Here is a 114,123-nt window from a genome sequence, read left to right as displayed (position 1 = left end):
CTTCCAGTGCCAAGCAGTGCAACTACAATGGGGGGCAAGTGGGAAGCCAGTCATCATGGTAACACTGGAGCACTTCTGACATCCTCCTCTCCAGATCCTCCTCTCAGGCATGTTAAACTTGACTCTGTGCTTATCTCAGGTCACTGTGCTTAGCGAAGGCCTTTACCAAAACAGTGTTGGAAATGTCAGTGAAGCAGCTCCTCAAACTGTTTGTATCCTGTTCCCCTTCTGCAATCTGGTCAGCCTCCACATGTGAGGCTTTGCTGCTGCTGCTCAGAGAATCACCAATGTGGGTTCCTCTGTGGGCAAACCAGTCAAAGCCCCTTGCATTATGCATCTATCCAGTGCACCCTCAATAATTTTGCACATGACAGCAAGTTGTTAGGAAGTGCTGATCTGCCTTAGGGTAAACAGGCCCCACAGAGAGACCAGGACAGGCTGATCAATAGGCTGGGGCCAATGGGATGAGGTTCAACAAGAGCAAGTGCTGGGGTCACCACCCCTGAGTGAAAAATCTTACATGCTTGGAAGAGGCAGAACACAGCAAAGACCCATTCCATCTTTATTCTTGCAATCTGAGCTGTATTTTTCCTTATTGAAGAATCCACCTTTGCTGGATTAGGACTTTTCCTGAAGTCATTCTCTGAACTGCATAAAGGATGAGCCAATGTCTAAATCCATACTGCTAGCGCAGGAAAAGCAGCAGTGCTAAATAAACACGGGAATATATTTCCACAGGTTGGAAATTCTGGGCAAAATCAGTGGATAGAAAACTAAAAAAGGTGAGACTAAAAAGGAAGGGAAATAAAAACATTCCATCCAAAAATGACATTTCACTGTCACCATTACTAGAGATATATTCTTGGGTGCTCTGCTTTATATATGAATCTTACTTTGATGTTAAAAGAATATCATAAAGGCAAGTATGAGACTCGGCTACCAACTAAGAGATTTCTTTGGCATTCGCCCACCAGGATCCGGCTCTGTCTGCATTCAGAGGCTGCAAGGCAGAGAACATGCAATGGTCCAGGCAGGGAAATCCCCCCGAGCACAGTGCCTCATGGACAGCCTCCCGTTCCACTCCTGCACGCTCCAGGCCCTGCAGGCACCCCCCAGAGTAAATGAATGAGCTCAGGAAGCCAGTGTGATGGTGGCAAGGCTGGGTGGTTGGTTACAAGTGCAGGCAGAAACTGGCAGCACTGCCCACTGACTCTGTCAGTGTCTCTTTGCTAAGTCCTTTGTTGTCAGTTTCTCTCATCCGCTTGTGGATGGACTCCTGTTCTGGGATTAAGAGGTATGAAGCCAAGCGGCATGTTGCATTTCATTCTTAAGGAGCATTTGTTGGGGTGAAAGCAGCAGAAGCAGAGATCCAGGCACCCTCTGTGCAGCCAGAACTGAGCTCCAAACCTGTAGGGCCATCCCCAACCTTGGGACTCTGGAAGCACTCAGCTGGCCACTGTCTTCTCCCCTCCCCATCCACATTAATGACTCCAGCAAGAAGCTGCTCCTCCCTGATCTCGCTAAACATCAAGTCATGACTCGGGGAACAAAAGAACCACAAGGAACACTTCAAAACTTCGAACAAAAGATGAAAGCTCCAACAATGTCAACCCAACCAGGTGTTGCTGTTTACCATGATGGCCTCATAATCCTCCAGATGAAAGGGGCCCTTTGCCACCCTTCAGGCAGTGAGACAGGGAGAGCAGCCGACATGATAAAAATGCTGTGATACATCCCTTTCATCAGCACTCCAAACAGTAAGTACGCAAAAATTATGGTTTGCATACAGCAATTTCTCTTTGCTTACACCATGCATTTCACTTAACTACAACCTATCCCACCGGGCAAACACATACAGAAATCCAGGAGCGCATTCACTGACTCCCATTTAAAGCTTGATTCAAACCAAAGAATGATCATTTAAAAGAGAGATGAAGGTTTCCAGCAAATGAAACTCACCATAGCAAATAAGGGGCCAAATACTGTCGTGAACACAACACAAAATCATGGGTGCTCTGATCTATTATTTTGGTGTTTCCTTGCTTGAAACCCTATAGGCAATCAGCACTGCATGGCAATGCTCCTATAACACAAAGCCTCTTCCTTTCATCTTTGCGGTGCCACCAGCGATGGAATTAGATGATCATTGTGGTACTGTTCAGCCCCAGCCATCCTATGAGTCTATGATGATGATTCTGTGATTCTCTAACTGCTCCTCAGTGATGCTACAGCAATGCAGCATCCCAAAGATCAGCATGGAAAGGAGCAGTGAGAGCACAGCAAAAAGCCTCCAGGTAACAGCAGGGACAGGAAATGCTGAATGGGACTCTCTCTTCTAAATGGTCCGAGACAATAGCTGTTAGAAGGCTTAGCACCAGGTCAGGTTTGATAGGAGGAACTGCAGCTCACTATCATATGAAATTTCTCCTCGTTCTGGTTGCAAATTGCTGGAAGGCAATTCATCTTATCTACCACCTGCTTTCAGCTATACCTTGGCAAGTCCCTGTCCATGTGGGATTGCTCTGTCCTTGCTACCTGCAGGCAGAACCCAGAGATATGTTCCATCTGCACAGGTAATAATCAGGTGGCAGGAGATGTGCAAGCCTCATCCACCTTTAGCACAAGGATTTACAAATCCTTCAGGAGCCCATGGACACAGAAGGGCAGAAAGTGCCATTTTTAACAGCAAACCTGTGCCAACCTCCCACTGATCACAGAGTTCTGTAGTACGTTGGGGTGCTAAGTTGTCTTTGCGAGGATTTATGAGTGCATACAGTAGTTCTGAGTAGATGGAGTGTTCTAGAATAGCTGAGTTAGGCCTGTAGGTTAAGAGTTAGTGGGCTGCGGGTTTAGGTAGGTGTGTGTATAGGTTCTCTCGCATGCATCGGGTTTTGCGTAGCGGGTGTACGTGTCTGCGCGGGATTTAGGATGGCATATAAGGTGTGTGACAGAGCAATATATTGAGAGAAGACATGATGGCATCCATGTTTGTGTCTCTCTCCCCGGGACAGTTGAAGTCCTGGGATAAGTCAGGTTAATTGGCGAATACGTCAGTAGTACCTCTCAGATTACTTTCAAGAAGCTGAATTTTTTACCTAATCCTCTCTCTAAAGTGGATTTTTCATCTCTCTTATTTACTGATAAACTTCCAGGGCTAAGCATCTACAGCACAAAACAGACCTGTGTAGTTCATCACCACGCTATATTTTTGGTCCAACATGATGAAAAAATGGAGCAGACATTTAGAAAGATGACAAGAAGATCCAGAGCAGAGCAGTTATAGTCATTGATGATTATATCAAAATATTGTTGAAGGAATATTAAAACCCCTGCTTCAGGGTATAAAATAATATATACATTTTTGTCAAACAGGTGGACAGAGTAATATATGTTTGTCCACTGTGCTGCATTTATATACCCTTCTGAAAGGTCTATCATTTTTATATATGTAAAGGTATATTATTTCTATATAATACTGCTATCGATGGACATGAGATCTGGTCCTAATGAACTATACAGGCCTTTATGCACCATTTGTATTCGTAAAGCATCTACCAGGATACGACCCCAAACAGGACACCCAGGGCAACACCAGCAGTATTTGGTTAAGAGCACATGAAAAGAAGCATATTGCAACAATAATCAGACAGCGATTTATGTCACCCATCATACAATCATGAAATGGCCGGGGTTGCAAAGGTCCACAGTGCTCATCCAGTCCCAACCCCCTGCTGTGTGCAGGGTCACCAACCAGCAGCCCAGGCTGCCCAGAGCCACATCCAGCCTGGCCTTGAATGCCTGCAGGGATGGGGCATCCACAGCCTCCTTGGGCAACCCGTTCCAGTGCGTCACCAGCCTCTGAGTGAAAAACTTCCTCCTAAGATCCAACCTAAACTTTCCCTGTCTGAATTTAAAGCCATTCCCCCTTGTCCTATCACTGCCCACCCTCACAATGTCATGGTTTTGTACATTTTTCTATTGGTATTCCACATCATAACATCATATAGAGCACAGAGAACAAGTACATGTCCCAGAGGGTCTCACAGTCAGAGAGGGAAACACATCACGGAAGTGATGCTGTCTCTCTCTCAAACTGCCTGGTAGCGAGTCTGGGTGTGCTTCCAAGCCGTGGCACCTTCAGTTTCAAAGTAGGCTTCTCGGTCTTCGGAAAACCTCTCTCTCTCTTTCCCTTTTATTTTACTTGGCTTATTAGCCTCAATTTCCATTAGATTGTAATTAGTAAAATAATAAGTTTTCCTCCTTAGATCGTTGCCACTTCTCTGTTTGTTTCCTTGAGTCCAGCTCCCATCTCCCTACCCCTTTCTTATTTTCCCTTCCTATACGCTGGGAGCCAGGGGGAACAGGAGCCTACTGCCCCTCCCCGTCACAGACATAGATTGATCTAGATAACACCGTGACACAGCAATTCCTCCTCTGTATACGCTCCCTTCAAGTACTGCAAGGCCACAACGAGATCTCCCCAGAGCCTTCTCTAAGCTAAACAAGCCCAGTTCCCTCAACCATTTCTCACAGGAGAGCTGCTCCAGCACCCTGACCATCTTAGTGGCCTCTATATTCTTTCAATATACGTACACACGACGGCGAGATTGAGACACAACAGGATATATAGTTTATAAGAGTTTATTAAAAGTTGTTGTTGTTTAGGGAAATGGGGAAGGGAAGTCGGGTGATAGAAAAGAGATAGGAAATAAAAGCAAAGAGTCTTTGTAGAAAGCAAGAGAGAATTAGTCACCACTGGGTTTCCAGCATGACTCGTAGTTCAGATGTTGATCTTCAGTAGAGATGGTCGTCAGAGGGAGCAGGGAAGCATCTGTTTGCATCTTGCCTTCACAAGATACAATGGTTCCATCCCCAGATCTCCCATACCAAGATGGAGTCATTTGGTCACAGGCCGGATCTTCCACTGGTAAGCTCTCTCCAACGTGACACTGACTGCCACAAGGAAACAGCCACCTCTGGCCTCCTAAATAGGTCTCAGAGTCTTATTGCTCACAGGATGTGAGCTTGCAGCCAAAACAAGAGAAGGGTTCGGACAAAGGTCTCTCTCAGCGTCCGAACAGCAGCAGTCTGATGTAGCGATCTCTCAGCTCCCTGAACTCACGCAGCGCTATGGAGTGGGCGTCCGGGTCCTCCTCCAGGTGCTGGAAGAGGTTGAGCGGCTTGGCGGATCGGAAGGACTGCGGCAGGACAATCGTGCTGTGCACCGACTTGCTGCCAAGGAAGAAGTGGTTCAGGCATTTCTCATCCAGGCAGAAGCGCAGGTACCGCAGGAGATTCTCCATCCGATTCAGGAAATACTTCCTGCGCCACTTCTTCAAAGGGATGATGACCAAACTGTGGAGGACAAGAGTCTTGATGACATAGGTGGAAAAGCCCATGCCCACTAAGATGCTGGCAAGCAACGTCAGGCAGTGCAGGTGGGAGCTGTCCTGTCCGGTACTCCTGGCCGTGTGCTGGAAGAACTTCTTTTCTGCCACAGCACAGCTCTGTGGCCATGTTGTGCTGGGCGTAAAGCCGGCGTCTGTGTTCTGGCTGGTCAGGTAGATGTCCGAGTATTCTTGCTGCACCCCGAACAGCAGCTCGACGAGGACTTTTTCCCCGCTGTAGGCTTCTGTCAGCTGGAGCTTGCAGGAGCGTCTGGAAGGCAGCACCTTCAGGCTGTAGGCGTGCGCGTGGTGGGTGGTCTTCCAGATTGCTGCCACCTGTACGGTGAACCAGGTGACAGTTCTCTCCACATCCAGGTAGGAGTCAGTGCAGAGAGTCTGTAGCAGGCTGGGGTCCTGATTTTGGCTCAGCTCTTCCTCATGGTGGTGGAGGAAGCACAGCACATTCCCCAGCTGCTTCTCCCTTTGGCACATGCACTGAAGCTCCACGCGGACGCGGGAGTTCCTTGCCAGCCCGTGCCCTTCATCTCCCAGCTCCAGGAGGAAGGTGTGCCCGGGGGGAGGCTCTATGGGCACGAGCAGGCAGTACACATTGTCCCACTCCTGGGGACTCCAGCCTTCAAAGGCACTGCCCACCCCAATGGCAGGCTGCAGCACCGGGAAGAAGCTGTTGGACCAGATGAATCTGAAGGTCTGCACGAGCTCGTTCATCAGCTCCTCCACTATAGGGCACCTGGTGGCCCTTCCTTCCACCTTTTCCAGGGCACGCCTTGTGAGAAATTTTGTCAGTGCTGAATCTTTGAAGTCTTCTTCCTCGTCATCCTCCTCTTCTTCCTGTTCCTCCTTTTCCACCAATTCCACCTGCTCCTGCTGTTCTACCTGCTCCTGCTGTCCGCCCTGTTCCACCTGCTCCTCCTGCACCTGCTGTTCCTCCTGTTCCACCTGTTCCTCCTGCACCCGTTCCTGTTCCTCCTGCACCTGCTGTTCCTCCTGTTCCACCTGTTCCTCTTCCTCCTGCACCTGCTGTTCCACCTGTTCCTCCTGATGTTCCTCCTGTTCCTCCTTTTCCACCTCTTCCTCTTCCTCTTCCTTCACTCCCGATGCCTCCTCCTTGCCACTGGAGCTGTCATTTTCACTGCTGCTTTCATCACGCTTTTTCATTTTTAGGGACTGCACCATGTTCCAAAAGAGCAACAGAATCAGTCCCATACTGAAACAGATCTTCCAGTGCTGCAGCAGAGCAAAGAGCAGAGATGACATGTCCACCCAGCTCTGCTGCTCATTCCTCTGCTCAATCTCGTGCTGCGGAGGTATCATGTGCTTTTGCAGATCAACCTCGCGCCGCTGCACGTTCTCGAGCATGAGCACATCAGTATTGACACTGACACTTAGCGCCCGCACCAACAATGCGAGAACAAACACCAAAGCCATGATCTGCAAGAGATGGGAGAGAGGGGCTCAGTGGGGCTGGGAGGGAGCGGGGCCAGGAGCCGCATGGCCCTGTGCTCAGGTAGGAGCAGTGGGTACGAGGGAGCTGGGTGGCAGCAGGGACCGAGGCCAGCGCTGGCAGGGACAGTTCCAAGCACTGCCCGTGGTGCTCCCACAGGGGCCGGTGTTTGCACCACATCCCTCGTCCAGCCCGACCTTCCCCTGCTGCTGCACTCACCATTGGCCCAGGTCAAAAATGCAGCAGCGCTGCCTGCCTGTGGCCCTAAACCCATCCCCTGCATTGTCATGCAATGCATTCCTGCTGATGTCACAAATGGGCTGCCCGACTCCACCCTTCTCAGCTGCCCAGGGTGGGCACATGGCCACTGAGCCACGGCACTGCCTCAATTTGGAGGCATATCTCTGGACAGAGCTCCTGGGGACGCTCTTTACTAAGCAGGTGGGAGCTGCCCGGGCCTTTCTTTAAAATAAAATGGGGTGGTATTTCCCATGGATGCTGTGCTCCTCATGTGCCACCCCACAGGTTATGTTCCAAACACACTGTCCCTGGAAAATCATTTGGACAGAAAAGGAAAATCAAAACTACTGCTCCTGAGGAAACATAAGAATTTGCAGCATATGCAGAAACTCATTTTAGTGCTGAAATGCCACAGAGGGAACAAAGCTGAAGATCAGTGCCGGTCATGTCAAAGTCTCAGCACCTGACATCACACAGCCCTTTGCTGATTGCTCCCTCAGCCACCGGTGGTCTGAACGTCCTCTGAGCAAAAGGCCAGATGGCTCGATCCAAGCAGCTCAAAGGGGCTCTAACAATGATGATTAGGATGCCCACATGTGCAGCAGCCTCTTCAGCTGCATGGGCTCTGGCTCCTTTGGGTGAGCTTATGCTGTAGAGAAAACAGCAGGAGCAACTGCTGTCTACCCCATGTTGCAAAATCACATGTGCACGAGGCAGGAATATTTCTCAAAGGCCAACAGAGAAAGGCTTGGCTGGGAGCCTGTGGGTGTTGAACCAAGGCAGCCCTGCAGGCACAGAGTGGTCTGGTAGGTAAGGAGACAGCCCTGTAGGACAGGAGCGTGATGGCAGCTGTCAGACCAGCTGTGCTTCACCTGCATACCTTGCTGCCTGCAGCACAAGGCTCCCAGCCATGGCTGTATTGACTTCTGGGAGGTAAGGCCAGAGTCACCTCCTGAAGCCAGGGGAGATCCCAGATCAACAGGGTTGGAAGTCATTTGAACCTCACGAGATCCCCTAGACCAAATCCCCTGCTACAGCAGGTTCCCTAGTGTAGGTTTCTCCACAGAAGATAATCGCTCTTCTTCTCTGTTTCCGGTAACAAGGATATCAATAAATATTATTAACCAACAGAAGCTGTGTAACCCAGTGAAACAGGACCTATTCTTTCCTGAATCTGAATTCAGCATTCAGATTTCTGTACTTCACCAGTCTCTGGGTGTCTGTTGTTTCCTGCATTTGGCGGAGCCTTGCAGCCGGAGCTCCAGGCTGGTGCCTTCCAGTGCCAAGCAGTGCAACTACAATGGGGGGCAAGTGGGAAGCCAGTCATCATGGTAACACTGGAGCACTTCTGACATCCTCCTCTCCAGATCCTCCTCTCAGGCATGTTAAACTTGACTCTGTGCTTATCTCAGGTCACTGTGCTTAGCGAAGGCCTTTACCAAAACAGTGTTGGAAATGTCAGTGAAGCAGCTCCTCAAACTGTTTGTATCCTGTTCCCCTTCTGCAATCTGGTCAGCCTCCACATGTGAGGCTTTGCTGCTGCTGCTCAGAGAATCACCAATGTGGGTTCCTCTGTAGGCAAACCAGTCAAAGCCCCTTGCATTATGCATCTATCCAGTGCACCCTCAATAATTTTGCACATGACAGCAAGTTGTTAGGAAGTGCTGATCTGCCTTAGGGTAAACAGGCCCCACAGAGAGACCAGGACAGGCTGATCAATAGGCTGGGGCCAATGGGATGAGGTTCAACAAGAGCAAGTGCTGGGGTCACCACCCCTGAGTGAAAAATCTTACATGCTTGGAAGAGGCAGAACACAGCAAAGACCCATTCCATCTTTATTCTTGCAATCTGAGCTGTATTTTTCCTTATTGAAGAATCCACCTTTGCTGGATTAGGACTTTTCCTGAAGTCATTCTCTGAACTGCATAAAGGATGAGCCAATGTCTAAATCCATACTGCTAGCGCAGGAAAAGCAGCAGTGCTAAATAAACACGGGAATATATTTCCACAGGTTGGAAATTCTGGGCAAAATCAGTGGATAGAAAACTAAAAAAGGTGAGACTAAAAAGGAAGGGAAATAAAAACATTCCATCCAAAAATGACATTTCACTGTCACCATTACTAGAGATATATTCTTGGGTGCTCTGCTTTATATATGAATCTTACTTTGATGTTAAAAGAATATCATAAAGGCAAGTATGAGACTCGGCTACCAACTAAGAGATTTCTTTGGCATTCGCCCACCAGGATCCGGCTCTGTCTGCATTCAGAGGCTGCAAGGCAGAGAACATGCAATGGTCCAGGCAGGGAAATCCCCCCGAGCACAGTGCCTCATGGACAGCCTCCCGTTCCACTCCTGCACGCTCCAGGCCCTGCAGGCACCCCCCAGAGTAAATGAATGAGCTCAGGAAGCCAGTGTGATGGTGGCAAGGCTGGGTGGTTGGTTACAAGTGCAGGCAGAAACTGGCAGCACTGCCCACTGACTCTGTCAGTGTCTCTTTGCTAAGTCCTTTGTTGTCAGTTTCTCTCATCCGCTTGTGGATGGACTCCTGTTCTGGGATTAAGAGGTATGAAGCCAAGCGGCATGTTGCATTTCATTCTTAAGGAGCATTTGTTGGGGTGAAAGCAGCAGAAGCAGAGATCCAGGCACCCTCTGTGCAGCCAGAACTGAGCTCCAAACCTGTAGGGCCATCCCCAACCTTGGGACTCTGGAAGCACTCAGCTGGCCACTGTCTTCTCCCCTCCCCATCCACATTAATGACTCCAGCAAGAAGCTGCTCCTCCCTGATCTCGCTAAACATCAAGTCATGACTCGGGGAACAAAAGAACCACAAGGAACACTTCAAAACTTCGAACAAAAGATGAAAGCTCCAACAATGTCAACCCAACCAGGTGTTGCTGTTTACCATGATGGCCTCATAATCCTCCAGATGAAAGGGGCCCTTTGCCACCCTTCAGGCAGTGAGACAGGGAGAGCAGCCGACATGATAAAAATGCTGTGATACATCCCTTTCATCAGCACTCCAAACAGTAAGTACGCAAAAATTATGGTTTGCATACAGCAATTTCTCTTTGCTTACACCATGCATTTCACTTAACTACAACCTATCCCACCGGGCAAACACATACAGAAATCCAGGAGCGCATTCACTGACTCCCATTTAAAGCTTGATTCAAACCAAAGAATGATCATTTAAAAGAGAGATGAAGGTTTCCAGCAAATGAAACTCACCATAGCAAATAAGGGGCCAAATACTGTCGTGAACACAACACAAAATCATGGGTGCTCTGATCTATTATTTTGGTGTTTCCTTGCTTGAAACCCTATAGGCAATCAGCACTGCATGGCAATGCTCCTATAACACAAAGCCTCTTCCTTTCATCTTTGCGGTGCCACCAGCGATGGAATTAGATGATCATTGTGGTACTGTTCAGCCCCAGCCATCCTATGAGTCTATGATGATGATTCTGTGATTCTCTAACTGCTCCTCAGTGATGCTACAGCAATGCAGCATCCCAAAGATCAGCATGGAAAGGAGCAGTGAGAGCACAGCAAAAAGCCTCCAGGTAACAGCAGGGACAGGAAATGCTGAATGGGACTCTCTCTTCTAAATGGTCCGAGACAATAGCTGTTAGAAGGCTTAGCACCAGGTCAGGTTTGATAGGAGGAACTGCAGCTCACTATCATATGAAATTTCTCCTCGTTCTGGTTGCAAATTGCTGGAAGGCAATTCATCTTATCTACCACCTGCTTTCAGCTATACCTTGGCAAGTCCCTGTCCATGTGGGATTGCTCTGTCCTTGCTACCTGCAGGCAGAACCCAGAGATATGTTCCATCTGCACAGGTAATAATCAGGTGGCAGGAGATGTGCAAGCCTCATCCACCTTTAGCACAAGGATTTACAAATCCTTCAGGAGCCCATGGACACAGAAGGGCAGAAAGTGCCATTTTTAACAGCAAACCTGTGCCAACCTCCCACTGATCACAGAGTTCTGTAGTACGTTGGGGTGCTAAGTTGTCTTTGCGAGGATTTATGAGTGCATACAGTAGTTCTGAGTAGATGGAGTGTTCTAGAATAGCTGAGTTAGGCCTGTAGGTTAAGAGTTAGTGGGCTGCGGGTTTAGGTAGGTGTGTGTATAGGTTCTCTCGCATGCATCGGGTTTTGCGTAGCGGGTGTACGTGTCTGCGCGGGATTTAGGATGGCATATAAGGTGTGTGACAGAGCAATATATTGAGAGAAGACATGATGGCATCCATGTTTGTGTCTCTCTCCCCGGGACAGTTGAAGTCCTGGGATAAGTCAGGTTAATTGGCGAATACGTCAGTAGTACCTCTCAGATTACTTTCAAGAAGCTGAATTTTTTACCTAATCCTCTCTCTAAAGTGGATTTTTCATCTCTCTTATTTACTGATAAACTTCCAGGGCTAAGCATCTACAGCACAAAACAGACCTGTGTAGTTCATCACCACGCTATATTTTTGGTCCAACATGATGAAAAAATGGAGCAGACATTTAGAAAGATGACAAGAAGATCCAGAGCAGAGCAGTTATAGTCATTGATGATTATATCAAAATATTGTTGAAGGAATATTAAAACCCCTGCTTCAGGGTATAAAATAATATATACATTTTTGTCAAACAGGTGGACAGAGTAATATATGTTTGTCCACTGTGCTGCATTTATATACCCTTCTGAAAGGTCTATCATTTTTATATATGTAAAGGTATATTATTTCTATATAATACTGCTATCGATGGACATGAGATCTGGTCCTAATGAACTATACAGGCCTTTATGCACCATTTGTATTCGTAAAGCATCTACCAGGATACGACCCCAAACAGGACACCCAGGGCAACACCAGCAGTATTTGGTTAAGAGCACATGAAAAGAAGCATATTGCAACAATAATCAGACAGCGATTTATGTCACCCATCATACAATCATGAAATGGCCGGGGTTGCAAAGGTCCACAGTGCTCATCCAGTCCCAACCCCCTGCTGTGTGCAGGGTCACCAACCAGCAGCCCAGGCTGCCCAGAGCCACATCCAGCCTGGCCTTGAATGCCTGCAGGGATGGGGCATCCACAGCCTCCTTGGGCAACCCGTTCCAGTGCGTCACCAGCCTCTGAGTGAAAAACTTCCTCCTAAGATCCAACCTAAACTTTCCCTGTCTGAATTTAAAGCCATTCCCCCTTGTCCTATCACTGCCCACCCTCACAATGTCATGGTTTTGTACATTTTTCTATTGGTATTCCACATCATAACATCATATAGAGCACAGAGAACAAGTACATGTCCCAGAGGGTCTCACAGTCAGAGAGGGAAACACATCACGGAAGTGATGCTGTCTCTCTCTCAAACTGCCTGGTAGCGAGTCTGGGTGTGCTTCCAAGCCGTGGCACCTTCAGTTTCAAAGTAGGCTTCTCGGTCTTCGGAAAACCTCTCTCTCTCTTTCCCTTTTATTTTACTTGGCTTATTAGCCTCAATTTCCATTAGATTGTAATTAGTAAAATAATAAGTTTTCCTCCTTAGATCGTTGCCACTTCTCTGTTTGTTTCCTTGAGTCCAGCTCCCATCTCCCTACCCCTTTCTTATTTTCCCTTCCTATACGCTGGGAGCCAGGGGGAACAGGAGCCTACTGCCCCTCCCCGTCACAGACATAGATTGATCTAGATAACACCGTGACACAGCAATTCCTCCTCTGTATACGCTCCCTTCAAGTACTGCAAGGCCACAACGAGATCTCCCCAGAGCCTTCTCTAAGCTAAACAAGCCCAGTTCCCTCAACCATTTCTCACAGGAGAGCTGCTCCAGCACCCTGACCATCTTAGTGGCCTCTATATTCTTTCAATATACGTACACACGACGGCGAGATTGAGACACAACAGGATATATAGTTTATAAGAGTTTATTAAAAGTTGTTGTTGTTTAGGGAAATGGGGAAGGGAAGTCGGGTGATAGAAAAGAGATAGGAAATAAAAGCAAAGAGTCTTTGTAGAAAGCAAGAGAGAATTAGTCACCACTGGGTTTCCAGCATGACTCGTAGTTCAGATGTTGATCTTCAGTAGAGATGGTCGTCAGAGGGAGCAGGGAAGCATCTGTTTGCATCTTGCCTTCACAAGATACAATGGTTCCATCCCCAGATCTCCCATACCAAGATGGAGTCATTTGGTCACAGGCCGGATCTTCCACTGGTAAGCTCTCTCCAACGTGACACTGACTGCCACAAGGAAACAGCCACCTCTGGCCTCCTAAATAGGTCTCAGAGTCTTATTGCTCACAGGATGTGAGCTTGCAGCCAAAACAAGAGAAGGGTTCGGACAAAGGTCTCTCTCAGCGTCCGAACAGCAGCAGTCTGATGTAGCGATCTCTCAGCTCCCTGAACTCACGCAGCGCTATGGAGTGGGCGTCCGGGTCCTCCTCCAGGTGCTGGAAGAGGTTGAGCGGCTTGGCGGATCGGAAGGACTGCGGCAGGACAATCGTGCTGTGCACCGACTTGCTGCCAAGGAAGAAGTGGTTCAGGCATTTCTCATCCAGGCAGAAGCGCAGGTACCGCAGGAGATTCTCCATCCGATTCAGGAAATACTTCCTGCGCCACTTCTTCAAAGGGATGATGACCAAACTGTGGAGGACAAGAGTCTTGATGACATAGGTGGAAAAGCCCATGCCCACTAAGATGCTGGCAAGCAACGTCAGGCAGTGCAGGTGGGAGCTGTCCTGTCCGGTACTCCTGGCCGTGTGCTGGAAGAACTTCTTTTCTGCCACAGCACAGCTCTGTGGCCATGTTGTGCTGGGCGTAAAGCCGGCGTCTGTGTTCTGGCTGGTCAGGTAGATGTCCGAGTATTCTTGCTGCACCCCGAACAGCAGCTCGACGAGGACTTTTTCCCCGCTGGAGGCTTCTGTCAGCTGGAGCTTGCAGGAGCGTCTGGAAGGCAGCACCTTCAGGCTGTAGGCGTGCGCGTGGTGGGTGGTCTTCCAGATTGCTGCCACCTGTACGGTGAACCAGGTGACAGTTCTCTCCACATCCAGGTAGGAGTCAGTGCAGAGAGTCTGTAGCAGGCTGGGGTCCTGATTTTGGCTCAGCTCTTCCTCATGGTGGTGGAGGAAGCACAGCACATTCCCCAGCTGCTTCTCCCTTTGGCACATGCACTGAAGCTCCACGCGGACGCGGGAGTTCCTTGCCAGCCCGTGCCCTTCATCTCCCAGCTCCAGGAGGAAGGTGTGCCCGGGGGGAGGCTCTATGGGCACGAGCAGGCAGTACACATTGTCCCACTCCTGGGGACTCCAGCCTTCAAAGGCACTGCCCACCCCAATGGCAGGCTGCAGCACCGGGAAGAAGCTGTTGGACCAGATGAATCTGAAGGTCTGCACGAGCTCGTTCATCAGCTCCTCCACTATAGGGCACCTGGTGGCCCTTCCTTCCACCTTTTCCAGGGCACGCCTTGTGAGAAATTTTGTCAGTGCTGAATCTTTGAAGTCTTCTTCCTCGTCATCCTCCTCTTCTTCCTGTTCCTCCTTTTCCACCAATTCCACCTGCTCCTGCTGTTCTACCTGCTCCTGCTGTCCGCCCTGTTCCACCTGCTCCTCCTGCACCTGCTGTTCCTCCTGTTCCACCTGTTCCTCCTGCACCCGTTCCTGTTCCTCCTGCACCTGCTGTTCCTCCTGTTCCACCTGTTCCTCTTCCTCCTGCACCTGCTGTTCCACCTGTTCCTCCTGATGTTCCTCCTGTTCCTCCTTTTCCACCTCTTCCTCTTCCTCTTCCTTCACTCCCGATGCCTCCTCCTTGCCACTGGAGCTGTCATTTTCACTGCTGCTTTCATCACGCTTTTTCATTTTTAGGGACTGCACCATGTTCCAAAAGAGCAACAGAATCAGTCCCATACTGAAACAGATCTTCCAGTGCTGCAGCAGAGCAAAGAGCAGAGATGACATGTCCACCCAGCTCTGCTGCTCATTCCTCTGCTCAATCTCGTGCTGCGGAGGTATCATGTGCTTTTGCAGATCAACCTCGCGCCGCTGCACGTTCTCGAGCATGAGCACATCAGTATTGACACTGACACTTAGCGCCCGCACCAACAATGCGAGAACAAACACCAAAGCCATGATCTGCAAGAGATGGGAGAGAGGGGCTCAGTGGGGCTGGGAGGGAGCGGGGCCAGGAGCCGCATGGCCCTGTGCTCAGGTAGGAGCAGTGGGTACGAGGGAGCTGGGTGGCAGCAGGGACCGAGGCCAGCGCTGGCAGGGACAGTTCCAAGCACTGCCCGTGGTGCTCCCACAGGGGCCGCTGTTTGCACCACATCCCTCGTCCAGCCCGACCTTCCCCTGCTGCTGCACTCACCATTGGCCCAGGTCAAAAATGCAGCAGCGCTGCCTGCCTGTGGCCCTAAACCCATCCCCTGCATTGTCATGCAATGCATTCCTGCTGATGTCACAAATGGGCTGCCCGACTCCACCCTTCTCAGCTGCCCAGGGTGGGCACATGGCCACTGAGCCACGGCACTGCCTCAATTTGGAGGCATATCTCTGGACAGAGCTCCTGGGGACGCTCTTTACTAAGCAGGTGGGAGCTGCCCGGGCCTTTCTTTAAAATAAAATGGGGTGGTATTTCCCATGGATGCTGTGCTCCTCATGTGCCACCCCACAGGTTATGTTCCAAACACACTGTCCCTGGAAAATCATTTGGACAGAAAAGGAAAATCAAAACTACTGCTCCTGAGGAAACATAAGAATTTGCAGCATATGCAGAAACTCATTTTAGTGCTGAAATGCCACAGAGGGAACAAAGCTGAAGATCAGTGCCGGTCATGTCAAAGTCTCAGCACCTGACATCACACAGCCCTTTGCTGATTGCTCCCTCAGCCACCGGTGGTCTGAACGTCCTCTGAGCAAAAGGCCAGATGGCTCGATCCAAGCAGCTCAAAGGGGCTCTAACAATGATGATTAGGATGCCCACATGTGCAGCAGCCTCTTCAGCTGCATGGGCTCTGGCTCCTTTGGGTGAGCTTATGCTGTAGAGAAAACAGCAGGAGCAACTGCTGTCTACCCCATGTTGCAAAATCACATGTGCACGAGGCAGGAATATTTCTCAAAGGCCAACAGAGAAAGGCTTGGCTGGGAGCCTGTGGGTGTTGAACCAAGGCAGCCCTGCAGGCACAGAGTGGTCTGGTAGGTAAGGAGACAGCCCTGTAGGACAGGAGCGTGATGGCAGCTGTCAGACCAGCTGTGCTTCACCTGCATACCTTGCTGCCTGCAGCACAAGGCTCCCAGCCATGGCTGTATTGACTTCTGGGAGGTAAGGCCAGAGTCACCTCCTGAAGCCAGGGGAGATCCCAGATCAACAGGGTTGGAAGTCATTTGAACCTCACGAGATCCCCTAGACCAAATCCCCTGCTACAGCAGGTTCCCTAGTGTAGGTTTCTCCACAGAAGATAATCGCTCTTCTTCTCTGTTTCCGGTAACAAGGATATCAATAAATATTATTAACCAACAGAAGCTGTGTAACCCAGTGAAACAGGACCTATTCTTTCCTGAATCTGAATTCAGCATTCAGATTTCTGTACTTCACCAGTCTCTGGGTGTCTGTTGTTTCCTGCATTTGGCGGAGCCTTGCAGCCGGAGCTCCAGGCTGGTGCCTTCCAGTGCCAAGCAGTGCAACTACAATGGGGGGCAAGTGGGAAGCCAGTCATCATGGTAACACTGGAGCACTTCTGACATCCTCCTCTCCAGATCCTCCTCTCAGGCATGTTAAACTTGACTCTGTGCTTATCTCAGGTCACTGTGCTTAGCGAAGGCCTTTACCAAAACAGTGTTGGAAATGTCAGTGAAGCAGCTCCTCAAACTGTTTGTATCCTGTTCCCCTTCTGCAATCTGGTCAGCCTCCACATGTGAGGCTTTGCTGCTGCTGCTCAGAGAATCACCAATGTGGGTTCCTCTGTAGGCAAACCAGTCAAAGCCCCTTGCATTATGCATCTATCCAGTGCACCCTCAATAATTTTGCACATGACAGCAAGTTGTTAGGAAGTGCTGATCTGCCTTAGGGTAAACAGGCCCCACAGAGAGACCAGGACAGGCTGATCAATAGGCTGGGGCCAATGGGATGAGGTTCAACAAGAGCAAGTGCTGGGGTCACCACCCCTGAGTGAAAAATCTTACATGCTTGGAAGAGGCAGAACACAGCAAAGACCCATTCCATCTTTATTCTTGCAATCTGAGCTGTATTTTTCCTTATTGAAGAATCCACCTTTGCTGGATTAGGACTTTTCCTGAAGTCATTCTCTGAACTGCATAAAGGATGAGCCAATGTCTAAATCCATACTGCTAGCGCAGGAAAAGCAGCAGTGCTAAATAAACACGGGAATATATTTCCACAGGTTGGAAATTCTGGGCAAAATCAGTGGATAGAAAACTAAAAAAGGTGAGACTAAAAAGGAAGGGAAATAAAAACATTCCATCCAAAAATGACATTTCACTGTCACCATTACTAGAGATATATTCTTGGGTGCTCTGCTTTATATATGAATCTTACTTTGATGTTAAAAGAATATCATAAAGGCAAGTATGAGACTCGGCTACCAACTAAGAGATTTCTTTGGCATTCGCCCACCAGGATCCGGCTCTGTCTGCATTCAGAGGCTGCAAGGCAGAGAACATGCAATGGTCCAGGCAGGGAAATCCCCCCGAGCACAGTGCCTCATGGACAGCCTCCCGTTCCACTCCTGCACGCTCCAGGCCCTGCAGGCACCCCCCAGAGTAAATGAATGAGCTCAGGAAGCCAGTGTGATGGTGGCAAGGCTGGGTGGTTGGTTACAAGTGCAGGCAGAAACTGGCAGCACTGCCCACTGACTCTGTCAGTGTCTCTTTGCTAAGTCCTTTGTTGTCAGTTTCTCTCATCCGCTTGTGGATGGACTCCTGTTCTGGGATTAAGAGGTATGAAGCCAAGCGGCATGTTGCATTTCATTCTTAAGGAGCATTTGTTGGGGTGAAAGCAGCAGAAGCAGAGATCCAGGCACCCTCTGTGCAGCCAGAACTGAGCTCCAAACCTGTAGGGCCATCCCCAACCTTGGGACTCTGGAAGCACTCAGCTGGCCACTGTCTTCTCCCCTCCCCATCCACATTAATGACTCCAGCAAGAAGCTGCTCCTCCCTGATCTCGCTAAACATCAAGTCATGACTCGGGGAACAAAAGAACCACAAGGAACACTTCAAAACTTCGAACAAAAGATGAAAGCTCCAACAATGTCAACCCAACCAGGTGTTGCTGTTTACCATGATGGCCTCATAATCCTCCAGATGAAAGGGGCCCTTTGCCACCCTTCAGGCAGTGAGACAGGGAGAGCAGCCGACATGATAAAAATGCTGTGATACATCCCTTTCATCAGCACTCCAAACAGTAAGTACGCAAAAATTATGGTTTGCATACAGCAATTTCTCTTTGCTTACACCATGCATTTCACTTAACTACAACCTATCCCACCGGGCAAACACATTCAGAAATCCAGGAGCGCATTCACTGACTCCCATTTAAAGCTTGATTCAAACCAAAGAATGATCATTTAAAAGAGAGATGAAGGTTTCCAGCAAATGAAACTCACCATAGCAAATAAGGGGCCAAATACTGTCGTGAACACAACACAAAATCATGGGTGCTCTGATCTATTATTTTGGTGTTTCCTTGCTTGAAACCCTATAGGCAATCAGCACTGCATGGCAATGCTCCTATAACACAAAGCCTCTTCCTTTCATCTTTGCGGTGCCACCAGCGATGGAATTAGATGATCATTGTGGTACTGTTCAGCCCCAGCCATCCTATGAGTCTATGATGATGATTCTGTGATTCTCTAACTGCTCCTCAGTGATGCTACAGCAATGCAGCATCCCAAAGATCAGCATGGAAAGGAGCAGTGAGAGCACAGCAAAAAGCCTCCAGGTAACAGCAGGGACAGGAAATGCTGAATGGGACTCTCTCTTCTAAATGGTCCGAGACAATAGCTGTTAGAAGGCTTAGCACCAGGTCAGGTTTGATAGGAGGAACTGCAGCTCACTATCATATGAAATTTCTCCTCGTTCTGGTTGCAAATTGCTGGAAGGCAATTCATCTTATCTACCACCTGCTTTCAGCTATACCTTGGCAAGTCCCTGTCCATGTGGGATTGCTCTGTCCTTGCTACCTGCAGGCAGAACCCAGAGATATGTTCCATCTGCACAGGTAATAATCAGGTGGCAGGAGATGTGCAAGCCTCATCCACCTTTAGCACAAGGATTTACAAATCCTTCAGGAGCCCATGGACACAGAAGGGCAGAAAGTGCCATTTTTAACAGCAAACCTGTGCCAACCTCCCACTGATCACAGAGTTCTGTAGTACGTTGGGGTGCTAAGTTGTCTTTGCGAGGATTTATGAGTGCATACAGTAGTTCTGAGTAGATGGAGTGTTCTAGAATAGCTGAGTTAGGCCTGTAGGTTAAGAGTTAGTGGGCTGCGGGTTTAGGTAGGTGTGTGTATAGGTTCTCTCGCATGCATCGGGTTTTGCGTAGCGGGTGTACGTGTCTGCGCGGGATTTAGGATGGCATATAAGGTGTGTGACAGAGCAATATATTGAGAGAAGACATGATGGCATCCATGTTTGTGTCTCTCTCCCCGGGACAGTTGAAGTCCTGGGATAAGTCAGGTTAATTGGCGAATACGTCAGTAGTACCTCTCAGATTACTTTCAAGAAGCTGAATTTTTTACCTAATCCTCTCTCTAAAGTGGATTTTTCATCTCTCTTATTTACTGATAAACTTCCAGGGCTAAGCATCTACAGCACAAAACAGACCTGTGTAGTTCATCACCACGCTATATTTTTGGTCCAACATGATGAAAAAATGGAGCAGACATTTAGAAAGATGACAAGAAGATCCAGAGCAGAGCAGTTATAGTCATTGATGATTATATCAAAATATTGTTGAAGGAATATTAAAACCCCTGCTTCAGGGTATAAAATAATATATACATTTTTGTCAAACAGGTGGACAGAGTAATATATGTTTGTCCACTGTGCTGCATTTATATACCCTTCTGAAAGGTCTATCATTTTTATATATGTAAAGGTATATTATTTCTATATAATACTGCTATCGATGGACATGAGATCTGGTCCTAATGAACTATACAGGCCTTTATGCACCATTTGTATTCGTAAAGCATCTACCAGGATACGACCCCAAACAGGACACCCAGGGCAACACCAGCAGTATTTGGTTAAGAGCACATGAAAAGAAGCATATTGCAACAATAATCAGACAGCGATTTATGTCACCCATCATACAATCATGAAATGGCCGGGGTTGCAAAGGTCCACAGTGCTCATCCAGTCCCAACCCCCTGCTGTGTGCAGGGTCACCAACCAGCAGCCCAGGCTGCCCAGAGCCACATCCAGCCTGGCCTTGAATGCCTGCAGGGATGGGGCATCCACAGCCTCCTTGGGCAACCCGTTCCAGTGCGTCACCAGCCTCTGAGTGAAAAACTTCCTCCTAAGATCCAACCTAAACTTTCCCTGTCTGAATTTAAAGCCATTCCCCCTTGTCCTATCACTGCCCACCCTCACAATGTCATGGTTTTGTACATTTTTCTATTGGTATTCCACATCATAACATCATATAGAGCACAGAGAACAAGTACATGTCCCAGAGGGTCTCACAGTCAGAGAGGGAAACACATCACGGAAGTGATGCTGTCTCTCTCTCAAACTGCCTGGTAGCGAGTCTGGGTGTGCTTCCAAGCCGTGGCACCTTCAGTTTCAAAGTAGGCTTCTCGGTCTTCGGAAAACCTCTCTCTCTCTTTCCCTTTTATTTTACTTGGCTTATTAGCCTCAATTTCCATTAGATTGTAATTAGTAAAATAATAAGTTTTCCTCCTTAGATCGTTGCCACTTCTCTGTTTGTTTCCTTGAGTCCAGCTCCCATCTCCCTACCCCTTTCTTATTTTCCCTTCCTATACGCTGGGAGCCAGGGGGAACAGGAGCCTACTGCCCCTCCCCGTCACAGACATAGATTGATCTAGATAACACCGTGACACAGCAATTCCTCCTCTGTATACGCTCCCTTCAAGTACTGCAAGGCCACAACGAGATCTCCCCAGAGCCTTCTCTAAGCTAAACAAGCCCAGTTCCCTCAACCATTTCTCACAGGAGAGCTGCTCCAGCACCCTGACCATCTTAGTGGCCTCTATATTCTTTCAATATACATACACACGACGGCGAGATTGAGACACAACAGGATATATAGTTTATAAGAGTTTATTAAAAGTTGTTGTTGTTTAGGGAAATGGGGAAGGGAAGTCGGGTGATAGAAAAGAGATAGGAAATAAAAGCAAAGAGTCTTTGTAGAAAGCAAGAGAGAATTAGTCACCACTGGGTTTCCAGCATGACTCGTAGTTCAGATGTTGATCTTCAGTAGAGATGGTCGTCAGAGGGAGCAGGGAAGCATCTGTTTGCATCTTGCCTTCACAAGATACAATGGTTCCATCCCCAGATCTCCCATACCAAGATGGAGTCATTTGGTCACAGGCCGGATCTTCCACTGGTAAGCTCTCTCCAACGTGACACTGACTGCCACAAGGAAACAGCCACCTCTGGCCTCCTAAATAGGTCTCAGAGTCTTATTGCTCACAGGATGTGAGCTTGCAGCCAAAACAAGAGAAGGGTTCGGACAAAGGTCTCTCTCAGCGTCCGAACAGCAGCAGTCTGATGTAGCGATCTCTCAGCTCCCTGAACTCACGCAGCGCTATGGAGTGGGCGTCCGGGTCCTCCTCCAGGTGCTGGAAGAGGTTGAGCGGCTTGGCGGATCGGAAGGACTGCGGCAGGACAATCGTGCTGTGCACCGACTTGCTGCCAAGGAAGAAGTGGTTCAGGCATTTCTCATCCAGGCAGAAGCGCAGGTACCGCAGGAGATTCTCCATCCGATTCAGGAAATACTTCCTGCGCCACTTCTTCAAAGGGATGATGACCAAACTGTGGAGGACAAGAGTCTTGATGACATAGGTGGAAAAGCCCATGCCCACTAAGATGCTGGCAAGCAACGTCAGGCAGTGCAGGTGGGAGCTGTCCTGTCCGGTACTCCTGGCCGTGTGCTGGAAGAACTTCTTTTCTGCCACAGCACAGCTCTGTGGCCATGTTGTGCTGGGCGTAAAGCCGGCGTCTGTGTTCTGGCTGGTCAGGTAGATGTCCGAGTATTCTTGCTGCACCCCGAACAGCAGCTCGACGAGGACTTTTTCCCCGCTGTAGGCTTCTGTCAGCTGGAGCTTGCAGGAGCGTCTGGAAGGCAGCACCTTCAGGCTGTAGGCGTGCGCGTGGTGGGTGGTCTTCCAGATTGCTGCCACCTGTACGGTGAACCAGGTGACAGTTCTCTCCACATCCAGGTAGGAGTCAGTGCAGAGAGTCTGTAGCAGGCTGGGGTCCTGATTTTGGCTCAGCTCTTCCTCATGGTGGTGGAGGAAGCACAGCACATTCCCCAGCTGCTTCTCCCTTTGGCACATGCACTGAAGCTCCACGCGGACGCGGGAGTTCCTTGCCAGCCCGTGCCCTTCATCTCCCAGCTCCAGGAGGAAGGTGTGCCCGGGGGGAGGCTCTATGGGCACGAGCAGGCAGTACACATTGTCCCACTCCTGGGGACTCCAGCCTTCAAAGGCACTGCCCACCCCAATGGCAGGCTGCAGCACCGGGAAGAAGCTGTTGGACCAGATGAATCTGAAGGTCTGCACGAGCTCGTTCATCAGCTCCTCCACTATAGGGCACCTGGTGGCCCTTCCTTCCACCTTTTCCAGGGCACGCCTTGTGAGAAATTTTGTCAGTGCTGAATCTTTGAAGTCTTCTTCCTCGTCATCCTCCTCTTCTTCCTGTTCCTCCTTTTCCACCAATTCCACCTGCTCCTGCTGTTCTACCTGCTCCTGCTGTCCGCCCTGTTCCACCTGCTCCTCCTGCACCTGCTGTTCCTCCTGTTCCACCTGTTCCTCCTGCACCCGTTCCTGTTCCTCCTGCACCTGCTGTTCCTCCTGTTCCACCTGTTCCTCTTCCTCCTGCACCTGCTGTTCCACCTGTTCCTCCTGATGTTCCTCCTGTTCCTCCTTTTCCACCTCTTCCTCTTCCTCTTCCTTCACTCCCGATGCCTCCTCCTTGCCACTGGAGCTGTCATTTTCACTGCTGCTTTCATCACGCTTTTTCATTTTTAGGGACTGCACCATGTTCCAAAAGAGCAACAGAATCAGTCCCATACTGAAACAGATCTTCCAGTGCTGCAGCAGAGCAAAGAGCAGAGATGACATGTCCACCCAGCTCTGCTGCTCATTCCTCTGCTCAATCTCGTGCTGCGGAGGTATCATGTGCTTTTGCAGATCAACCTCGCGCCGCTGCACGTTCTCGAGCATGAGCACATCAGTATTGACACTGACACTTAGCGCCCGCACCAACAATGCGAGAACAAACACCAAAGCCATGATCTGCAAGAGATGGGAGAGAGGGGCTCAGTGGGGCTGGGAGGGAGCGGGGCCAGGAGCCGCATGGCCCTGTGCTCAGGTAGGAGCAGTGGGTACGAGGGAGCTGGGTGGCAGCAGGGACCGAGGCCAGCGCTGGCAGGGACAGTTCCAAGCACTGCCCGTGGTGCTCCCACAGGGGCCGCTGTTTGCACCACATCCCTCGTCCAGCCCTACCTTCCCCTGCTGCTGCACTCACCATTGGCCCAGGTCAAAAATGCAGCAGCGCTGCCTGCCTGTGGCCCTAAACCCATCCCCTGCATTGTCATGCAATGCATTCCTGCTGATGTCACAAATGGGCTGCCCGACTCCACCCTTCTCAGCTGCCCAGGGTGGGCACATGGCCACTGAGCCACGGCACTGCCTCAATTTGGAGGCATATCTCTGGACAGAGCTCCTGGGGACGCTCTTTACTAAGCAGGTGGGAGCTGCCCGGGCCTTTCTTTAAAATAAAATGGGGTGGTATTTCCCATGGATGCTGTGCTCCTCATGTGCCACCCCACAGGTTATGTTCCAAACACACTGTCCCTGGAAAATCATTTGGACAGAAAAGGAAAATCAAAACTACTGCTCCTGAGGAAACATAAGAATTTGCAGCATATGCAGAAACTCATTTTAGTGCTGAAATGCCACAGAGGGAACAAAGCTGAAGATCAGTGCCGGTCATGTCAAAGTCTCAGCACCTGACATCACACAGCCCTTTGCTGATTGCTCCCTCAGCCACCGGTGGTCTGAACGTCCTCTGAGCAAAAGGCCAGATGGCTCGATCCAAGCAGCTCAAAGGGGCTCTAACAATGATGATTAGGATGCCCACATGTGCAGCAGCCTCTTCAGCTGCATGGGCTCTGGCTCCTTTGGGTGAGCTTATGCTGTAGAGAAAACAGCAGGAGCAACTGCTGTCTACCCCATGTTGCAAAATCACATGTGCACGAGGCAGGAATATTTCTCAAAGGCCAACAGAGAAAGGCTTGGCTGGGAGCCTGTGGGTGTTGAACCAAGGCAGCCCTGCAGGCACAGAGTGGTCTGGTAGGTAAGGAGACAGCCCTGTAGGACAGGAGCGTGATGGCAGCTGTCAGACCAGCTGTGCTTCACCTGCATACCTTGCTGCCTGCAGCACAAGGCTCCCAGCCATGGCTGTATTGACTTCTGGGAGGTAAGGCCAGAGTCACCTCCTGAAGCCAGGGGAGATCCCAGATCAACAGGGTTGGAAGTCATTTGAACCTCACGAGATCCCCTAGACCAAATCCCCTGCTACAGCAGGTTCCCTAGTGTAGGTTTCTCCACAGAAGATAATCGCTCTTCTTCTCTGTTTCCGGTAACAAGGATATCAATAAATATTATTAACCAACAGAAGCTGTGTAACCCAGTGAAACAGGACCTATTCTTTCCTGAATCTGAATTCAGCATTCAGATTTCTGTACTTCACCAGTCTCTGGGTGTCTGTTGTTTCCTGCATTTGGCGGAGCCTTGCAGCCGGAGCTCCAGGCTGGTGCCTTCCAGTGCCAAGCAGTGCAACTACAATGGGGGGCAAGTGGGAAGCCAGTCATCATGGTAACACTGGAGCACTTCTGACATCCTCCTCTCCAGATCCTCCTCTCAGGCATGTTAAACTTGACTCTGTGCTTATCTCAGGTCACTGTGCTTAGCGAAGGCCTTTACCAAAACAGTGTTGGAAATGTCAGTGAAGCAGCTCCTCAAACTGTTTGTATCCTGTTCCCCTTCTGCAATCTGGTCAGCCTCCACATGTGAGGCTTTGCTGCTGCTGCTCAGAGAATCACCAATGTGGGTTCCTCTGTAGGCAAACCAGTCAAAGCCCCTTGCATTATGCATCTATCCAGTGCACCCTCAATAATTTTGCACATGACAGCAAGTTGTTAGGAAGTGCTGATCTGCCTTAGGGTAAACAGGCCCCACAGAGAGACCAGGACAGGCTGATCAATAGGCTGGGGCCAATGGGATGAGGTTCAACAAGAGCAAGTGCTGGGGTCACCACCCCTGAGTGAAAAATCTTACATGCTTGGAAGAGGCAGAACACAGCAAAGACCCATTCCATCTTTATTCTTGCAATCTGAGCTGTATTTTTCCTTATTGAAGAATCCACCTTTGCTGGATTAGGACTTTTCCTGAAGTCATTCTCTGAACTGCATAAAGGATGAGCCAATGTCTAAATCCATACTGCTAGCGCAGGAAAAGCAGCAGTGCTAAATAAACACGGGAATATATTTCCACAGGTTGGAAATTCTGGGCAAAATCAGTGGATAGAAAACTAAAAAAGGTGAGACTAAAAAGGAAGGGAAATAAAAACATTCCATCCAAAAATGACATTTCACTGTCACCATTACTAGAGATATATTCTTGGGTGCTCTGCTTTATATATGAATCTTACTTTGATGTTAAAAGAATATCATAAAGGCAAGTATGAGACTCGGCTACCAACTAAGAGATTTCTTTGGCATTCGCCCACCAGGATCCGGCTCTGTCTGCATTCAGAGGCTGCAAGGCAGAGAACATGCAATGGTCCAGGCAGGGAAATCCCCCCGAGCACAGTGCCTCATGGACAGCCTCCCGTTCCACTCCTGCACGCTCCAGGCCCTGCAGGCACCCCCCAGAGTAAATGAATGAGCTCAGGAAGCCAGTGTGATGGTGGCAAGGCTGGGTGGTTGGTTACAAGTGCAGGCAGAAACTGGCAGCACTGCCCACTGACTCTGTCAGTGTCTCTTTGCTAAGTCCTTTGTTGTCAGTTTCTCTCATCCGCTTGTGGATGGACTCCTGTTCTGGGATTAAGAGGTATGAAGCCAAGCGGCATGTTGCATTTCATTCTTAAGGAGCATTTGTTGGGGTGAAAGCAGCAGAAGCAGAGATCCAGGCACCCTCTGTGCAGCCAGAACTGAGCTCCAAACCTGTAGGGCCATCCCCAACCTTGGGACTCTGGAAGCACTCAGCTGGCCACTGTCTTCTCCCCTCCCCATCCACATTAATGACTCCAGCAAGAAGCTGCTCCTCCCTGATCTCGCTAAACATCAAGTCATGACTCGGGGAACAAAAGAACCACAAGGAACACTTCAAAACTTCGAACAAAAGATGAAAGCTCCAACAATGTCAACCCAACCAGGTGTTGCTGTTTACCATGATGGCCTCATAATCCTCCAGATGAAAGGGGCCCTTTGCCACCCTTCAGGCAGTGAGACAGGGAGAGCAGCCGACATGATAAAAATGCTGTGATACATCCCTTTCATCAGCACTCCAAACAGTAAGTACGCAAAAATTATGGTTTGCATACAGCAATTTCTCTTTGCTTACACCATGCATTTCACTTAACTACAACCTATCCCACCGGGCAAACACATACAGAAATCCAGGAGCGCATTCACTGACTCCCATTTAAAGCTTGATTCAAACCAAAGAATGATCATTTAAAAGAGAGATGAAGGTTTCCAGCAAATGAAACTCACCATAGCAAATAAGGGGCCAAATACTGTCGTGAACACAACACAAAATCATGGGTGCTCTGATCTATTATTTTGGTGTTTCCTTGCTTGAAACCCTATAGGCAATCAGCACTGCATGGCAATGCTCCTATAACACAAAGCCTCTTCCTTTCATCTTTGCGGTGCCACCAGCGATGGAATTAGATGATCATTGTGGTACTGTTCAGCCCCAGCCATCCTATGAGTCTATGATGATGATTCTGTGATTCTCTAACTGCTCCTCAGTGATGCTACAGCAATGCAGCATCCCAAAGATCAGCATGGAAAGGAGCAGTGAGAGCACAGCAAAAAGCCTCCAGGTAACAGCAGGGACAGGAAATGCTGAATGGGACTCTCTCTTCTAAATGGTCCGAGACAATAGCTGTTAGAAGGCTTAGCACCAGGTCAGGTTTGATAGGAGGAACTGCAGCTCACTATCATATGAAATTTCTCCTCGTTCTGGTTGCAAATTGCTGGAAGGCAATTCATCTTATCTACCACCTGCTTTCAGCTATACCTTGGCAAGTCCCTGTCCATGTGGGATTGCTCTGTCCTTGCTACCTGCAGGCAGAACCCAGAGATATGTTCCATCTGCACAGGTAATAATCAGGTGGCAGGAGATGTGCAAGCCTCATCCACCTTTAGCACAAGGATTTACAAATCCTTCAGGAGCCCATGGACACAGAAGGGCAGAAAGTGCCATTTTTAACAGCAAACCTGTGCCAACCTCCCACTGATCACAGAGTTCTGTAGTACGTTGGGGTGCTAAGTTGTCTTTGCGAGGATTTATGAGTGCATACAGTAGTTCTGAGTAGATGGAGTGTTCTAGAATAGCTGAGTTAGGCCTGTAGGTTAAGAGTTAGTGGGCTGCGGGTTTAGGTAGGTGTGTGTATAGGTTCTCTCGCATGCATCGGGTTTTGCGTAGCGGGTGTACGTGTCTGCGCGGGATTTAGGATGGCATATAAGGTGTGTGACAGAGCAATATATTGAGAGAAGACATGATGGCATCCATGTTTGTGTCTCTCTCCCCGGGACAGTTGAAGTCCTGGGATAAGTCAGGTTAATTGGCGAATACGTCAGTAGTACCTCTCAGATTACTTTCAAGAAGCTGAATTTTTTACCTAATCCTCTCTCTAAAGTGGATTTTTCATCTCTCTTATTTACTGATAAACTTCCAGGGCTAAGCATCTACAGCACAAAACAGACCTGTGTAGTTCATCACCACGCTATATTTTTGGTCCAACATGATGAAAAAATGGAGCAGACATTTAGAAAGATGACAAGAAGATCCAGAGCAGAGCAGTTATAGTCATTGATGATTATATCAAAATATTGTTGAAGGAATATTAAAACCCCTGCTTCAGGGTATAAAATAATATATACATTTTTGTCAAACAGGTGGACAGAGTAATATATGTTTGTCCACTGTGCTGCATTTATATACCCTTCTGAAAGGTCTATCATTTTTATATATGTAAAGGTATATTATTTCTATATAATACTGCTATCGATGGACATGAGATCTGGTCCTAATGAACTATACAGGCCTTTATGCACCATTTGTATTCGTAAAGCATCTACCAGGATACGACCCCAAACAGGACACCCAGGGCAACACCAGCAGTATTTGGTTAAGAGCACATGAAAAGAAGCATATTGCAACAATAATCAGACAGCGATTTATGTCACCCATCATACAATCATGAAATGGCCGGGGTTGCAAAGGTCCACAGTGCTCATCCAGTCCCAACCCCCTGCTGTGTGCAGGGTCACCAACCAGCAGCCCAGGCTGCCCAGAGCCACATCCAGCCTGGCCTTGAATGCCTGCAGGGATGGGGCATCCACAGCCTCCTTGGGCAACCCGTTCCAGTGCGTCACCAGCCTCTGAGTGAAAAACTTCCTCCTAAGATCCAACCTAAACTTTCCCTGTCTGAATTTAAAGCCATTCCCCCTTGTCCTATCACTGCCCACCCTCACAATGTCATGGTTTTGTACATTTTTCTATTGGTATTCCACATCATAACATCATATAGAGCACAGAGAACAAGTACATGTCCCAGAGGGTCTCACAGTCAGAGAGGGAAACACATCACGGAAGTGATGCTGTCTCTCTCTCAAACTGCCTGGTAGCGAGTCTGGGTGTGCTTCCAAGCCGTGGCACCTTCAGTTTCAAAGTAGGCTTCTCGGTCTTCGGAAAACCTCTCTCTCTCTTTCCCTTTTATTTTACTTGGCTTATTAGCCTCAATTTCCATTAGATTGTAATTAGTAAAATAATAAGTTTTCCTCCTTAGATCGTTGCCACTTCTCTGTTTGTTTCCTTGAGTCCAGCTCCCATCTCCCTACCCCTTTCTTATTTTCCCTTCCTATACGCTGGGAGCCAGGGGGAACAGGAGCCTACTGCCCCTCCCCGTCACAGACATAGATTGATCTAGATAACACCGTGACACAGCAATTCCTCCTCTGTATACGCTCCCTTCAAGTACTGCAAGGCCACAACGAGATCTCCCCAGAGCCTTCTCTAAGCTAAACAAGCCCAGTTCCCTCAACCATTTCTCACAGGAGAGCTGCTCCAGCACCCTGACCATCTTAGTGGCCTCTATATTCTTTCAATATACGTACACACGACGGCGAGATTGAGACACAACAGGATATATAGTTTATAAGAGTTTATTAAAAGTTGTTGTTGTTTAGGGAAATGGGGAAGGGAAGTCGGGTGATAGAAAAGAGATAGGAAATAAAAGCAAAGAGTCTTTGTAGAAAGCAAGAGAGAATTAGTCACCACTGGGTTTCCAGCATGACTCGTAGTTCAGATGTTGATCTTCAGTAGAGATGGTCGTCAGAGGGAGCAGGGAAGCATCTGTTTGCATCTTGCCTTCACAAGATACAATGGTTCCATCCCCAGATCTCCCATACCAAGATGGAGTCATTTGGTCACAGGCCGGATCTTCCACTGGTAAGCTCTCTCCAACGTGACACTGACTGCCACAAGGAAACAGCCACCTCTGGCCTCCTAAATAGGTCTCAGAGTCTTATTGCTCACAGGATGTGAGCTTGCAGCCAAAACAAGAGAAGGGTTCGGACAAAGGTCTCTCTCAGCGTCCGAACAGCAGCAGTCTGATGTAGCGATCTCTCAGCTCCCTGAACTCACGCAGCGCTATGGAGTGGGCGTCCGGGTCCTCCTCCAGGTGCTGGAAGAGGTTGAGCGGCTTGGCGGATCGGAAGGACTGCGGCAGGACAATCGTGCTGTGCACCGACTTGCTGCCAAGGAAGAAGTGGTTCAGGCATTTCTCATCCAGGCAGAAGCGCAGGTACCGCAGGAGATTCTCCATCCGATTCAGGAAATACTTCCTGCGCCACTTCTTCAAAGGGATGATGACCAAACTGTGGAGGACAAGAGTCTTGATGACATAGGTGGAAAAGCCCATGCCCACTAAGATGCTGGCAAGCAACGTCAGGCAGTGCAGGTGGGAGCTGTCCTGTCCGGTACTCCTGGCCGTGTGCTGGAAGAACTTCTTTTCTGCCACAGCACAGCTCTGTGGCCATGTTGTGCTGGGCGTAAAGCCGGCGTCTGTGTTCTGGCTGGTCAGGTAGATGTCCGAGTATTCTTGCTGCACCCCGAACAGCAGCTCGACGAGGACTTTTTCCCCGCTGTAGGCTTCTGTCAGCTGGAGCTTGCAGGAGCGTCTGGAAGGCAGCACCTTCAGGCTGTAGGCGTGCGCGTGGTGGGTGGTCTTCCAGATTGCTGCCACCTGTACGGTGAACCAGGTGACAGTTCTCTCCACATCCAGGTAGGAGTCAGTGCAGAGAGTCTGTAGCAGGCTGGGGTCCTGATTTTGGCTCAGCTCTTCCTCATGGTGGTGGAGGAAGCACAGCACATTCCCCAGCTGCTTCTCCCTTTGGCACATGCACTGAAGCTCCACGCGGACGCGGGAGTTCCTTGCCAGCCCGTGCCCTTCATCTCCCAGCTCCAGGAGGAAGGTGTGCCCGGGGGGAGGCTCTATGGGCACGAGCAGGCAGTACACATTGTCCCACTCCTGGGGACTCCAGCCTTCAAAGGCACTGCCCACCCCAATGGCAGGCTGCAGCACCGGGAAGAAGCTGTTGGACCAGATGAATCTGAAGGTCTGCACGAGCTCGTTCATCAGCTCCTCCACTATAGGGCACCTGGTGGCCCTTCCTTCCACCTTTTCCAGGGCACGCCTTGTGAGAAATTTTGTCAGTGCTGAATCTTTGAAGTCTTCTTCCTCGTCATCCTCCTCTTCTTCCTGTTCCTCCTTTTCCACCAATTCCACCTGCTCCTGCTGTTCTACCTGCTCCTGCTGTCCGCCCTGTTCCACCTGCTCCTCCTGCACCTGCTGTTCCTCCTGTTCCACCTGTTCCTCCTGCACCCGTTCCTGTTCCTCCTGCACCTGCTGTTCCTCCTGTTCCACCTGTTCCTCTTCCTCCTGCACCTGCTGTTCCACCTGTTCCTCCTGATGTTCCTCCTGTTCCTCCTTTTCCACCTCTTCCTCTTCCTCTTCCTTCACTCCCGATGCCTCCTCCTTGCCACTGGAGCTGTCATTTTCACTGCTGCTTTCATCACGCTTTTTCATTTTTAGGGACTGCACCATGTTCCAAAAGAGCAACAGAATCAGTCCCATACTGAAACAGATCTTCCAGTGCTGCAGCAGAGCAAAGAGCAGAGATGACATGTCCACCCAGCTCTGCTGCTCATTCCTCTGCTCAATCTCGTGCTGCGGAGGTATCATGTGCTTTTGCAGATCAACCTCGCGCCGCTGCACGTTCTCGAGCATGAGCACATCAGTATTGACACTGACACTTAGCGCCCGCACCAACAATGCGAGAACAAACACCAAAGCCATGATCTGCAAGAGATGGGAGAGAGGGGCTCAGTGGGGCTGGGAGGGAGCGGGGCCAGGAGCCGCATGGCCCTGTGCTCAGGTAGGAGCAGTGGGTACGAGGGAGCTGGGTGGCAGCAGGGACCGAGGCCAGCGCTGGCAGGGACAGTTCCAAGCACTGCCCGTGGTGCTCCCACAGGGGCCGCTGTTTGCACCACATCCCTCGTCCAGCCCGACCTTCCCCTGCTGCTGCACTCACCATTGGCCCAGGTCAAAAATGCAGCAGCGCTGCCTGCCTGTGGCCCTAAACCCATCCCCTGCATTGTCATGCAATGCATTCCTGCTGATGTCACAAATGGGCTGCCCGACTCCACCCTTCTCAGCTGCCCAGGGTGGGCACATGGCCACTGAGCCACGGCACTGCCTCAATTTGGAGGCATATCTCTGGACAGAGCTCCTGGGGACGCTCTTTACTAAGCAGGTGGGAGCTGCCCGGGCCTTTCTTTAAAATAAAATGGGGTGGTATTTCCCATGGATGCTGTGCTCCTCATGTGCCACCCCACAGGTTATGTTCCAAACACACTGTCCCTGGAAAATCATTTGGACAGAAAAGGAAAATCAAAACTACTGCTCCTGAGGAAACATAAGAATTTGCAGCATATGCAGAAACTCATTTTAGTGCTGAAATGCCACAGAGGGAACAAAGCTGAAGATCAGTGCCGGTCATGTCAAAGTCTCAGCACCTGACATCACACAGCCCTTTGCTGATTGCTCCCTCAGCCACCGGTGGTCTGAACGTCCTCTGAGCAAAAGGCCAGATGGCTCGATCCAAGCAGCTCAAAGGGGCTCTAACAATGATGATTAGGATGCCCACATGTGCAGCAGCCTCTTCAGCTGCATGGGCTCTGGCTCCTTTGGGTGAGCTTATGCTGTAGAGAAAACAGCAGGAGCAACTGCTGTCTACCCCATGTTGCAAAATCACATGTGCACGAGGCAGGAATATTTCTCAAAGGCCAACAGAGAAAGGCTTGGCTGGGAGCCTGTGGGTGTTGAACCAAGGCAGCCCTGCAGGCACAGAGTGGTCTGGTAGGTAAGGAGACAGCCCTGTAGGACAGGAGCGTGATGGCAGCTGTCAGACCAGCTGTGCTTCACCTGCATACCTTGCTGCCTGCAGCACAAGGCTCCCAGCCATGGCTGTATTGACTTCTGGGAGGTAAGGCCAGAGTCACCTCCTGAAGCCAGGGGAGATCCCAGATCAACAGGGTTGGAAGTCATTTGAACCTCACGAGATCCCCTAGACCAAATCCCCTGCTACAGCAGGTTCCCTAGTGTAGGTTTCTCCACAGAAGATAATCGCTCTTCTTCTCTGTTTCCGGTAACAAGGATATCAATAAATATTATTAACCAACAGAAGCTGTGTAACCCAGTGAAACAGGACCTATTCTTTCCTGAATCTGAATTCAGCATTCAGATTTCTGTACTTCACCAGTCTCTGGGTGTCTGTTGTTTCCTGCATTTGGCGGAGCCTTGCAGCCGGAGCTCCAGGCTGGTGCCTTCCAGTGCCAAGCAGTGCAACTACAATGGGGGGCAAGTGGGAAGCCAGTCATCATGGTAACACTGGAGCACTTCTGACATCCTCCTCTCCAGATCCTCCTCTCAGGCATGTTAAACTTGACTCTGTGCTTATCTCAGGTCACTGTGCTTAGCGAAGGCCTTTACCAAAACAGTGTTGGAAATGTCAGTGAAGCAGCTCCTCAAACTGTTTGTATCCTGTTCCCCTTCTGCAATCTGGTCAGCCTCCACATGTGAGGCTTTGCTGCTGCTGCTCAGAGAATCACCAATGTGGGTTCCTCTGTAGGCAAACCAGTCAAAGCCCCTTGCATTATGCATCTATCCAGTGCACCCTCAATAATTTTGCACATGACAGCAAGTTGTTAGGAAGTGCTGATCTGCCTTAGGGTAAACAGGCCCCACAGAGAGACCAGGACAGGCTGATCAATAGGCTGGGGCCAATGGGATGAGGTTCAACAAGAGCAAGTGCTGGGGTCACCACCCCTGAGTGAAAAATCTTACATGCTTGGAAGAGGCAGAACACAGCAAAGACCCATTCCATCTTTATTCTTGCAATCTGAGCTGTATTTTTCCTTATTGAAGAATCCACCTTTGCTGGATTAGGACTTTTCCTGAAGTCATTCTCTGAACTGCATAAAGGATGAGCCAATGTCTAAATCCATACTGCTAGCGCAGGAAAAGCAGCAGTGCTAAATAAACACGGGAATATATTTCCACAGGTTGGAAATTCTGGGCAAAATCAGTGGATAGAAAACTAAAAAAGGTGAGACTAAAAAGGAAGGGAAATAAAAACATTCCATCCAAAAATGACATTTCACTGTCACCATTACTAGAGATATATTCTTGGGTGCTCTGCTTTATATATGAATCTTACTTTGATGTTAAAAGAATATCATAAAGGCAAGTATGAGACTCGGCTACCAACTAAGAGATTTCTTTGGCATTCGCCCACCAGGATCCGGCTCTGTCTGCATTCAGAGGCTGCAAGGCAGAGAACATGCAATGGTCCAGCCAGGGAAATCCCCCCGAGCACAGTGCCTCATGGACAGCCTCCCGTTCCACTCCTGCACGCTCCAGGCCCTGCAGGCACCCCCCAGAGTAAATGAATGAGCTCAGGAAGCCAGTGTGATGGTGGCAAGGCTGGGTGGTTGGTTACAAGTGCAGGCAGAAACTGGCAGCACTGCCCACTGACTCTGTCAGTGTCTCTTTGCTAAGTCCTTTGTTGTCAGTTTCTCTCATCCGCTTGTGGATGGACTCCTGTTCTGGGATTAAGAGGTATGAAGCCAAGCGGCATGTTGCATTTCATTCTTAAGGAGCATTTGTTGGGGTGAAAGCAGCAGAAGCAGAGATCCAGGCACCCTCTGTGCAGCCAGAACTGAGCTCCAAACCTGTAGGGCCATCCCCAACCTTGGGACTCTGGAAGCACTCAGCTGGCCACTGTCTTCTCCCCTCCCCATCCACATTAATGACTCCAGCAAGAAGCTGCTCCTCCCTGATCTCGCTAAACATCAAGTCATGACTCGGGGAACAAAAGAACCACAAGGAACACTTCAAAACTTCGAACAAAAGATGAAAGCTCCAACAATGTCAACCCAACCAGGTGTTGCTGTTTACCATGATGGCCTCATAATCCTCCAGATGAAAGGGGCCCTTTGCCACCCTTCAGGCAGTGAGACAGGGAGAGCAGCCGACATGATAAAAATGCTGTGATACATCCCTTTCATCAGCACTCCAAACAGTAAGTACGCAAAAATTATGGTTTGCATACAGCAATTTCTCTTTGCTTACACCATGCATTTCACTTAACTACAACCTATCCCACCGGGCAAACACATTCAGAAATCCAGGAGCGCATTCACTGACTCCCATTTAAAGCTTGATTCAAACCAAAGAATGATCATTTAAAAGAGAGATGAAGGTTTCCAGCAAATGAAACTCACCATAGCAAATAAGGGGCCAAATACTGTCGTGAACACAACACAAAATCATGGGTGCTCTGATCTATTATTTTGGTGTTTCCTTGCTTGAAACCCTATAGGCAATCAGCACTGCATGGCAATGCTCCTATAACACAAAGCCTCTTCCTTTCATCTTTGCGGTGCCACCAGCGATGGAATTAGATGATCATTGTGGTACTGTTCAGCCCCAGCCATCCTATGAGTCTATGATGATGATTCTGTGATTCTCTAACTGCTCCTCAGTGATGCTACAGCAATGCAGCATCCCAAAGATCAGCATGGAAAGGAGCAGTGAGAGCACAGCAAAAAGCCTCCAGGTAACAGCAGGGACAGGAAATGCTGAATGGGACTCTCTCTTCTAAATGGTCCGAGACAATAGCTGTTAGAAGGCTTAGCACCAGGTCAGGTTTGATAGGAGGAACTGCAGCTCACTATCATATGAAATTTCTCCTCGTTCTGGTTGCAAATTGCTGGAAGGCAATTCATCTTATCTACCACCTGCTTTCAGCTATACCTTGGCAAGTCCCTGTCCATGTGGGATTGCTCTGTCCTTGCTACCTGCAGGCAGAACCCAGAGATATGTTCCATCTGCACAGGTAATAATCAGGTGGCAGGAGATGTGCAAGCCTCATCCACCTTTAGCACAAGGATTTACAAATCCTTCAGGAGCCCATGGACACAGAAGGGCAGAAAGTGCCATTTTTAACAGCAAACCTGTGCCAACCTCCCACTGATCACAGAGTTCTGTAGTACGTTGGGGTGCTAAGTTGTCTTTGCGAGGATTTATGAGTGCATACAGTAGTTCTGAGTAGATGGAGTGTTCTAGAATAGCTGAGTTAGGCCTGTAGGTTAAGAGTTAGTGGGCTGCGGGTTTAGGTAGGTGTGTGTATAGGTTCTCTCGCATGCATCGGGTTTTGCGTAGCGGGTGTACGTGTCTGCGCGGGATTTAGGATGGCATATAAGGTGTGTGACAGAGCAATATATTGAGAGAAGACATGATGGCATCCATGTTTGTGTCTCTCTCCCCGGGACAGTTGAAGTCCTGGGATAAGTCAGGTTAATTGGCGAATACGTCAGTAGTACCTCTCAGATTACTTTCAAGAAGCTGAATTTTTTACCTAATCCTCTCTCTAAAGTGGATTTTTCATCTCTCTTATTTACTGATAAACTTCCAGGGCTAAGCATCTACAGCACAAAACAGACCTGTGTAGTTCATCACCACGCTATATTTTTGGTCCAACATGATGAAAAAATGGAGCAGACATTTAGAAAGATGACAAGAAGATCCAGAGCAGAGCAGTTATAGTCATTGATGATTATATCAAAATATTGTTGAAGGAATATTAAAACCCCTGCTTCAGGGTATAAAATAATATATACATTTTTGTCAAACAGGTGGACAGAGTAATATATGTTTGTCCACTGTGCTGCATTTATATACCCTTCTGAAAGGTCTATCATTTTTATATATGTAAAGGTATATTATTTCTATATAATACTGCTATCGATGGACATGAGATCTGGTCCTAATGAACTATACAGGCCTTTATGCACCATTTGTATTCGTAAAGCATCTACCAGGATACGACCCCAAACAGGACACCCAGGGCAACACCAGCAGTATTTGGTTAAGAGCACATGAAAAGAAGCATATTGCAACAATAATCAGACAGCGATTTATGTCACCCATCATACAATCATGAAATGGCCGGGGTTGCAAAGGTCCACAGTGCTCATCCAGTCCCAACCCCCTGCTGTGTGCAGGGTCACCAACCAGCAGCCCAGGCTGCCCAGAGCCACATCCAGCCTGGCCTTGAATGCCTGCAGGGATGGGGCATCCACAGCCTCCTTGGGCAACCCGTTCCAGTGCGTCACCAGCCTCTGAGTGAAAAACTTCCTCCTAAGATCCAACCTAAACTTTCCCTGTCTGAATTTAAAGCCATTCCCCCTTGTCCTATCACTGCCCACCCTCACAATGTCATGGTTTTGTACATTTTTCTATTGGTATTCCACATCATAACATCATATAGAGCACAGAGAACAAGTACATGTCCCAGAGGGTCTCACAGTCAGAGAGGGAAACACATCACGGAAGTGATGCTGTCTCTCTCTCAAACTGCCTGGTAGCGAGTCTGGGTGTGCTTCCAAGCCGTGGCACCTTCAGTTTCAAAGTAGGCTTCTCGGTCTTCGGAAAACCTCTCTCTCTCTTTCCCTTTTATTTTACTTGGCTTATTAGCCTCAATTTCCATTAGATTGTAATTAGTAAAATAATAAGTTTTCCTCCTTAGATCGTTGCCACTTCTCTGTTTGTTTCCTTGAGTCCAGCTCCCATCTCCCTACCCCTTTCTTATTTTCCCTTCCTATACGCTGGGAGCCAGGGGGAACAGGAGCCTACTGCCCCTCCCCGTCACAGACATAGATTGATCTAGATAACACCGTGACACAGCAATTCCTCCTCTGTATACGCTCCCTTCAAGTACTGCAAGGCCACAACGAGATCTCCCCAGAGCCTTCTCTAAGCTAAACAAGCCCAGTTCCCTCAACCATTTCTCACAGGAGAGCTGCTCCAGCACCCTGACCATCTTAGTGGCCTCTATATTCTTTCAATATACGTACACACGACGGCGAGATTGAGACACAACAGGATATATAGTTTATAAGAGTTTATTAAAAGTTGTTGTTGTTTAGGGAAATGGGGAAGGGAAGTCGGGTGATAGAAAAGAGATAGGAAATAAAAGCAAAGAGTCTTTGTAGAAAGCAAGAGAGAATTAGTCACCACTGGGTTTCCAGCATGACTCGTAGTTCAGATGTTGATCTTCAGTAGAGATGGTCGTCAGAGGGAGCAGGGAAGCATCTGTTTGCATCTTGCCTTCACAAGATACAATGGTTCCATCCCCAGATCTCCCATACCAAGATGGAGTCATTTGGTCACAGGCCGGATCTTCCACTGGTAAGCTCTCTCCAACGTGACACTGACTGCCACAAGGAAACAGCCACCTCTGGCCTCCTAAATAGGTCTCAGAGTCTTATTGCTCACAGGATGTGAGCTTGCAGCCAAAACAAGAGAAGGGTTCGGACAAAGGTCTCTCTCAGCGTCCGAACAGCAGCAGTCTGATGTAGCGATCTCTCAGCTCCCTGAACTCACGCAGCGCTATGGAGTGGGCGTCCGGGTCCTCCTCCAGGTGCTGGAAGAGGTTGAGCGGCTTGGCGGATCGGAAGGACTGCGGCAGGACAATCGTGCTGTGCACCGACTTGCTGCCAAGGAAGAAGTGGTTCAGGCATTTCTCATCCAGGCAGAAGCGCAGGTACCGCAGGAGATTCTCCATCCGATTCAGGAAATACTTCCTGCGCCACTTCTTCAAAGGGATGATGACCAAACTGTGGAGGACAAGAGTCTTGATGACATAGGTGGAAAAGCCCATGCCCACTAAGATGCTGGCAAGCAACGTCAGGCAGTGCAGGTGGGAGCTGTCCTGTCCGGTACTCCTGGCCGTGTGCTGGAAGAACTTCTTTTCTGCCACAGCACAGCTCTGTGGCCATGTTGTGCTGGGCGTAAAGCCGGCGTCTGTGTTCTGGCTGGTCAGGTAGATGTCCGAGTATTCTTGCTGCACCCCGAACAGCAGCTCGACGAGGACTTTTTCCCCGCTGGAGGCTTCTGTCAGCTGGAGCTTGCAGGAGCGTCTGGAAGGCAGCACCTTCAGGCTGTAGGCGTGCGCGTGGTGGGTGGTCTTCCAGATTGCTGCCACCTGTACGGTGAACCAGGTGACAGTTCTCTCCACATCCAGGTAGGAGTCAGTGCAGAGAGTCTGTAGCAGGCTGGGGTCCTGATTTTGGCTCAGCTCTTCCTCATGGTGGTGGAGGAAGCACAGCACATTCCCCAGCTGCTTCTCCCTTTGGCACATGCACTGAAGCTCCACGCGGACGCGGGAGTTCCTTGCCAGCCCGTGCCCTTCATCTCCCAGCTCCAGGAGGAAGGTGTGCCCGGGGGGAGGCTCTATGGGCACGAGCAGGCAGTACACATTGTCCCACTCCTGGGGACTCCAGCCTTCAAAGGCACTGCCCACCCCAATGGCGGGCTGCAGCACCGGGAAGAAGCTGTTGGACCAGATGAATCTGAAGGTCTGCACGAGCTCGTTCATCAGCTCCTCCACTATAGGGCACCTGGTGGCCCTTCCTTCCACCTTTTCCAGGGCACGCCTTGTGAGAAATTTTGTCAGTGCTGAATCTTTGAAGTCTTCTTCCTCGTCATCCTCCTCTTCTTCCTGTTCCTCCTTTTCCACCAATTCCACCTGCTCCTGCTGTTCTACCTGCTCCTGCTGTCCGCCCTGTTCCACCTGCTCCTCCTGCACCTGCTGTTCCTCCTGTTCCACCTGTTCCTCCTGCACCCGTTCCTGTTCCTCCTGCACCTGCTGTTCCTCCTGTTCCACCTGTTCCTCTTCCTCCTGCACCTGCTGTTCCACCTGTTCCTCCTGATGTTCCTCCTGTTCCTCCTTTTCCACCTCTTCCTCTTCCTCTTCCTTCACTCCCGATGCCTCCTCCTTGCCACTGGAGCTGTCATTTTCACTGCTGCTTTCATCACGCTTTTTCATTTTTAGGGACTGCACCATGTTCCAAAAGAGCAACAGAATCAGTCCCATACTGAAACAGATCTTCCAGTGCTGCAGCAGAGCAAAGAGCAGAGATGACATGTCCACCCAGCTCTGCTGCTCATTCCTCTGCTCAATCTCGTGCTGCGGAGGTATCATGTGCTTTTGCAGATCAACCTCGCGCCGCTGCACGTTCTCGAGCATGAGCACATCAGTATTGACACTGACACTTAGCGCCCGCACCAACAATGCGAGAACAAACACCAAAGCCATGATCTGCAAGAGATGGGAGAGAGGGGCTCAGTGGGGCTGGGAGGGAGCGGGGCCAGGAGCTGCATGGCCCTGTGCTCAGGTAGGAGCAGTGGGTACGAGGGAGCTGGGTGGCAGCAGGGACCGAGGCCAGCGCTGGCAGGGACAGTTCCAAGCACTGCCCGTGGTGCTCCCACAGGGGCCGCTGTTTGCACCACATCCCTCGTCCAGCCCGACCTTCCCCTGCTGCTGCACTCACCATTGGCCCAGGTCAAAAATGCAGCAGCGCTGCCTGCCTGTGGCCCTAAACCCATCCCCTGCATTGTCATGCAATGCATTCCTGCTGATGTCACAAATGGGCTGCCCGACTCCACCCTTCTCAGCTGCCCAGGGTGGGCACATGGCCACTGAGCCACGGCACTGCCTCAATTTGGAGGCATATCTCTGGACAGAGCTCCTGGGGACGCTCTTTACTAAGCAGGTGGGAGCTGCCCGGGCCTTTCTTTAAAATAAAATGGGGTGGTATTTCCCATGGATGCTGTGCTCCTCATGTGCCACCCCACAGGTTATGTTCCAAACACACTGTCCCTGGAAAATCATTTGGACAGAAATGGAAAATCAAAACTACTGCTCCTGAGGAAACATAAGAATTTGCAGCATATGCAGAAACTCATTTTAGTGCTGAAATGCCACAGAGGGAACAAAGCTGAAGATCAGTGCCGGTCATGTCAAAGTCTCAGCACCTGACATCACACAGCCCTTTGCTGATTGCTCCCTCAGCCACCGGTGGTCTGAACGTCCTCTGAGCAAAAGGCCAGATGGCTCGATCCAAGCAGCTCAAAGGGGCTCTAACAATGATGATTAGGATGCCCACATGTGCAGCAGCCTCTTCAGCTGCATGGGCTCTGGCTCCTTTGGGTGAGCTTATGCTGTAGAGAAAACAGCAGGAGCAACTGCTGTCTACCCCATGTTGCAAAATCACATGTGCACGAGGCAGGAATATTTCTCAAAGGCCAACAGAGAAAGGCTTGGCTGGGAGCCTGTGGGTGTTGAACCAAGGCAGCCCTGCAGGCACAGAGTGGTCTGGTAGGTAAGGAGACAGCCCTGTAGGACAGGAGCGTGATGGCAGCTGTCAGACCAGCTGTGCTTCACCTGCATACCTTGCTGCCTGCAGCACAAGGCTCCCAGCCATGGCTGTATTGACTTCTGGGAGGTAAGGCCAGAGTCACCTCCTGAAGCCAGGGGAGATCCCAGATCAACAGGGTTGGAAGTCATTTGAACCTCACGAGATCCCCTAGACCAAATCCCCTGCTACAGCAGGTTCCCTAGTGTAGGTTTCTCCACAGAAGATAATCGCTCTTCTTCTCTGTTTCCGGTAACAAGGATATCAATAAATATTATTAACCAACAGAAGCTGTGTAACCCAGTGAAACAGGACCTATTCTTTCCTGAATCTGAATTCAGCATTCAGATTTCTGTACTTCACCAGTCTCTGGGTGTCTGTTGTTTCCTGCATTTGGCGGAGCCTTGCAGCCGGAGCTCCAGGCTGGTGCCTTCCAGTGCCAAGCAGTGCAACTACAATGGGGGGCAAGTGGGAAGCCAGTCATCATGGTAACACTGGAGCACTTCTGACATCCTCCTCTCCAGATCCTCCTCTCAGGCATGTTAAACTTGACTCTGTGCTTATCTCAGGTCACTGTGCTTAGCGAAGGCCTTTACCAAAACAGTGTTGGAAATGTCAGTGAAGCAGCTCCTCAAACTGTTTGTATCCTGTTCCCCTTCTGCAATCTGGTCAGCCTCCACATGTGAGGCTTTGCTGCTGCTGCTCAGAGAATCACCAATGTGGGTTCCTCTGTAGGCAAACCAGTCAAAGCCCCTTGCATTATGCATCTATCCAGTGCACCCTCAATAATTTTGCACATGACAATAAACTTCCAATCTCTACTTTTTGCATTTCAGGTAAACAACTAAACTGAATACTCATTAACAACCAAGAAATAAATCCGGACAAGCACTTGAACTGCACACTCACAGGTGAGCAGTCACCACAGTGTGAATGCAGACTGTGTGCACAACTGAGACAAATGTAGTTTGCAGCCCTGGAAGGAGGATGCTCTCCACTGGTTCCCATCATTTATTGCTCAATTTCCCTCAAGTGAGACAACGGAGAGAAAATCAGCTCTGTATGCAGAAACCAGGAGCTGTCTATTAATGTGCTTGATTTTCACTAACCTGAAAATCATGCTTATCTTGTTCAAGTTTTTATGCAGGTCTTACTTCATATTTTTGAAAGAAATCTTTCTATGAAGTCACAAAAAACCTGTGATTTTTTGTCAGAAGTACTTTTCTAAACAAAACAGTGATGACGTATTTCCAGTTCTTCTCCAGTCAGTTCACACATGGCCTAGTGCATCCCCTCCAGTGGTGCACTCCCCATGTGAGACAGAAATGCGATGAGAAATGTCATTAAGTGTCATTGTGTTGTTATAAACTGTGAGGTCTGGAGGCTGCCACGTGGAAGCACCTCTGTTTGGGAGTGAGACACTGAAGGAAGCTCTCATTTTGAAGGGCTTTTATCCAGTTACAGTGGGCTCATAGTTTCTCTGATGATGAAAATATAATTGAGGAAGGTGCTCCTGTCAGCAAGACTGATGCTAAAGTGCTCCCAAGCTTGGAAAGTGTTTTATTGTTTTTCTGTTGTTATTGTAGCTTTAAAAGACAAGAACGGGAGAGATGGCCAGCAATTCTTTTTGTTGAGTTTGAACTTGTTCTTGGTTGTGGCTGAGGCTCCTTCTTAACAGTTCGGGTTTAGTTCTAACAATGAAACTTTTAAATAATAGACATTTTTCAAACCATTCACAGTGCAGGCTGAGTTCAACTCCCTGGGAAGCCATCTGTGCAAAATCATGTGTGAAGGAATACTAAAAGTAAGTTTGCTTTTTCAGGCAGAATGTACTGCATAAAGCAGTCTTTAAAGCAGCCCATGCCTATGAGATCACACAAGTCATCTCAGCCTCATGCAGAAAGCACACAGTGAGGGCACGGGGCAGTCTGACCTCTACGCCTTTGGAAATTGAAAGGATTCACTGAACTTCTCCTCCAGAGAAAAGAGAGCTGTTGTTCCTTTTAAAGACCTATTTTATTTCTGAACCACAACACATCAGACCACGACCCAGCATCTGCCTTAAGATATCAAAAATAGTTTTCTTTTCAATGCTGTGTGAAATTTCAGGTTTTCCTTTTCTCATTCTAAGTGTGTAAATGCAGCACTGGCTGCTGACTGCCCGTGCTATGCTAACTTGTTTCAGAGATAATAGAGGTTTCTTCCATGAACACTGAATCTTATTTGCTGACTATTTCCAGTGGAGCACTCAGGAATATTTCTTTTAGTTTTCTTAAAAAGATAATCAAGAATATACAGATGTGCTCACAGTCTAAGTTGAGTTTGTCTCTATACTGACATCTTGATGCCCTTTTTTCCTGAAATCATGTTTCTTTTGACACCTGTCTGAGAACTGATCAGGGATGAGGGGAAGTCAGAGTTGCACCATGGTGATGCCACAGTTTTCCCTCACATTAACGCTGCACGGGAGAGTTGGTGGAGACAACTGCGGGGTGCTGAGCTGGGAGGAGGAGGAGGGGGAAACGGCACCTGCTGAGCCTTCTGTGCGCCGGCTGTGCTGTGCTGGGGCTGCATGGACTGCAGGCACTGGCTGCTGCCTGCCTGCACGGGCTGCTGGGGGAGCATGGAGCTGAGCCCAGGCAGTGCCCCATCAGAGCAGCCAGCCCATCCCTGTGGGATCGGATGAACCTTTACTGCTTTGCAGTCTCTATGGGCTGAAAACAATCCTGATATAAATAATTTATATGAGAATGTTGTGGAGACAGATTTTCAGTTGTTTTCATTCATTCTCAAAACATGAAATGGTAAATGAGATAGATTTGCTCATCTACACAACACTGCTCTCCTTCACTCTCAAGCCCAGACCAGAGAGGCAGGATGACCTTCTAAGAATCACTGTGGCCCCCCAGGACCAGCAGAGGGAATCCCTCCCAGTGCTGCCTTCTTTTATCACAACCAGAGCAATGTAATCACTGAGGTCTGCTCCTCAATCTGCATGTGGTGCTCATCTCAGTCAAAGAATGTCTGTGGAAGGTTGGCTTTGATTTTTTGTGTGGATTGCATCAATGTCAGGTTGGACTCCAGACTCAGTGGGATCATTTTTCATTGTGCTCCTTCCTCTGCAAATCTTCCAAAAATGATGGTTTCTGCTGAGCTAGAGGAAGGAAGGAGTTCAGGCCTCCTTTACTTTGAACTAATTCTGAATTATTCTTCCATGAAAGTGGGTGATGAAATAAAACCTTCAGGATATGCAAAAACAAAACAAACAAAGCAACAAATGCTTCACTGTCTTTGCATCCTCTAGTTGTATATAGCTGCATCTTGAGAAAGATGAAAGGAACCCAGTGCCTGAATACCACAGTAAACACAGCAAACATTCCCTTCAGTTTGAAAATAAATTCCAAACTCATGGGAGCGGAGCATTTTTCTCAGCACGTTCCTAATTTATCGAGAGCACTAAAATCAATAAAACTATTTCTCTTCAACTTGGAAGCAGACCCAGAGCTCATGAGCATTTGTCTAATTTTAAATAAAAAAGCAAGATCACTTTTCACGTGCTTAGTTTACCCAGAAAATACTGTGTTAGCTCGATTCAATACATCTTTAGGACACCGAAGCAGTCTTCAATGTGTCTGTTTTCTAGTGGAGAAGAATGGAAATTCTTTGATCAAGAAAAAAGACCAAAGTTGCAAAAACTGACCAATAAAACCATTCCAACGTAAATCACATCATTGGATGCACTGGTAACATACATGTAAAAATCTGGGAAAGCACCATGTGAGGATCACTTTTAGGTAACATTTGTGTAATTCATAGGATGAGTTTTGCATGTATCAGCTTTCTATAAGTATTCAGTTAATTCAGGTATTCATGAGGCTTCCTACTGAAGCATGGAATTTTAAGTTAACATTGCAGGGTATTTTGAGACAGGATATTCAGAACTGAAAATCTCAAATATTTGTATCTGGGAATGGGTCCTGAAAGTCCTATATAGATTGAAACAAAAACAAATTGAAGACTGGTACATGTTTCTTTCATAAAGACACATAGTGAAATCATAGAAATAGGACTCCTCTATTCCAGACAAGACTGATTCTGTAATGGCAGAAGTTATTCAAGCCAGAGAAATATCAAGAAGAAGAATGCTAGCAGCATTTAACCAGCAGTATATAACCAGAAATCCGAGAGCAAGGAATATGGAAGTAAAGATGTGCAATATAAAGGTCTCCATCAGACTAACTCATTTAAAAATCTCACATTATTATACTTGATCTACATTCATAGAAATAGAAGGTGTCTTAGGACACATTGTTCCTGTAAGTTTTTTGTGTATCATCTTTGCATCATTCTGAGAAGTCTGTTCCCAGGCCTGCCTGCTTATTTGCTTTGCTCGTTCTTCACTCTGGAATAGATGTAACCCTAATTGAAGTCTTCGGTCACCCTCTCCTAAACCTGAAGCAAATGAAGAATAGAAATATTTATTTTCTTTCAAGGTGTTGGTTCTTATACAGCATTTTGAACTCAGCGTCACAAAGAAACACAAGTATTTCATCAGGCAGTTGTTTTTTAGAACTGCCCTTGGCCTACACTGTCTGCGGTCAAGTGAGCTTCACATTCATCATTCACAGCACACAGTCATTGGTTTTCCTGGTACTTTGCAAGTGCATGGGGAGACACTGTTCCTGATCTGAGTTCGCAGCCTAATGAAAGACAAAATAACAGAGACACTTGTGGCATTCAGAGTACAGGATTGAATTATGGGAGAATAACACACATCACATTCAAAAGTGTTTTCCTGGCAATGTCTGTTCAGAGGAGAATGTGAAAATTTGCTTTCACTGAATCTGAGAAGAAGAGGAAATACCATAATATATTTTCTGCAGATGAAAATGATTTTACAGTGGTTTGCAGATTTTGTGTAATTAATCTGGAAATGGGTTTAGAGTTACAGTATGCCCAGTCTGGCAAATTATGGGGCTCAGCCCTCACATGAGCCAGAATTCTTGCCTCCCCAGTGTTATAGGCTCTGTTTAGGGTTCCCACTTTGTTGTGAGAAGACCTACTGAAATTTTTGTCTCTGATCTCATTCAAAGAAGCTTCTGACAGTGGGGTAGAACTGCCTGCACAGGCTAACCATGGTGTTGCCTTATTTGGCAAGGCTACAGGCAACAGATGAGTTCAAAAGAATTCAGGCAGGCAAACTCTTTGATCCCAAACCTTTCCCTCACAACAAGGGAACCCCTCATGCCAATGGGAGACCTGCTGTGCCTATCAGAGACATTTCACTGCCTTCATCTTCACATGGAGTCAATAGAAGCCAAAACTGGAGCACAGGACTTCACCACCTCTTGTAAAAGTCTCATTTTGTTATGACCCTCAGTAAATTTCTCATCTACTTCCCTCCCTTCCGTCTACTCGGCCACATCTGTATGTACCCTCTATGATCTTGGTTTGCTTTCACTGCTCCTCTGCCATTCCCCCTTTGCTCCTCACATTTGTCTAGTTCATTATTTTGCATCAAAATTACATGCATTAATCCCTCTTATTCTAAATATAATCCTATAACTGATCCTATTTGCCTTTCCTATCATAATTCATACTTCCACCAGCTGGAAAATTACTTTACAAGCAATACAGACTGACTTTCATCTGTTTTATACCAATGACCAAACACTTGCAAACTTTGTCCCAGCTGTTCCCAGTTAGTTTGATTCTCCAAAAACACAGCACAGTGGAGAGCGATGGATTCCTCTCACAAAAGCCCACTGAGTAATCAGCTCATCAGCATAAGGAATGAATGGGCAATTGATTCCCTGCCAGCCCATCTCTTCCATGTATTTCTCAACTAATAATCAAGCTTGGCACTGTTTATGCCATCAGCTATTTACATCTCCCTATTTCCGTACTCACCTCTGCACTCTGTCATTGCCTGAATGTGTTTAGATCCAGCTACTGCCTTGAATTTTCATCTTACAACTGTCTACCTGAGCAAGTTAATTCCCATTTGCCCTATGGTCTCTGCTCAACTTTCACACTTCTATTTTTTATAATGCCTACACTAACCAAGTCCTAAATGTACTGTTAGTAACTCCATTAGCCACAGAAACTGCTCATATGAAAATCTCTGAAAAACTCCCCTTGGAATCCACACTTAATCTCCTATCCATCTTCTGTTATATCGACTGTGAATCTAAAAGCCAAATAAGTAAATTAACTTCTGTTTTTCAAAAATAAAAAACAAAGCAACAACAAAGAATTAACATAGGATCCACTGTCTGAAATATGGCTGGTGCTTTCTATTTCTGATTTCAGCTAGATCTGTTATTCCAAAATGAATCTGATGAAACTGACAGTTATGAGGGAAAAGTCGGGCTCATATGTCTGTTTCCCAAGTCAGAAGGAAAATAATTCTGCTTTAGAAGAAGAATTAACAGGTGCCTCCCATCATTTGCTTATTGAAGCACTTACTAAATCTCAGCAGTATTTGACAGTATAAATGGTTACTCCAGTGTGCTAACAGGAGACCAGGGGCTATTTCCTTTGTCCCTTTCAGTTTCAACATCCATCTGCTCCTCGTGCCTACAAGATCCCCTGGCACTGGGCAAAGCCCATCGCAGTTAAACTGTGCCAGGTGCTTTGGGCAGGACCTGAGGAAACTGGGAATTCCTGTGTTTTGGAAGAAGTACAAGAGAATGACCAGCAAGGTTTTTTGGTGGACTTGACAATAACTGGGCCTGACAGCAAGGGATTCCATCTGTACAAGCTTCAGTCCGTGACAGCCTGGTAGGTCACATTAGATTCACAGAACAAGAAATTCAACACATACATGTCTGACATTTTCAGTAGGATGAAGGGCTAACATCTTTTTTATAACTAAAGATACAAACTGTTTCTGAAACTGTCTACTGCTACTGCTTGTGGACAGTCACTGCAATTTTCACTTTAAAACAGTTGTTGTGAGTAACTTCCTTGCTGAGCCAGATGGCACAATACTTGCATCATTTCATTCAACAATGCGGTGATTTATTCATTCATTTTTTAAGCTATCAAGCCCAGGAAAAAAATACCTCAGTGCTTTAGCTCCTGTGTTTGTGTTTCACTGCTCTATATGCAAACCTATGGAGCAATATGATGTGAGTTGCTCTCAGGCCACTGATTCCTTCCAGCTCCATATGTGTTGTGCCAAGAATGTTAAAACTGCTGAAAGGTGTATGTTATGGTAGTAAGGGGCACTGGATAAATGTTTCTCTTCTCACACTCATTAATTAGGCTAATATTGTATCTAAAGAAATCATATGTAGTATTTAAAGAAACAACAAAAGAAAACTATAAAACTGATTTTGGCATGAAAGGATGCACATCCTGAGACCATTCTTAACAAAGTGCAGTTTGTAGCACACTGCAGGTCTGAAGATGCAGCAGACCCTCATAGGCAAAGCGATGTGTAATGGTCACTGCTGGAAGGGCAGCAGGAGAAAAGGAAGATGAAGACATTACTGGACAAGAACAGGCTGTTACTTGGTGAGACACAAGGAAGTTGCATTGAGTGGAAGTGGTAGTGGGTGTGTGTGTCAGTACAAAATCATACAGCCCATCTTGTGCCAGACACCAGCGCTGCTAAGTGCAGCATCTGAGTGCTTTCTACTTCAGTGTTTATAAAACCAAATAATGTGATCTACCAAGGAATAGCAGAGAACTTACAGCCACAGGCCTTCTGTGGAAGGCTGGAAATTTGCTTTTGACCATCTGCAGAGGCTGCTGGGCTTTAGGGAGGTGCAGACAAGGTAATCAAAGGACAGAAAGACAAAGCTTGGCTTTGGGCACATACTCAAACTTTCACAATATTCCTGGGTAAATTAAAGGGAAAATACACTCCTAAGGTAAGGGCTTGTGAACTGTTCTGCACCCAAAATTACTTTCTCAGAGAGGAGTCCAACCCTGCAAACATAGTGCAGAATTAAAATGCTTAAACAACCATTACAGCAGAGATGTGAATATGCTCCTGTAATTATATAGCTGTTTGTTCATTAAAGGAGAAATTTAATGCAATTAAAATATTTACAATCCTGCACACTAAAATCCAAAACAAAATTAGTTTGTACCAGAGATGCAGGCTGTGTTGCCTCCCCTCCAAACTGGCCTTTAGATACCAGAGCTTACAATGGAGAACTTTCCATCTTCAGATGATGTAACCCAGAGTTAAGAACTGAGCTGGTGACTGAAGGGTCCCTAATAATCTTTAAGATATCAGATTCATGCCAGGCATGCTGTGTAAAGTTCTTGGGATCAGAAACCAAAGGAGAAAGGACCCTGAGACAACCACACAGAAGGGTCACTGGAGCTGCACTGCTTGCTGTGTCTGTGTTCTTTCAGACTGGCACATGGCTATGTGGGATGGGAAGACATGCTGCTCAAACTCTTGCCCTTTTGCGCGCTCCCTGAGGGCTGGATCTCTGAGATTAAACATTTGCACTTCTCTCTTCAAATGAAAACGTAACAGAACAGCCCAAAGGCCATCCCTACCAAGAGTGCAAAGTGCAGACACAGAGGCACAGAACCACAGCAGACAGATGTGAATGCAAGCTGCAAGCAGCACATTTCAGATCCAGCTGCAAGGAGAATAGAGAAGCACTGCAAGAGCACGCTCCTCTCCCATACAGATAGCTCACTGCTATATTGGACCTGAATTTACATGCCATTTCACTGCACCTCAGCCTTCTCCTTGCCTGTTGTTACCAGCTTGCCTGTGTCACTCACTACTTGGGGGGGGGGGGAGGGGGGGGGGGGGGGAGAGGGGGGAGGCGGGGGGGGGGGGGTGGTACACCCTTGTGGACTTTCCTTTTCTTATTGAGGTACCTGTAGAAGACTTTCTTGTTCTTCTCATCAAGTTTAGTTCAAGCTGGGCCTTGGCTTTCCTGACTACATCCCTACACAAGCATCCTCATACTCCTCATACAGGACCTGTCCCAGTTTTTACTGCCTGTGCATTTTCTTCTTGTTCTCCAGTTTGACAAGCAGGTCCCAGTACAGCTATGCTGGTCTCTTACCTTCCTTTCCTGACTTGCTATACTTGGGGATGGAGAGGTCTTGTGCTCTGAGGAAAGCATCTGTAGAGCTTTCTCTCATTCTTCAGCCATCAGAAATCATCCAGTGAGTGCAAGTAATGAGGATGACATGGTGCATGTAGAAAATGTAATTGGTAAAGCTGAGGGGACAGAGAAATGTGAATGAACCTTCAGTACTTTCCAGCAAGAGTAGCTTGGTATAAGATCTGCTCTTAGCCAAAGAATGCAGGGCAAGCTGAGGAAAAGCTGGAACGACAGCTTGGACAGTTATAGTATTTAACTTTATTCTAACACTCATTACTCATGGAAAACTTAAATGAATAGCACACTGAAGGCTGCACTTGACTTAGATGAAGTGGATGTAACTAAAGCATCTCTGCTACATCATTCAGACTGAATGTATGGTAACAGGAAATCAATTAATCTCCACCAATATTTGTTCTTTTTAGTGTGAAACTGCTTTAATGAACTCATTGTGAGTGGTCAGTCACCACTCACTCTGGAAGAGCCTCACACATTTGATAAATCACCGTACTTTTAAAATTCATGTTGGAAAAGTGACAAATGTTGAAGATGAATTGCTTGGCATATGTGATCAGCTAATGAAATATCTTCCTCATCCCTATTATTTAATTCATTTTCTGCTGTTTTTCCCAATTAGGCAGTAGTCTTCTGCCTTTGGCTCTGAGTCCAGAAGCAAGCCTGCCATTATCACTTGTCAACATTTAATTTGTATGCAAAAAACTGCTTTAGTGGAGGTGGCAGTCACCTAATTTTTACCTGGTACTTTCTGTAGTCATTAAAGTGTTTGAAATGAATAAAAGCCACCAGCAGCCCAGGGTAGGTCCTTCACTGCAAACAACGTGGGATAAGGGAGCCCATTGCTTGATGGAGCAGCTACAAAGGTGTGTAAGGGAGTCCCTGTCAGCTGCATGAGGCACACCTACACTGCTCCAGGCAGAAGTCAGTGTATAGAAGGGAGAACTGAAATGCATGGAGTCTCTAATAAGATAATAATTAAAAAGAAAAAAACAACCAAGCAACCAAACAAAAGAAAGAAAACCACTGAAAAACTGAAAAACACCACAATCTTGGGCCCACGTCACTGTCTGAAGCTTCATACCAGCTGGAACATTTGCAGCCAGATAAGCAAAGGGAAGTTCCGTGATTGCACTTGTTTTCTTTGGTGTCAGTTTTCTCATTTCCTCACACTGCTGAATTTTGTGACTGCACACAGGCAGGTTTTGGTACATAAGGCGAAGGTAAGTGTAGCTTCTGCTTGTTGCAACACAGCCCACGATAGAACAGATGTGAAAGAGATTAGAAGGGGGAAGAGTGGGTGAGCTTGTGCTCCTGCCTTGCAAACAGAAGGTGCCAGCAAAGCCCCACTGCTCTGCTGGGCAGCAGGGCTGCCAGATGTACCCACACCAGTGGTTGTCTGGCTGACACACCCCAGGGTTGGTAGGAGGGTCATCGGTAATGTAGAGAGCAGAGAAGAGGGGATTACTTTGGAGCAGATGTTTACACCTTTCCATCTTATCTCTTCTCATTGCTTTCATTTGCATCACCTGCAGGAGCTGCCTCATCCCCACTGGAGCCAGTTTCACCACTGGGGATGATTATAGGGCTCTTATCAAGTACATGCAAACCACTTCTCCAAAGCAGGCATAGAGAGACAAGGAGTATAGGTCATGACTATTGTCTGTGGGCAGCTCTGGCTGCACCTTCCTGAAGAAGGAGCAGAGGTTACCCACAAGTACTAACTGGAGGCCAGAGCTACAACAGATAAAACCTGGAATGCCTCACCTGGTAATCAGGTGGCTTTTCTAAGCAGGAGGTCAGGTGTTGCATGATTATGGTGATGGATGTAAGAGTGCTGCACAGCACCCCAGCTCAGGGAGCAGCAGCATGACAGAAGCTCATTTACGTCCTCTCAGTCATAGAGCTTTGTTGTTGTTGTTATTGTTGTTGTTGGTGGTGGTTTATTTCCCCCTCAGAAAAAATGTAGTAATCCAAGCTTGCCTTGACAAAGTCCTTCAGCCTTATCTTCCACACGTTATCACTGTTTGGAGGTCTGTGCTGGGAGAACAATGTCCTGAACTACTTAGCAGCAGGGAGGCACCCACTGGCTCTCACCTGGCCTGCCCCAGAGGAGGGCTTGTTTCCTGGTGTTTCTCATTTAGAGCCAAGGGAAGAGATCTGAGTCCCTCAGGCAAGAGATGGCTATAAGAGATGGGAGGCGCTGCAGCAAGACAGGACAAAGTGCACTAAGCTTCCCAACAGAGAACTTAGTGGTGGCAGAAGTCACCAGTGTAGGAGTACTTTGAGGAAAAGTCAGTGCTGTTTTCCAGCAGTGGTTGTTCTGAGGACATCCCCACGTGTTTTTTCCTCTCTTCATGCAAGTCACAGGAAAGGAAATAGGTAGTCAAACACCTTATGAAGATAGCCTAAGATTGGGAGAAAAAGATGATTAATATATATATACATATATATAATAAATGTTAATTAAAATATTAATAAGGAAAGACTTCAGTCATTCATGTATAAATGAAAAGATAGTACTGTGGGCATGACATGGGAGCAAAGCAGAGCTCTGACCCCCAGCATGTACCTCAGACACATCCTTCTCTGAGCACACAGCAGCAATCTTTGCAATTTGTGTGGCCATAATTATATTCTCAGTATCTCTCCTTAAGCTGTCTTTGAGAAGTCATTTATATTTTGCCTGCTTCCATGAGCTTTTATAGAAAAAAATGTTGGCAGGCAGCTCTCTGCTATCCTGCCTGTCTCTTGTCTGTCTGATGACTGATTTTCAGTGGGAGTCAGTTTTGATACTTGAAAGGATCCAGACTGTTATTACTGCACCTGTGAGTGGTGCGATGGAGGTGTCTGACAAACGCAGACGGGTATTTGAGTGAAGGGTTCAAAGGCTGAGGGAAGTTCTGGATCATGTGTAAACCACTGTCCAGTGCCTTGTGTCTCTGCATCAGACAGATAATGGAGCAAAGGCAGCACCAGAGGAGCACAATCAAGTGAAGGGAAAACAGCACAAACTGAATATTTCAAACAAGCCAGGAGAAATAGTAAATTCTCTGAGAACTGAAAAATACAACACACGATGGGACAAAAAGAACTGATCCTGATGTATGTATCTAGGCAAAAACCTCTCCAACGGGGAAAGAGTGTGCCCCTGATCTGCACTAGTATCAAGACTTTGGGCAGACAAAATTGGGTGGATACTACAGAAAAGGGAAAAAAATCACACCTGGTCCAATAAACAGTCTGAAGCCAATGTGAGGGCTGTTGGCAGCTTGATGTGTGCTCAGCCTGGGCTTAAGATAAAGTTTGTAGGTGGGTAAACAGAACCACCCTCAGCTGAGGACCAGGCACTGGTGAGAGTTTAGAGATGAGCTCTGCCAGGACAAACACCACGCATGGAGCCAGGCAGTGTCAGCTGGTTACAGGGCATGCCCACGTTGCACTGCTCAGGGCCCAGTTCCAGCTCAGAGCATCGTGTGCAGATCTTGCACAGGACAGCTGTTTTTTCTGGAAAACACACAAAGGTTACACAGTTTGCACCCTCAGCCATGGCCCCCCCTGTATCTCATTGCTTATGTCAAGCACACAGCTGGGCTGATACAGCACTCACATTATTGCTCACAAACTGCTGAGGGGAAGGCACGTCAGATGTGAGGCAGTGCTGTGCCCTCAGCAGCCAACAGCTGTGAGCCATGAAGGAACTCACCTCTTGTAGCCAGGTGGGCAAACACATTTCAGGGAGCCGGGGGAAGGAGAACAGCCATGTCTTGAGGCACTGAATGCACAGGGAAATGCCACTCATATGTGCAAGGAGTCATCATCACAGTGAGGCACTGTGCTTCCTCACCACAAAACCAGTCCTGAAGCCTGACTCTGCTGTGACAGTGGTGGTGCATGGTGTGATCCTGGCATTGAGTGGGCAGAGCAGTGAGTGGGGATGGCACTGTGCAGGAGCGACCCAAGGAGCTGTGCCCTACAGCAGAGCTGTGCAGGCAGTGCTCTGCAGGTTGGGGAGAGGTCTGTCTTGGCCTTTTTGTCATCAGTCCCAAGCAGGTACTTCCTTTGCTGGGCTTGTTACAGCAGGTGAATTATTTCTGGGGGTAACTACTCATTGTCATGTTCTAGTACATCTTGTCAATTGACTTAATTGATTTATCAACTAACTTAGTTGATTCAGGTGAGGGTTGGCCTCTTCTCCCACATAACTAGCAATAGGACAAGAGGGGCTGGCCTCAAGTTGCACCAGGGCAGGTTCAGGTTGGATGTCAGGAAAAAAATATTCTCTGAATGAGTGGCACTGGAATAGACTGCCACGGTGATGGAGTTACCTTGCCTGGAGGCAACATGTAGTGCATCACTAATGGACGTAGTTCGGTGGGGAAATATTGGTGGTGGATGGATGTTTGGGCTGGATGATCTTGGAGGTCTTTTCCAGCCTTGGTGGTTCCATGATTCTATGACTTTAACTTTTTAATTTTTTTTTTCTCACAGTTGGATTTGTTTACCAGTTTTATCAGTGCAAGCTGTTTCCAGGGTGCTCATGGATCACACATGCAGCCATCCCACCCAATCCTCCCAAACTGTCCCAAATCCACCCTGCTCCAGAACCATAAAGCAGAACAGGATTCCCTTAAACTGTTCCATGTTTTGATCTGCAGAAGTCTTTCGGGCTGCTCATAACATCTTTCCACTGTTCTTCAAACAAAGAGAAGAAAATTTTCCTAAGATCAGGAAGTCCATAAGAGTTAAACAGCCTTGCAGAAGAGACACATCATCCCATCCTAACACAGAGACAAATGCTGTCAGAGCCTTCATTAGCACTCTGCTTTGTTTTTCACTAATCAAGTCAGTGTGAATGATGCTGCTCATGACTGTGCTTGATTGTATTAGTGTTACAGATTGAACAGTCCATTTTTTAATCTGCAGAAAGCAGCAGCATTATTGCTGAACTATATTTAGAGATTTTATAGATAGCATGCTCTGTTCTCTTACTGCTTCCTTGTAATAGGATATTACATGTAGAGCCCCAGGGAAAAGGAAATGTGCCCTACACAGGTGGCTGCGAGGTAATTTTGCATGATGAGCATGTACATTTCTGAGTCATCAGTCATTTCACATCTTCCTGTCTGACCAAAGACCACGATGGTTCCATACAAAAACACTGTCACCTCGGATGTTGGTACAGATCCTGCACAGTGGTGGGGGTTGAGGCAGAGCCTGGCAGATGCTAAAGCCCAGAACCCTCTTCTGGAGATTGATAAAGCCAGGTCAATAACGCAAAGGAGAAGGGAAATTTTATGATTTCTGGTGTAACTTCTAATAGTTTTATTAAACTGGAGGCAGTTTCAATGTCAGAAGGACGGAAGATTCTATATGCTCTCAACTCCTACATCCCCCACAAAGGTGATGAGAAGATTCTCTTAGTCCCACCTTTGTCAGGTGTCAGCAAGAAATAAGGTCAGTAACTGTGAAGAGAATAACCCTACTCTCATTTTAAAACTACTGTTATTTCTAATGGTACTTTCAGTTTGGTATTTTTGGATTCCTAAAATAAAATTAGGTAAGGTTGATAAGGAATGCACTCATAGGCTGCACAATTGCTGATAGAGGAAAAGATAATGCTCACCTCCATCACACTCTGACTTCAGTGCTGCTAAATAAAACCCAGAGATAACACTATAGTTTTAAACCTCATAGACAAAATCACATTTTGTAAATCACATCCGCCTTGCCTGCACTTATACTATATCAAAATTAATGGAGACATTTTCTGCTCCAGCAGTAAAAAGTAATTTATACGTCAGGCCTGAAGTTATAATTGCAGGCAAAAAATACGTGAGCACGGGAAGCAGATTTCTATGTAGCTTTAATCACCAGCCACGGTCCTTCGAGGCCACAGAGGCTTGAAGGTGATGGTGCAGCACCATTGCAGCCATAGCAGGATTTATGGGCAGCTCCACATGGTTTCCGAGAGTGGGGAGCAGAGCCCTGGCAGCCCCCTGGGGCACAACTGGAGCATCGGGGCCCCCACCCCATTCTGGCCCAGAGCTCTGACCAGGGCTGCAGTGTCCCATGGGGAGGGCCTGGAGTGGAGGCACTTCTCTGTGGGAGGGATGGCTCTGACATCTCTCCTTCACTGATGGCCCTTTGGGGGGCTGCCAGGACAAGAACCCCACTGACATGGCTCTGTGGGACCCCCTGCACTGACCACCAAGAACCTGCACCACATCTGTATCACATCCTGCCCTAACACCAACAGTGTGTAGAGGTACAGGTGCCATGGGACGCAGAGCCATACCTAATGCAGCCATGAAGAGAGGGAAATGGAGCGTTTGCCTCACTTTTACAAGGCTCCAGCTGATCCCTTTACACTGAGTAAATTGGTATGTTTGATTCCTCCACAGGAAGGAGCAGATAAGGAGACAAACAAAATCAAAACAAATATGCACAGCCAGAGCAGTAGATTTGTTTGCTTTAAAGAATGGAGACCATGGTTAAGATTCTAGACTATGAAGCTACAGGATGCTTGCAATGACATTAGTTGAATGGTTCATACATTTGCTCCAGTGAGAGGTGGGTACTGACATCTGTGACTCCGGAAGGATGAAGGAAGATCTGGATCCTGCAGCTCAGCAGTGGAGTGGGGGGGGACAGACCCTCCTCAGCAGAACCTGCACACCCACCCACTGCCACTCTGCTCTGCTCAGGCTGTGGCACTTCTCAGCCAAAAAGGGCCATGCAACCATTCTCTAAACATCTTTGTACTCATTTACTAATCCATTTCTGTCAAATATTCTTGCCTGATGTCAAAAGCACAGTTTCTATTACTCTGCTCCTCACATTCACTTTACCTTAATGCTGTCTGTAAATACAGAATTTGCATAATGAACGGTATTTATGAAAACCAATTGCACTCTGTGCGGGTGACTCTGTGACTTCTTCACCTCTGAACGCAGAGGTCTGCAGTTACACAACAGTGGAAGGGAGTAAGTGCTGCCAGCACACAGATGGGGCTGCGAGGTGGTGGGGAGGGTGTGACAGACACTAACGGGCTGTGGGAGCTGAATGCACAAAGCCAGTGCCGAAAGAACACACAGCTGATGGGATGGGAAAGCACAGTCAGAGACCCACTTCTCAGCGACAGGCAGTTTGTTGCATTGCTACAGCAATTGAAAAGCCATTATTAGAGGATGATGCTTACAGACTTGTGTAACATTCAAGTATTAATGATGCCACACAGAGAAAAGTCATCCAATTTTGCCTCTTTTTCAGGAAAAATGAATTTAGTTGCAAACCGCATTCTGGGCCTAAGACTTTATTCATGCATTCTCTAATTATCTCAAAGTTTGTGAAATCAAGCTTTCTCCATTCACACGCTCCTATTTCCTATTACCCACATTTCTTTCTGTCTTTGTCATGCTACAAAAGCCTCAGTCCATCTTTATGAAGTCTCTGAAATAGAAAAAAAAAATGAAAACACCAATGGAGAGTGACTGCACTGGAGTTGGGGATCAGCACTGAACCAGAGGGTCATTTGAGGGGTGGGAAATGGGAGCCAGGGCCAGGCCAGGGGCTGAGGTCCCATTGCCTGAAGGCAGTTAATCACAGGGAAATCATCGTATTCTCAGCCCAGGCTCAGTCTTTCAGTGAGAAAGATGTGAGATAAAAATAAATTAAAAACAAAACAAAAAACTAACCAACCAAATAAAAAGACCCACCATAATGGCAGGTTTGGGTTCCTAGTAACTGCTTAGTGGTACCTGCCAAGAGCAACACGCATCTCCTTCATTAAGCTGATCACCTGTGGACTGCACCACAGAACGCTCACAGAGAAGCAGTGGGAGGTGGCAGGAAGGGCAGCCCCCAGCACTGCCCAGACCCAACCCCCTACAAGGTCTAGGAGAAGGAACAAGGCAGCTCAGGGAAGGCAGAGGTCTACCCCCAGTCCCCCCGCTTGTGCCACAGGACCCCAACTCAATCTTCACCCCCTCCCCCCACTGCCTCTGCAGAAAAGTTCCACAGGAGTCCCTGGGTTGCCCCACCAGGTGTTTCAGTGCTCGGATGAGTTTTGCAAGGCTGGGGGCTGCTGTCCTGGAGTGACATCGGGACATGCTCAGCCAACAGGCCTCTATGCGCTGTGCTGCTGCACAACGTCCTTTCCATTTTAAATGCAATCAACATCTTGCTCTCCCAGTGAAGCAAGGGGAAGTACAAAGGAAACAGTAAATGTGCACTACTCGTGACACATAAATCACTGAACAATCCTGCAATTACTGTTCTTTCAGATAAGTCATAAATAATATAGCAGAAGGAACGAGGCCTAATGAGAGAAAAGGAATCCGCACTGAGATTGTTTATCAGCCCTGCCCAGAAGAGGAGCAATCTGTATTTCTAACAGTGAATTTCCAGGCAAGCAGCAGAGACTGCTTCAAGAAGTGCTGCTGCTGGTCTGCTTTGTTCATGTGCTGCAAGATGCAGTGCAGAATGTTTCTCAATTGTTTTCCTTCCCTCTTCCCATACCTTATCTTTTGCATAGACACCTCTTCCTTGTGCTGAAGAACTCCATTACATTTGGTTATGTCCTTTGTGAAGTTCACCACCACATTTTCCAGCTTGGCAGGATCATGGCTGCACAGAGCAGGGCAGAGGCCAAACCAGACAGCGCTGCCTCAAACTCTGAGTATTCAATTTGCCTCTTGCTGTCTCCAAGACCTGATTCAATATCAGATATTTTCAGTGATGACATTTCATTTGCTTCTTGCAGAAATACCAGATACCTAGTTATGCACTGTGTACAGTTCACTATAAACCCCTGCCTTTTGTTTCAGCAGTATAAACTTCATCAGTGATTTTATACCTGATTATTTAAAGCCGACACCAAAGGCATGAAAGAAGGACCTCACACAACTAAGTATCAAGAGAGAAAGTGATGAAGTCCACTAGCAATGGAAGTTTTTCAGCATAGGCTGAATCATCTGCAGGCTTTGTGTTCCCACTATGTACTGAGTTTTCCAGGTTATCTATTGAAGGAGAAACAAGAATGAAGTGTCCTTGCAAAATAAAATTTGGGAAGGATATGGGGTCCCCTCAAAACAAGACATAGAAAAAGCTGAAAAGAAGAATTTCAGCCCCAAGGATCTGGTTAAGCAATCTTATCTTGTAAATATATGGCAGGAGATGCTAGCTTAGCACCTGCAAGTAAATCTTGTTTGCAAAAGCGAGACTTTACAGGATACAAACATGGTTCTAGTTGGGCAAAGCAACAAACTGGTGAATCAAGGAGAACGTGAACCCTGAGTAGCTCAGCCAATGGAGAAAGGGGAAGGGCTCATTAGTGTCGGGGCTCAGGGGACTGTGCTCCCCAGAATCTTGAGGCCCCACAGGGATACAAATACAGAAAGATGAAGGCTCTCTTCAGTCTCTTTCTGGGATTAAAAGACAACTGAGCAAAATGTTTGGAGCTGAAATTTTCCCAACATCTATGAACAATATATACTGAATATATTACGTAGAAACAAAAGACAACAAATGCTCTCTCCACACATCCCACAGCACTGTTACTTTGCAGAGAACATTTGGTGAGAACTTTATAAAAAACTTAAGGAAATCCAAATATGCTGCAGGAATTAGGCATCTCTGGGAACATTTTTTATTATTATTATTTTTTTAATCAGTAAAGGTAAGAGACAGCAGTGCTGCTTCCTGCAGCTCCCAACACACCTCACCCACAGCAAAACACTGACTGTGCTACAGGGCACAGCCTAGGGGAAGGAGTGATGCTAGGACACTGCTAGGACACCACTGGGAGCAAGCAGCACCGTTTGCTACGAACAGACCGCAGGGAAGAACCCAGACCCAAAGCACAGGACAATGAAGAGTGGAGAGCAGAAAGTACACAGATCCCGAAGCACCAGCTAAGCAGAGAGGAGAGTAACAATTAAGGTAACATTATAATATAACATAATTAAGTAACAGCAACAATTAAGGGTTTTATAGCTGCAACTTGCAGGAGCAGGTGTTGTCCATGGGGTCAGGGGATGGCATTAGATTGGGTGGGATCCCAAGTAGCAAGGGTTTCCCTGGGCAGCAGCAGCACAGGGTGGGGGAAGCACCACGTGGAAATGGGCAACATTTCTGTGGGGAACTGCATCACAACGATCAGAACTGTGTAAAGTCCATTAAGTGTTACACTTAAAAACTGAGTTTAATTGCCACCTTTCAAAATGAAGAACACTCCACATGTGAGTACCAACTTTAGAGGAGAAAATCATGGTTTGTGTTACAACAGAAACACAATAGAAAGTGCAGTAATAACAGCACTGTAGGCTGTAACAGAGATATGCTCAAACAGAGCAGCTATGTACACAGAAAAAAAAAAAAAAAGATAAGAATCTGCCTACTCTTTCAAAGCCTCAACTACACAGCGATCTCCAACAAGAAATACTCACCTCCACTGCCAGCCCGTTAATGAGGTCTGGGAAGGGGAGGATCCTAGTTCCACCTCTTTCAGTCAGAGCTCCCCTGGGTTGGCTCTGCCTTCCCACCATGTGCTCCATCATTGCTTCAGGCCACTACAGCATTTCCACTACAGCAACAAGTATTATTGAAGTAATACAACTTGTGTATGAGATAATGTTATTTGTTTGCTGTAGTCTTATGGTTCCCAGCAATGTTTTTGCACATGTAGCTGCAGTGGGCATCCTGCCTTTTCCCATGAGTAGTGGGAATGAGCAGGTGAGCGCCTGCTGCAGCCATGAGATCTGGATTATCATGAATCTGATTCCTAAGATTTCAATAATGCTCGGTAATGCCATGGTTTTGGTTATATATGAGGTGTGCCCATGTAAGTACAGCGCACAGCTGGGCTCCAGTAACTTGTGTGACCCTAAGAGCCCTGGCAAGAGCAGCCTTGCCCCAGGGATGGCTCAGGCTAGGTACACTTACTGCACTTAGTACTCAGGAAACATTATATCTAAATCCCACAAAACTCAGGGGTGAAAACATCATGCCATCTTTGTGTCTTTCTGTTTCAGCAATGATGAACAGTTTCTCAGTTCAGTTAGTGCCTTAATTCTGACAGGACACAGAACTATAATGCTCTTTTGCTCTTTTACTAATGGAGGACAGCTCACTAGCAATTTCTGGCTGATTAGCTGTCTACCTTTACTGCTTTCATGACAGCTGTAAGAAAGTGCTCTTAAATGACAATCAACAGATGATGATTCCCACCTGACAATGCAGCATAATGAAAGGAAATAATTCTTTTCAGTTTTACTCAGGGCAGTTACACTGTAAAACAGACACCCATGCTATCTTTGGGCCAGACCCTTCTGTCCTAAAAAAGGCAGAAATGGAGAGATGGTGACACTCGGTGAAGCTAGTGTAACTTCTGTGAGGTCAGGGAGAGAGGAAATGGGTTATGGTCCAGGGGATTGGGTGATGATGGGAAGGGGCATCAGCACACAGGGGTTCGTCCAGGTGGACGGCAGTGGCAGAACCAGCTTGAGATAGCCATCATCAGGACATTATGTTGTATAAAAAATAGACGCACAGAATCATTAAGGTTGGAAAAGACCTTTAAGGTCATCAAGTCAACTGTCAACCCATCACACCATGCCCACTACACCACATTCCTATGATAAATACTAAGAAGAGAAGAGAAGAGAAGAGAAAAAGAGAAGAGAAGAGAAGAGAAGAGAAGAGAAGAGAAGAGAAGAGAAGAGAAGAGGAAGAGAAAGTTGGAGGAAGGGATTCCTCAGTGAGTTTCCACTTCTAGTAAAAGAAAGCTTAAATCAATCAATATTTTTGTTCTGTGTTCTGTTCCTTCCATTTTCTTTTCATCCCTTTTCCATTATGGAAAGATGGAAATGAACTGGGAGAAGCAGGCAATGGTGACCTGAAATTGCAGATGAGAAGGGGATTAGAACTGAAACATTTTCCAAAAAAAGAGAAAATTCTTCCCAAACTCTTGATTCTTATTTAAGCAAAATTTGAGGGGAAAAAAAAAAAATATGTTTATGCTTCATTTTGCTGAATTATTTATTTATCCTGCAGGAAAAAAAATAGTGTGTATTTCTGAGTGGCCGTGGTGGCTTAGGACTTTCAAGGCAATCATGAGACAAATGGGGCCTCCAGACTGCTCAGTGCTGCCAAGCAGAGTTCATGGCATGTGGAGCAGTGATAAATAGTAACTGCTATACAGTGCAGACTGAATAAATGCATACAAATTGGGAAAATAAATAAAGCACAAAGGGGACACCCGAATGGGAAAAACACACAACTTGGAGGCTCATAAAGTGGATTGTGAGCCTCGGGAAAATATGGAGGACAAGTTTTCAGTAATAGTTTATGCGATGTCTGTAATACATCAGATCTTGTTTGATGCATTATTAACTGTACCCACAACCGAAAGCTTGAATTAACACCTGTGCAGCAGTAAGTGTTGGTTCCTGGGCCATGATGCTCCCTGAGCTTCACCCACAGCCACTCTGCCATTCTGTGTGCAATGTGCTGCTGTTTTCATTTGGCACACCCTATGTTAGAGCACAGCAAAGCTCTGCTTATGGAGCTGTTCTGAAAATCACAGGAACATTTTGTATTTTTGGCCTTTTTACTTTTCATTCTGGCTTGCAATTAAAATGAAGCACGTAATTAGCCAGAGCAATCCCTTACATGTTTAAGGCTTAGATGCATTATCAGCAGCTCAGCTCAGGGTGAAAGGAACTTCTTCCTGGATGCATTGTTTTGCAATTCTAAAGCAAGAGAACACAAATGTTTCTGTCTTACAAAGGATTTTTATTATTATTATATTTTTTAATCAAATTGACACTTGCAGAAGAGTCAGCTTTGTGAGGCAGTTGTAGAAACCACTGACTGGGATTCCCCACTGGCTGTGCCCTTCCTCAGGACAGAAGCACCGCTGCCCATGTGAAGCACAGCACTGGGGCTGTGGTGCTATCAGGACAGCAGCACTGAATGTTCACAGCAGAGGCAGGATCCTGTGCTTTGCTGCCTAATGCACTGGAAGAACACTGGCAATGTTTCAGAAAAAAAAGCTCTTCAGATCTGAAACTTCACCAACCGTATCAGTGGTTCTATTAAGAAATAAAATCTCTCAACACATCCTTTATCATCTTTAGTGTTTAGATGAGGGCTGACATTGCTTTACCTCTGCAACATGGAAAACTAATCACATTTTATGTGTTGCGAAATGCAGCAGATGATGCAATTGGTTCTAATCAAAAGCCCACTAACATCTATCCACTGTGAGCTGAGTCTGAATCGTAAAATAACAAAGTCACAGAAAGGCCTGGGTTTGAAAGGACCATAATGATTATCTAGTTTCAATCTCCCCACCACATGCAGAGCCGCCAGCCTCTAAACCAGGCTGCCCAGAGCCACATCCAGGGATGGGGCATCCACGACCTCCATGGGCAACCTGTTCCAGTGCATCACCACCCTCTAGGTGAAAAACTTTCTCCTAATCTCTAATCTAAACCTCCCCTGTCTTAGTTTAAAAACATTCCCTCTTGCCCTATCCCTATTCATCCTCATAAACAGGCATTCCCCCTCCTAAGTGCTCCCTTCTAGTACTGGAAGACTGCAATGAGGTCTCCCTGGAGCCCTCTCTTCTCTAAGCTAAACAAGCCCAGTTCCCCCAGCCTTTTCTCATAGAAGAGGTGCTCCAGCCCTTTGACTATCTTAGTGGCCTCCTCTGGACCTGCTCCAAGAGCTCCATGTCCTTCCTGTATTGAGGGCCCCAGGCCTGGACTCAGCACTCCAGATGGGGCCTCACAAGTGCCAAGCAGAGGGGGGACAATCACCTCCCTCTCCCTGCTGGCCACCCCTTTTATAATGCATCCCAAAATACAGCTGGCCTTCTGGGCTGCAAGTGCACACTGATGGCTCATATCCAGCTTCTCATCCACCTCCTGCTGGGACCCCCAGGTCCCTCTCCGCAGGGCTGCTCTCAAGGAGATCTTACCTCAGTTTGTATGAATACCTGGGGCTGCCCTGACCCAAGTGCAGCACCCTGCACTTGGCCTTATTGAACTTCATTAATTTTACACAGGCCCACTTCTCCAGCCTGTCCAGGTCCTTCTGGATGGCTTCCTTTCCTTCCAATGTATCGATGGCACCACTCAGCTTGGTATCATCTGCAAACTTGCTGAGGTTGCACTTGATGCCACCGTCCGTCATTGAGGTGTTGAAGAGCACCAGTCCCAGGACTGACCCCTGAGGGATGCCACTTGTGACCGGCTTTTTCAACCTTGAAGATTTTTCAAACTGTATCTGAGAAAACAACCAGAAAATGACTTCAGGTGTTCTCACCACCTCCCAGAATGTGGGTGCCACACTCAGCAAGCAGTGCCAGCTCTGTCTGGGAATTGGGTGCTGGGGACTATGGAAAGGGGCACATTCCCCTCATATGAGTCAGATGGAGAGCAGGGAGGATAGGAAACTCCTGAGGCTGCTTGTTTTCTGCAGCATCTCCCCACATCCCTCCCCTACAGAAGGACATCCTATCCTCCTGGCCGTACTCAGGTACCAGAGACTCACACAGCTTCCCCTTTGCCCCCACTCTCACAGCTGCAGCTGGAGCTGCTGTTTCCTGGACTTTACCTGCTTGGCCCTTGGGCTGGGCAGAGGGACCAACGCTGTCCAAACAACCTGGTTGCTGATGGCAGGCTGGTGTGCAGCCTGTGCTTAGAGAGCAGACATGATCCTTCAAGGAGGAATCCAAGCACTTGAGAGCTATTGCACAAGCCTTAAATTCATTATTAACAATGTAGAATTGCTAATTGTAGAATTGTGATGTAGAATTTGGTAATTGCTTACTATACAAACACTTGAGCAATTTAAAGAACATATCTAATTACTGGCTTTCAACATAATGCAGGCTTGTAATAACACCAGAGCTGCGGAAGAGCACGGCTCAGCATCCCAGCGGACTCTGCAGGTGAAGTCAAGATGAAGTGGATCCGTGCTGAACTAAGAAGCCTTCCTCACCCTCCTCTTTCTCAGCCCACTCACACACAGTCTGTGCTGCACAGCAGGATGGGGCAGCCGCATGTCTCCCAGCAGGGCACCTGTACATGTTTTGTGTGAAATCCATGTGTGGTATGGAACTATATCAGAAATGAGACCAGGTGTTTTGTGTGGGTTCTCTTTTGTGTGTTTTGGTGCCCATCATGTTTGAAGATAAAACCAGGAATGTCAAAACTCTCCTCTGCTTTTCTGCTGGAAATATACACAGACTTACTGAGTTGCAATGGTAAATTTATTTTTTAAAAATGATTCTAAAATCAGATAGAGCTAATAAAATCTCTCGGAATGTGGTTAAAGATACTTCTTTCTTCTCTTCTTGTTGTTGTTTGTTTTTGAGAAAGCAAACAGCTGTGTGGATCAGTCCCTGGGTGATGTGTGGCTCTGCAGCGGGGAGCAGGAAAGGCTTTGCCTGCAGTGAGTGGGGCCCACATGCACAGAGCCTTGGGGATGGGCTCTGAACCAACTACACAGGACACACATTTTTGGGTGTGCTGACTGAGAACATCTTGTCCATGAGTATCTGCACTTCTCCAGGAGGTGAAAAGCTTTTCTGGCAGCACACCCTTTTGCTATCCAGCCTGAAATCTGAGAGCGGAGTCATAAGAGAATGGACTAAATGGAGACAGTAGTACTTATTTCTTTACTGCACATAGACAGCCCCACTTTGATTTTAAAAAAATACTTTCCTACTAACATGTAGCTGTGTGCAGCGCATTTAGGCTCCTCCACAAAAGGGAAAATTTGAGTGATGGTGCCTCAAATGGATGAATGTTTTAAAGAGGCCATAAGAAATGAGAAAACTTGCAAGAACTGGGGAAAAAAGCTTATTGACCATAGGGAAATGCATCCAGGATTCAATAAAAATCACAGAGGAAACAAAGGTTTCTAAAAGAAAAGTAAGAAGAGGTTTTGATGGAGCGTGTGAAGTACTATGAGAGAAGTGGAACAGCAAAGCAGGAGTGGAAGAGGGCTAGGGAACATGTTTCAGGTCAGCACCAAAGGGCTGGTGCTGCTACAGCAGAAAAAAGTGAATTTCTGATGTCCACTTTTAACAATAAAAATAATAAAGTCACCTGGGTTTTAGCAAGAGGGTGGGCTGAGGGAGCTTCACACGTCCCTTTCCACCCCTGTGGTTCTGATTTTGTGACATACGTATTCCCCATAGACTGCCCCATGGCACCATGAGTAGAAAATAGTTCCAAATGGGCTTTAAAATGTGCTTGCTGCCTGACTACGTGGGAGTGAATCCTCCATTGGAAACACTGCCACAGCTAAACTCAGTAATTCAAGAGTGTTCGGAAATTGCATAGTATCATCTTTATTAGATTTATCTCACAGCTCTTCCTTCCTCCTCTGTAGGGTCCTTTATTCAGAATTTGCTCAAATATTTTTCTTCAGAAGATTTAATATCTCAAAGTGCAAATATCCAAACCTTGTATCATTTTGTAATTTCATACTCCATGGTTCTTTCATATGCATATCACTCATTTGCTATCCCTTTGAAGAATGCAGCTTGAGTAATGGAAGTGAAAGAAAACCCACTCAGTGTTGATTTTAATTGAACAAGCTTGGAAGCTATGGGGATCCATGCCAGATTCCAGCTCCCTCTCTTTTGAAGAATTATTACAAGACTTCTTTTGCCCATGTGCCTCTGCATTATTTTTTTTTCCCCATTGGCAAATTCCTGACAATATTAGTTACCCCAGCATCTTTCCATTTCTACTTGTTTGGGATGTTTCTGCCTAAGTCATTCTATCTAACTCCTTTTCCTGCCCAGTGGAATATTCCTTCTCTGGTCAGAAAATCATCAGACAGAATTAGACCCTGCCAGTACCTGTGAGTAAAATTTTGGAGTAACAATTGATTTGCTTTGATGCAACTTTGTCACTGAAGTGTGGTTATGCCAGTGATGAAATTCTGTAATGAAATTCTGCTTTAAGCTGTGACCACAAAGACTGTAAACCGAGTGATTATTATTTATTTTTTTTAAACTTGTGTGCATAAATGGTTCTTCATCCTCCCACTCATCAGCTAATTGAGAGCCTTCAGCTGATTGGGTGGGTATAATAGATAGGACATGCAGAAGGAAGATGGAGCAAGCGGCTCAAATTACTCTTCTCCACTTAAGTCTTGGCCTAAGGTAAATGCTTGAATCAGCAGCTGGGAGACAAGCAAACCATTTTCAGTTCATGCTGTAAACCAGCCCTTCACCTGGCTGCTTCAGAAGCAGCAAGGATGCTCAGGCAATTCATGCAGGCTGATGATGCTGACTTTGCTACTTCCTATAGAGATGTCATCTCCACAAGGATAAGTCACATAAGGAATAATGTGAATAAGAAAGCATTAAAAAAATAAAAACAACCAAGCAAACAGCAACATGAAAAGAGTGCAAGTGTTAAGGGAGCTCATTAATAACTGCCAAGGGCACACCTAAGTACTGCCAGAAGAAGGGAAAAGGAGATGGGCAATGGAGCACATCCTTAACCCAGATGCTTGGTTTTATTTCATGAGCACAGGGGTGGCTGCAGTGTGTGGGACAGAGGCACTTCACTACAGCTGGGTGCAGCCCGTCCCATCCCATGCACTCCTCACCCAGCAGCTCTGCCTGCCTGAATGCAGTGGGAGTGCACTGACCCTGTGGTGAGCAGGCTGGAAAGATGGACAGTGCTGACGGAGGCACTTGGAGTGGTGCTCTGTGTTCCTCCCCATCCTCCCCGTCCCCCATGCAGCCTGGTGCTGGGGCCACGCTGCTGTCCAACAGGCCTTGTGCTGGTACTGATCTGCTGGGTGGCATTTGTTAGATAAAAAGTGCTGAGAGATATAAACCACCATTTTGAAAGTCAGGTGCCAATTGGTAGAAATCATTTTATCGCAGACGAGATTTAGAAATCAACCCAAAAGGTGTCAGTGCTTTGTTTTACTTCTTTCTCAGAAAGCGAGGCTGTTAGAGAACAAACAGTATAATACTGTAATCATGAATGTAAATCTAGGCTGAAAAGATTTGTAAAAGATTAAAAAACAAAACAAAACAACAACAAAAAAGCCCAAAACAACCCACAATCAAACAAACCAACAAACCCATAAACTAAGAATCCCAAGGTGCACATCAGCAACCAAGCATCTATTTCACCTGGCTTAGTTTCAGCCAGGGAACCAAGCTGACCTGAGGACCAGCCTGCTTCACCATCACCCAGCAGTGAAGCACATCCAGGGGCAATAAATGAGTCCGTGCTGCTGCTCGCGAACACGTGCACTGTGGGCTTCAATGCAACGCCAGTCCACTTTACATAGCGTTAGAGCTATTAAAGTAAGGAAGAGGCTTATCCAGCAATCCCTTCCGTGGGCCAGGCTCCCGCGGAGCCATCGCTGGTGATGGATCAGGTGAGCCCGGCCCGGGAGGCTCTCACCGCGTGGAACCGGGAGGAGCAGCCTGCGCGGTTCTTGTGCAATGCAACAGCTCCCCCATCTTACAGACCGCAGAACTGAAACTAGAATAATTTAAACCGTGGGAAACCAACAGCGATGAACCTGACGTACCGCGCTGCTGCCTCCGGACAGAGCGTCCCCTGTGCCCGATAACCGCAGTGCTCCCATTGCCCGGCCCTCAGGGGAGGACACACTGCATGCAGCGCTGCCCCGACATTTCCGTCACTGAGGCATTGAGCTTCTTGTAAAAATGAGTAAAAACCGCAGTTCCCAAACGCTTCTTGATTAGCCACAACAGACTACCATAAAAAGAAGCATTTACTCCCTCTTGCTTCAGAGTTCCAACAGGGATGCTAAACCTTGCAGCCACCCATCCATTGCTGTTCTACCTCCCTGCACTGCTGTTGGTCTCCTTTAGGGTGTGTACATAGCACACTGCATTAGCACTCAGAGGTGGTTTTGGTTTGTTTTTAAGCATTTTGCTCAATCCAGACTGTCTCCCTAATCTGTCACTTCCTCAGGTTTGCACACAACACCTTAGGAAAGTATTTCTCCTTCCTTTCCCCAAGAAAAACGCCTGCGTTCCCAGCTGCTGGGCAGCACTTCTAACTGATGGCATCTTCCCCAGCTGCAAGGCCAGCAAGGGGTTATGGTGTGAAGCAGGTGGGGACAAGCAGCCACTGTGCCTAGGGCTGAGTGGGGCACATGGCTCTGGGGGGCAGGAAGCACTTGGGCAGCATGACAGGTACAGCACGTAGCTGCAGCCTTCCATCTTTATTTCAGCCAAAAGAGACCAAAGTGATGTCTGTGAGCCAGCAATGTGCCCTCACAGCCCAGAAAAACAACTGTATCACAGAATCACAGAACTGTAGGGGTTGGAAGGGACCTCTAGAGATCATTGAGTCCAACTGTACCCTGGGCTGCACAAAAAACAGGGTGGTCAGAGACTGAGGGAGGTGATCCCACCCCTCTGCTCTGCTCTGTGAGACCTCACCTGGAGCACTGCTCCATATGTGGAGTCCTCAGTTCAGGGGAGACACAGACCTGATGGTGTGTTCATCCAGAGGAAAATGGTTAAATGGTTTCAAACTGAAAGATGGGATATTTAAATTGGACATAAGTTTTTACAATAAGGGCCATTTCAGGCCCATGCCCAGCATGAATTTTGAGCTGGCAGTAGTCCCTGCACAGCCCTGAGAGCAGAGGGTGCAGGATGTTCCTGAACCTGCCTGTGAGGAGGCAGCTGCTGGGAGGTGCTGTCACAGTACCTGTTCAGAGTGATTCTGACCCAGACCTGGTGTTTGTGTTGGATGGTAGCAAAGCAGTGCAGCCTCCACTATGAGCCTGACTTGGAACAAGCTTCTCCTGTCACCAAGAAAGTCATACCCAAACATTTGCTTCCTTTCCTCGCACCAGAACACAGCTGGCACCGCTGCTGTGCCCGCCCTGCTGCTCCTGGGCCAGAACGGAGTGCCAAGGCAGCAAATGCTGGGAATGAGAGGCCTGAGGAGGCTGCTCCATGTGGCAGAGGTCAGCCAAGACTGCAGATGCATTACCACAGAGCGCCTTCCTGTCTGTCTGCTCCCTCCAGGGAGCACACTGCTAATGCTGAGCAGGGCCAAGCATGGGACTGAGGAACACCGAACACACTCCCTCCAGTTCTAAAAGACAGCAGTGATAGAACTGAAAATTAGGGATGCACAAGAAAACCCTGGCAAAGCCAACTTTCTGACATGGCTTTTCTCTTAGGGGAGCAGAGGAATCAGTCGCTCCCTTCCTTCATCACTTGGGCCTCTCTGCCCTTGTAACAGCCTGATCCTGATCCATGGAGCAGAGGGCTTGAAAATGGATAGAGGAGAGCTGCCCTCAGTGCCAATCCTCAGTTCCCAGCCCCAGGCAGCAGTTGCTGATAGGGCAGAGGTGGCCACTGCTCTGGGAAGGGCAGTTTTGATGGTCCACAGGCACAAGCTGTGGTGCTGATCTCAAAACAATGCTCCTTTTCCCCCTTAGAGGTTGCAAGAACTGTGTCCTCAGGCTGCACAGAGATGGGTCTGGGAGCAAAGCCGCATTCCCTTTCCTTGCTCACACTGACCCCAGGCGCTGGATCCCAGGGCAGGAAGGTTTCCAGGAGGAAGGTGTGAGGTGCAGCGCTGCAGCTTTCTTCTTCTTCTGGGGCTGTGCCCCCCCACGTGCGCACCCAGCACAACGCCCAGCACAAGGTATCCAGAAGCATTGCATCCATCCCGGCACAACGATGGGCTGTACCCACATGCTCCACAGTAACCCTGGCCCCGCGCTCCTCCAGCTGCAGGCAGCATGAGAGTGGGGACAGCCCCAGCCAAGCGGCACCACTGCTGTCCCCACGGGAGGGTGGCCGAGGGGCCAGGGTTCATGGCCAGTGGTGGGGGCCTCTTTCCAGGCGCAGGGTTGCTGCATGTTGGCAAGGTACGGCGGCTCCTCTCCGGGCAGGCAGTGTTTGTCGCGGTGCTCTGCTCGCCGTGCTGTAACATCGCTGTCATTTTCTGAGAAAACCGGACCAAGGTTTCAAAATGTCAGAGCTGCACACTGCTAGGAGTCCTGGAGACAGGTAACAACCTCTAAAACCCTGACGCCTACAGAATTTATTGACCCCGGAGACAACGTAACCTCTCATTTCCGCGCCGGGCTCATCTCCTCCACCCAGCCGCGTGTCGGGGCCGGGGCCGGGCCGGCAGGAGACGGTTCCGCTCCGCGCAGCTCCGCGCTCGGCTTCCAACGCCGCCTCGAATCCGTGCGTGGCTCCTCCTGGCGCCGCAGCCGTTTCTGCCGGTTCCCTCAGCGGAAAAGCCGCTCGAAAGCCGAAAACGCTCCTGAGCGGTGGCAGCAGCATTCCTCTCCGCTCCTCTCCTTTCCTCTCCTCTCCTTTCCTCTCCTCTCCTCTCCTCTCCTCTCCTCTCCTCTCCTCTCCGCTCCTCTCCTTTCCTCTCCTCTCCTCTCCTTTCCTCTCCTCTCCTCTCCTCTCCTCTCCTCTCCTCTCCTCTCCTCTCCTCTCCTCTCCTCTCCTCTCCTCTCCTCTCCTCTCCTCTCCTCTCCTCTCCGCTCCGCTCCGCTCCGCTCCTCTCCTCTCCTCTCCTCTCCTCTCCTCTCCTCTCCTCTCCTCTCCTCTCCTCTCCTCTCCTCTCCGCTCCGCTCCGCTCCGCTCCGCTCCGCTCCGCTCCTCACGCACCCGCCTCCCCACGGGGCCCGGGGTCCCGCGTCCCTCCCGCATCCCGACCCGAGCGTTGGTCAGACTCGTGGCTCCGTGCTCCCTGTCGGCGCTGCCCCGCCCGGTGCGCGGCTGCCCGGCCCGCGACACGTCTGCGCGCGGTCGGGCGGCTGCGGCTCAGCCGTGCGTGCGGGGCGGGGAGCGCCCGCATCCCGTGCCCGCCCCGGCGCGGCGCGGGGGAGGCGGCGGCCGCCTCCGTGCTGCATCGCGCGGCGCCGCTGGCGGGGGCCGGGGCCGGGCGGCAGCGCTCGGTGCGGAGGATGGGCGCAGCGAAGGGCCGAGCACCCCGCCCTGCCCCACCGCACCGCGCGGCGCCGCGGCTGCTCCGCCTGAGCGCGGAGCCGCATGGCCCTGCCGCCCGCCGCGCCGTAGGTGCCCCCGGGGAGGCTCCGCGCCCCCCCCCCCTTCCAAGCTCCGTCGTTCCGCAGCGAAGCGCGGACACGCAGCGCTCGGCGAGGATTCACCCGGCTCGGCTCCACCGCGAGGTCGGCGGGCGCGGAGCGGAGCGGCGCGGGCTGCCCGCGGCGGGGCGATGCGAGCGGGCTCGGAGGGCTGCGCCGCTGCGTGCCCCGCGCCCGCGCCGTCCCCCCGCCTCCCGCCCGCCCGGCGCGGTGTGTGCGTGTGTGCATGTGCGCTGCCGCTGCCCGCGCCGGAGCCGGAGCCGGAGCCGGAGCCGGAGCCGGAGCCGGAGCCGGAGCCGGAGCCGGAGCCGGAGCCGAGCCGCCGCGCTCCATGGGGCCGTCCGTGCGGGCTGCCCTTCCCTCCGCGGCCGCCGGCAGCCGCCACCGCGGAGCCGGTCTAGGATGCGGCTGCTGAGCCATGGCACAGGGCAGAGAGGCGGCCAGCCTGCCTGCTGCGAGAGTCTGAAGCCCCGCCGGAGCCCGGCCGCGGCCGCCGCTGCAGGGGAAGCGCTCCGGACGCCGTCTTTCCCCGAGAGGCACCAGGTAATCGCGGAGCTGGCGGCCGTCGCCCGGCTCCCGCCGCATTGCAGCCGCCGTTACTTATTCATGGGGGAAGGGGCGCGGGAGGGCGCCAGCGGCGGGGTCCCGCCCGGCTCCGTGCAGGGCTCGCCCCGCATCGCACCGGGACGGGACGGGACGGGGTGTCCGCCGGCGCCTGGGACTCCCCTGCCGGGGGGGCGGCGGCCGCGGGGCCGCGCGGGGCGAGGGTGGGGTGGGCGCCACGAGCCGGGCCGGGCCGGGCCGCGCTCCCATCGCTGCCCGCGGGACGGCGCCGGCGGCCGCCCGCGGCTGGGGGTGCTGCAGGGCCGCGGATACCGCGGCGGCCGCCGCCCCCTCCGCTCCTTGGCGCGGTGCTGCCGCCGCCTGGGGAGCGCCGGCACCGCCGGGCCGGGCCGGGGCTGCGCGGTGCCGCCCGAGCCCTGCGCTGCCGGGGTCGCGGCCGTGCCCGCGGTCCTGCCGGGCGCTCGCTCGGGGGCTCGGCTCGGCTCCTCCGGCTGCGGGGGGTTCCTGAGCTCCTCCGCAGGGAACGCACCGGGTGTGCGGAGATGCGGCTCCCGGCTCCCTCCTGCCGCCTGCCCTCACCGCGGGAGGCTCCCGTCAGCCGCGCCGTCCCGCTGCCCTCGCCCGGCACACGCCTCTCATTGCACCTCTGTCCTGGGAGGCTGTCGTTTGTCCCCGGGATCCCAGGATTTGTGTTAAGTGCCGTCCCTTCCCCTCCCCTCCTTTTTGTGTGTAGTGAGCGCTCCTCGTCTGCGGGAAAGCAAATGTAGGACACAATCAACCTTATTTTTATTTATTTTTTTTTTTTCTGATGGAAGGTTCCCGTTAGGGGAGACAGCACGGCAGTTGTTGAGGAGCCAGCCGAAACCTTGCAGCCATGTTGATGTCAGGAACAAACAAACCTCCCTGCAGGGATCGGCTGCAGCTGAGGAGGGGGCCACGGAGGGCGGCTACATGGAGGGGCAGTTCAGTGCTGCCACACCTGGGGAGCACGGGCAGAGGTGGGCGAGGAGCTGTCACAGCCCTTCCTGCTGTTGCTGCTTGCCAGGCGCTGGCTTGGCATCAGCATGGCATCTGCAGATCACGGCCACTGCCCTCTGTCATTTTCTTCTGTGATACAGGGCAGCAGTATTTCCTCTCCTGTGCTGTTGTCTTCTCTCTCTAGCCTGGTCTGTCATGTCTCCAGGGCAGGCAATTTTCATTGCATTGAGCAACTGGAACAGGAGGGTGTGTTGGCCTTAGCTGCTGGTGTGAACATCATCTGACCAGCCCCCAAACCAAGGAGGGGAAAGCTGGGAGCCTTTAGCTGGGGCTGTCCCTGCACGGTCTCTGGCTGTCTCCTACAGAGCTTGACAGCCCAGGATACCTATGCCTTTCTCGTCCTGTTGCTGGTTACTGATCTTTCCCATTCACGTTTACATGTCCCCAGAGTAAGGTGGTGTCTGCTCATTCCTTCTGAGAATCCTTGTCTGAATGCTGCATGTCCAGCCCTTTTCAAGTGAAGGTCGACAGACAACAAAGCAGTGGGATGGATGGATCCTCCCTGGGTTGTTGGAGCCTTTTGGTGATAACTGTGTGTCAAAGGGTTTCTACTTCCTTGGGAGGGCTGGGCTGGTTCTGGCAGCACCCATCCTACCTGCAGCCATCGGCAGGAGCACAGTGCCCAGGGCTGTTGGGGCAGTGTGTGCCTCGTGGTGTGGTGGGGCCTCTGCCTGGTTCCATTAGCTTGGAGTCATCCCCTGGAGCCGTGGGCTGTGTGTGGGTCTCCCCTTGGTGTCAGCCCACTGCTGTGTTTTACTGCTGGAATCTGTCCTGGTGGGGTGGAGCCGCTGTGCTCCAAAACGTGGAGCAGCGATTCCTCTCTGTTGGTCTGAGAGTAAGGTTCAATTCTGCAGGAAGAACCATACCAGAAACTGAATGCTCTCAGTGCCCAAACACCTTTCTGATCTACATTTCTAAATATAAGCTGTTCTCAAGGGATTATGCATTTGTTTAAATGCATAATAAATGCATTTTAATGCATTAAGGCTGTATCAAAATGCACACCCAAGCTTGCCAGCTAGGCCTCCAGTCACAAAGCTTACTAAGAAGCTTCCCATGGTATATTAGCTTGCATTTCTTCTTTCAGAAAAAGCAGTTACCAGTTTTCTCATGGCAATGCAGTCAGTGGAAATAAATCCTGGCTATTTGAAGAGTCTCGCATGAGTTAGAAGCTGAGCTGGTCTACCAGTTTTGTGGCTTACTAAAACCTACACAAGTCCAGGAATGGACTCCTTGCACTCATCAATCTCATCTTTGGTTTATGCTCAAGGAGGTGCAGTGTTATTCAGATGGTTTCTTGGGTGCTGTCTTTGAATTTGTTGTACAAATCTTTTGCCTGAAGAGATTTGTATTTGGCTGCATCATTATGAACATTGGTAGATGTTGACCATGAGGTAGAGGAAGAAGGTAAGGTGTTGTCCAACCTAAGAATGGGACTGATGAGGTATGTGGGGCAAAACAGGTGGGAACCCAAAAACAAATGTGTCAGAACAGCACAGAAAGAGGGAAACGGAGCTTCCCCAGGCCAATCTGTAACTGAGCTCCCCACGCAGCTGCCTTGGTGTACATTTTTTTCCAAAAATTTCAGAAGATGGGGATGGTGTTCCCGCTGGTGTGGTCTGGGCAAGCAAAGGTGCCTGCAAGCAGTGGGGAGATGGAGCGTCCGAAGGTACCTGGAGAGCTTGTCGGTCTGTTGGGGCGCATGGGGATATGTTAAATGCTGAAAGGCTAATGGCTTTCCATTGTTGATCAATATTTCCTATGCTTTCAGATGTGGGAACGGGTTTAGTTTATTAGAACAATCTTTGAATATTCTCTAAGCAAGCAACCCATCCAGAAAATCATGCTAATAGCTTTGTTATTAACAGGCCTGGCAGAATTTGAGCCAAGTAGAAAAGGCTTGTCTAAGTGCTGTTGCAGTGTTTGGGGCCAGGCAAATTCCATGCATTAGGAAAGATTTGTACTCCTTTGACCAGACATCACCGACTGTTGTCTATTTATATGCATCTAAATATATCCTCTGCAGACTTCAGACTCTTAGATAGTAGTAAAACTACTTTTCGATATTATGCTATTAAAATGTGCTTGCTGACACTACTTGATGAGTTTTATGCTAAGAGATGTGTGTGTATGTTTAAAATAAAAATTGTTCTTCAAGTTGTTACCTGAAATGCTTTGGAAGTGAAAGCGTGTTATGGTGCAGATGGAGAGCAAAAAGAAATACGGTTGAATTTAAGCAGTACTGGAGACATACTCAAGCCTCTAAGGCCAAATCCAAACAACTACAGGCTTTTGTTGCTTAAAAGTGAGCCATTCCCTCCATAAATATATATATAAAATAATTGTTTACTTTGTGATACAATGGGAAGATTTGCTTCTGATTAGTCAGATATACCTTCTGACTACATGGTTCCTGCATGCTGAATACTGTGAAGTTTGAGACATCATTTTGGAAACAAATCCTGGAAGAAGCACCTTCTTGTCTGTTGTAGGTGTGCATGAGGCCCAGGCAGCCAGCCAATGTTCTTCAGTGGTGCTCCTGCTGGGGCCACCCCTCATCCACAACAGCGCTAATGTGGGTACCCACCTGTGCTTGGCAGCAGGGGAGCTGACAGAGAGGAGCATGAGGTTCTCCTGACCAGGTTAACTGATCTGTCAGCTCCTGAGCTCTGGGTGAGTGGGAGCTGTGCTGTATGCTGCCCCAAAGGGACACACCAGGAAGTAATTGCAGGTGGAGGGGCTGATCTCACTGCATGCTGTGGTGCAATAGTAATTGCTGTCCAGGTAGTGTTTTGGAACTGGCAGTACAGATCCAGGGGTAAAAGATGATACTCTAGTTCCAAGCTTTCATAAATGTTCCCAGTTAACCCTGCTGCAAAAGTGGTTGCGTTGGTGATTCTGTGTCTGACTGGCCTTCAGACTATGATGGAATGGTAATAATAGTAATTTTCTGTGGCATCTCTTGCTTATGGTTCTTGAAGTAAGAAAACCTGTAGAGGAATTGAGAGCAATTGGTATCTGTAGGATGTTGAGACGGGCCACAGAGAAGTTAAATGTATGGTTCTCAGAAAAGGTCTCAAGTCTGGTATTTGGTCCCCTGATGCTCAGGGACAGGTACTGTGCCATCTTCAGCTCCTTGAATCATAGGATGGTATGGGTTGGAAAAGCTCTTAGTCATCATCTAGTTCTAATGCTTACATCTTTCTCTAGATCAGGTTACCCAAAGCCCCATCCAGCCTGGCCTTGAACAACTCCAGGGATGGGGCATCCATAGCTTCTCTGAACACCCTGTGCAGTGCCCTTACTACAATCATAGGTGGACAATCTGAGATCCAGACTGTTAGTCAGAGGAGTCCATTGCCCTGCCATGAACTGGGGTCATGGATTTCAGTGACAGCTGTCCTAGCTGCCAAATAGTCCTGTCATTTAGAAGGGTGTAGTGAAGTCTGTGATGCCTAAAGGGAGTAAGACCTAGGGGAAGGTCTGTGTCTGAGTGCACATTGACGTAGTGCCTGGTGCAGAGGAGGGTGGCAGCGCTGGCCACAGGGCTCCATTCCCCCGTGCCTGCCTTGCTGGCTGCCTGCTGCCTGTGGCTTGGGGCTGGAGCTGTTCTGCTGGCCTAAGCCAGTGTAGCAGTTCTCATGTTCTTGTGGGTTAAATCACTCTACAGATAATGTTTGTCCTGAGCAGGCTGAATAATGCAAAAGGTGATTTGTCAAATGGCTAATGCAGTGGCTAATGGGAAACCTCAGTAAAGGCCTCTTTAATTGCATAGCATGGGACTGGCAAACTGAGTGCTTGTATCTGGTTCCCAGTGCTGCAAAACCGTGTCTCATGCTTTATTTTTGAGGTTGCTATTCCTGCTGAGTTTCTCAACAAAACTCCTATAAGATCATTTCCATGAGAACACACGATTAGCTGACTTGAAAGTTGAATGCCTGTTTTTTCCCTTGAAGTTTTTTGTTGTTGTTGTTCAAGTTTCTCTGTCAATGTCATGTTGGATTGTTGTTTTTGTTTTGGTTTGGTTTGGTTTATTACAGAGATGAATAAAGCTGTTTTCATTGCCAAAGCATTGTTACGTTGCCAGGTATCTGGTATTCCAGTTTATAATTCCTCATTGTCACGGAGTTCTCTCTAGAGCTCACTCCGGGACAGTGGGCACAACCCGGGGCAGCAGGAACAAAAGCCCCCCCCCCTTTTCTCTAGCGGCAATGCAGCGCGGCCCGGCCACGTGCGTTTAGGGAGACGGGGAAGGGAAGGGAGATTGCGATTAGGTCTAACAAAAAGTAAGGGAGAAAAAAAAGGTGATCTGAGAACGAATGGCAGTTTAATAACCCAATAATGCTAAACAGCAACAAGAGAGTTTCAACAAAGAGAATACCAAGTCCCAAATCTCACCGATGGAGCTGTGGAAGGCAGGAAGCTCTGACCACGTTGTCTCCTCGCAGGGAGCTGGTCCAGCAACGCCGTCCCCTTCCTCACTTCCCTTCCGGTGCCCCACCCCACATGCTCATTAAGGCAGTTCACAGAAAAAAAAACTTGTCCCCTTTACTCCCATTATGAGGCATGGTGTTCTGATGTGGAATACCAACACCAACCAAATTGCAAAACCATAACAAGAGGGCAAACAGCGTTGGCTGGTGGTGAGCCAGGTGGAGAAGAAAGATGCAGGGGAGTACAGCTGCGAGGCTGCTGGCCAGAAACTCACCTTCAAGATTCATGTCACAGGTGAGAGAAATTGTTTTGACTGTATTGAACCCCCCAACAAAGAAGGAGGGGAAATTTAAGTGGTTTGACACATTCAACCCCAGCATTCAGCGATGTAGACGGTGCTTAAATTCTGTTTCATTCATGTGCTTTTCTGTTTGCCTTCCGAAGCTATGAACGCAGAGGACTTGGGTAGCCTCAGCTTAAGACAGGCTGGAAATAATTGGGGAATTTCCCTGGGGATCTCAAGTAGATGCAATGATAGCAAAATGAGAAGTCAATAATTACAGGGGAAATTAAAGAATATTAAAGATATCTTCAGGGCACAAGCACACCCCTGCAAATGCTTCTTCCTAAATAGTCTCAGAGACAGCATTTGGTCACAATGCTAGACGGCGGCATTGGTGGTTTCTATTAAATTAAAGAAACCTGCAACTAAAAAGGTTTTCCCGTATTTTCTTTTGTTTTCTTCTCTATAGCAGGTACAAAAGAAATGCTTAAAAATAGAAAGCCTTCAAGCTGGTGCTTTTCATTCCAAAATGGAGGAAGACAGGCGTTCTATTTATTAGGAGAGTCTGATGTGAAAGTGGAAAAAGGCTTTTTACCAGGGTCTGTAGCAACATAAGAAGGGGCAATGGTTTCAAAAGTGAAGAGGGTAGACTCAGTTTGGACATGAGAAAAGTTCTTTATGATGAGGGTGGTGATACACTGGAACAGATTGTCCAGTGCAGGTTGTGGGTGACTCATCATTGGGAGTGTCCAAGGCCAGGCTGGATGGGGACCCTGGGCAGCCTCATTTAGTGAATGATGTCCCTGACCACGGCAAGAGGTTGGACTGGATGATCTTTAAAGCTTCCTTCTATACCCAAACCGTTCTATGATTCCATAGGGGAAACCATTTTATTACTGCCTCTGAAAACTCAGGAGATATTAGAACTGTTTTCAGAAATAAGTAGGTGAGAAAAATACATTTCCTCACTATGACTTAATCACAAACAGAATTTAACCTTGACCCTCACCTGGCTTTTGCTGGCAAAGCAACTTACAGCTGTCAGCTTGTTTGGGCAATTTAATGCCTGTCCCCTTGTATGAAACAGACTTTTCAATGACTGCGTATGCTGGTGTGCTGCTGGACAGTGGGGAAAGGGGTGTTTTTTAATTTTTGAAGATTTTGGAACATGATACTGGTGGAAATGAAAACAAGTTTAGGGCTATCTAAGCTGTTTTGGTCTGGCAGGGAGGAAGTTCTTCACTGGCAATTGATATAGTTCAGATGTTGGCATTCAGTTCATAGCACTGTCAGGAAATGTGAGTGGGAAAGCTGTCCTCAACGGTACAGTCCAAAGACTAATTTGGGCATTTGGGGAAGGCTGTGTAGAAAAGATTCATGTCTTAAATGTGCCCATTTGCCTTCAATTCCAGAAGCAGAAGATGCTTTTATCAACAAGGAGAAGGTGCAGAAGGAGGTGAAGGCTGCACCAACAGAAAATGCCACGCTGAGCTGCGAGGTGGCCCAGGAGAAGACGGAGGTGAAGTGGTACAAGGAGGGGAAACTGATCACCTGGAGCAAGAAGTTCAAGGCTGAGTCAGAGGGCAAACAGCGTCGGCTGGTGGTGAGCCAGGTGGAGAAGAAAGATGCAGGGGAGTACAGCTGCGGGGCTGCTGGCCAGAAACTCACCTTCAAGATTCGTGTCACAGGTAAGACAGGTGTTGTCTGAAATACAGCAGAGAACAGTAAAGTAAAATCTAGTTTCTATTATACAGTGATCCAGTTGCTGTGCTGAGGTTTTAACCCTATACTTGATTGCCTGGGTTTGTAGCAAGTATTTGGATTTAGTATGGCACAAAGACCTGTTTCAGTCTGTCTGTAGAATAATAATTACTGATATATGTACAGTGGAAGCAATATTCAAGATATTATTCAAATCTCTCCAGTGCCTGAGATCCCAAACTGTAATTCTTGTTCACCGAAACATTTGACTAAGATAAGTATGTGCAGTGAGGCTGGAGTGCATGTTCTACGTGCAGCCTTTCGTGGCAGGAGAAGCAGGAACTTCTCCTAGTAGTACACTGCCTTTTTACTATGCCTTTATGTTGGAGGCTGCATCTGGATAGGTGAGTCTGCTACTCACAGTAAGAGACCTGGTAGAGCTGACTATTGCCAGAGCTCAAAGTGAGATAGATATCTGCAAATCACACACAAAGAACAAAGGACTGCGTTGGTGAGCATATTTCCTTTGTGCCTTTGACAGTCACAGTTGTGGCAATGGTAGAGGCCATGAGGAGTCTGTTCAGGAAGCCAGGAGTACTGTTCTGGGTCATGAAAAGGCAGCCAGTGGTTTGACTATCACATGTTTATGTGTTTTGATGTTTCACAGTGGGTCTTAAGCAAAAGGAACTCAGGTTTTGGTTGCCTGCAGGTCAGATGTTCTTTTGGGTTCAATATGTTTGCATAGTGACTTGCAACCATGGGACTGGTGTTCAAGGACCCTCTTGGTTCCTTCAGTTCCTAGGTTCTTTCTTGCCTAGATTTGACACTTTGTTTCAACAGAAGAGCTGATATTCTCTAGTGAAGGCTATTAGTTTGGTCACAAGTGGTAACCTAAACCTGTTCCAACCTGTACATAAAAACCTGCAAGATGGTCTCATTTCAGTCCTTCTGTTTTTCTTTTCTTCCCTCAGAGCCAAAACCTGTGTTTATAAACCAGGAGCAGGTGCAGAAAGAGGTGAGTGCTGCCCTGGCAGCAAGTGCCTCCCTCAGCTGTGAAGTAGCACAGGATCCAACTGGAGTGAAATGGTTCAAGGATGGAAGACTGCTTGCCTCCTCCAGAAAGTTCAGAATGGAATCTGTGGGCAAAACACGGCGTCTGGTTGTGGAGCAGCTGGAGAAGAAAGATGCTGGAGAATACATCTGCGAGGCTGCTGGCCAGAAGATGACCTTCGAGCTGGAAACAACTGGTGAGCATTCAGAAATTCTCAGCCAGGATTTTGTAGCCTTGTTGTGAACTGGGTTTTAGGGTGAAATCTGAGTTTTCTTTGCACCTGACAGTGTGAGAATTTGCTCTGGCATTTTGTGTACCTCCCCGGTGCTCAGCTGTTCCTTCCCTTACTTGGGGATAACATCATTTATTCAAGGTGATGTCCAAACAGGCTTGTTAACAGTCCTCTGCAGTGCTTCAAGCTGTCATATGTCAGCCAGAATTTATGCATGTTCTATAGCCATTCCTACATGTTGAAAACACTGCACTGTGCTTAAGCTTCAGCATATGTTCCAGTAAGTACAGTTCCATTAATTCTAGGGAATTGGGTGAATTAAGCATAGATCTGAAGGCTGCCTTTGCCCAGTGCAGAGATGGAAGGACTAATGTAGATTTGACTTGATATTTTCCCTTCTAGGATGGGAAGGAGCTCTGTCAAAGTAAAAAAGTGGACATTATTTCCCAGGGAAATAAGAGAAGTCTCATTATTCACAGGCGGTGAACTCTCATTTTCTCTCTCAGTCTGCAACCAGGTTGGGTTGCTGTTTCAGTACTGGCTGTTTTATGCAGGAACTCTGCTCCTGAGGTTAATCCAAGTTGTATCCAGGCCCTTCAGAAGGAAAGGGAAATAGCAGCACAGAAATATGGTCTGATTCTGACACAAATAAGTGCAGACCTGGACAGTTAAAAAGTATTGTGTGATGTTCAAGGGATTTTGAAGCAAAGATGTCCCCTAGGTAAGATTTGTGGCTGACATTCCCCATACATTGTGGGCACACAAGCTAAGGAGAGACTAGTGATGAGCATGCAGAGAAGCCAATGATTCAGACAGGTTTGTAGTGACACGACATTGTAGAGTTCTGTCTAGTTCTCCTTGGCATAGTTTGGAAAATAAAGATGAGGTGATGGTGGTAACCAATATGGCTTCATCAAGGTCAAGCCATGTCTGACAAACTTGGTGGCCTTTCATGATGGAGTAACAGCATCAGTGGATAATGGGAGAGCAACTGACATCATCTACTTGGACTTGTGCAGAGCATTTGATCCCATCCTGCATGACATCCTGGTCACCGAACTGGAGAAAAATGGTTTTGATGGATGGACCAGTTGCAGGATAGGGAACTGTCTGGATGGTCACACTCAGAGAGCTGCAGTCAATAGCTCAGTGTCCAGATGGAGGGTGGTGTTGGGACCAGTGTTATTTAACATTTTTGTAGGCAACATGGACAGTGGAATCAAATGAACCCTCAGCAAGTTTGCAGATGACACCAAGCTGAGCGGTGCTGTTGATGTGCTAGAGGGAAGGGATGCTACTCAGAGGGACCTGGACAGGCTGGAGAGGTGGGCCCTTGGCAGCCTCATGAACTTGAGTGTGGCCAAGTACAAGGCCCTGCACCTGGGTCAGGGCAATCCCAAGCACAGGCACAGGCTTAGAGGAGAATGATTTGAGAGAAGCCTTGACCCTGAGGAGAAGAGTTGGTGTGGAGGGAGGTGTCCCTGCCTATAGCAGGGGGACTGGAACTAAATGACCTTAAAGATTCAGTCAGTTCTATTGTTTTTCTACCCTTAATTTTGCTTGAAAGGTTTTAGAATAAATGAGATTCTGGTTTCCATGAAAACTGTTTGCAGGGAGCTCCATTGTAGCTAGTAAGTCTATCTTTAAGTTCAAGGGCAATAATGCATTGACTGTGTTGAAAAGGGAAATGACTCAGGAATGGATGATGGTTTAGAATAAAACATAATCCTACTTATTTTCTATGCAAATATGTGTAAGGAAAAGATGCTGCACTCAGTTCTGGAAATACCCTGACAAATATATCTCTAGTGCTTCACAGCTGGAGATATCAAGATTGTTAAAGCACTGGAAGATGTGGAAGTGAATGAATATGGGAGTGCATCTTTTGTCTGAGATTTCACACGATGAGGTTCAGACCCAGTGGTACAAAGATGACAACAAGCTGAAGGCTGATGACAACATCAGAATGCAGCAAGATGGTAGGGTGTAAGAGGGGGATCTTTCTCCTGAGTGGGGGGTGGGTTGGAGATCAAGCATATAAGACATCTGAAATGAAGAAGGTTCAGAAGGGAGTTCCCCTTTTGTTTTGGGACTGAGGTTAGGGTGGAACAAGTGACATGGTGGGATGCTTAGTGTGGGAAGTGTGATGCTATCCCACCATCCCACACTGCCGGGAGCAGGTAGGAAATGAGTGCAGTTATTTCCAACGTGGGGGTGAACAGGGCAGTCAGTTCACCTCTCCAAAGAGGTTTTGTCTGACAGTGAGTGTGATCCTTCTGTATCAGGTACTTTGAAGGTGACGGCGGCCACATTTGGTCAGTCCTTGTAGAAGCCATGTTTAGATTACGCTTTGGTGGGGATGTGGACGTGGAGGAATGTGTGGTTTCATTGTCATGAGAGAACAGGCAGTGATGCTGTGAAACCAGATGGATGATGCTCAGCCTGGCCACGTGCCTCAGAGCTCTTTGCTCAAGGAAGCCAAGTGTAGTTGTGGGTTTGCTCTCAAGAGCACAGTTTGGTAGGGATGAGCTGGCGGTTGGACTAGATGACCTTAGTGGTCTTTTCCAGCCTTAGTGACTCTGTGGTTCTCTGCTTCAGGAAAGAGCTACTCGCTGACTTACACACGTGTCCAAGTCAAGGAAGCAGCAGAAATAAAATCTGTAGCAGAAAAGGCAGAATCTCGTGCCCATCTTACAGTTAAAGGTAATTATGCTTCTGATGACGATTTTGATTAAATTATGTTATAAATGAGCTAACATCCTTTGCTTTAATTTCAAGGAAGTTAAACACCACCAGGACCTTTCACAGAAATAAAAACTCCTACCTACCTACCTTTCTGCCCACAAAATATCCAGCTTCTCTTTTGCAATTTACTTTCGCTAAGTAAAACAGATTATTTTCTTAGGAGGTTGATTTTCTACGTTTAGACTTCAGATTTGTGTTTGAACGTTGAGGGATAAAAAACATAGCTTGACTTTTTCTTCATTTTCTCTTGCTGTTTGAAAAGAGCACAGGGTTGTTTTTTTTTTTTTTAATATATACAATGTTAGGGTATATATATGATGTTAAGTGTGATAAAGAAAACGGAGACATTTGAGTTAGCACACTACTCAAGAGTTCAGTCCCCAGCTTTGCCACTGTTAACATTATAAGGGCAAGAACTCCCTGGAAAATGAATTTCTCCTAAGTAGAGTCATTACATTTGAGCTACAGAGACCTTTACTAGGTGAAAACTTGTTGTTCAGAGCTAAGTTGCTGTATTTAACCAAAGTAATTATCAATGTCCGTGTTTCATTGAACCTCTATTCCATTTCGTAATGCGAGGAGTTTGATATCGGGATGGGAAGGTCATGGTTTGATTTGGATGTTGGACTGGGAATCAGAAGATCTGGGCTCTTTTCAGGTTGTCAGTCTTATTGTCTGACTTCTTAACAACATTCTTTTCTTTCTATTATTTTTTAATGATGTTTTAAGGCATTCTGAGCTGATAGGTGTAGTGTTCATGTGCAGTAATGCTGACGTGAGTAAGTAGGGTGATAATGTAAGGGTTTTTTACATTCCTTCTAAATCTCTGCTTTCTCTTGTTCCATCCTTCTTAAAGAGCAATCCATTAATCTAGTGAAGGAGCTGTGTGATGACTATGTGACTGAGCCTGAAGAAGCCAAATTTGAATGCGAGATATCCATTCCTTCTGTGAAACCTCCCAAGTGGTATTCCTACGTGGGGAAGTCTTACAGGCTGGCAGAAACTTGATTATGCAGCAAGAAGGCACCATCCACCAGCTGACCATACCGAAAACCACCACTGATATGACAAGCACCATTCAGTTCTCAATTGGCAAATCAAAATCCACAGCCAATCTGCTTGTCAGAGGTAACATATCCAGGCTTGGTTTACATCATGAAGATGAAGAATTAATTAATGTACAGCCTTCCTTCACTGGGGTCTTTGAAATATTGTGTGTGTGTCTGGAGGGTCTGCTCCATTTCCAGTTCAAAGCCGTTGGACAATCAATGAGACAGCTGCATCTCAGTAAAAGATCTGTTTGAATAGCTGTGATGTGCTTACTATTCAGATCTACAGAGCTGAGGTTTTGTCCTTGGCTATACCAAAGAAGTCAGATCAGGTGAAATTAATTGTATTTCTGAACTAGACAAGTTTAAGTTTGGTAGCACCTAAATTTGAAGCAGTTTGTCATTGATTTCATCTGAAAGAAACTTGCAGGCTTTTTATCTGCTGTTGTCCCCAGCGTAAGATTATCCATTCACATCCTAAAGTACTTGTTATATTTTCAACTCACTCTTATTCAACTCAACTCACTCTTATTTGAATAAAAGCCTCAACAATTGGGAGCAATTTGTTTTGTGGGAGCACAGAACAAGAGCTGGACCTTGCATTTGGTAGATAATATACAGTATTACTTTATAGAAATGTAGTCAATGGCATTCCCTATAGACAATCGTTTGTTTTATCTTTAGAGTGGTTCAAAGAACCATTGTGAACATGACATTAATTGGAATGGAATACACGCAAGAGACTTTCCTCTTCTTCCAATTGTCCTCATCCTTTCTTCTCTTCCACCCCTGCTTTGCAGATTACCATATAGAAATCACCAGGAAGTTGGAGGACAAGACAGCTTTGGAACGTCATTCTGTCATCCTGTCCTGTGACTTCAGGCCTTCTCCAAAGGTTGTGAAATGGTTCAAGGGCCACACACTCATCAAGCCCTCTGAGAAGTACAAGATCAAGAGGGATAAGCATTCAGCAGAGCTCAAGATTCTGAAGCTGAAGCCCGATGATGCTGGTGTGTACAAGTGCAAGGCAGGAATTGCAGAGACTGAGGCCACGCTGACAGCTGAAGGTATGAGCAGGGAGGGTGGCCTCTTCCATGTCCTATTTCACCTCAGATTTCTCTTCTTGGGGTTGATTTCTGCCATTCTCTCCTGCTAAATTTATAAACGTATAATGTTCACTGAGAAGATTACACAAAGATCATCTAGTCCTACCATTCTACCACATCCCAGTATGATTTATAGTAACAGTGGTAACAGTTCACCTTGTTTCCCCACAGCCTGCAATGTAGAAGTAACGAAGCACCTGCAGGATGTGGAAATTGAAGAAGAGAGCTCTGCTGTCTTCTCCTGCGAGCTGTCCCATGATGACGAGGACGTGGAATGGTTCCTGAATGGCAACCTCCTTTACACCAACACTTACAATGACATCAAGAACGTTGGCAATTGCTGCACACTGACAATGAAGCAGGTTAAGCCTGAGGATGCTGGCACAGTGACAGTGAAGTCAGACAAGGTGTCAGAAAGCGCGCCTGAAGGTGATAGGTGGGTCTGATCACACCCCTCCTGGATGTAAGAGATGCTAAGGAGCTCCAGTTCATTCTATTGTGCAGCAGTCCTGCTTCTAAAGCTGACCTCTCTGGGGTGACAAGTCATCAGGGGCTTTCTTCCAGTGGAAGGTTCCATTGCAGCAGATATCAAGGAAGGAGGATGGTTTTGGTGTCCTGCCAAAGCATTCCATTGCTTTTTATCATCATTTTATTTAGCACAAGGAGAGTTACAAGAGCAATTTCTTTTACTGCTTCAGTAACATGCAGTGTCAATGCTGTTGTCTCCAAGGATTTATGACTGAAGGAGATATCATTCAATGTGTGTTTTGCCTCTGGGATGACTAATGACCAGGCTGTGAGCAACCTGATCTAGCTGTGAATGTCCCTTTTTATTGCAGGGGATCTGGGCTAGATGGCCTTTAAGGGTCTCTTCCAATTCTAAGGGTACTGTGATTCTAATCTGCTCTCCCCAGCAATTAAGCTCTTTTACTCTATGCGCTCAGAGTTTGAAGGATTTCCTCTTTCTCCTTTCTTTTGCATTTGGTGGAAGTTTTTTCCCCAGTATAAACATCTGATGTGTGAAATAGAAGATAGATAAAAGGAGTCAATAAAACAGGAAAATCAAAAGTGTTCAGCAGCTAATCCTCTTAATCCTGTGGCCTGCTGTATGAGCTCTGCTCCATGTGAGGGCAATGCCAGCTCTCCAGCTTTAGAAGAGCTGCATCCCAATTACTTCATATGATATCAGTCCCACCCACCGGCAATGCAGGCTGTCCCTCCTGTTCCCTGTATTCTCCTACTGATTAGTTCAGAATTCCATAAAGTGCATTCAGTCAACAGACATGAAACCACTTTAGGTTCTATATTGATGTCATCAGTACTGGTAAAGATTTATTTATCCCTCTTTAAAAATCTGAAAGCAACTGGAAATGTCTCAACTTCTGTATCACATTGTTCTGTTTTGCCTTTTTAATTGCAGAGAACCCTGCTGTCTTCATGAAGTCCTTGGATGATGTTTTTGGTGAGGAGCGGGGTGTGATTAAATTGGAATGTGAAGTCTCTAAAGAGAAGGTCAAACCAGTGTGGAAAAAGGACGGTGTTGTGCTCACTTCTGGCAACAAGTATGAGCTGGTACAGTCTGGGAAGACCCTATGTCCCCTTATCCATGACCTTGAGAAGTCAGATGCAGGTTTCTATACCTGTGATATTGGCAGTGATGTTGCCAAATCAAAGGTCGGCATTCAGGGTAAGTACTGTGGAAAGTAAAGGAGTGCTAAAAGCACATTCAGTATGGTCACTATGTCTTACACCTATTCCCCCACGAGCCTTACTAGTTTCTACAATTGAAGTGTATTACTGCAATTTAGCACAGTGATGTCTGGAAAATTCCCATTGCTTTTGATGTAAATGTATCTCATTTTGCCATGAAAATCACCAAACATGTCAAGAATGTCCTGGAAATATTTCCTTTCTAAACATCCCTAAAATGGAGAAATCGTTTGAACACCAGTAGGGGTAGGATGGTAACAAATTAGCTAATAGAAACAGTTAATTTCTTGTCATAGGCAAAACCCTTTTTCTCACGCAGCATCCTAGAGTTGTCCTCTCTGTTAGGTTGTTCCCTCTGTAGCTCATTGAATCTTCATTCTGCTCCATGGACTGAGCTGCTCTCCTTGTAGTTCTTCCAGAGCAAAGACAAGAGATTCACGTCTCTTTTTTTTATAGCTTTCTGGTAATTCTGAGTGGAGAATGTCTTAGAGAATACATCAGTAAGGAACATAGCCATGTTCTGCAAATCCTGAGTTAAAACACCAGTACTGCTACTCACATATGTCACAAATGCCTTTTCTCCATATAAACCTCATACTAACCTATCTCTTACCTTCCAGAGCTGAATAGTGGCATTACCAAACGGCTGAAAAACACTGAAATCCAGGAGGGAGAAGATTGTACTTTTGAATGCATTCTGTCCCATGAAAGCATTGATGAGTTCAACTGGACACTGAATGGAAGCAGAGTGGAAAGTGGTGGGCGATTTAAAGCTTCTAACGTGGGTCGGAAATATACTCTCATTATCAAAAGTGTGACTCCTACTGACACTGGGGAAGTCGTTTTTACTGCCCGTGGTCTAACCTCCAAAGCCTCTCTGTCTGTGAAAGGTAATGAGATGGGAGAGATTCTGGGGTCTGATTCCTTCAACTGTCTTCTGATAAGATTGTCGTGAGAGCTAACTCATAATATGGTTAAAGTGAATAGCAACCTTCTACTTGAACCTCGAAGCACTGAGAATTTCTCTTAAAAATAAGTAAAAGGACAAAACATTTTACACAAATGTGAGAACTACCCAAAGCACTGGGGTAGTGTTGGAAATGGGCATCTCACTACAGCTTGTTCCATTAACAGTAAATCAGGAATGCTCTGTTGAGGGAACTGTGGGAGCAAATATCCTCTAAGTATAAGCTGAAGGGATGGCCTTCACATCATCTAGCTGTACAACAAATTCCTATCTAGAACATGTGCATCTGAGAGCATCATCCGAGGCTCCCAGTGTGATGAGTGGAGAGAAGAAAGAGGCAGTTTTCAGACATGGTTCATCATCCTCAATTGGGTAGATTTAAGAGAGAATAAATGCTGCCTGGAATTCTATTGTCTGTACTTTGCAGATTACTGCTGGCTGTAGGATGGCATCTGTTGCAAGTGCCTCTCTAACGTATCTCCAGCATGTAGATGCATGTATTTTGAGAGAGGCATCCTACCCTAAGTGTATGTTACTCAAAAAACAATGTTTTCTTCCAGGAAAACCTACTGAGGTTTCAAAACAGCTGGAGGATAAGACAGCAGCAGCAGGGCAGGACATCAGCCTGAGCTGTGAGCTGTCAAAACCGGATTTGAACATCAGGTGGTACAAGGATGGCAAAGCAATCAGAAAAAGCCAGAAGTACGACTTGCAGCAGGAGGGAACTGGGGCCATTCTGATCATCCATGACTCTACTGCCAAGGACAGTGGGGAGTACCCCTGTGAGACAGAGGACTCCATAACAAAAGCCAGGGTCACTGTGCAAGGTGAGTTGAAAAGCACACTGGGGATGGCATGTAGAGAAGTCGAGGTAAATATCTGCAGCCTGTGGGTGATGTTTTTCTCTTCTGTTTCCTTGAGCAGGATCAATTCTTAGTTTTCAGAAAATATGATGGATTAAAATCTTTTCCTTAAAATAATCTGGAAACTGAATGATTCTCCAGTGTGATGTGGATCTGGGCAGCCTGGTCTGGTGGTTGGTGACCCCTTGGAGGGGGTTTGAAACTAGATGCTCTTTGAGGTCCTTTTCTACTCAGGCCACTCTATGATTCTGTGATCATTCTATGATTCTATGATCTTGGGTGTTAGTGAGCCAAGAAAAGATGGCAATCTGAATTAGTCTCTATTGAATATGTGTAATCCAAACTATATGCAGTTTATCAGATGAGATCCTACCAGCGCATGTATAATGGTATTGAACTTTCCAGATATCTACTGGAATTATCAAACCTATGTAAATGGGTGGACTCTGTGGTCTTCTTAGACTCTTTGCATCTCTATGTGATATTCTGAAATGAAGGCAAAGGAGATTCAGGACACCTCTGTATGCTTGGGACTTGTTGGGGTAACAAATCCCTTTGTCCTACACCCTCATCCTTTTTTTTTTTCCTTCCAGAAAAACCTAATTACTTTATCAAGGAACTTTCAGATGTGAAAATTGAAGAAAGTGGAAGTGCACTTTTTACATGTCAGAGCGAGAAAGCCGCATCCTTCGTCATATGGAGGAAAGGCATTGCTGAGCTCAGGCCTGGCAGGAAATACAAGAGGGCACAGAAAGGATGAGACCTGCAGCTGTGCATAAAAAATCTGGAGAAAAGTGACAGTGACGTGTACACCTGTGACATTGGTGATGCCCAGTCCAGAGCCAAGCTGGTTGTACAAGGTATGTGTGAGAGCCATATGACTGCGCATCCTGTTTCTCCACTACCAAGACATTATCCTGGTAGAATTTGTACATTTATGGCAGGTCTTTGGGGCTGCAGCTGTCTGGCCTGAATAGCGGTTCACAAGCCATGCACAGAGCAAGCTGCACAGAAAGTGAAAGAACTACCGACTAGAGCAGTGCCATTGAGAACTTTATGTATCATTTAAAAACCAAAAATGCTGATGTACGGTGAGGCTGGTGACCCAGAAATCAGTGTGAACTTTCTATCTCTGACCTTTCTGAGTTAAAAATAGTCCTCCAGAGTTCTAGGCAAAAATTCCCTTATGCTGCATTCTGGGTAGTTGTCACGGTTTAAACAAAAATCTACCTGTGTCCGTGACAGGGGGTCCACAGGCAAGCGAGGTGCTAGAAGGAGCTGAACCTCTGTCCCAACTACTTCAGAAGCAGCCCAAACCCCCTCGTACATGGCTAAGATCTCCTTCTCAGTTGGAGTGTAGCACTCCTCCGACCCTTTATATGCTCGACTCCAAAGTCCTGGGGGTTGGCCTTGGGTTTCTCCTACAGCTCTTTGCCACAAACTCCAAGTGGGACCTTTCTCTCCAGCAGCAGTGTAGAGGATGTTCTTTACATCCTGTCCTGTCCGTACTGGCCCCAAGGCCACGGCACGGGCTATCTCTTGTTTTCTCTGCTCAAAAGCCTGCTGCTGCTCAGGACCCCATGAGAAATTATTCTTCTTCCGTGTTACCTGATAGAGGGGGCTCACTATGTGTCTGTAGTTTGGGACATGCATTCTCCAAAAGCCCACTACTCCCAGAAAAGATTGGGTCTCTGTCTTGTTGGTGGGAGGAGACATAGCAGTGATTTTTTCAATCACATCTGCTGAGATGTGTCGATGCCCATCTTGCCATTTTACACCTAAGAACTGGATTTCCTGGGCAGACCCCTTCACCTTGCTGCGCTTAATGGCAAAACCAGCTTGCAAAAGAATTTGGATTATCTGTTTTCTTTTCTTGAAAATCTCTGCTGCTGTATGGCCCCACACTACAATATCATCAATATACTGCAAGTGTTCGGGAGCATTATCCTGTTCCAAGACAGCTTGGATCAACCCATGGCAAATTGTTGGGCTGTGCTTCTACCCTTGAGTTAAACGGTTCCAGGTATACTGAACAGCTCTACAGGAAAAAGCAAACTGTGGTCTTCATTTTGCAGCCAATGGGATGGAAAAGAAGGCATTAGCAATGTCAATGTTGGCATACCACCTAGCTTCTTTTGACTCCAGTTCATACTGGAGTTCTAGCATGTCTGGTACAGCAGAACTCAATGGAGGTGTGATTTCATTTAGGCCACGGTAATCCACCGTCAACCTCCATTCTTCACTGGCTTTATGCACTGGCCATATGGGGCTGTTAAAAGGCGAGTGAGTTTTGCTAATCGCTCCCTGATTCTCTAATTGGCGAATTAGCTTGTGAATGGGGAGCAATGAGTCCCTATTGGTGCGGTACTGCCCTCTGTGAACCACTCTGGTGGCAATTGGTACCTCTTGGTCTTTTACCTGGAGCAACCCCACAGCAGAAGGATCATCTGACAGACCAGGTAAAGCTGACAGCAGATAAACACCATTTGTGTTAACAGCAGCTATCCCAAAGGCCCATCGATACCCCTTGGGATCCTACAAATATCCAATCCTAAGGTAATCGATTCCCAGTATACATGGAGCCTCTGGACCAGTCACAATAGGGTGTTTTTGCCAGTTTTTACCAGTGAGGCTTATTTCGGCCTCCAACATAGTCATAGTTCTTGTAAACCCCCAGTCACTCCATGGATATATATTGGTTGTGTCCCTTGGTGACTTGAGGGCATTAGGGTGCATTGTGCACCAGTGTCCACCAAGGCTTTATATTTCTGGACAGCACCGAACTCAGTCTGGAGGCTGTCGTAGTTGGACTGAAGAGTGTTGTACCCGAACCAGAGGACGTTATGCTCGGACTGGAGAGTGTCGAGTTTGGATTGGATACTCTCATTCTCGGCCCTGAGACTCTCTCTCTCAACCTCAAAATCTTCCCTCTCAGGAATGGTATTGAATAAGGCCTAGTAAGCATTAGCTAGGCCCCAAGTCATTTGTGCCTCCTTAGATCTGCCTGAGCCACAACATTCCTGTCTCAAATATGCAGTCAAACTCTCAGGATTCTTTAAGTGTTCAGGAGTAAAGCTCCATGACACTAAAGATGTCTGTCCTCTAAAAGTCTCTCCAAAGTTTCTCCACACTCCCTGCCACTCAGTATTCTCTGACTCTAAGGAAGACTTCCTCCTGATGTTATAAATCCAGATACCGAGTGAGATCACTACAATAACCAACAGCAAATTCAGGGAGATTAATACGACTGACAGTGTGGTCCACTGGGACGACTGGTCAGTCGAAGACTGCTTAAAAGATGCAAAGAAAAAAGGAAAAGCACTCTCAAAAACCACCATATCCGTACTATTGGTTGCATTAGTTGCATTAGTTGCTCCCTCTGGAGCTGCATGCAAATACCAAATAAGCGTTGCTAACCATGCTTTCAATCTATTATACATTCCTATAACTTCATAGGAAAAATAGGCTAGCTTAAACATGGTCCAATATGTTTGGAGCATCGTAAAAGAGGAACTAATGAAATGCAGTACCTTATAAAGCACACTTAGTAGAGGGAACATTTTTTTTTTTTTTTTTTTCAATAGAGAGGGAAAAAAACTAAAAAAAAAAAACAAAGCTCAGCAGTGTTTATAAAATAAACCGGAGTATTGGCAGTCCGCCTGGACTTTCAAGGTCAAGCTCACAGGTGCAGAATCGCAAACCTAAGATAGCTCCTTAACAGGAGTGATACTGATAGCAAAATTACAAAATTATTAAACCATGACACCCTGGTATTTTTCTTTTATTTTTCTTAAATATTTTCCTTTTTTTTTTCTTAAATACTTTCCTTTTTACTATTTAAATGTTATGGGCACATCTTATAGAAACACAAGGCTGTTTACAAAGAAGTGCATGCTGTGTTGCTGTATGATGAGCAAGATACATCTATTCTTCATCTAGCAGGAATAGTTGCTGAGCCTTAAGAACAGTTTCAGAAAGCTTTGGGAATTTGGGCATTTTCCTTGTTTCTGCAACACAAAATGAAAATTTACGCTGTAAACAAAGAAAAGGGGAGTCCGAACTTGTACGTTAAATTTGAAGGAGATCAATCTGGGGTAATATTTAAAAAAAAAAAAAAAAAAAAAAAGGGGGAGCGTGGTCATCAAATACTATAAAATATATTAGCTGTTACTAGAATGCCACTTATCTTCCCCCCATAAGAATCACTGTCATGTTGTATGTGAATTTGTGAGGTGGGTTTTGAAGCTGAAATTAAAAACTTCTTGTATGGCAGTCTTCATAGTGGCTATCCAGACTATGTGTAGAAATAACAGCTATTATGTAGTCAGCTATTCACCAGTTTTAACTGATTATAAATTACGTTTCAGGGTGGAGAACATAGCATAGTGCCTGACACCTGTGTTGACCCTGAGGGCATTCTTGATTCTGTGCATTATGATGTCATGGATATTAAAGAGCAAGCTGAGGCAGCACATAGTTCCATTGTATCCCTGGAGGACCCGAAGGAAGATACTGGCTGGTTTGAAAAGCAGCTGGAGAAAACTAACTTTGAACTGATGGAGACCAAAGAAGAGCTAACAGAGAAAAACACCAAACTACTTAAAACTGAAGAAGAGCTGATGCAGAAGAACAAAGGTGAGTTATGCGATGTGAAAGGTAGAAGACAGAAATAGTTCATTAATCTAAAAGAGAAATAACCAGTTTGAGTAGGAATTAGAGGAGATGTTCTACCTTTGGAACCATAGCCTGTAGATAAGTGATAGTTTGTTCCGTGTGTATATTCAGGTTCAGCAATTCCACGGTTTTTGGTTATTTTTCTTTTTTTCCCCCTCTCCTTTAAACTGCAACTAGCAGCTTTACGCTTTTGTAAGTATGGGGTTAAATGTCTATATCTTGATTTTTACTTTTATATTGTAATCTCTACTCTTCTTTATGTCTTGTTGATGCAATGTTTTCGTTCCAAGAAATATAGAAAACTTTTGAATCACTCCCAATAAGTGAAGACCACATGCAAATTAATTAATCTGTTCAAAAGCTACCTAAACGTTAGAATATCTGGAAAAATTGATTACTTAAAACTATCTATTGGCTACTTATGTAATACAACCTTTTCTGTGTGTTACAGACTTTGAAATGCAGATGATTAAATTGGATGAGTCTGTTGAGCAACTTAAAGAAGCAACTGAGGTAACTTTATCAAGAAGATGTTGTGTAAAATTGTTTTAATACCAACTTGTGGTAGCTTAAAATGCTATGAATGCTCAGGATATCTCCACGTTCTATGCAGTCCATAAAACTTTATCCTGACTAATGTACCGCGAGCTACTGAATATGTGAAGACTAGCTTGATTAAGTATGTGTGCATACCACTTCTGGTGGTTTTTGTTCATTTTTTGATGTTTGGTAGCCTGAAGTAGCTCTGAAAACATTTATAGTTAATTCTGTCACTCAGATCTCTAACCTTGTAAGCTTAGCAACTTGACCCTTCTTAGTCTTTGACTGTCTGCATCACTGCAACTTAGTATTTCCATGGTATTAAAGCTGACTGTGATGACTAGTCATGTCCTCACCTATTGCTTCTTCCAAGAACAAGGCTCCAACTCTATCTGTGAGATTGTGTGGCCTGAACACTTCTGAGGCTTTTCTTTTCATAAGTTACTAAAGATGAATAATCAGTCCTTGGCAGTGCCAGCATGGCTTAACTATCGTCATCTTGTAAGTAAGGAAGCTTCGCTTGTGGTCAAGGACACAATCTAAAATATGCGTGACAGAGCTGACTAAGCTTTAAGGTTGGATTATATCTGTCACGATGAAAGTGATTTTAGCAGCTTAGCAGAAGTGTGATGTGATGAACTTGTATGAGAGCTGACCATTTGCTCTTTGACCATGTTTGTAATTTTGTTGACTTCTTGGAAACAGGAAATTCTTTGATAAACTGGTAAACTCTTGATTGTGTGCAAGTCTTTTACTTTGTAACCTGCTAGGCTCTTGCTTTCCCTTGTATACTCTACCGAGTATTGCACTTGTCATTATCTGAAGGTGTACTTGTTCTGTCTGCTATTGAGATTTGTAACTGATGTCTATAGAGTCACTGGGTAAATATTTTAGCTGTATGGTTTTGTGTAAATATTTGCCTACAGAAGATTACTGAGACTTGAGTGCTCCTTTTGTTAAGCTTCAATGTAGCTGATCTTATATCAATACAGGAAAAGACTACCTACCATTTAACTACCATTAAAGCAGAACCGGCAGAAGAGAACACTAATAAAGGAACTGAAAGCAGCCAATTTTCAGTGCTTTCAATTAAAGCACTGAAACAAGAGAAAACTGAGTTGGAAGTGGGAAGAAAGCGCAGTACTGATGAAGATAAGCCTACTGTGGAAGAGCCACCTCCAAAGAAAGGTACAGTTTCTTCCATCCTTGAACAGGGTGTCTTCCAAAACAATAAATTGCTTCCTATTCCGGATAGGAAGCAAAAGGCTGTGAAGCGTGTACCTTATGGTATAAGGAGAAAAGCCACTGTGTTAAACTGTAAATAGAAGTAACTGTTATGTAAATATCCCTTTTTCAGAAGGTCCTATGCTGTTCATTTTTGAATGCTTAAGAATAAAAGTTTTTTGCACTATTTTTTTCCTTTTTGCTGCTTTTTCCTCATCTGTTGATGCACTTGCAGATTTGGTAATAGTTTTAAAGCAGTTTCTTTAGGATTGTTTCAACTGCTGTTGCTGATCTTCTGAGTAGCATCAGCTGTTCAAGTGCTTTTTTTTGTTTGTTTGTTTTGTTTTTCCTGAAGCAACTATCAAAATTGTTGACGACCTGCTAATTGCTCGCTCATGGGCAATATTTGAGCAAAATGGTTTGGATAAGCTCTGATGCATTTAACTTCACTTCTGGGCACAGCTGAGCATCAGTGTTCCTAGAATTACGGAAGGCATATACAATGTAGAAGGGAAAATCTAAAACTTAGCTGTAGTCCCTTCCTTTCTTGTATTCCTCTTGCAAAATATGTGCAAGGGAGAAAGTCAAGGCCTTCTTTGGATGAGATGCTGTTCTTGGATGATTTGTCCCTGCTGCCTTTATTTGGCATAAATATTGAATCCTAATATGACCACTGAATGGCATCACGTATAAGAATCTTACCAGAGACTGAGGGAGGGATGTGGACTCCTCCATACTCCAAATAGTAGTGGGTTTGTTCTAATCATATGACCAAAGCTCTCATTTAAAAATTAATGACAGCAATGCTCCACATAGGAATTAAAATGGGTAGCTGATAGTCACAATGTCAGCATGAAGTTTTCTGTTAAGAAGTACTGAGTATTCAATCATGTTAAAATTTTCTTCTATTTGTGAGTATTAATAGCGTCCAATTTCAAAAACTGCTTAATATGTATTCTTTAGCTATGTTAAATATACACAGTAGAACAATGAGCACAGGTATGTTGTGCTGGTTCTTTTGTAGAATTAGTTATATAAGTAGCACGAGCAAAAGTGTTTTAGGAGATGCTAGGTTATCTCAGCTTCAAGTTCAGGGTATTTACACCATTCTCTGAGCTTTTAGGTCTTGTTTCCTATGCTCTGTAATAATGCTTTTTCCCTACTTCCTGTGTAAGGAGCTTCTAAACTGAACATTACACATCTTCTCCCTAGTCTTATTTATCTTGCTTTAGTGCTTGCTTGTTGTTTTCAGCATAAAGCGTTTAGATTACTTATAAATCATATTCCCCTCACTAGTGTTGCTGGGAGCAGCAATCAAAACCAAAACCTGGTTTGGGGTGGAATACGCCACTGCTGTTTCTTCAGTATGACTTTTAAATCAGTTGAGGGCTGTATATAAAACTCCTTAGATGAGTTAAGAGGCTGTTTCCATGCAGTACATGTGAATCTGTATGTAATGCAGGCTGCACATGGGCGCTATAAAATTCTGCATTTCTGTAGTTGTAGTAATAAAAGGACTGTACAAGAATCACCATGGAATATATTGTTGTGTTGACACAATCCCTAGTAAGTCTTGACTTATATTTATTTTTCTAATACTTAAAGTATGCATATTATGGAATGGACGTAACTGGATTCTAAAGCAATGATGAAATACAGCAGAAGTCGCTTTTGATAGAAAGAAAATGCATGTGATTTTAGCTAATTGCTCACCAGTTAAAGAAAAAAACAGCCCCAAGCTAATGGAATATTTATGGAAACTTGAATCTGCAAATTTGTACAACTTTATGAGTGAACTTTATATGCAAAAGAGTAAGTGTGGACAGAAGTAGGAATCCTCATATTTTGTTTAGAGATCAACTGAATAAGAGAGACAGATATCAACACTTAAGTGATCAACTTGTCCAGAGTTTTATCTTTCTTTTGAAAGTAAGAGGACTGTGAGTTGGAATGAAATTTCTTAGAGAACTGTTTATCTACCATTTAGATGTAGATGGAGTGATTCCTGGCTGCCTTATAGGGATTGCTGAAGCACGGAAGATAGAAAGAATATAGCTGTGAATTATCTATCTCGTTCCCATGTTTCTTAAATCTAATTAGATTTTCTACTGGTGTGGAGTGGAAGGTTTGAGTAGTGCCATCGTAAAAGTGTTCTTCCAGACTGAAAACCTTTTGCTGTTAATTCTGTATAGAAATCTGAGGCACCTGATTACGTGTTCAGAGGACTTTAATTCCTTCACTAGTATCAAATACTATGTGATGTGAGGGTATGGCTTGCATATTACGACAGTTTTTCACTTAGAAGTTGCTACTTGGTGTTGTGAACTGCTATGTAATAATGATTTTAATCAATCTGAGCTACATTCCTTTTCCCTATTTTTTTTTTGTTTGTTTGTTTGTTTTACAGTAGTTGTAAGTGAGAGAAAGAAAAAGAACACTGTAGAGCAAAAGAAAATTGAACACATGAAACAAAAGTGCTCCACGTACCGAAAGGAAGTACTAGCACTGAGGGAAAAAACTGAAATCTTGGAACATCATTTAACTGTGCTTGAAGAACAATGCAGAAGAGAAAAAAATAAAAAAAGAAGATTTCAGTAAGCAGGTAACAAGCCTGCGTATTGAGCTTTCTTTTTCTGAAGAAACAGCTGATGCCCTCCGTGAACAAATTCTGCAGGGTCAAGCTGACTATTGGGGAATTGCTTCTGAACTGGATGAACAGAAATCTATAAATATGACACTAGAAGACAAAAATGCCCAACTAACTAACAACATAGAAGCTGCCAAAGAATATATAATTGATAAAGTGTCACAAGTAAAAGAAATGCGGACCAAATTAGATGAATTATACAAATGTCACTTAGAGTTTCACGCCATCGGTACTGACTTTGTCAGTGTAAAGGATTCCTCAGACTGTGAAAAAGATGAGCCAGGGACATCTCAAATTAGTTCTGCATGCACTCAGTCACAGACTTCTTCCATCTCAGATCTTGTGCAGGACCTCTCCTTTAACTATAGTCTTGAAAAGATTTGGGAAGTATGCAGAAGTATTGTTGATGTTTCCTCACAAAAAAGTCAGCACATCAAAGCACTGCTTCAAGACAACGAAAACATAAAGGCGGGACTGAATAATGCTGAAAATCATAATCGTCAACTTGTAATGAAGCTATGTGAGATTACAACTCACACTAGTCAGGAAGATGATCTTGTGAATCAGTTACATGAGCAAATAGAAAAGAAAACTCAGGACTTTGAAGAAAAGACTGCAGAAGATCAGAGAGTGATTGCACAACTTCAGGAGGAAGTTGCCAACTGTGAGGTAAAAATAAGAGAGCTTGAATATCGCCTGGAGGCTTCCAAGACAATGGAAGACAATGTGTCAAAACTCAATGAATTACTTAAAGAAAAAGAATCTATTATTGTTAATCTAGAGACAGTTACAGCAACTCTGCAGGAGAAGTCTGCAAATGCAGACAAAAAGGTTGAAGAGTTAAGTAGCAAAGAAGCAAATCTGATTCAAGAAGTTCTGCAGCTGAAAAACAGCTTGGAGCAGATGAAACAGTCTCTTTGGGAAAAGGAAAAGAGTGAAATGGAGAAAGTGCAACGTATAGAATCGTAAGTAACCACTGAGTTAACTTACAGCCCTTTGAGAATGAACTAGAGTTAAAAATAGTTAATGGGAACATCCCTTCGACTTAATGCATCTGCATGCTTATCAATGGCCAAACTACTACTTTAGGATGCTTTGGTATGCTACTTGAGTTCCAAGGGAAAACAGGAGTGTGCAAGGAAATAAAGAATAATATGGGGATTGCTGGTGGTTTTGTTGTACATCCCTCAGAATAGCATCTGAATAATTTATTGCTTCAGCATCTGATTATGAGAAGCAAGCTGAAATTCAAAAGTAATTGTTTAAATCTTGTTACTGGTCTAGATAGATTTAAGAGTCTATTTACAAATAGAAACCAACAGGCAGGGCATGGATTAAGCTGTAATTGCTGTTTCCATGAGATGTGTAACAGTAATGTTCTTTGTCTCTTTATTTTTAACATAAGGCTAGAAAATATTCTTTCTGAGAGTTCTGCCCTTGTACTGAATTTGAAAAAAGATTTGCAGAGGAAAGAAGAAGAGTATGCAGATCTAAAAGACAAACATTCTGATGCCGAGAAACAAATTCAGCAAGTACAAAGCGAGGTTTGTAGTCAACTGAGATATTTTTTTTCTGTAAGATTATGCTTGGCTTTCTGCTGTTAAAACTTCTCAAACTTTAACTATGAAGCTGGAAATTTCACACTAGTGTGGCTAGCAGCAAATCTTAGGTAAAGTTGCCATTGAAGCTCTAGAGGGGACCAGAAGTTAAAACATGGTTTCACATAGATAATGAACAGAGGAAAGTAAAGTTGGTTAGTAGTCTGGAATAAGGTTTGTGAAGAGAATAGCTAATCTGCCTCTGGAGGGGACTTGTTATTATCTCTACGTTACTGGTGACTTGCCATTGGTATCCGTGGTAACTCCAAAGCCTAAAACCTAAGTCTTGTGAAAAAACGCTGATAACAGGGAAGAAGAATGCTATTTACTTGAAGAGAAATAGACTAATTTCCAGAGGCTCTTTAATATAAGCATGTATATTTTTTTTCTTCAATTTCAGCTTCAGTGATGTTAATAGTTAAAATTTAATTATTAAACAAGAAGATATCTTAAAACCCATTTTGCAGGATCTTAGTCTGAAAGTTTATTGGGTGTGCTTGGGGTGGAAAATTGAAGCTTAAAAATGAATTCATGTCTTCCTTGGTAACCTTGCACTTGCTGTCGTTTTCCTACTCAGCACTTGTTTGTGAATTCCTCTTTATTTAACAAAGAAGTATTTGGCCAGGTTGGATTACAGAAGTCTTTTAATGAACCGTGAGCTGTGCTTACATTACAGGTGTCCACGATGCGTTCTGTGGAGGAATCCCTCAGGAACAGGATGGAAGAACTTGAAAGGATTAATAACCAGTTTAAGGATGAGCTGGATTATAAAGACTATACTATCCAACAACTTAAACAGGTATTTTTCTTGCTCTTAACTTTTATTAAATGAATGATGCAGGTTTTCCAAGCAACAGGGAAAAGGTGAAAAAAAAAATTGGAGCAAAATGAAAGTGGCCAACTGAAATTAGCGGTAGACCATGAAAGATATTCAAATAATTAGTCACTACAGAGCACTGGCAGATTGCTTTAAATACAATAATCTGCATAGTAAATACATATGTAATACATGCATATAACCTGATCTTGTTGAGTGACATCACGATATGTTAATTGAAATGTCTTACCATAAACTCTTTTTATCAGCTTGTGTCCTTATTTATGCTAGATGAAAAACTTATTAATTCTAGGCTGTCTTAACGATTCTGCTTGTTTCTACTGTGTATGCTTTTCTTTCATCATGAAATATAGGAGCTGGAGGAAAAGGACCATAATATTCAAAATATTCCTGGCGCGCTGCCCTCAAAGATAAGGACGTTGAGGAGAGCTGGCTACTGTTCAAGGATGCCCTTCTGGCAGCACAAGAGGTCTCCATTCCCCTGATTAAGAAAGTGGGCAGGAGAGGTAGAAAACCGGCATGGCTCAGCAAGGACCTGCTAAGAGAACTGAGGGTGAAGAAAGGGGTGTACAAGCTCTGGAAACAAGGCTGTGTCACCCGGGAAGAATACAGGGATGCCGTCCGAACTTGCAGATGTGGGATCAGGAAAGCCAAGGCACAGGCAGAACTGAACTTGGCGAGGGATGTGAAAAACAATAAGAAAACCTTCTACAGGTACATTGGCCAGAAGAGACAGGCCAAAATGGGCGTGCCTACTCTGGTAAATTCAAAAGGAGAAATGGCTTCAACAGATGAAGAGAAAGCTGAGGTGCTGAATGAGTTCTTCACCTCGGTCTTCACTGATGGCCAGGATTCTAGTCTTTTTCACGTCCCTAAGTCTTGCACCCCCATCCCTCCATGTGGGGACCAAGGAGGTAAATCCCTCCCCACTGTAAGGGTAGAGCAAGTCCGAGAGTGCCTTCTTAGACTGAATGAGTATAAGTCTATGGGGCCAGATGGCGTGCATCCCAGGGTCCTGAAGGAGCTGGCTGAGGTGGTTGCTGAGCCGCTCTCCATCATATTTGAGAAGTCGTGGCTGTCAGGTGAGGTCCCGGATGATTGGAGGAAGGGTCATGTCACTCCCATTTACAAGAAGGGGAGCAGGGACGACCCGGGTAACTACAGGCCGGTGAGTCTCACCTCTGTGCCTGGGAAGATTATGGAACAGATCCTCCTGGACAACATGCTTGATCACATAAAGAACAAGCATGTGATCCGAGACAGCCAGCACGGCTTCACCAGGGGAAGGTCATGCTTAACTAATCTTGTGGCCTTCTATGATGGAGTGACGGCGTTGGTGGATGAAGGGAAGGCGACCGATGTCATTTACCTGGACCTGAGCAAGGCCTTTGACATGGTCCCCCATCACATCCTCATCTCCAAATTGGAGGGAGGTGGATTTGATGGGTGGACAACTAGATGGATAAGCAATTGGTTGAAAGGCCGCAGACAGAGGGTGGTGGTCAATGGCTCTATGTCCAGGTGGAGGCCGGTAATGAGCGGCGTCCCTCAAGGGTCTGTCTTGGGACCGGTGCTCTTTAACATCTTTATTAATGACATCGATGAGGGAATGGAGTGCACCCTCAGCAAGTTTGCTGATGACACCAAGCTGAGTGGTGCAGTCGATACGGTGGAGGGAACAGATGCCATTCAGAGGGACCTTGACAGGCTGGAAAGCTGGGCTCGGGTGAACCTAATGAGGTTCAACACGGCAAAGTGCAAGGTTTTGCACTTGGGCCGGAAGAACCCCAGGCACCTGTACAGGCTGGGAGGAGTTGTCCTTGAGAGCAGCTCAGCTGAAAAAGACCTAGGGGTCCTGATAGATGAGAAACTTAACATGAGCCAGCAGTGCGCTCTGGCAGCCCAGAAAGCAAATGGGATCCTGGGCTCCATCAGGAGAGGGGTGGTCAGCAGGGATAGGGAGGTGATTGTCCCTCTCTACTCTGCTCTTGTGAGGCCCCATCTGGAGTACTGTGTCCAGGTGTGGAGCCCTCAGTACAAAAAAGATATGGAAATTTTGGAAAGGGTCCAGAGGAGGGCCACAAAGATGATCGGGGGCTGGAGCACCTCCCCTATGAGGACAGGCTGAGGGAGTTGGGTTTGTTCAGCCTGGAGAAGAGAAGGTTGCGGGGTGACCTCATTGCAGCCTTTCAGTACCTGAAGGGAACTTACATCCAGGAGGGGAGTAAACTCTTCGAAAGGGCTGATAATAGCAGGACTAGGGGAAATGGTTTTAAGTTGAAGGAGGGAAGATTTAGGTTGATGTTAGGGGTAAGTTCTTTACTAGAAGGGTGGTTAGGTCCTGGAACAGGCTGCCCAGTGAGGTTGTGGATGCCCCGTCCTTGGAGGTGTTCAAGACCAGGTTGGACGGGGCCCTGGGCAACCTGATCTAGTAAATGCGTATGTTTGGTGGCCCTGCTAGGCAGGGGGGTTGGAACTACATGATCCTTGAGGTCCCTTCCAACCCGGGTAATTCTGTGATTCTGTGTGTGATTCTGTGATTCAAAAGTGGCGTGAGGAGAGAGATCAGTTAGTAGAAGCTTTGAAAGAACAGCTCAAAACTTTGGCTTCTAATGTCATACAAAAAGAGACAGAAATAGCAGAACTGAAACAATCTGCCTTAAAGGATTCAAGCAAGGTCAGCTCTCCTTTCCTTCTACCTGATTAGCTACCCATAAATTCTGTAAAACTCCTGTACCTGCTCTTTGTATTCTGGGTGTGGTTCTGTTCTTGAACACTGTCGTATTGACATCATGTGCAACTAACCAAAAAAAGAACCAGCTTTTATTTTTGTTCTTCAGAAACAGAATTTCTGTTAATTACTAAAATTTCAATTTTTTCAGTAGTTCAGATAAGCAGATGTCAGTTTGATGCTTATGATCCTACAGTCAGACTGGACATCTGTAGCTTTTTCTGATAATTCACAGCATTTCCGGATCCCAAGCTAGGCTCAATACTCAGACAGTAGTTCTGTCTCAGGTTTCTTACTTTCTTTGCTTTCTCTGAGGTAGTATCTACAATGGCATGAAAAGACAGAAGGGGACGTGGAGAGAGATTAAGGGAAGCATCAAAAAGCAGAGGGGGGATGATCTCTGGAAGTTGCATTTCTTATTTCAACATCCAGCTTTTAATCAGGATAGCCAATCTAAGCCGTAGCATAGAATTTCAGAAGCTAAACAGAAGACTAAATGAGTTGTGCACTTTTGAGAATGTTTGGATTCACTTTCTCTGAGAAGAAAGATGTTCTCATAGCAAAACTTCCCCTACAACTGCCGACTTTCTCACAGTACCGAGGATTTGGGAACAAATAAATGCTCGGGTTATTATATCTTAAGAGAGATGAAGGCTGAAGCACATAAGTAAAATAGAAGAATCAAAATATATTGTATTACAACTTCCCAGGCAATTCTGTGACTACTGCACTTGTAACAGTGACCGTACAAATCCGTGAAATGTTACTGTTCTTGAATAGTTAAGTGTTCTAGCCTGCAATTCTAAAACTGATGCTACTAAGTAATTGCAATACTGCTTGTGTGTGTTAATTCCTTTTGACAATCCCACAACTCAGCAGTTTTTACTGTTTATTAGGATAATGCAACTGTGATAGAAGAGTTAAGAAAAGAACTGGCTGACAAAGATGACTTTATAAAGGAATTAAAACAACGCATTAACCACAGTAGCCCTCAGTGTTTGCCAGAAATACCTTTACTTGAAGAAAGACAAAGTAGAAGGAATGACTCTGTAAATGAAAAGGTATGATTATATTTATAGAAAGTCAGTACTTAACATCTTGTTAACCCCTTTTTGTTCTTCTCTCTTTTGGAGGCAGAATACTGCCTGAGACTGTTAGTGAGACCCAGTAGTGTGTATCTGAAGATCACACAATGAATAGATGTTACTACCTTCCCACACTTGTGCTGTGTTTCAGCTTACGTGTTCATGTGGCGTCTGAGCTTGAGGTTTTACACTGTAACTTTAGAAAACTCGAGATATTTTGGAGGTCTAATGCATAGCCTAATCTTTACTCCTTTTAAATATTTACAGCCTAGGAAACAACAAAGCAAAACTAAAACTGGAGAAAGTATTCCATTAAGATGCAAAGCTGAAGACAATTATTTGTCACGTCGATGTACTAGGAGCCTCACTTCATTAAATGAATCTGAGGTTAGTATGAAACTTCAGATCTGAAAATGTTGTGATTGTATTGCTTTTGATAAGGAATGAGTAGGAAAAGATCTCATGTTCTCTAAACAACTCCCAAGTTTTAATTTATTTATCCCTTTCAAGGTGATCAGATCACCTGTTTTTATAGCCTTTGATAGGAATAAAAGCTGTTGAAACAATTATGTGATGAATTTTTGTCAGGTGCTGTTGAAAACTCTCCTCATGTTAATGCTTATGAAGTGGCTCATGATTAGATAAGTTACTAGGAAAAAATTCATGGAGCCACTGAAACGGGCACAGCAAATTGAACTTATTTTCTTCCTCTGCAGGATTTCTGGATATTGTTTTGTTAGCAGATGATGTTAATCATTCCTATATAAGTTTTTAATTGCTAACTTTCATAAAATAGCAGTTACATATATTTTAAAAACAAAGTATTTATTAACCAACTTAATTCTTGGAAATACACTGGGTGGTGATACTCCATTCAGATTCTTAGCAGAGCCTGATAAAGTGGCTCTGACTACTTTTTGTCTTTCTACAATCTTTGGTAACTTTTTGAGAGGAAGAAGACTCCCCTCAGGGGGTGGGAACAGTGTAAGTAGTAAAAGCTGCTAGTCTGTGTTTGGGACACTGGAGTTTGCTAGTTACTAGCAGCAGTAGAAGCAGCCATCTACCATTTTCTGATGTCCCCAGCAGCCTGTCTTCCATGTGTTCAACCAGCATCTGAACTCATTTTTGATATGCTAGCTGAATTCCTGCCATAGAGAAGGAGGAGTCCAGGTGATCTCAGTTCTGACTTTGTTGTTCCTGTTGAGAAAAACAGGATTGGGTGGATTGTGGACAGTAAGTGCTGCTGGGGATATGCATACTGACATTTCCCTGTCACTTAGCTGTGCATTTGCTGCCATTTGACCATGAGCAGGTACATGATAGCCTTCAGCTTAAGTACGGTGTCATTGCTTGAATGTCTGTATTCTCTCCAGGGAAAAGATAGCAATGGAGTTCTTCAATGACTTGTACTGGGCTTGCACCTTGCCAGCTGGACCTTACTTATGTAAATAACATCTCTAGTGTAGAAGAGGAAGGGCAAATTCCCTAAGATTAAGCTGGAAGTAAATCGAACACTTGAATCAAATGCTCCTGTTCCTGCCCAGTTCTGACGCAGCAGAGTTGACATGAAGAAAATCGTGTCAGTTCTACCACCATTCTCTATTAAAAAAAAAGTGTAGTTGTCTGTGCCCTTGAGAAAAAATGACTTGTAAAGTATCAGGCTCAGTTTAACATGGAGAACTTTTTTTGTGATCATAGATTGGAAATAATTTTAAATGTAACAAGTTCTAGGAAAGAAGGGTAAAACTCTGCTGTAACTGAAATAGACTCCTTCTGTTACAAGTGTTCTTACAGCAGGAAAATCGAATGCTTACATATCCTTTTCCAGATGCTTTATAGCTTTTTAATCTCATGGCTACCTTAACACTTGCACTTAAAATTCTTCTGTGCTATCAGGAGCATTTGGAAACTGTCCTCGACTCTTCTGGAGTGTCCGCAGAAAATGGCAAAACTAGTCGGTTCCCAAAACCGGAGCTGGAAATCCCACTGACACCTCTGCAACCTGATAAGATGGAGATAAAGCAGCACGGCAGCATGATACCTTTAGGAGTGAAAATGCCTAAGGCAAAAAAGAAAAGAAGTGATGACATGGATGAGGTATGACCTAGACCCAACAGAAAACAAAATATCTGATGCCTTTTTACCATTCTCATTTAAGCATTAAAAAAATGCTATTTCTACCTCAGTAAAGTAGTTGAAGAATTTAATCAATGAACTGCTTTAATGAACAAAACTAATAGCCAAGCTCAGTGATAATGGTTTAAGAGAAGGGAATTTCTCTTAACTCCATTGTGTATTTTCTTTGTAACCTGTAGACATAAATCAGCTTTTTAGACATCATGAGATGTCTAATACTGATATCTTAATGTCCTGTTTTTATAATTGAATGCTTATTTATTATTTGATTTACAGTGGAATAGTTACCACTAGCAAATACTTCCCTACTATTAGCAAAAGTGTTTAAAGTGTTCACTTTTGTGACATCAATTGTTCTTTCCAAAAGAATCATGGCTGAAACTTGTCTTATTTTCCCAGGATTTTGTGAAAAGTGAGAACACGAAAAATACAAAATCTGTCATGGCTTTTAATTCACCCTCTGCAAGTGACGAGAAAATGGTTGGTTTTTGTTCTAGTTTTGAAGCTAGCTTGGGACGTCCTGTAATTGTGTGGTCACACGAAAGAAGCAGTGTCTTATCCTTATGTGTATACCTGAATGGGAATCTTACATGCTTATGAGCTCTTCCTATTAAATTCCATAAGCTAACCAAAGGGCAAGTCAGTCTGTCCCCAGAGCCTGTAATGGCTGTACTGTGTAATGATTTGGAGGGAAGGATATTGCACACTGAATAGTTGGGAAGAGAAGCTTTAGTGTATTATCGTGTGCTTTTGTAAGTGAAGCCCTTGTATTAAACTAAGGTTCATATCATTAATATGCATGGCAGTTATTAAAAACAGATGTTCACATGTGATAGCAGTATCCTTGGTATAGTCAGAGTATGAGTAGTAGATTTTTCCCATCTGTTGTCTTCTGTTTTGTATGTTTGTTTATTTTATGTAATTAGAACAGCTTATGTAAGAAACAACTCCACAGCTTGGGAGCTACTTTTAAAGAAACTACTGCCTTATTAAGAAACTTTAAGAAACGTATGCCTTGAAATAGCTGAGATTTTGACAACTCCCTAAAGGGTATAAAATTGTCTACATTACTTGCCGTTGTGGTATCATCAGCATAATGAACAGAGGTGTCAGTAGTAAAGCTCAAAATGTCAACTTAAAATAACGTTGAACTAAAATGAAGTTTAAACAATGCTCTTGTTTCACATGTTCACATCTCTGTTGAACAGAAATCCGGAAAAGACTACTTCCTGAGAAAGCGAGTACATGCTTCAAGACTGACTAAAAAGAAGGATGAAACACTGCAAAAAGTTGGAGATTTTATTCAAAGCTCTCCTTCTATTATACACTCTAAAGGTTGGTGTAGAATAAGTTTTATTCCATGTTTTCTAGACATTGTAGAATGGCTTGTTTCTGCTGTAGGCTATTAATGTATGTGTTCTGAGACTTGTCTGCCATGTTAAGTTGTCCTTTGATTTATGAAGTAAATGCATTTATTCATCTCTTCAGAGATTCATTATTACATTTGTGAAAACCTACAAGTATACAGAGAAAGTTGGTTCTGTCTTGTGCTTCTGTCAGCACGAAAGTTAGGCCTGTTGTTTAACTCCTGCTGAAGTTTCTGACTTCCAGCGACTTCTGAGCCATGATTGTCTTTCATACTCCATTTTAATGCGAGCTTTAAGCTGCCGTACCTGAAGCTATAAACAGTTTCAGCTATAGAAGCAATAAAGAACCTCGATGAACAAATACAATTTCTGAGTATTTTCACTTAAATTTTACGTGTCATTTATAAACCAAGTTTGTTACGAAGCTTTTTTTGCATTCAGTGATTTAAAGACTCACAAAACCAGTAAGTTGATTGGTTTATGTATCAAAAGAAATTTCTTCTAGCCAAGAAGCTGATGTCAGCAGTAAGTTCTCCTAAATCAAACGAACCTGAAAGTCTCGAAGAAGGAGAGACCAAGCCAAAACGATCCAAAAGGAAGCTGTATTCCACTCTCGTTTCTGGCCCTCTAGATATACCTGCTTCTTCGGTAAGCGATTATACTGTAGTCTTGGATTAAAATAAACTACTAAGGAGTCCAAACAGACTGGAGGTTTCATCTATTTGCAGGAGGAGGTTGAAAGTACTGAGGTATTTCTTTATTCTACCAAGTCATTCTTGTTGGTCTTCCTGCTGTTCTGTTTTAGTTTGTCCTCAAAGATCTCTGTGTTTGGCTGGCTTACAGTTTACTAAGTAGGTGATGTAGCAATCACGGAGATGTCTTCTAATTTGGAATCATAGATAATTTCAGTGTGTTGGAGTGGGATTATTCTACTACACGCTTTTCTAGAGCACAACTTAGACAGCTTTTTAGGTATGCTTAAACTATGATCTCCTGTCTAAGCCAACTTGCAGAGGATCTGATGTGCCAGTTTCATGACTCTGTCGGCAGCTATTGTGCTAAGAACATTCTTGCTCTGTTGGAACTGCATCTTTTAATTATATTAGAGTCCTTTTTCTGTTCAGCAATGTGATCATTTGCCCATACTGTAATATCCCTCTGAATTTTTTGATGATTTGACGAATGATAGGGGCAGAAACCAAAATGTTACATTTTTTTGGTTAGAGGATGAAGAAGATGAGACAATTTCTTCTCTCACTGTAGTTCTGAGAACATGGAACTGAACCGAGAACTGAAATTCTGGGCAAGTCATAGCTACAGGGATTGAGGCTAAAAATGTTTTCTGAACGCTTCATGTTTCACAAAACAAGTATTATAATACTCTTTTGAAAACAAGTATTTCAAAATGAAAGCTGCCTTCAGGCTTTCCTCAGATGTGTGTGCTTTTTTAAGATAAACAGGATTTTGTACATTCTCCATATTTGTTCCTTGTGATTAAGCTGCATTAAAATGATCTCGATATCCCATAGTTTTCTGAATAAAATATAATAAGCAAATGCCATTCTGAAATCCATTTAGGGGAAGAAATATGTTTGCATGGGTCAAGAAGAGCTTGTCAGTCTTGTGCGAAAAGATGAGTAACTTTTGAAATGTTTTCTTCAGGAATCTGAGGAACAAAAGAAGGAAAGTGATCATCTGATCATCAAACGACGGCTGAGATCCAGAACAGCTAAAAAACCTTGAAGAAGCATGTTTGTTCCCCTTTCTCAGGACATACTTTTATCGTAGTATTAAAACTGGTTGTTAATAAACAGTAACAGTTACTCCGTTGTGTTCTTAAATTTGTATATAGGTGTACAGTGTCTCTCTGACAGTTTCAAACTGACTCCATTGAGGCTGAAATAAATACAAGCTTTCTTTAACTGGGCTTGGATTTTATTGTGGTTAAGGGTTTATTTATTTTTGTCTTGCCTCCCCTGTATAGGAACAGTATCTCTGGGACTGATTGCTATTTACCCATTGTGCAGTAATAACTGTACTTGTTCAGGATGGCCTGGCTTGCTTTTTTCACGTGACTGGTGTACTTAGCAGAACTCTGGCAGAGAGAAGAGCATGAATACACATTAATATTTATGTATACTTAATTTTTGGATCTTTTTAAAGAATTTTCTTTGGAGAGAAGATGGTGCCAATTCCTCAGTGTGGAAGAAAGGTGCTTTCCCTCACTTGTGCAAATTCAGCTTTAACTTAATAAACTTAGAAAAATAAACCCAATACATTTGGGGGGAATTCTAATATCCCAAATACTGTTCTCCCCCTCAGTGAGCTTCAAACCTTTAGATGCTCTTGGATGAATTAGCTGAAAGGTTCTCAGCTGGCAGTATGTCCTTGTGTTGTCTCCAAGTCCAATAGTTCCTATAGATTCAATTGCTCAGGAGGTAAAAACATGGATGAAAGCCGACTTGGGTGAATATTTGAGAGTTTGATGGGAGTGAATTGCCTTAAAAGCAGCTGGTGATAGAACAATATACTGATTGTATTTAAAAAAACCCACAATCGTACTATCTGTTGCTGTGCCGATAAGCTTTCTCCTTGCTTGTAGGCTTGTGAGATCCAGGTTTGCAGAAAACAATCTGTGAAAAATCATGGGAATCATGTGGTTTTATGCTCAGCAATCTCATTAAAAACTTGAACTGACTTTTAGAAGCTTTTCTCCATGGTGTTATCTGGACAAATCTGCATGTGGATGTCAACATGGAGGCTTTTATTGACCTGGAGTAGAAAACAGCATTCGTACCTACCAGGTGAGATGGCAGCTACTGCACAGGTACACAGAAGAAACTGATGGAAGCATAAGTACTTGAAATCACCCTCCCTCCTATTTATTGACCTATGTATGTGAATGCCGTGCATGAATGCCTCATAGCCAGATGTCAAAATGGAACAATGCTGCCTGAAGTGGTTGGTGACAATATGGAAGACGGTTCTGATTAGCTGCAGTTTGCAAATTACTTGCAAATATTTCATATCCAGAAGACTGCAATTTATCAGCCACGCGATATTGGAGGCAAAGTCATTGCAGGGGATGGGAGTGATCTACTTGTTCCAGAAGCTGTTAACAGAGCTCTCGTTGCTACTGGGTACATCATGATATACACTTAATTACACTACTTTTCAAATGGTATTTTTATTATGAGAACAGCCTCATTGCTGCCTGCTGCTGCATGGGAAAAGTAGTTGCACACTTGGTATAATTATATGTGGTTCTCTGCTGCAAAACTGACCTTTTACAAAATGTCACATGTGGTGTTTGGTGAGTCTCAGGCTTGCCTAATTCCTGTGCATTTTCGTAAGGCACAGCAAGTGCAGAAAACAGGTTGCTTTGTTTAGGGAAAAGAAAAACCAACCACAAATGTTTAGCTGACTTGCGGAATCAAACTCTATAATCCAGAGATGGGTTGTAAAGCAGGTATGTTTATTCCAGCGTTGCGCAGCGCCGGGTGCAAGGGGGAGAGCTCCTCCAAACCTGCACACCGACTTGTAAAGCCATGATACAGAAAGCAGGCAGAAGAAACATCCTTCAAATCCAGAAGGTAAACTCCACCTATTCATTCCTTAACTGGGTTAATAAAGTGCATGGATTTGCCACCACTGAGTGTATGCATTCAACAATTCTATTACTTGCCTTCAAGTGTTGTACCAAACTACAGCACTTGCTATCAAAAATTTTTGCAAAATTGGAGTCCAAACTCCAGAAAGTCTTCTATCCTTCTACAGTTATGTATCCTTATAGGGTACCACTTTACCCTGACTGGGCAATCTCTTGCTTTTAACTTCTATTCAGGGCTTCATGTTTGGCCCTGATGCCCACACCCCTAAGTGCATCATGTTTGATATTGCTGTGACTCCTGGGGTACAACATTGTTTTTCCCCATTTGTGCTAATGTCAGACTTACAGTTTTTAATCAGTCAATATTGTTGGACCTTTAGCTCCAGTTTTATTAAATTCCTTGCCAGAACAACCTGGCAGGTACAAGAATTTCTGTATTCCTACTTAGTTTATATTTAATTAATCCAAAAAAAAAAACGTAAACCTTTTCTTGTTGGGCAGTAGCTTCTATTACTGTTACAAAACCATCTATGAGTAGTAAGAAGCACCCATATCCACCAGAAAATAAATCTCTTTATCCTGCTTCCCTAGATGCAATTTCCCGTTGCAGTTTGCACACTGCTTTCCTTTCAGTGGGGCGGAGCCCTCCCTGGGCACTTCAAGCCCCCACTCCCCCCACCTCTCCCTGAGGGGATCTCTGGGTCCTACGGCCCTATTCTGGCACCACAACAGTAACAGCTGTTATTATCACCAATTCCCTTACTATCTGTTTGTCAAGCAGTTTTGTTTTGTTTTCATATCGTTCACCTCCTTTCAGTCCTGACATCCCTGTTATACCTTGCCAGTCCTTACTCCTCCAGCCTGTGTCTGTCCCAAACTTTCTCACTTTCCAAACTCTCATCATTACAAAAACTACTAACATCCTATTTCAGTTTCACCTCCTTCTCTCCAGGTGTCCAGTGCTAACACTGGGATTTCAGGTTTCCTACATCTCTGCACATGAAGGCTATTCTCACTTCCATTGCCCCCTCCTCCCAACCTCCCCCCTTTGCTGCTTACAGCAACAGTCTCTGTACCCGGCTCTCTCTCACTCCAAGAGTTCTTGCAAGGGGGGGGGGGGGAAACAATACAGGGGGTTGCTCTCATACCAGCACACATAAACTCACTTTCTCTTTAACCCTTTTTCCTTTGTACACAATTTCACTATTTGTACCTTCAGTTACACTTTGACACACCCTCAATTATACTTTCTGTATACCAATAGCAATTACACTTTCTTATACCATCAAAGCAGTTTGTCCCATTCCCTTCA

General features: G+C 46.2%; 5 protein-coding genes and 3 long non-coding RNA genes across 8 annotated transcripts; 7 read left to right on the top strand and 1 right to left on the bottom strand.

Annotated features, from left to right (window-relative positions):
- Positions 1-38,508: 38,508 nt before the first annotated feature.
- On the bottom strand, positions 38,509-40,492 carry LOC146759247 (inositol 1,4,5-trisphosphate receptor-interacting protein-like 1). The gene is made up of 2 exons (XM_085510331.1): positions 40,418-40,492; positions 38,509-39,708 (listed from the first exon to the last, which is right to left on the bottom strand). The coding sequence occupies exons 1-2, from the start codon at positions 40,490-40,492 to the stop codon at positions 38,527-38,529; spliced, it is 1,257 nt and encodes a 418-aa protein (XP_085366457.1). The 3' UTR covers positions 38,509-38,526.
- Positions 40,493-40,687: 195 nt separating this feature from the next.
- LOC146759246 (uncharacterized) lies at positions 40,688-43,486 on the top strand. Its single transcript, XR_014932239.1, has 3 exons — positions 40,688-40,753; positions 42,232-42,306; positions 43,218-43,486. It is a non-coding gene; the product is annotated as an uncharacterized LOC146759246 (long non-coding RNA).
- Positions 43,487-72,477: 28,991 nt separating this feature from the next.
- LOC146759245 (uncharacterized) lies at positions 72,478-76,266 on the top strand. Its single transcript, XM_085510330.1, has 2 exons — positions 72,478-73,161; positions 73,998-76,266. Exons 1-2 carry the CDS (start codon positions 72,478-72,480, stop codon positions 74,061-74,063), a joined length of 750 nt encoding a protein of 249 aa, XP_085366456.1. The 3' UTR covers positions 74,064-76,266.
- A 5,273-nt stretch (positions 76,267-81,539) lies between these two features.
- Positions 81,540-85,802, top strand: LOC146759244 (obscurin-like protein 1). The gene is made up of 3 exons (XM_085510185.1): positions 81,540-81,885; positions 84,520-84,624; positions 85,523-85,802. Exons 1-3 carry the CDS (start codon positions 81,567-81,569, stop codon positions 85,672-85,674), a joined length of 576 nt encoding a protein of 191 aa, XP_085366311.1. The 5' UTR covers positions 81,540-81,566; the 3' UTR covers positions 85,675-85,802.
- A 1,194-nt stretch (positions 85,803-86,996) lies between these two features.
- LOC146759243 (obscurin-like) lies at positions 86,997-92,393 on the top strand. The gene is made up of 5 exons (XM_085510329.1): positions 86,997-87,257; positions 88,242-88,508; positions 89,152-89,421; positions 90,059-90,130; positions 92,371-92,393. The coding sequence occupies exons 2-5, from the start codon at positions 88,259-88,261 to the stop codon at positions 92,391-92,393; spliced, it is 615 nt and encodes a 204-aa protein (XP_085366455.1). The 5' UTR covers positions 86,997-87,257; positions 88,242-88,258.
- A 4,157-nt stretch (positions 92,394-96,550) lies between these two features.
- Positions 96,551-101,876, top strand: LOC146759242 (kinesin-like protein KIF20B). Its single transcript, XM_085510328.1, has 4 exons — positions 96,551-96,763; positions 99,207-100,411; positions 100,852-100,990; positions 101,721-101,876. The coding sequence occupies exons 2-4, from the start codon at positions 99,531-99,533 to the stop codon at positions 101,874-101,876; spliced, it is 1,176 nt and encodes a 391-aa protein (XP_085366454.1). The 5' UTR covers positions 96,551-96,763; positions 99,207-99,530.
- A 1,836-nt stretch (positions 101,877-103,712) lies between these two features.
- Positions 103,713-109,163, top strand: LOC146759241 (uncharacterized). The gene is made up of 3 exons (XR_014932242.1): positions 103,713-104,559; positions 105,966-106,085; positions 109,043-109,163. It is a non-coding gene; the product is annotated as an uncharacterized LOC146759241 (long non-coding RNA).
- A 547-nt stretch (positions 109,164-109,710) lies between these two features.
- LOC146759240 (uncharacterized) lies at positions 109,711-111,048 on the top strand. Its single transcript, XR_014932241.1, has 2 exons — positions 109,711-109,849; positions 110,864-111,048. It is a non-coding gene; the product is annotated as an uncharacterized LOC146759240 (long non-coding RNA).
- Positions 111,049-114,123: the final 3,075 nt, after the last annotated feature.

This window comes from Coturnix japonica, chromosome 10 (genome assembly GCF_054131305.1).
Source record: "Coturnix japonica strain WE chromosome 10, WE-NBRP24, whole genome shotgun sequence".
In the NCBI taxonomy this organism is placed as follows: domain Eukaryota; kingdom Metazoa; phylum Chordata; class Aves; order Galliformes; family Phasianidae; genus Coturnix; species Coturnix japonica.
Note: the sequence above shows the minus strand (reverse complement) of the source record. Positions and strands in the feature narration are given on the sequence as shown.

Excerpts from the sequence above, each read along its gene's own strand:
- LOC146759247 (XM_085510331.1), bottom strand. The coding sequence starts at position 40,492 with ATGTGGTGCAAACAGCGGCCCCTGTGGGAGCACCACGGGCAGTGCTTG. Across the intron at positions 39,709-40,417 it reads CCCTGCCAGCGCTGGCCTCG|GAGGAACAGGAAGAAGAGGA; the intron begins GTCCCTGCTGCC and ends TTGGTGGAAAAG.
- LOC146759245 (XM_085510330.1), top strand. The coding sequence starts at position 72,478 with ATGGGCGCAGCGAAGGGCCGAGCACCCCGCCCTGCCCCACCGCACCGC. Across the intron at positions 73,162-73,997 it reads CTTTCCCCGAGAGGCACCAG|GTTCCCGTTAGGGGAGACAG; the intron begins GTAATCGCGGAG and ends TTCTGATGGAAG.
- LOC146759244 (XM_085510185.1), top strand. The coding sequence starts at position 81,567 with ATGGTCTCATTTCAGTCCTTCTGTTTTTCTTTTCTTCCCTCAGAGCCA. Across the intron at positions 81,886-84,519 it reads CTTCGAGCTGGAAACAACTG|GAAAGAGCTACTCGCTGACT; the intron begins GTGAGCATTCAG and ends TCTCTGCTTCAG. Across the intron at positions 84,625-85,522 it reads TGCCCATCTTACAGTTAAAG|AGCAATCCATTAATCTAGTG; the intron begins GTAATTATGCTT and ends TCCTTCTTAAAG.
- LOC146759243 (XM_085510329.1), top strand. The coding sequence starts at position 88,259 with ATGAAGTCCTTGGATGATGTTTTTGGTGAGGAGCGGGGTGTGATTAAA. Across the intron at positions 88,509-89,151 it reads ATCAAAGGTCGGCATTCAGG|AGCTGAATAGTGGCATTACC; the intron begins GTAAGTACTGTG and ends CTTACCTTCCAG. Across the intron at positions 90,131-92,370 it reads GCAGGACATCAGCCTGAGCT|TTAAACGGTTCCAGGTATAC; the intron begins GTGAGCTGTCAA and ends TCTACCCTTGAG.
- LOC146759242 (XM_085510328.1), top strand. The coding sequence starts at position 99,531 with ATGACACTAGAAGACAAAAATGCCCAACTAACTAACAACATAGAAGCT. Across the intron at positions 100,412-100,851 it reads AAAGTGCAACGTATAGAATC|GCTAGAAAATATTCTTTCTG; the intron begins GTAAGTAACCAC and ends TTTTAACATAAG. Across the intron at positions 100,991-101,720 it reads TTCAGCAAGTACAAAGCGAG|GTGTCCACGATGCGTTCTGT; the intron begins GTTTGTAGTCAA and ends CTTACATTACAG.